Below are 123,967 nucleotides of genomic sequence, written 5' to 3'. Positions count from 1 at the left end.
GGGGGAATCCACCCTTCTCCGGCTGCTGAATCTTACTTCCAAGGGACAGAAATTTGCTCCGAAACTTTCCAAGCTTCCTGGTGCCTCCTGGGCCGAAGGCCAATGGGTCTGCTCAGCTTAGGAAGCCCCTAGAGCCTGGCTACAGTCACCGCAGCCCCATCAGACTGGTCTCCGTCTCCTGCCTCCGAGCCTTTGCCCAGGCTGTCCCTGCCACCCGGGGCGCCCTCCCTCTGCCTCTCAGAGCCCATTCCCAGCCTTTCGCAGCTCGGCCCCCGGCTGCAGGCGCCTTTCTCCCCCCAGCACTTGCATTTGTGCCCAGGACCCGGTGTTTCCCCCTCCCCGAGGGGCCAAAGCTCTGCAGCCCCAGGCCCTCACATGGTGGCCCATTGATTACCCTGCCCCCGGTCCCTGCTCCCTCTCCTCCCCGACCCGGGGCCTCAGTTTGCTTTACATTGCCCAGGGGACGAGGTGGGCGCCAGGTCTCCGGCCCGGGCGCAGGGGAGGGCGCTGCCAGGGTGTGCGGTGCCCACCAGCCCCCGGGGTCTGACTCACGGCAGAGCTGGGCGGGGGCTCCCAGGCAGCACAGCAGGAGCACCAGCTTCCCCCAAGGCTCCATGGTCTCGTCTCCCAAGGCCCGGCCGGCCGGGGCTCCGACGTCTGAGCTCTGTCACTGATTAACCTCCCACCTCCGACTGGCCTGGGCTAAGTCAGCACAAAGACCAGGAAAAGGGGAGGGGGGGGGAGAGTCAGGGGCCGGGAGCCGCCTCTCACTTCTGCTTCTGTCTCCCTGGGGCTTAACCCGTCAAGTGCCGGGCACAGAACTGCCTACTCCCTGACTGTCGCCCGTACCCAGGGCCTGGCCCCGAGACCAGTACACAGCAGGTGCTGAATACGGGCTATTTAATCGATAGGCCAAGTGTGTCTGAATCCCTCAGTGCTGGCACACAGAGGGTGCTGAATAAATGCTGTTTGATAGGTAAAGTGTGTGAAGCCTAGATCAGTGCCTGGCACACAGTAGGTAGTGAATAAATGCTGATTGCTAGATCGAATGTGTCTGAATCCTGTAGTGCCTGGCACACAGTAGGTGCCGAATAAATGCTATCTGATTGATGGGTCAAGTATGTCTAATCCCTCAGTGCCTGGCACACAGCAGGTGCTAAATAAATGCTATCTAATTGATAGGTCAAGTGTGTCTGAATCTTTAGTGCCTGGTACACAGTAGGTGCTGAATAAATGCTATTTGATAGGTCAAGTATGTCTAATCCCTCAGTGCCTGGCACACAGTAGGTAGTGAATAAATGCTGATTGCTAGATCAAGCGTGTCTGAATCTTTAGTGCCTGACACACAGTAGGTGCTGAGTAAACACTTGGCTTGTTCGGCAGGTCAAGTGTGTGAATTCCTAGTGCCTAGATCAGTGCCTGGCACACAGTAGGTAGTGAATAAATGCTGATTGCTAGATCAAATGTGTCTGAATCCTGTAGTGCCTGGCACACAGCAGGTGCTGAATAAATGTCTGTGCATTGATTCCAGTTGCGCCCCCAGCCACGGCAGGAAAGGTCTCATTCTGGGGGGGGGAGGGTTAGGGGGATTGAGGAGGGGAATTCAGGGAGGCAGCAGGAGGGGCCCTTGGGCTCGGCGCTGGCCGGGGGAGAAAGGGAGAGGGGAAGAAAGCGGGGACCCCAAACTCGGGCCCTCCCGGCGTGCCACAGACCTGGGCCCCCGGCTCCCGGGGCAGCTTCCTGGCAGCGGACAGTCGGGGACCTTGGGCTCGGCGGCCGCTTCGGCGGGCGGGGGCTGTGCCCAGCCGGACCAGGAACGGAAGGGGAGCGGGGGAGGGGTAACTAAGGGCCCGGGGCCTGCTTCCCTGCCTGGAGTTGCCTCGGGAAAAGCGAGCTGGCTCCGGGCAGGGCCGGGTGGGGGGTGGGGGCCTGGCAGCGGCCTCGGAGGGGGCGGGGCTGGTAGGGTCCAGCGGGGAGCCTGTGGTCACGTGACGGCCCGGCCGAGCGGCCGCCCTTGGCTCTAGGAAGCGTTGCTATGGACGGTTTCAGCTTCCTGCGCCGTCTCCGTGAGGAAAGCCTGTGCCCGCGACTCCAAGCTCCCTCCCAGCCAAGAGCTCGGATCAGGAAATGGCGGGGGTGGGGGTCATTTCTCACTTTACAGATAACGATCCCGAGGTTCAGAGCGGAACAGGCTCTGCGGGATGGTGGGGACACTAGGCAGAGTTCTTTCCCAGGCGCTCCCAGGGCAGTGGGCATGGGGGGGGGGCGTTTGGGTGTGAGGAGAGTGGGGGCTTTCCCGCGGCTCTCTCCCGGCCCAGGGCCACGAAGGGCTCCTTCTGGGCTCCCCCGGCTGCCTTCCGAACAGTGAGCCCGAAAGATTCGGCCGCTGCGGAGCCCGAGAGCCTCGGGGAGCCTGCCCCCTCCTCGCTCAGTCCGCCCTCAGTGCCTGGCGCCTGGGCTGCTCCTGCCCCTGCCAACGTGCCTGGGTACTGCCGGGATGCAGCTGGGGGGAGTGCGGGCGCTCGGAGGCCCGGCCTCGGCAGCGCCATAATAACGACAGATACTAGTTACAGATGCTGCCGCCGCCAGATACTATCAGTGGGTCAGGGATAACGGGATTCTGAGACAGATGGGAGGGGGAGGGAGCCGCACCCAGACCACCCTCAGCTCTACCTCTGGGAAGTCCCATGAGCGTAGCAGTCACGTGAAGAGCCAGAGCTCTATCTTTTCCCAAATATCTGTTTTCTCCCTCCTGCTTCTTTGCTAGATCCTTTTGGACCTTGGCCCACTTCAGTTGGTGCGACCATTACAAGAAACTCTGGCCCCCGACTTGGAGATGGATCCAAGCCCGCAAATTCTTCCAAGATGCCACTCTGAGACCCGACTTTTTACACTTCAACAGTACCTCACAGCCTCAGGAGCCTTCCCTGGCTCCCACTGTCTTTTAGGAGATCAAGAAACACAATTCTCGCTTTTTATTTTCCAAAATACAAGCAAGGATAGTTTTCAACATTCACCCTTGCAAAACCTTCCATTTTTTCCTCCCTCCCTCCCCACCAACCCCGTCCCCTACAGACAGCAAAAGTAATTGAATAAAGTTTAAACACGTGCAGTTCTTCCCATTGTATTTCCACACATATCGAGCTGCACAAGAAAAATCAGGTCAAAAAGGAGAAAGAAAAAAAAGCCAGCAAACAACAAAAAAAGGTGAAAATCGTCTGCTTTGGCCCATACTCAGTCCCCATAGTCCTTTCTCTGGCTGCAGCCGGGTCTCCCTCCCAAGTCTGTTGGAATGGCCTCGAATCTCCTTGTTGTTGAAAAGAGCCGCATCCATCACGGTTGGTCGTCACATAATCTTGTCGTTGCCGTGTATAACGCTTTTGGTTCTACTCATTTCATTCAGCATCAGTTCATGAAGGCTCTCCAGGCCTTTCTGAAATCAACTCAGGATACTCTTTTTTTTTTTTTTAATAACTTTAAAAAAAAATAACTTTTTATTGCCAGAACCCATGCCAGGGTAGTTTTTTACAGCATTATCCCTTGCACTCACTTCTGTTCCGATTTTTCCCCTTCCTCCCTCCACCCCCTCCCCCAGACGGCAAGCAGTCCTTTACATGTTAAATAGGTTACAGTATATCCTAGATACAATATATGTGTGCAGAACCGAACAGGATACTCTTTTAAATGCATCAAATAAATTGAATGATTAATTATACTAATACAATCTATTGAATTTTTTAAAAAGTTGGTGAAAAGAAAGATGTCTTTTTTTTTTTTTCTCATCCCGAAATCTATTTGTGGTCCTGGATTAAGAACCCCTGCATCTCCTCCATTCTGCAGATAGGACAATGCAGACTCTCCCCCCACCCAGCTGCCCCCAGAGGGAACAGAACTGACTTATTCAAAATCATATGATGATTTGTGAAAATCATAGATCTAAGAAGTTTAGAGCTGGAAAATCTTAAACTCAATAGTTCAAGCATTTTTTGTGTCTGCTCTGTGCTCGGTACTGGTTGGACAATGACAAAAATGAAAGTCCCTGCCCTGCACCCCTGTCTCCAGAATTTATAGCCTACTTGGGAAAATGCCATACGCAAAGGATAATGTTCATGGATAGGACAGGCCTATGGAAAACAGGACCAGTCTCGGACTGTGTTTGGATGTTCCTTGTTTAGGTCTGGTCTAAGTAACGACCAGAAAGTTTTATCTGAGCCTGTTTTTTTCCTTTCCTTTTTTTTTAGTAATCAGGGTTAAGTGACTTGTTCAGGATCCCACATTAACTATCTGAAACCACATTTTTGAACTCATCTTCCTGAATCTACTGTGCCATCCAGCCGCCCTGGTCTCAGCCTGTTTCTGGCTGCTTTCGTGCAAGGAAGGGAATTGTTGATCATTGTTCTTCGTTCTCGAAGAGAACCATGACATGCAAATGAATTAGATTTGGTGGAAACCTCATCCACCCTGAGCAAAAATCCTAACTCAAGATTGAACATGAGTCTGACATCCTGTGTCCAGAAACAAGAAATGGTAAAGAAGGGAAAACCTTCTGATTGTGTCGTTCAGGCGTGTCCAGTGCTCCGTGACCTCGTGGATCTCACGGTTCATAGGATTTTCTTGGCAAAGATACTGCAGTGGTTTGCCATTTTCTTCTCCGATTGACTTTGGAGCTTGCTGAGGAAGTCCTGTGACTCAGGAATTGCTTAGCTGGAGCTGAGTAGGTATTTCAAAGAGAAGCAGGGGCACAAAGTCATGGATGGGAGTCAGCCAGAAGCCTACTTTGGCTGCAGCAGAGATTGTAGCAGGTAGAAGGAGAGCGCCAATCTGCTGAGATACATAGGAACCAGATCATGAAAGGCTTCCAGTTCCAAACCATAGTGAGCCACTGAAGTTTCTTGAGGAGAGTGATTAAGAGGATGTTTCTTTTCTTTCTTTTTTTAAAATAACTTTTTATTGACAGAACCCATGCCTAGGTAATTTTTTACAACATTATCCCTTGCACTCATTTCTGTTCCGATTTTCCCCTCTTTCCCTCCACCCCCTCCCCCAGATGGCAAGCAGTCCTTTACATGTTGAATAGGTTACAGTATATCCTAGATACAATATATGTGTGCAAAACTGAACAATTCTCTTGTTGCACAGGGAGAATCGGATTCAGAAGTATAAATAACCTGGGAAGAAAAACCAAAATGCAAGCAGTTTATATTCATTTCCCAGTGTTCTTTCTTTGGGTGTAGCTGCTTCTGTCCATCTTTGATAAACTGAAACTGAGTTAGATCTTCTCTTTGTCGAAGAGATCCACTTCCATCAGAATACATCCTCATACAGTATCGTTGTTGAGGTATATAATGATCTCCTGGTTCTGCTCATTTCACTTAGCATCAGTTCATGTAAGTCTCGCCAGTAGGAGGTTGTTTCAATAGCTGTGACCAAATTAGCTAAGGGTAGCTGAGGGACCAAACTGTATGGAGACCTTGATGAGACTGGAGAGAAGAGAATGGATTTGAGAAATGTTAGATATGGCTAATGTAGAAATATGTTTAACATGATTGAATATGTATAGCCTATATCAGATTGTTGTCTTGGGGAAGGGAAGGAAAGGACGAAGGCAGAAAAATTTCGAACTCAAAATCTTAAAGAGATGAATTTTGTAAACAATTTTTAATGGAATTAGAAAAAAATACTATTAAATAAAGAAAAAAGATGAAAAATGACCAAAACAGAGATGTTAAAGACAGAAATAAGACAGCATTTAGTTGAATATGGAGTGGTCGAGGTGAGTGAGAATGAAGAACTGAAGATGGTTCTGAAGGACCGGGAGGGTGGAGACATACACAGCAGAAAGAGACAAGTTAGCAAGAATGGCTTTTCAGAGGAAAAGAATAGGAATTCTGATTTATATCCGTGGAGCTTGAGATGTCTCAGAGAAATCCAGGCAGAGATGCCTTACAGGTACTTGGTGCTACAAAGAGCTCAGAAAAGTCAAGGAAGCAAGCAAATAGGTATTTATTTACTTATTTATCTGTTACCTTTTTTTTTTTTTTATTAAAGCTTTTTAGTTTTCAAAATATATGCATGGACAATTCTTCAGCATTAACCCTTGCAAAACCTTGTGTTCCAATTCCCCCCTTCCCCTATCCCCTTCCCTAGATGGCAAGTAATCCAATATATATTAAACATGGTAGAAATATATGTTAAATCTAATGTATGAATATATATTTATACAATTATCGTGCTGCACAGGAAAAATCAAATCAAACTAGTAAAAAAAAAAGCAGCAAAATAAATTGCAAGCAAGAAACAATAAAAAGAGTGAAAATGCTATGTTGTGAACCACACTCAGAATCCTTGTTGCTCTCTCTGGGTGCAGATGGCTCTCTCCATCACTGAACAATTGGAACTGGTCTGAATCATCTCATTGTTGAAGAGAGCCACGTCCCAAGTGGGCATTTATTAAGCACCTACTATGTTCCAGACACCGTGCTAAGTATTTTACAAAGATTAGTTTCATTGGATTCTCACAATACTAGATACTATTATTATCCCCATTTCACAGTTGAGGACATCATAGTCAAAGAAGAGTCTGAGGTTGGTTTTGAATGCAGCTCTCCAGACTCCAGGCCCAGCTCACCTCCCTGGATGCATAGATTTCTGAGTAATCTGCATAGAGATGATAATCAAACCCTTCCAAAGTACTCCTTCCATCACATTTATTGCAAAATTGGTTCTCTGTGTCTCAAATCTTACACACACTTTTCTAATCCAGCCTTCACTCAATTTAGGGTCCTTTCCTCAATAAATTTCAGTGGTTCCTTATTATTTCCAGGATCAAATATAATAAGGTCTTATATTTGCATTTAAAGCTCTCCACAGTCTAAAGCTAGACCAGTTGAGTCATCAACACTAGCCTCCTCGTCTTTGCAGGTACGTGGAAATTTGCCGTACAACACTGCATTTGCTCATCTGGACCATAACAATCACACAAACTGGTGTGAAGAAAATGACGAGGAAATTCAGAAGCTGCTAAATGAGAAATGAGACTTCCCAGGGTATACCAGCAGGATAGTTTGTCCACCGCTACCATGACCCTGTATAACTCCATTTCAGGGAACTTTAGAAAGATACAGGACTCTTGGCTCAGTAAGAAGGCAGATGACATTCAGCCTTTTGCTGACACTAACAATTCAATACATTTTTATGATATCCTGAAACTATTTATGGACCAAAGACCTTTGGTGCATCTCAGCTATTTGGTGCCAATGGAGCCATATTGATTAGTGATAAGGATGTGATCCCGGAGAAATGGGCTGAACACTTCCACAGTGTTCTCAACAGACCGTCATCAATCAAGGCTGAAGCCAATGACCGTTTATCTCGGGGTGAAATCAATTCCTCCCTAGCTGGAGTTCCAAGTGATGAAGAGGTTTTAAAGGGCATTAGGCTCCTTTCATGTGGCAAAGCACCGGGTACCGATTCTATTCCAGCTGAGATTTACAAGGTGGGAGGAAACTTCCAGACTATATGGCAAGAGTTCAAGGATATCTCTACTGCTCATCTCTATAAAGATAAAGAAAATAGATTGTCCTGCGACAATCATGGGGAAGGCGTGTCTCTCTTAATCACTGCTGGAAAGATTCTTATCACAGCCCTCCTTAAGAGGCTGAGCCTTCATCTGGAAGATGATCATCTACCAAAAGTCAGTGTGATTTCAGAGAGAGCTGAAGAATTGTAGATGTAATGTTTGCTGCCTGACAATTTCAAGGGAAATGCCGGGTACAGAACAGAGGTCGGTACACGAGGCTTGTTGATCGGACCAAGGTTTTTGACACTGTCAATCGTGATGGCTTATGGAAGATCATGGCAAAATTTGGTTGTTGAGGGCAGAGATTCTTTTTGCCTTTCAATTATACACAACCTTCAAAGACAACCCTAGTAAGAACCTAATAAATGGTTATTGTCTGACTTATAAAGGCATCTGGAAAGACAGAGAGAGGAATCAATGAGGATGATATGATGAAGGGACAGAGAAATAGTTAAGTGAAGGACAAGAAGACAGTGTTGAAAATAAGGGATCGACAGCGGAATAGGTTAGATTCAAAGGACAAAACAGCCAATAACTTTAATAATGTAGTGTTTGACAAAACCAAAGAGCCCAGCTTTTGGGATAAGAACTCACTTTTTGACAAAAATTGCTGGGAAAATTGGAAACTAGTATGGCAGGAACTAGGCATTGCCCCACACTTAACACCCTTCACCAAGATAAAGTCAAAATGGGTTCATGACCTAGGCATAAAGAATGAGATTATAAATAAATTGGAAGAGCATAGAATAGTTTACCTCTCAGACTTGTGGAAGGGGAAGGAATTTATGACCAAAGAAGAACTAGAGATCATTATTGATTACAAAACAGAAAATTTTGATTATACCAAATTGAAAAGTTTTTCTACAAACAAAACTAATGCAGACAAGATTAGAAGGGAAGCAATAAACTGGGAAAACGTTTTTTACAGTCAAAGGTTCTGATAAAGACCTCATTTCTAAAATATATAGAGAATTGACACTAATTTATAAGAAATCAAGCCATTCTCCAATTGATAAATGGTCAAAGGATATGAACAGAAAATTCTCAGATGAAGAAATTGAAACTATTTCTAGCCATATGAAAAGATGCTCCGAGTCATTATTAATCAGAGAAATGCAAATTAAGACAATTCTGTCAGATTGCTAGAATGACAGGGAAAGATAATGTGGAATGTTGGAGGGGATGTGGGAAAACAGGGACACTGATACATTGTTGGTGGAATTGTGAATACATCCAGCCATTCTGGAGAGTGATTTGGAATTATGCTCAAAACATTATCAAACTGTGCATACCCTTTGACCCAGCAGTGTTACTACTGGGCTTATATCCCAAAGAGATTTTAAAAAAGGGAAAGGGACTTGTATGTGCCAAAATGTTTGCGGCAGCCCTGTTGGTAGTGGCCAGAAACTGGAAACTGAGTGGATGCCCATCCATTGGAGAATGGCTGAATAAACTGTGGTATATGAATGTGATGGAATCTTATTGTTCTGTAAGAAATGACCAGCAGGAGGATTTCAGAAAGGCCTGGAGAGACTGACAGGAACTGATGCTGAGTGAAATGAGCAGGACCAGGAGATCATTATATACTTCAACAATGATACTATATGATGATCAATTCTGATGGACGTGGCCATCTTCAACAATGAGATGAACCAAATCCATTGCAATAAAACAGTAATGAACTGAACAAGCTACACCCAGGGAAAGAACTCTGGGAGATGACTACATAGAATTCCCAATCCCTCTATTTTTGTCCACCTGCATTTTTGATTTCCTTCAAGGCTAATTGGGCACTATTTCAAACTCTGATTCTTTTTGTGCAGCAAAATAACTGTTTGGACATGTATGCTTATATTGTATTTAATTTATACTTTAACATAGTTAATATATATTGGTCAACCTGCCATTTGGGGGAAGGGGGGGAAAGTTGGAACAAAAGGATTTGCAACTGTCAATGCTGAAAAATTACCCATGCATATATCTTATAAATAAAAAGCTATAATTAAAAAAATCTATCGCAAAGTAGGCATTTAATGAATGCCTAAAAATTAAAAAAAGAGAGATAAGGGATTAAGAAGGATATGCTCCATTCCTTGTATATTCTGTAAATAAAACTTTTATCAGAGAAACTTGCTGAAGAATATTTTCCCTCAGTTTACAATTTACTTTCTAAATTGAGCTGTATTGGTTTTGTTTGTATAAAAACTTTTTAATTTTATGTAATCAAAATTTCCCATTTTACTTTTGTTTTCCCATATGGCTGATAAAAGTTTATGTTTTCTTTTTCCTCCCCTATTTCTTTTTTTTTAATTATAACTTTTTATTGACAGTACATATGCATGGGTAATTTTTTACATTATCCCTTGCACTCACTTCTGTTCTGACTTTTCCCCTTCCTCCCTCTACACCTCCCCTAGATGGCAGGCAGTCTTATACATGTTAAATATGTTATAGTATATCCTAGATGCAATATATGTGTGCAGAACTGAACCATTTTCTTGTTGCACAGAAAGAATCGGATTCAGAAGGTAAAAATAATCTGAGAAGAAAAACAAAAATGCAAACAGTTCCCACTCATTTCCCAGTGTTCCTTCTCTGGGTGTGGCTGCTTCTGTCCATCACTGATCAGTTGGAACTGAATTAGATCTTCTCTTTGTTGAAGAAATCCACTTCCATCAGAATACATCCTCATACAGTATCGTTGTTGAAGTATATAATGATCTCCTGGTTCTGCTCACTTTCCTCAGCATCAGTTCATGTAAGTCTCTCCAGGCCTCTCTGAAATCTTCCTGCTGGTCATTTCTTAAAGAGGAAGAATATTGCATAACATTCATATACTATAACTTATTCAGCCATTCTCCAATTGATGGGCATCCATTCATCTTCCAGTTTCTAGCCACCACAAAAAGGGCTGCCACAAACATTAGATGTTTTCTTTTAAGAAAGTTGGAGTAGGGCTCTTATTCTTATAAATTTAAATCAATTCCTTTTTCATGTTGAGACTTTTTTAAAAAAAGATTTTCATACTTTATTGATTATAAAACATTTGATTCTTTTTCATTAAATTTAATGCATACAATATTCTTCAAAGATAGAATTATGGTAATTGACAATATTTTGCTTATTGTATTATGTAATACATGACTATCAACATATACATGAAATAAGACCTCCATTACCCTTAAGTATTCACCACTTTCAGGAAGGAGGTCTCTGGAGTGGAAGAGAAATTCTCTATTGCTATTAAGGTCTTCATTCCTTTACATTGTTCTGATTATAGCAAACCCGAGAATATTACAGATTTCCTTAAAAAACATCAGGAATCACTGAGGAGAATCCAACCTGATAATCCACATAGAAATAAAATATCAATGGATTTTCATCATTTTTGATGTTTGTTGTCCAAACCAGGACATATAGTTGAATGGATAGTCTATAAAGCTAGTACATCAATGCATAGATGATACCTTATGCAGATGCTGCAGGTGTATAGATTCTGGCTCCAAAAATGAAGAAAAAGGAATAAGAGTGTATTGTATTTGGGAAATTATACAATTTTAAATGATCCCAAGCTTCTTTTGGCAATTTCATTACCTTATGATTTTTAAAAAATTTTTATTTTGAAAAAAATTTCTTTACATTATCCCTTGCACTCACTTCTGTTCCGACTTTATCCCTCCCTCCTCCTACCCCCTCCCCCAGATGGCAAGCAGTCCTATACATGTTGACTATGTCCATGTTAAGACTTTTAGCAGAGAAATTTGCTGCAAAGATTTTCCCCCTCATTTAACCTTCCCTTTTAATTTGAGCTGCATTAGTTTTGTCTATGCAACATTTTCCAATTTTATGTAATCCAAGTTATCCATTTTACCTTCTGTGACCCTCTTTACCCTGAAACTTTCAGAAAGAGGAAGCTTCCAGAAATAACTACAGGCATCAGATTTTTTTTTAATTCCTTAGGCATTTTGGTTTTGCCGACAGTCTGTGCTTATTAACATTAACTCCTATTTTGTGAATCCTTAAAATTTGCAAATCAGTTTCAAAATAGATTGTTTTTTTACATAGTGTCTTCAGGCCTGGAAATTGCTTTATAGAAGCTGTTTCATTTGTCCTCCCAACAGTTACTCCAGGAAGGTGCTGTTGGCAACCTCATCTCTCGGATATGGGATCCCAAGCCCTTCCCCTTGCCCACTTTCTTGTTGCTGAGGTCCTTCGGCTATAACTCCTCACCTCCATCACCCCTATCCAAATTGGCTGTCAGGTCCTCCACCTCCACTCAGGTGCCCCCTTCTCTTTTCTGACACTGCCATGACCCCAGCCCTGACCTTCACCCTCTCCCACCTGAACTACTGCCATAAGCTGGTGGGGGAAGTCTCTCCCTGCTCTAATCCATCTCCAGTCTGCTGCCAAAGTGACCTTCCTAAAGCGCAGGTCTGACTACTCCCTCCTCAACAACCTCCAGGGGCTCCCTATTATTTCCAGGATCAGCTGTAGAATCCTGTTTGGTTTTTAAAGTCTTCCACATCCAGCCTGCTCCCAGCGGAGCTTGCCTGGGATCCCAGGAAACTGTCATAAGCAGGATCTGTACCCCAGGTCTTCCAGATTCCAAATCTCTCTGATCTAGTTGCTTCCCAAGAGACCTTTGAGGTGGAAGTTCATTGTTCCTACTTTACACAGGAAGTAACGGACACGGTTTCCCTGTCCTGTCAGAGATGGGGCTGGCCCGCAGGCCTTCCGGACCGCTTTGTGAGGTCTAATTAAAACCCTAAGACTGGGCCCGGGACGGACCTCACAATTCAATCCACCCAAACTCCTCCTTTCATTTAACAGCCCAGGAAACTGAGGCTGGCCAGAGGCTACAAAGTAAGTTCTCCCTGGGGAGAAGGTAAGCCCCTCGAGGGGAGGACGGCTGGGCCTCCTGCTGCGGGGCGCCTGTTTACAGTGCCCAGCCCTGCGCCTGGCACCCGGCCACCTCTGACAGCACAAGCGCTGCCTTCTCTCCCTCTGTACAGCCAGTTGCCGCCAGGGGGTGCCCCAAGGCGCAGAGTCTGCGCCAGGATTCCTGCAGACCTTGAGTTCGAATTCTGTCTCAGATCCTTCCTGGCTGGGTGACCCTGGGCAAGTCCCTTCCCTCCCTTTAGTTTTAAATATTCAGCTTATTTAGTCTCCTGCCTCAGTTTCCTCACCCATCGGGTGGGAATCACAACCACCCCTCCCTCCCAGACAAGGTGTGAGCTTCATTAGACGTAGTGTTTACACGAAGCCTGGTACACAGTAGGTGCCTAATCAAGCTGGCCAGGTCATTACACGCTTTTCTCTGGGCTTTACTGATTTTATGCATTTGAGGCTCCTGCTGGGAAGGGTGTGGGGGATGGGGCAACGCATGATACACCCATCTCAGGGTGGTTTCGGAGACGCAAAGTGTCCCGGGCAGAACTAGAACCCAATCCCGCCTCGCCCCTCCCCCAAGCCAACTGCAAACGGCGACAAAAGTTGGTTAGTCCCATTTCCCAGGGAGGGTAAATCAGGTCCCCGCGTAGGGCTCACAGCTAGCTCATTTCACCATCCGAGGACCCGACGAGACCGGTTCGGCGGCCACGCCTCCGGGCCCGGGGTGACGTTCTCAGAAATTCCTGTCGCCCGGTTCTCACAAGGAGCCCAATAGTTAAAGCTTAGGGCGGGCGCCCCGCTGTATCCCACAATCTCCCGCGGACCAGCAGCCGCTGCTGTTCCGCCCCTTTGCTATCCTACATGCCGCACGCCACCCATTTCGCTATTTCCGCCCCCTTGCATCCCAACATACGCCAACACCGTTTCCGCCCCCTTGCACCCCAACAAGTCCCGGACTTACCTACGCCATTTCCGGCCTCTTGTAGTTTTCCGCCGTCTACCACCGTCCACTGCCGCCGCTATTTCCGCCCCCTTGCATCCCAGCGTGCCTCGCGCCAAGCTCCGGCCTTCAGGGTGGGTTACGCCCCCGGAAAGCTGTCCAGCGCGCTGCCTGAAAAGTCGTTTCAGATTTCCCGGTCCGGAATCGCCGGCCTGGAGCACTCTTTATCCGGAACCCCCGAATCCGGCACCTCCCCATGGGAGGAAAAGAACCTGATGGCTGAGCACCCCGCGGAGTCCTTGTAGCTTCGAGCAGGCACAAAGTAGGACGACAGGAGGTGGGTCGGGGCCCTTTAGCGCCCGGAAGCACGTGGTCCTGCGGAGGCCGCGTGGACAGGAAGTGTCTACCGCTGCTGTTGTCGCGGTGCTTGCCGTGAGAAGAGGCAGCTATGGGGGGCTTGGAGAAGAAGAAGGTACGGAGGAGCCGGGGAGGTGTCAGGGGGAACGGGTGATGGGGGGGGGGGGAGCTGAGGGAAAGAAGGATGAGACCGGAGAGGGGGAAAGGGGGTGGGTGGAGGAGGGGCTTCTGAGGGGAGAGGATACGGAGGGCCAGGGGCGGCAAGGATCCCTGAGGGAGGGATTGGACAGCTGTACCTTGAGAAAGGGTCTCTGGTCATGGAGTCAGAGAAGCTGAGGTTTGAGGACGGGCTGCGTCCCGGGGGGGCGGGGCTGGGGGGGGCCACTAAAAGCAACCGTTAGAGGGAGGGGGAAGGGAGTCATCAAGCTGGGGTCTCGGGACCTTCTGGACAATCCGGCTTCAGATACCAGCCTCACTGCACGTATGGGGCAAGGGGGGGGTTGGCGTCCTCAGTCTCCTCATTTTTCCCGTCTTGGCGGTCTCCGCTGGCTCTAGACTGATGGCACTGAGCTGCCTTCCTGTCCGACGGCTTCCCTGAGAGGCAGCCTACCTTAGTGCACAGAGCACGGGATTGAGAGGCTGCAGATGCTGCCTCGGATACTCACAAGCTTTGTGAACTTGGGCTCCATCTCAGCCTCAGTTTCCTCATCTGCACCTCGAGGAGTTTGGGCTCTGAGGCCTCTGTCAACCTATTCAATTTCAAGTTCCTGATCCTGAGGTCCCTTAGCTCTTGGATTGGACCAGTGAACGTTTAAGTGCCTGCTCTGCCCAGGGCTTGGAGGTTCTGGTGCTCTCCAAGGTAGGGCCCTCGGCTTGTGCAACGGCAGCCGAACTCTGCAGAGATGGGATGGGCCGGACCCCTCACGCCTGGTGCTGGGCGGCAGAACTCTGCAGCGATGGGACCGTGGGACCCCTGACGCCTGGTGCTGGGCTGCCGAGCTCTGCGGCCATGGGACGGGCTCGACCCGAACTCTGCAGCGATGGGATGGGCTGGACCTCTCACACCTGCTGCTGGTTGCCAGAAGGGACATTGTGTGCAAGAGGAACTTGCCCAAGGAAGCAGTGAAGGACACTTCACAGGATCATAACTTAAAGACTCATGGGACTTCAGAGATCATCTCGCTCTGTTTTACGGAGGAAACTGAGGCCGCAGTTGGTGATGGCCTTGTCCGAAGCCATGCAGGTGCAGAGCTGGGATTTGAACCTTCCCCTCTCAGGATGTCTTTAAGCAAAGGCTTCTTAGATGCACATTTGGAGATTGTTGTTCAGATCCAGGCTGGCCTGGAGGCCCCTGAAGTCCTGTGGCCTGTTACGATAGGGCCGTGCTCTCGCCGGGCTGTTGCTCCATCTGGGTGCTTGTGGGTTGTCTGATGGTCATTGGCTAGAAGTTGTTGTTAACAAAGAAATCTATTTTTCCTCCACACGGAAAGTATGAGCGGGGATCTGCCACCAACTACATCACCAGAAACAAAGCCAGGAAGAAGCTCCAGCTGAGCCTCGCTGACTTCAGGTGAGAATGGGGCCTCCGGAGCCCAACCTTCAGGCGTGAGGTGGGGGCGGGAACGGCGGGCCTACTCCTTGAGTAGGAGGAGCCTTTGCAGGGCTGACACCCCCCTCTCTCAGCTTCTCCTTAGGCTCCTCTCCTTTCTCGGCTCTTAAAGGGCATTAAGCTGGTCATGGGGACCTCAGCTTTCTTGTCTGTATGATGAGATGTGCACAAAGCACATTCTACTGCCGGGGAAATTGAGACGTAGAGGGAAGCAATGGCAGCTCAATGAACTGCCTCAGTTTCTTCCTCTGTAGAATGAGGACTTCCCAGGGAGGATAAAATGAGGAATTATTGGTAAAGAAATATGCAAAAATTCTGTTACTATGTAAGCCTGGACTTGAATTCAGGTTCCTTGGCTTTAAATCTCTTGGTCTTTGCCCCCATGACCCTGCTCCCCTTCCAACTCTGACCTTCTGTCAATCTGACTTTCCTTTTTGGGGGCCCACGAAGGGGCCCTTCTGGTGCTAAGCTCTATTTTATCCACAATCTCAATGAGCTGCTGTTAATAACAACTCCCGTTTCTGGGTGCATCACAGGTGACGGGTTCGGTTAGGGGTAGGGTTTTTACCCGACACTGCAAGTTGCCAGCAGATACAGCTGTTTGGTCTTCCCGGTACCCGCTTTGGGTGGGGGGACTGGGCTTTTGTGTACCACGTAGGGCCAGGACGGGAGTAGGGCTCGGGTTCCTTTGCCCTTGCTCGCGTACAGCGCGTCTGGGGTTCTGTGTGATTGATGTGGAGGCGTTCTGAGGGGGCCTTCCTGACTTTGCCGGCCACCACGCTGCCTGTGCTCCGGCTAACGCACGGGAGAGCTGGCACCTGCCCACCCTCTGCCTGGGATTCTGGGCTATGAGAGTGCCCAGCTGGGACGGGAGCTGGGGGGGCTGAGCAGGGCCCACGGTCGCTGATGGGGGCCGGGCAGCCCCAGGGCCCGGGGCGCCCCTTGCTCGGCCTGCAGAGAGTGGGTGCCGATCTCACTGGCTGCGTTTGCCTCTGTTCCAGACGCCTGTGTATCCTGAAGGGGATTTATCCCCATGAGCCCAAACATAAGAAGAAGGTTAACAAGGGCTCCACGGCTGCCAGGACCTTTTACCTGCTCAAGGACATCAAGTTTCTCCTTCACGAGCCCATCGTCAACAAGTTCCGGGACTACAAGGTCAGGCTTTGCTTCGCCCCATCCGTGGGCTCTGCCGTCTTTATCGTGGTTGGCGGAGGGGGAGGAGCGGGGGGGGGGGGGGTGGCTCCCCTTCTGACTGGAAGCTCCGCATGGGCAGAGTCCAGCTCTTCCTTCTCTTTGTGCCCCCAGGGTTTAGCCCAGCCCCTGGCAGGAGCTTCTTGGATCACCATGGGAGGCTGTGTGGTCCTCCCCAGGCCCTCGGTGTGGCAGGGAAGCAGAGGAGGCTAGAAGTCGTTAGCCAGGGATTCTCTGGTGGGAGAAGCTGGGTGCGAATCCTGCCTCAGATCCTGCCTCTGCTCCTGGGCAGATTGCTTAGGTCCATAGAAACTCAGTTTCCCCCTCGAGGGCTCTGGCCCCCTCCTCACAGGGACTGTAGGCCCCTCTACAGAAATCAGGTGGGAGTTAGCAGTAGAAAGACTTTTCTGGTGGGAGGGAACAACACAGATCCTGCCTCTGCTAACGTATCCCATGAGCCCCGGCCCAGCCTGCCCCACCAGCTTCCAGAAGGAAGGGGTTCGGCCAGATCAGGTCTCCTTAGTCTGGGGTCTTTTGCTGCGACACCCCTGTTGTAAGCCCCCCTCCCCCAGCAGCCCTGACACCCCCTGTCCTCAGCCCTTCCCAGTCTGACACCCCCTGTCTCGGGCCCTTCCCCTCCTCCCCCCTGCTCCCCTGCTCAGGACCACAGCAGATGGCTCCACGTGACTTGGTTGCTTGTGTCATGGCTACATTTGGTACAGGAAGGCCCAGAGCCGCTTGGGAGGGGAGCTCTCTGCCAGGGAGAGACACACAAAGTTCTTCCCTGGGCTCTCTCTCCCTTCCGTCTGACTCGTCCTCTGCGGGACTCGGGGCAGGCTGCCCGGCTCTGGCCTCCCCGGGGGCCGGCTCTCATGGGCAGTCGGGCACAGGCTCTTCCCAACGTGGGCGCAGAGTCTTGGGTGGGGGGGCCCTCAAGAAGCTTCTAGTCTGGGGGGAGAGAGGCCTCCCCGAGCCGACCCAGGGAGGGCCCAGGGAGAGAAGCTGGCGCTCCAGGGCAGCCATGGGAGCCCTCGGGGCCTCGGTCCTGCCCCTTTGTAAAATAGGAGCCCAGGTCTCTGCCAGGCGCGGCTGTGGCCCTGTGCCGGCCTCCCAGCTCCTGCCAGCTGTGGGCCACGGGCCGGGAATCCCCGCAGAAATTGGGAGGCACCGGCCACGGCCTGACCGGCCTTAGGCCAGAGGGGCTCCCGGCAGCCCCGAGTCACAGCCTCCACAGAGCCCGCGGAGCGCGGGAGGCTTCTCCGGGCCCTTCCCCAAAGCTCTGCCTGCATGGGGCCCGTGAGGACGGCCTGAGAGGCCTCCTGGGAGCCGAGAGTTGGGGCCTGAGGGGTTGGCCGTCCGCCGGGGAGGGGCCAAACGGGCTGTGGCCTGGGGGTGTCCTGGGTCCTCAGATGGGGGGAGAGCGACGTGGGGGGATCTGGGCTGGGTCAGTGACCAGGTGCAGCGGGAACTCGGCAGGTCCCGGCAGTGGCCCTGTCGGCCCCCGGGCACTCGTTGTGTTCCATTATGTGCATCTGTGACAAGTTGGGTGTTTTCCTGTTAATTGAGGATGGTGGGGGTGGGGAGGGGGAAGAGGGAGGGGGACAGCAAGGTGGAGGTCGTCGCCTTCAAAGTCTAGAGCAGCAAAAAAAGGCGGGAAAGTTGCCGGACTCCTCGGAGTCTCCGGAAACGGGCGGTTTGTTGCTCCCGGTGAAGAAGGGAGGCCTTAAAAGGCGGCCCTGGGCCTCCCTCTGGGCAGGTGTTCGTCAGGAAGCTCCGGAAAGCCTATGGAAAGAGCGAGTGGAACGCGGTGGAGCGGCTGAAGGACAACAAGCCCGTCTATAAGCTCGACCACATCATCAAGGAGCGGTGAGCCCCAGGGCCCCTGGGCCGGAGTCAGGGGGGGCCCTCTTGGGACGGCCCAGCGCTGCCTCTGGGACTCGGCCCCCCGGGGCCTTCCCCTCCAGGCTGGCATCCGCTGGTTCTCTGCTCCCGGTGCCCCTGCCTCATGGGGCTTCTCATGACTCGGACCTCAGGCTCCTTATCAAAACTTTGTCCAGTTGGGCGTCCCTGGAGGGTCTGGGGTGACTGAGGGAGTGCCCGCCCCCTCCCCCTGTGCCTTTCCCCTCCCCCCGTGCCTTCCAACTGGAAGCCCAGAGCCCTGCCTGGCGCTGGCTCTGCTCTCAGTGACCCCCCGCGGGGTTTTCTTGGCCGAGACTAGCCGGGTTGGCACCTTCTCCTCCCCCTCCTTTGACAGTGGCACGTGGGTAAGGGACTTGCCGGGGCTCACCAGCTGGCAAAGAGTCTCAGGCCACATTTGGTCTGAGGGAGAGGAGTCTTCCCAGCCCATCGCTCTGTACATTGTGGCGCCAGCTAGTGACCCCTCCCCCAAGAAATGCTTGGCCAGAGTGGCCTTGGCCAGGAGCAGCGTCTCAGGGGAACAGGGGCTAAGGCCTAAGCCCCTGGGGGTCCCCGCGGCCTTGGAGGCCGCACCCTGCGGGGGGGAGGGGCTCCGGGGCTCCCCGGCTTCTCATTCCCGTCCTGTCGCTCCAGGTACCCCTCTTTCATCGATGCCCTGCGAGACCTGGACGATGCCCTCTCCATGTGCTTCCTGTTCTCCACCTTCCCCCGGACGGGCAAGTGCCACGTTCAGACCATCCAGCTGTGCCGGAGGCTCACCGTGGAGTTCCTCAACTACGTCATTGCCTCCCGGGCTCTGCGCAAGGTGCGCCCGGGGACCCCAGCGCTGGGCACCCCTCCCTGCTGCCCCCTCCCCGCCGCCACCCCCCACCCCCCTTCCTCCCCGTGCTCTCCTCTCCTTACCTGCCCTTCCCCCCCAGGTCTTCCTGTCGATCAAAGGGATTTACTACCAGGCCGAGGTTCTGGGCCAGCCCATCGTGTGGATCACCCCCTACGCCTTCTCCCACAACGTGAGTGTCCCCTTTTGCCCATGTCAAGATGTCAGGCCAAGGCCCTGGGTTCAAGGCCTCTTTCTGATCTCGGGCAGGTCCTTCGAGGAGATCTATCAGCGATTTCTCCATGTCTTCTCGAATCCCCCCCTTGGAGTAGCAGGTGGGGGGGAACCTGGTCTCTGCCCCTTGGGGTGAACCTCCCAGCACCCTCTGGGCTTAGGATCTTAGCCAGGATCCATTTATAAAAACTGAGCTGAGTCAGTCATGGTGGGGCTGCTGAGCCCCTTTGGGGGGCCCTGCTGTCTGTGCCATCCTCTCGTTGTGGGGGCTCTGCTGTCTGTCCCCTTTTTGGGGGGCTGTGCTGTCCCCTCTTTAGGGGCCCTGGTGTCTGTGCTGTCCTCTTTTTGGGGTCCCTCCTGCTGTGCAGTGTCTCCCCGCTCCCTGGGCCTACAGATCTTGGGTGGGCTGGACAGGAGGGGAGGCCGGGGTCTGTTTCCTGGGGGGGCGGGACTTTCTGACAGCTGGCCAGGCCCAGCCAGGGCTGGCTGTGCCCTCCCTTCCCCCTCCTGCCCCTGGAAGCTCAGCTGCTCCCTTTGTGCTTCTCTGGGGCCATTGAATAGGGAGCCAGTGAAAGGGGCCGGGGGAGGGGGAGCTGTCAGGTGCCTTCTCTGCTCTCTGTTGTCTCTCATGAGCCTCCCTGTCCCTTCCTTGTTGGGGTGGGTCTTTGTGAGACCCCCCCAGAGCTCCCAGGTCTCATGGATGAGCCTCCTCTGCCTCCCTCCCTCGGTGCCCAGCCCCCACAGCCCCTCATGGCCTCGTCACCATCCCACCCTTCCTCGCTCGTCAGATCTCTGACTTCTGCACTGTGAGCGCTCCTGCCTCCTCCTGGGCCTGGGCCAGGCCTGCTGACAGCTCGGGGCTCCCCGGGTCCCCCCTTGTCCTCCCTCCGTCTCTTGCACTAACTCACCTTGTTGGCCACAAAGCCTCTCCTTGCGCTCACGTGCCCCTTTGCTCGGGGTCTGCCGGGAGACGGATTCTTGGCTGCCATGGCCCGGGGGCCGGCTCTGCATCCACCTGCCTGGGAACGTCCCCATGAGATCCCGGCCCAGCCCCTGTCAGTGTCGGGGAGCTCCAGGGGCCGCATCTCCTTCCCAGGAGCCAAATCTACATCTGTTCCTTCCCGTGGGGCATGAGCTGGTTAAGTGCTTGCTGTGTGCCAGGCCCAGTGCTCAATCTGGGGGGGAGAGAGACAGAGGGGCGGCAGGCCCTGCCCGCAGGAAGCTCCCGCTCTGAGCAGGCCAGCCCCTCCCCCACACGGAGCGGGTGCAGAGCAGATGGAGGGCAGGGGTGGTGGTGGGGGGAGGAAAGGGCTCCGACCCGACTCTCCTGCCTGTAAGGTCAGGGGTGGCCAAGGACGGGGAGGCCCCCGAGCCTTCTTGAGGTTGGGTTGGCAGTAGGCTCCCGTGGAGGCTTACGTGGCCCGCCCGCCTGCTACCCGGCCTCTTCTCTCTGGGCCAGAGCTGGAGGGACACCGGAGGCTGTCGCTCACGCTTGTCCCCAGTCCTTCCTGGTCACAGAACCCGTGTGACCCCGGGCAAGAACTTCTGGGCCCTGCTTTCTCCCCAGTAGAATGAGGGAGTGGCCCGGGGGGCCCTTCCAGCCTTAACTTCCATGGAAATCTCGCTCTGATCTGACTCACACCTCCCAGCACCAGGCTTGACCCTGCCCAGCAGGTGCCCATAGTCCCCCACCTCTTCAGGGAGGGCATCAGGAGGCCCACGTTCTGCCCTCCCCAGAGCCAAGCCTGGGCTTCCACGATAGGCCTGCTCACGTGTCCGTTGGCCTCGGGCACTCTTATTTCTGCTCGTCCTCACCTCACTCTGCCTCAGTTTACCCATATCCCCTCACACTTCTCCATCTTCAGCACATTCATTGTTCCTCATTCCCCAGTGACCTGTTCTCTACAAAAGTCCTGTCATAAATACAGCGTGGAAATAGGAACCGTTCTTTTTTTCACTGACCTTTTGGAGACGTTTGTCCACAAGGGAAGTGTGTGGGTGCCCAGGCCCAGGCTCCCGGGCCGCTGTCTCTGAATGATTCCAAGTTGCTCGCCAGCCTGTCGCACCACTTTGCAGCTCCACCAACAATGCACTCGCTTACCTATCTCCCCGTGACCCCTCCAACGGTCCCCTCCTTCGTCATCTTTGCCCATGTGCTGGGTGGGAGGCACCATCTCGGGGGCTTGTGCTTTGCATTTCCTTTCCAGCAGTGATCTGGGGCATTTTCTCTCCTGGCCCGTGGTTCTTGTTTTCTCTGGGAACAATTTGTTCCCGACCTTCAAGGACAGGTCCCAACCTGCCCACTTAGGGATGGAACAAAGGCTCAGAGGAGGCAGCCATGAGTGTGGTGGGGGGAGGGGCACACAGAGCTGGCGCCCCCATCTCGCCCTTCTCCTGGCCACAGCTCTGTGGAGGCCCAAGGGGCAAAAATTTCCATATGTCCCCTCGTGCCTAGACAGTGCTTCCTGGCCCAATACAGTGGGCCTGGGGTTCCTGGCTCTGCCTGCCCTGTGACAGCCCCTCATATTCTCCTCCTCTGGCTCCCCCAGCATCCAACCGACGTGGACTACCGAGTCATGGCCACCTTCACCGAGTTCTACACCACCCTCCTGGGCTTCGTCAACTTCCGCCTCTACCAGACGCTCAACCTTCAGTATCCTCCCAAGGTAATGTGTCCCCTCGTAGGGGCCCACAGAAGTGTCTGCGTCTGGGTCATGGGCCCGTGTCCTCCTGGTTCTCTTGCTGGGCCAGGGGCCTGTGGTGCCCAGCGTCAGAGAGCCTGCCTGCCCTGGTGCACAGAGCACGGGCATCCTCGTTCTCACGCACGGCCTATGGTGCCCATTGTCAAAGGGCCCGCCTGCCTTGGTGCAAAGCGCACGGGCGTCCTCATTCTATGGTGCCCAGTCAGAGGGCCTGCCTGCCTTGATGCACAGAGCATGGGCATCCTCATTATTATGCTCAGCCTGTGGTGCCCATTGTCAGAGGGCCCGCCTGCCTTGATGCACAGAGCACGGGCATCCTCGTTCTCACGCACGGCCTATGGTGCCCATTGTCAGAGGGCCCGCCTGCCCTGGTGCAAAGCGCACGGGCGTCCTCATTCTATGGTGCCCAGTCATAGGGCCCTCCTGCCTTGGTGCACAGAGCATGGGCATCCTCATTCTCACTCTCAGCCTCTTCTAGCTCGAAAGGCCCAAAGACCAAGACTCCAAAGATCAGGACGAGGAGGCCTACGCCATGGACTCTGAGAGCTCCCTGGAGGTAAGGCTTGGGGGCCAGCGGCCACTCAGGACTCCCCGAGCGGAGGCTGCTGGGATGAGGGGAGAGCGGCCCGCTCGCTGGCCTGGCCTCGCCTCCAGGCCTCTCCTTTGGTCCCTTTTCTCCAGAAACTGTCGGCCTTGAGCGCCAGCCTGGCTCGCGTGGTGGTGCCCGTCACGGAGGAGGAGGAGCAGATGGACGAGTTCCCTGTTGATGGGGTGAGAGGGGCCTCTGGGCTACGTGGGGTCACGCCCCATCCCCAGGGAGAACGGGAGGGGAGTCTCTCAGTGAGAGGACTGAGGCTCAGTGTCGGCCTACGGTCACCACTATTATATGACGCTTTGACCCTGAATCTTCCCACCAAAAGCCAGTGGCCCAGAGAAGGGAAGGGGCCATGCTGCTCGTCCCTCCCATGTCCAGAGACAGCGAGAGCGGGCCTGGGAGACCCTGGGAACAGCTGGACCTCAGGGGCCCCTCTTTGCTGTGCCCATAGGAGAACGCTGAGCAAGAGGAGGGGCTGAGGAAGGAGCGGGAGGCCCAGGAGAAGCACAAGAAGCTCTTCGAGGGGCTGAAGTTCTTCCTGAACAGGGAGGTCCCCCGGGAGGCCCTGGCCTTCATCATCAGGTCAGCGCCGTGCGTGTCTGTGTGCGCGAGGGTGTGAGTGGAAGACGTGCCTGAGCGTGCAGGCGCGTGTGAGCGGTTTGTGTGCATGTATTGCTACGTGTGAGGTAATGCATGTGGGGGAGGGAGGCGGCACCAGAAGGCGAAGCTCTTCTCTGAAGTCCCTGTGCGGTGGGGGCTGGGCGCAGGGTGCAGACAGGGGCCGGTCCCCGCCCGGGTTAAGGAAGCAGTGGCGGCGATGTTCGAGCACAGCCTCGGCCTGACGGCACCGCGCTAGCAGCTGCCTCGTCATGGCCCTGCCCCGGGCTGTTGTCCGCGCCCCCTCCCACCCCTTGGCCCTCCTGCCCTTCCCGCCAGGTGCCCGCCTCACCCACCCCTCCCCCTCCCCTTCCCCGTGCAGGAGTTTCGGGGGGGAAGTGTCATGGGACAAGTCTTTGTGCATCGGAGCCACGTTCGAGGAGAAGGAGCCTTCCATCACCCATCAGATCGTGGACCGGCCCCTGCCGCCCACCCCCGTCATCGGCCGGTGAGTGCCGCCCCTCGGCCCCTCCCATCCCCTCCCGTCCCCTCCCGTCCTCTCGCTTCCCCGGCACCGGCCTCAAGCCCGTCTCCCCAACCCCTCCAGGTGCTACGTCCAGCCCCAGTGGGTGTTTGACTCGGTCAATGCCCGGCTCCGGCTCCCCGTGGAGGACTACTTCCCCGGGGTGCTGCTGCCCCCCCACCTCTCGCCCTTCGTGATCGAGAAGGAAGGAGACTACGTGCCCCCTGAGAAGCTGAAGCTGCTGGCCCTGCAGCGGGGCGAGACCCCAGGTAACCCCAGCCCACGCTGGCGGAGAGGGGGCTGGGGGTCTTCTGACGAGGGTGGGAGGATTGTGGGTAGGAGGCCTCGGCCTGTTGCCACATGTCCCCGGGTGTTTCCTGTAGGAAAGGCGACTGAGTCAGAGTCGGAGGAGGAGGAGGAGGAGGAGGAAGGTGAGGAGGAGGAGGAAGAAGGTGAGGGAGAAGGTGATGATCAGGAGGAAGAGGAGGAAGAGGAAGGTTCAGAAAAAGAAGAGGAGGCTAAGCTGAAGGTGATGGAAGCGCAGAGGACGCAGACAAAGGTAGGGGGGCCGCCCCGCTTCTCCAGGGCTGGGGACGCAATGGGACCGAAGCATCTTGAAGGCGGGGGCCCTGGGATGACCCTACTCCTGACCATGGGCGGGCGGCCCGAGCCCCTCTTCTCCTGGTCCGTCCCAGTGACACATGGGCAGCAGTTGGGGCCCCTGGAGGGGGAGGGGGAAGTGGCCATCCCTATCTTTTCAGCCTCTTGGAGCTGAAAGAGGCCAGGCCCGGGTCGGGGGTCAGACCTGGGTCGGGGGTCGGGCTTTAGAGCCTCCTCCGCCATTTGTTCCCTTGTAACTTGGGGCAGGGCCTCAGGCTGGGCCTGAAAACGGCCACGAGAGTGCCTGTCTGGGGTCATCTGGGGGAGGGGGCGGGGCATGGATGTCACTCCCAAGGGGGCCCAGGCTGCTTCTCTCACAGGATTGGGCATCTTGGCCCTGAGGACCAGCTATGGGACTCTGGCAAGGCCTTCCTGCCTCAATTTCCTCACCTGTAAAATGGGTCGAAATTGCACCTCCCTCCCTGGGCCCAGGCAAGGCCAAAGGCCTACACAGCCCAGGCAGAAGCCGGGGAGGGTGGGGGGGAGGGAGGAGGGTTGTTCCCTTACTCCTTTCCCCATGGGGGCTGCCCCCCCATAGTCCTCTGGGGCCAAGGTCACGAGATGCGCTGGTCTCCCCAGAAACCACAGGTGACCATGGGGACCCTGGACAAGAGGCGTCAGCTGCCCCAGGAGGAGGAGAACGAGGCGAAGAGGCTGGCCATCATGACCATGAGGAAGAGGGAGAAGTATCTGTACGACAAGATCATGTTCGGCAAGAGGCGGAAAGTGCGCGAGGTGAGCCGGGCCTGCGTCCCCCTCCCCCCCTTGTGACCACCTCAGCTGGAGCAGCCTCAGACAGCCCCATTCTCAGCCCCTCCCCCCCCCAGCCCTGACACCCCCGTTCTAGACAGAGCCTGGCTCTGGAGGACCTTCTGTGCAGCAGTTTGTGCTCCCGGGACAAGAAGGGGCGCTGGACACACTTCCCGACCCTCTCGCTCGGCCCAGAACCTTTGGGGAGGGAGGACCGAGCCGCACCCTGCTCCCCCTCGTTTAAAGCACTTTCTCCCTCTCGCAGGCCAACAAACTGGCCCAGAAGAGGAAGGCGCACGACGAGGCCCTGAAGGCCGAGAAGAAGCAGCAGAAGAAGGCGCGTCGGGCCTGAGCCTGGCCTGCTGGGCCCCCCACGCTGCTGCTGGGCCTGGCCCAGGCCCGGCCGGACGCTTGGATGGAAGTTCCCCCTTGACTTGGCCGGTCCCCGGGGCTTCCCGGCTCGGATCCTCCCCAGGGCCGGGCCCTGTGGGGCTGGGGGCTCCCCGGCCTTCACCCCAGCGCTGTTCCCAGAGTGGGTTCAGTGGGGGAGGATCCAGAGGGTGTCGGCAGGACGACCGACAAGGCCCCGAGGACGGGTGGAACCCTCCATGTTGGGGCTCCCTGTCCTCGGCTCTGGATGCAGCCGGGACTCACTGGCGCTTACTGTATCTCTGAGGAAGCGTTTCCAAATAAACGTGCGGACTGATGTGGCGGACTCTGTCCTGGAAGCTCCCGGCTCTGCCCCTGGCGGGGGGCGTCGGGCCCGGCTCTGCTGCAGGCTGACGTGGGGCTGGCCTCCGAGATGCTGCCCCGGAAGGTTCCATCCCTGGGCTCACGGAGCTCACAGCCATGATAGCCTGATTGTTCTAAAACTCCTACTGTGTGCCAGACACAAACATTCCCTCATTTGAGTCTCGCAGTTGCCCCTGGAGGGAGGTGCTGTCATTACCCCATTTAACAGATGAGGAAACTGAGGCACACACAGGTGAAGTAACTTGGCTGGGGGCTCCCAGGTCCGAGGCACAATTGGAACTCGGCTTCCTGGCTCTAGGCTTTGGGCTCTGCTCTGGGCTGCCCCCTGGTGGCCTCTGGGAGCGATGCGAGTGTGTGAGAAGTGTGATGGGGCCGGCTGAGCTTGGGGAGGAGGGGGAGCCACGAGGCGGCTGGACGAGGTCAGCCCTTGCCCTTCTGCGCTGAAACCCACGGGCCACTCCTCGGGGTCACGTGGTGCCCAGGGCCGTCCGCACAGGGAAACTGAGGCTCTGAGGGCGGGTCTGAGAGCTCAGATGGCGCCTGGGACTGGGCCCCGTGAAGCAGGGCCCAGTGAGGAGGAAAGGGAGAAAGGCCTGACCCGGGGGCAGCCCGGGGAGGGGGCGGGGAGGTGGATCCCTCCCAGGCTGCTGGGCCCCCAGGGCCCCCTCCTCCCCAGGCTCAGGCGGCACCTCCTGGGAAACCTTCCTGCAGAGGGTATCGGTCCCCCTCGGCTCCGGCCTTCTCGGGTGACTCCTTTTGTTCCCCGCTATCAGATTCCCCGGCCCCTGGAGGGAGCCCGCGGGGGCCGGCGTGCAGGCCCACCCTCTGCCAGGTCCCGCACTGGGGGCCCCTGGCCTCGGCCGCTCCTGCCGGAGCCCCCCGGAGTCTGCCGAATAAATACCGCGGTGGTCGGGGCAGAGGGCGCCCGGGCAACCTCGGAAAGGCCGGGGTGGGGGTGGGGGTGACCACTGGGGGGGGGGCCTGGCTGTGGGAAGGGGAGAGGTGGCATCCCTCTGGCCAGACAAGGGGGGGAGGTTGTCGATGATTAGCTGCAAAGGGCAACGAGTGCCAAGGAGAGGAGAAGCCTGAAAGGGCCCCAGAGCCTGTGGATGGAGGGACGGACCTGCGGAGACCTGGGGCGGGGACGTCCATTTGGAGGCTCCTGTGGGGGTCCGGGTGCCTAAACCATAATGGCGGCTGCTCGAGAATGGGAGGGGCCCGGTGCGGAGGTGGGGACGGCAGGGTCTGGCGTCCACGGAGGAGATATCGGGGGACGGGGGAGCGTGGAGTCAGAGGGAGGTCATCGTCAGGGTGCGAACTGGGAGATGAAAGGAGGATGGGTCCCTGGACAGAAAGGGGCGATTCTGGAACATGGGGGCTTCGGGGGTGGTGAAGATCGGGGCCGCCACGGTGCAGAGAGTGCCGGCCCGGAGCCCTGAGTTCAAATCCAAGCTCAAGACACCTTCTAGTTAGGTGAGCCTGGGCAGGTCCCTTTGTCCTGTCTGCCTCAGTGTCCTTATCTATAAAATGGGCTGGAGAGAGAACCGGCCCAGCGCTCCAGGATCTGCCAGGGGGCCTCGGAAATGACTGAAGCGAACAAGCCCCGTTTGGGGCCCGGCTTAGTCAGGAGGCGAGGGGCTGGATATGTCGCTCTGGTCTCCTGCATGGGGGGGGGGGGGGGGCGGGGTGAGCCCCTCGGCACAGATGTCTGCTCTGGCAGGCGCACGGGGGCAGGGATCCGGCGCCACAGCTTGGCAAGGGCTGAGATTGGGGGAGGGAGGCAAGGGCACAGGTCACGTGAGCTCCAGGGGGGAGTTGGGAAAGGGGAAGTGGGTGAAGTCGTCCAGGGTAATGACCTGGAAAAGGAACTGAGGCGTGTAGGGAGCCAAGGTCGGGGCGAGGGCAAAGAAGGGACTGGCGGGGCTGGGGTGGGTGGGAGGGTCCCCGGTGGCCATTCCTGGGGTCGGCTGTGAGAAAAACCCAGGCAGGACCCAGGAGACCAGGGGCGGGGAGCTGGGGGAGAGGTCCCCAGGGCGAGAGGACAACAAGACAGCTCCTCTGTGCCGAGGGCTGGGGGGCTGTGGACGGGAAGGCCGGACGGGCCCTAATCACCTCCAGGGGAGACCGCTCGGGGAGGGTCGGCCAGAGGGCCTGGGCCACAGTGGGGGCGACGCCGCTTCTTCCTTGCCTTCTCCATCATGCGGATCAGGCGGAGTGCTGATGACTCAAGGACCTGTCTGAGGCCACTGGGACTGCAGGGCCGGCAGGAGCAGCCGAGGCCGAAGGCCCCCAGTGTGGGAGCTCCGAGGTGTGAGGCGGAGAGGAGATGGCGGGCCAGGGCCAAGGTACTGCAGGCCCCGGCTCCCAGGAAGCGTTGGAGCTCCCAGGGAATGAGGTACCGCAGGCCCCGACTCCCAGGGAACGTTGGGGCTCCCAGGCCGGGGCTGAGGTAGTGCAGGCCCCGGCTCCCAGGGAATGTTGGGGCTCCCAGGCCGGGGCTGAGGTAGTACAGGCCCCGGCTCCCAGGGAATGAGGTACCGCAGGCCCCGGCTCCCAGGGAACGTTGGAGCTCCCAGGCCGGGGCTGAGGTAGTGCAGGCCCCGGCTCCCAGGGAACGTTGGAGCTCCCGGCGAACGTTGGAGCTCCCAGGTGGGGGGCCGAGGTACTGCAGGCCCTGGCTCCCAGGGAACGTTGGGGCTCCCGGCGAACGTTGGAGCTCCCAGGCCGGGGCTGAGGTAGTGTAGGCCCCAGCTCCCAGGGAACGTTGGAGCTCCCAGGCCGGGGGCCGAGGTAGTGCAGGCCCCGGCTCCCAGGGAATGAGGTACTACAGGCCCCGGCTCCCAGGGAACGTTGGGGCTCCCGGCAAACGTGGGAGCTCCCAGGCCGGGGGGCCGAGGCAGTGCAGGCCCCGGCTCCCAGGGAACATTGGGGCTCCCAGGCCGGGGCTGAGGTAGTACAGGCCCCGGCTCCCAGGGAATGAGGTACCGCAGGCCCCGGCTCCCAGGGAACGTTGGGGCTCCTGGGGAACATTGGAGCTCCCAGGCCTGGGGAGGAGAGGTGAGCTGGGGCCAAGCTCATTGAGGGAGAATGCTGTGACAACGGCTGCCTTCTGCCACTGGAATTGGTTGAAAAGCATGGTGTGATGGCCCAGGGAGAGCCTGTGAGGGGAAGTGGGGGTTGGGATTGACCCTCTCAGGGACCAGCCTCAGCAAGGCCCTGGTACAGACGCAGAGACAAAAGCAGGTCCTACCCTCAGGGAGCTCACCTTCTAAGGGGGGTTTCAGTGATAAAGGGGGCAGCTGGGTGGTGCAGTGGGTGGAGGACTGGGCCTGGAGACAAGATCTGTACTCAAATTCAGCCTCGGACACTAGCTGTGTGATCCTGGGCAAGTTGCTGCCTCAGTTTCCTCATCTGTAAAATGGGCTGGAGAAGGAGACTCAGACCCTGCTGTATCTGCCAAGGAAACTCCAAATGGAGTCACAGAGTTGGACAGAACTGAAAAAATTAACGCTGACGCACAAAATTTTGGGAGCGGCATTTAAAGCAGCCGGAAGGTGCAGCGGTCAGCGCTTGGTCCTGGGGCTGTCAGCAAACATCGAAACCGCGTGGTCGGCGGGTCCGCTCGGCTGCTTCCAGGGAGGTACCAAGGAGGCACCAAGGAGGCTTATGGGAGCTTGCCTCGACTCCCTGTTCTTCGGGGCATTGAATAAGAAAGAAGGGGCACGCGGGCAGCGGGAAGGGGAGCTCTGTGGAAGCCTCTGACCGGGAGAGGAAGCCGTGCCCCGGGGCTGCTGAAGGACCGAATCCCTGGTTTCTGAGACACCTCCAAAAGGGAGGCCCCACGGGAGATGGCGTCCCCTTTAACAGATGGGGAAACTGAGACCACAGAGGTTAGGGAAGCTCAGGCTGGGCTTGTCTCGCTCCTTTGCCTGGTGGCCCGAGCCAGGATGGGCCTTCCACGTAACTGGGCCCCCCTTCCCTTCTGAACCTCCGACCGCTCCCCCCTGTCACCCACGACCCCTTCATGGCCAGATGGATCCAATGGGCTTTTGTCCTCTGACCTCTCCATGACCCCCTTCTCTCAGAAGGTCAGACACCTCCCCGACTTTCCTGGGCTAGGTCTGTGTCAGGGGCTGGATCCTGAGGCTCTGTCCCGGACCTTCCCTTTTTGTTCCCTGGGAACTGCCCGGAGCCGAGCTTTGTGGGCTCACTGACCTCCCCAAACAGGCGTCTGATACGGGACTGACCGGGGCCCGAGGGCCTGGCAGGGAGAGGACGAGCCGCGAGGAGGGGCCGCGATCTGGGCTCCCGGCGCCTGGGACTCGGGGCCCTGTGGTCCGTCCCACGTCGGAGAGGGACTTCCCGAGGAGAGCTCAGTGGGCGGAACGGGCTGGCGCGAGTGCGAGGACCGGCTTCCGATTCCGCCCCGTTCGCCCTCTGCACGGCTCCGGACAGGTGAGCCTGGAGCCGCTCTCGGTGCCCGGCCTGTCTCGGGCACTCGCTGGCTCTGGGATCCTGGGGAGTCGGGCTTTCTGCCTCAGTTGCTTCATCTGCAAAGTGGGTGCGTGTAAAGCGGCAGTCAGACTGAGCGCCCCGAGGGAGGCCCTTCCTGCTGTGCGCGTGGGCCGTGAGACAGAGCGGGGGGTGAGGAGGACTTGGGCGAGGGCTGAATGAGGTGCTTCCTGTGTGCAAAGGCCCTGCTCGGAAGGAGCCCCCAGGAGGGAGACGGGGAGGGGGCCCCGGGTGGCAGGGATCGGGGGGACAGCCACGGCCCCTCCATCCCAGGGACGCCCTGGGCCTTCCTGTGGTCCGGGCCCTTTGGTCCCATGGCTGCTGCCGCTGCCGCGCCCGTGGCCCAGGGGGCTGAGCCTCCCCCTCTGCCTCTGGCCCCCTTGACCACCAGGGCTTGGGCCAGTCCCCTCCCAGGCCGGAGGCAGGATGAATGGAGCCTGTCATGCTGACCGGCGCCCCCTTCCTCGGCTGAGCCTGTGCCCCGCCCCGCGCCCGGGCGCCCGCAGGCCCCCCCTCTGGGGCAGCGCTGACCCCGAATTTTCCCCATTCCAGAGTGGCTCAGCTATGCTGGGGGCGGCCCCCCACGGCCCCGCACTCTTTGAAGTGCCTGGGCCGGACCGTGGCGCTGCCCCCGCTCGGCCGCCCGGCCGGGCCCTCGCTGTCTGAGGGGCAGCTGGGGACATCTGGAGCCCTCAGTGCCGGGCTCGGCCCTCCCTCCCCGGAGACCCGCGGCCCCAGCAGTTGGGTCCCAGGCAGCGGCTTGCTGGCCGCACAATGGCCCCATTCTACAGACGAGTGGCTGGGGCTGGGGGGTGGAGTCTGGGGGAGGGGGGCTTGCTGCTCAAGGGTCTTCCCGTCTCTGGGGAAGGAAGGAAACAAAGGGGGGAACCGGGCAGGCTGGGATCCGGGCTGGCGGGGGGGGGCGGTAAGGCCCCGGAAGCCCCCCCCCAGTCCTGGGGCGACCAAGGGCCGAATCCTGGCCCCGGACCCCCAGATGAGGCGGGCTGGGCGGAAGTCGGGGGGGAGCTTGTTCCGAGGGCACGGAATGGCCCAGGGGCCTGGGGCTCAGCTGAGGGCTCCCCCCGGGGGGCCAGGGAGGGCGCCGTGAGTGAGGGGCAGGGGCCCGTCCCCGGCCTCCCTCCGCCCCGGCCCGGCCTGGCAGCTGCCCCGAGAACCGCCCCCCTCACAAGGGATGCTTTGGGGGCTCATCCTGGCTGACTCCAGATTCCGGGGGCCTGGAGCAGGCGGAGTTCAGCCCGGACAATGGCCCCGTTGCTGGGGCCGCCGCAGCTGGGAGACAAACGGGCCCGTTGTTCGGGGGCCTCCGGGCCGGGCCCAGAGGTGAATGGCTTCTCTGTGCTTCCCGCCCGGCCCGTCCAGCTCCCAGGAATGGGGGGGGGGGGCCGGGGCCGGGGGCTGGGGCTCGTCATTGGCTGAGGGAGCCGGGGAGGAGGGTGGGAGCGGGCAGGAGACCTGGCCCCGCACCTGAGGGCCGCTGAGCGGGGCCTGGGCCCGAGTGTCCATGCGGTGGCCCCGGAGCGGCGCCGGACAGACGCGGGGAGCCCCCAGGGCCCTGGACGGCACGCGGAGGCCCCCCCGGGGAGCTGCCCCGAGGAGCTCGGGAGAGAAGGGTATGTACGCGGGGGAAGGGCGGGGGGGGGCGGGGGCACCTGCCGAGAGCTTCCGGCCCTGGAAGGAGGCCGCGAGGGACCCGCGGGCAGCCGCACTTCCTGCAGTCTCTGCTCCAGGCTCCCACCAGGGGCCGCCGCTGCCTCAGTTTCCCCTGTGCTCAAATGACAGTCCTCCATCTTCTCCGCTAAAAAGGCTTCCCCCTCCCTGGGCAAGGAGAGGAGTCAAGGGAGACCCTCCCGTCAGAGATGACGGGAGCAGAGAAAACAATCGGGGGCGGGGGCGGGCCCGGGGCCCTGTGCCTGCCCACAGCCCCCTGCGGCACTCGCGGCCCCCCGTCGGGGCCCAAAGTGCCGGGAAACCAAGTAATGATTAAGCGGGCCTGGGACAGAGGCCTGGGGAGGGGCCCGGCCCTGCCTCCCTCCTGGGGCCCCCTGGGCAGCATCCCCCCCCGGAGACCCCCGGCCCCTTTGTGCAGAAAGGGACACTGAGGCCCATCCCCTGGGAGCCTCGGGCACAGGCTGGGCCAAGGACAGGGGGCGGTGGGCCTGGGGAGGCCCGAGGGAGGGGTGGTCCTTTCTACTAGAAGGGGGGCCGTAACTGCGGTGATGGGGGGGATGTGAGTGTGTGTGTGTGCAGCCTGTGGGCCCGGGCAGGCCCGGGGGGCACCAGGAGCGGCAGACCCCCACAGGACTCTGGCCCGGGCTCCCCTTAGTTTGTCCCGGATCCTGCGGCCCAAGCGAGACCCCAGTTCTGTTGTGCCCCCGGCAATGGAGGCCCGGGGGTCACAGCCAGAGGCACAGTGGGGACCCCGCCCCTCCCCCGTGCTCCCACATGAGCTCTCTCTGATCAATGTCTCGGCGGTGACAGGGAAGGTCGCCCCACGTTGTCAGGCAGGGCCCCCCCCGCCCGCTGCCCTTCCCCCACCGTCTGTCTGGGGACAGCGTGTGTAAGTGACACTGGAGCCCGACAGGTGCCCGAGGTGCCCGGCCATGCGGGGAGAGCCGGTGGGGGCGGGGCAGAGGGAGGCCAGAACGGAGGGGGTCGGGGAGCCAAGGGTCCAGGAGGGGGCTGGGCCTGCTTCCCCCGGGGCCACTTGGTAAGTGCAGCCCGGTTGGGGGCCAGAGGACGCTCAGGCTGGGGGCTCCTTGTGGCCCAGGGCCCTCTCCGGGCCGCCTGCGCTGACCTTGGCTGGGTCACAGCGAGTGGTCTCGTGGGCCGGACCCTTCCCCTCCCTGCTCTGGAACTCGGGGGGAGCTGGGAACACAGAGCAGAGAACTCAGCACCCCAAGGAGACGGGCAGCCTGGAATGGGAGAATTCTGAGCTGGGGGGCCGAGAACGGGGGGCGTCGGGGCTGGGGGGCCGAGAACGGGGGGCGTCGGGGCTGGGGGGCCGAGAACGGGGGGCATCGGGCTGGGGGGGCTGAGAACGGGGGGCATCGGGCTGGGGGGCCGAGAATGGGGGGTGTCGGGCTGGGACAAGGCCCGATGTCCAGTCGGAGGACTTGCATTTGACCGCCGCTCACTCCCTCTCCGGGAACCCCCCCCCCGGGCCCCTCTGCTTCTGCCTTCCTAAGCAGTCAGCCAGTGGAACCGCCGGCATTTATTAAGCACCTGCTGTGTGCCATGGAGGGTTTCTGGGCAGGGGAGGGACGGCGAGGCCGCGGTCTCTCGGAGCTTAGAGGATGCTGGGAGGCCGGAGTGACCGGAGGGGGGGGAGTGAGGGTGGGGGGGAGGCAGAGGCCTCCCTCGGGTCTCTCGGCTTCTCGGAGCTGCCGCGTTACCTAAAACCGGGCGGTGAGAGGGACGCGGTCGCAGCTCAAGGACTCCCTGGCGGCGGCTCCTGTCTCCCCGTCCCCGCAGTGTCCTTGGGCCGGCCTCTGGGAGCTGCTGGGGGGGGGGCTGGGGCTCCGGGTGGGGCCTTCCCCCCCCCACAGACACAACACTCTCCCACACGCGCACAGGCACATACACACCCCACACACATGTTATATACACAACGCACACATACACACAGCCTAGTCTCACACACACATTCACACATTTATCTGCCCCCCCCGTGCCCTCCCCCGCTGTCACAGCCAAGGTGCCCTTGGCTCGAGGGCGTCCCGGGACTCGGAGGGGGGAGGGGCGGGGAGAAGCTGGGGCCGGGGTCGCCCATCCGGGCAGGGAAGGGGGGCAGAGGCTCGGGGGAGCTCATGAATATTCATCCATGCTGGGAGCCGGCCCGGCCGGGTGCCATTGGCTCCCTTCCCTTCGGAGCCGCCAGGTGAGGGCTGCAGCCGGGCATCCCCATTGTCCACGCTCCATCCCGGCCGGGCAAGGTAGGAGGCCGCGGGGGCACGAGTCCCCTCCTGCGAGGGCAGAGGGCTCCGGGCCCCGCCCCAGGGTGGCTCTGGGAGGGGCCGATTCGGGGGGGCCTGGGACGGGTGGTCGGAGGTGAGGAGGGGGGAGAGGGGGGGCTTCTGGGGGCCCTGGAGCCTGCGGGGCTGCTCGCAGGCGGGGGATCCTTCCTCCTCCTCCATCGCCCAGGGCTGAGAGTGCAAGTCAGCCCCACAGCCCCGGGCCCCTCTCCCCAGGGAACCGGCAGCCCTGGGCCCCTCTCCCCAGGGAACCAGCAGCCCCAGGGAACCGGCAGCCCCGGCCCCTCTCCCCAGGGGCTCCACGCGCTCTGGCTGCATCTCCAGCCGGCCCCACTGCCCATCTTTGAAGGGAGCTGGAACGAGGGACAGATTTCCCTGGAAAATTCAGCCAGATAAGGCCCATCAGGCCTTCGCGCCTCAGCTCGTTGTCCCCATTTGTGTCCCAAGAGACAAACTGCAGCCGGGAGGGAAGGGCCGCTAGTCCGCGGGGGGCCTGCCGCCCCTTCCTCAGCCGCTGGGCCACAGGGAGTCCGCCCAAGGGGAAAGGGACAGGTCTGAGCCGCCTGCGGGGAGCCAGGGCTTTTTCCTAGCCCGGGGGAAACGTTAGAAGACACAAGAACTAAAATGTAAAAAAAAATTGTTTTAAACGTCACTGAGGAAAATATTAACCAAACAAATAAATAAGATTTTTAAAAAGACACAAACTTTAATCCTAATTCTAAGTCCCCCCCCCCCCCCCCATCCTGCTCTGGCAGACTTCTAAACTTTCCCCTGAAAACTTTCCTGGAAATCTGGATGTGACCTCGGGGCTCCCAACCCTCGGGCCAGTGCCAGGGCTTTCCCAGTCTCCGGAGAAAAGGCCTGTGGGGGAAATGGGACCCGGCGCTGACCGGGGGGTGGGGGGTCAAAGAGGAAATGACCCAGGAAGCACAAGCTGGCTAATTTTAAAATGTTTTTCCAAATCCACAAATTCACCTTCACAAAACTGAGGGCTCCAGACTCTTGGGTCCTTTCCTCCTCCCCACGAGGGAGGGCGGCTTAAACGTGCAGGTCTTTTAAACATCCCCATATTCATCGGCTGCACAAGGAAAATCAGATCGATCGGGAAAAGCACGAGCAGGCGACAAAAAGGGGAAACCTGACGCTGGGCTCCTGTTGGGTCTCCAAGGGTCTCTCCCGGCTGCGCGGCCTCTCCCTCCCGGGCCTCACACGGGCCTCTCCCTCCCTCCCGGGCCTCACTCGGGCCTCTCCCTCCCTCCCGGGCCTCTCCCTCCCTCCTGGGCCTCTCCCTCCCTCCCGGGCCTCTCCCTCCCTCCCGGGCCTCTCCCTCCCTCCTGGGCCTCTCCCTCCCTCCCGGGCCTCTCCCTCCCTCCTGGGCCTCTCCCTCCCTCCGGGCCTCTCCCTCCCTCCTGGGCCTCTCCCTCCCTCCCGGGCCTCACTCGGGCCTCTCCCTCCCTCCCGGGCCTCTCCCTCCCTCCTGGGCCTCTCCCTCCCTCCCGGGCCTCTCCCTCCCTCCCGGGCCTCTCCCTCCCTCCCGGGCCTCTCCCTCCCTCCCGGGCCTCTCCCTCCCTCCTGGGCCTCTCCCTCCCTCCCGAGCCTCACTTGGGCCTCTCCCTCCTGGGCCTCACTCGGGCCTCTCCCTCCCTCCTGGGCCTCACATGGGCCTCTCCCTCCTGGGCCTCACTTGGGCCTCTCCCTCCCTCCTGGGCCTCACACGGGCCTCTCCCTCCCTCCCGGGCCTCACTTGGGCCTCTCCCTCCCGGGCCTCTCCCTCCCTCCTGGGCCTCACACGGGCCTCTCCCTCCCTCCCGAGCCTCACTTGGGCCTCTCCCTCCCGGGCCTCTCCCTCCCTCCCGGGCCTCACTTGGGCCTCTCCCTCCCTCCCGGGCCTCACTCGGGCCTCTCCCTCCCGGGCCTCTCCCTCCCTCCCGGGCCTCTCCCTCCCTCCTGGGCCTCACACGGGCCTCTCCCTCCCTCCCGAGCCTCACTTGGGCCTCTCCCTCCCGGGCCTCTCCCTCCCTCCCGGGCCTCACTTGGGCCTCTCCCTCCCTCCCGGGCCTCACTCGGGCCTCTCCCTCCCGGGCCTAGCGGAAGGCCCCAGTCTCCTCATTAAAAGGAGCCGCGTCCGGCCTGGGATCGAGGCGCACTCTCGTGTCCCGTGGCCAACGTTCTCTCGCCGCTGCGGCCGTGGGAGGCTCTCGGGCCTCTCTGCCCAGGCCCAGGTCCGGCTTTCAGTAATTTAACGGCCCAGCTGAGCAGGAGCCGCTGCCCGGGCTCGGGGGGACCCGTCCCGTCCCGCTCCAGAGCCCGAGTGAGAGTTAATGAGAAGGAAGCAGCAGGACACGAGTCGCTCCATTTTCTGATTGGGGGAAGACGAGGGGCTTCCAGCCGGGAGGGGAGAATGACCCGGCCGCTCCTCGAATGCAGTGTCTGTTCCCGCAAAGGATCATGGGCGCGGGCTGACGATCGGCGTGGGCCCAGTTTTCCCATGAGGCGCCGAGGCTTCGGAGCCGCCCGGGTCCGGCCCTCAGTTAGGGGTCCCGCCGCAGCCGGGGTGGTCCGACTTCCCGGGCCCGGGCTTGGACCGCGCAGGGTGATCTTCTCAGGCCCATACCTGCAGGGGACCGAGCTGCTCTAGAACTGAGTCACCACAATCAAGCCCCCTCGGTTTCCTGACAGAGCGGGGACCGGCTGACAGCCCCCCGCCCGTCCCCAGGGCCCGGGGGCCTCCGTGGCAGGTCCGGCTCAGAAAGCGGCTGAGCTGTCCAGGAGAGGGCGGGGAGCCGAGGGGCATCGGGGCAGAGTAAATGGGTACCCGCCCTCGCCCTCCCTCAGCCTCAGTTTCTCCATCTGCAAAATGGGGGAAGGGATATAAGGGGGAAGGTATCTCCGCTACCTCGCGCTGTGTGATTTGGGGGAATCCGCTTGCCCTCGCTGCCCTCAGGTTCTCATGCTGTGAAGTTGGCGGGGGGTGTTCCTTCATGACGGCCTTAAGGGCTCTCCCAGCTCTGGGTTTGTGATCCTAAGGGCTGATGTTCCCGGCTTCCCCCAGCGGGGCAACCTGGTGGGCGACTCCTCCGGGGCCGAGGAAAGGCCCTTCCTGGCCACGTGACCCGAGCTGCCTCAGTTTCCCTCTCGGTAAAATGAGATGGAATAGAACATGGCAGGCTCCTCCAGGGTCTCTGAAGCACCACAGGGGGTCTCTGAGGGTCAGGAAGGAACAGTAACAAAGGTCCCAATGGGGGCCCGCGGGCCATGGGCAACATTCCCGAAAGAAGGCCGAGGTTCTGGGGGGGTAGCAGAGACACGGGGGAGCGGCAGTGGGCGGGGCAACCGAGGGAGCGGACAGGGGAGGCACGCAGGGGGAGCGTGAGGACAAGGATGCCCCCTGTCCTCAGCCCCTCCCAGCTCTGACGCCCCCTGTCCTCAGCCCCTCCCAGCCCCGACACCCCCTGTCCTCAGCCCCGACACCCCCTGTCCTCAGCCCCGACACCCCCTGTCCTCAGCCCCTCCCAGCCCGACGCCCCCTGTCTTCAGCCCCGACACCCCCTGTTCTCAGCCCCGACGCCCCCTGTCCTCAGCCCCTCCCAGCCCCGACACCCCCTGTCCTCAGCCCCGACACCCCCTGTTCTCAGCCCCGACACCCCCTGTCCTCAGCCCCGACACCCCCTGTCCTCAGCCCCGACACCCCCTGTCCTCAGCCCCGACACCCCCTGTCCTCAGCCCCTCCCAGCCCTGACACCCCCTGTCCTCAGCCCCTCCATGTGATATTCTCTGAGTCTCTGACTTGTTTTAGGTTTAATTTGCGTAGAAACGAAACGTTTTTGGTGTTATCACAATAACAGCAGTTCCTCGGTCGGCCCCAAGAGCAGGTTTAATCCCCGTTTCCCATTTGGGGAAACTGAGGCACAGAGACTCCCTGCGCTGGGTAAGACACCAAGGCCCAGCTCTTGGGAGGGAACAGGGCCTGAGTTCCAATCCCCCGGGGCGGCTCGTTAGCTGGGGGGAAGGGGGGGCGAGTCCTGCTGGCCGCTCCCCCTCAGCTTCCTCCAGGAGAGTGGGGGTCCTCCAGGCCCCCCTCCCAGGGTCATTGTGAGGATCCAGTGAGGTCACAACTGTGAAACTGCTCAGCCCGGGCCTGGCACACAGTAAGCGCTTAATAAATGCTTTTCTGCCCGGCCTGGGCAGGCCCCTTGCCCGGGCCAATGAGGGAGCTGCACCGGAGGCCTCCCGGGCTGTGGTTGGGCTGCCGGCCTCCCTGGGTGGGGCCTGGCCCTGCTCTGCCCCCTAGGGGCCTGGGGGCCGCACCGCTCGGCCTGGCCCCATTGCTCCTGCTGCGGCCGGGGAGGAAGAAGGGCGGTCCTCGGCAGGTGAGCGCGGCGGGGGAGGGGAGGGCCAGGGTGCAGAAGGAGGGCCTCTAGGGGGCGCCCGCCTGGAATCTGGAGCTCCGGGCCTTGCTGGTTCTGAGGCTCCGTCCTGGGCTCTGGCCTGGCCCTGACCTCCCTGTTCTCGGGCCCCACGGCCGCCCTCCCTGTTCTAGACTGTCCCCGCGCTGATGCTCTGGGTTCTAAGCCCCCTCCCCGCCCCCATTCTCCCCCCCAGGCCCTGTTCTAAGCCCCCTCCCCGCCCCCATTCTCCCCCCCAGGCCCTGTTCTAAGCCCCCTCCCCGCCCCCGTTCTCCCCCCCAGGCCCTGTTCTAAGCCCCCTCCCCGCCCCCATTCTCCCCCCCAGGCCCTGTTCTCAGACCCCCCCCCCATTCTAGACTGCCCTCAGTCTGGGTTCTAAGCCCCCTCCCCACCCCCGTTCTCCCCCCCAGGCCCTGTTCTAAGCCCCCTCCCCGCCCCCATTCTCCCCCCCAGGCCCTGTTCTCAGACCCCCCCCCCCGTTCTAGACTGCCCTCAGTCTGGGTTCTAAGCCCCCTCCCCGCCCCTGTTCTCCCCCCAGCCCGAGTTCAGGATCTCAGCGCCTCAGGGCTCCCTCGGGGGCGACAGCCTGTAGCTGCCTCTGGGCGCTCCTTGGCCGCTTCCTCCCTCCCCAGCCTCGCGGGTGCAGGGCCCAGGACCAGGGCAGCCCAACACCCCGCTTTTTAGGAGGTGTGACGCTGGGGTCGGGGTCAGGGGGCCCCACACCCAGGTTCTGGGACGGCCACGTTCCCCTCCCCGGTCCCTGAGCTGGGGGAGTCCCCAGAGAGAGGAAGAGCCCGGGGTCCCAGTCTCGCAGAAGCTGGTGCTGGAGGAGTCTGGCAGGTCTCAGGGTCTGGTTTCCTCATCTGTAAAATGGGCTAATAATGGGGGCTCTCACAGCCTCCTGGAGGAACCCGGGAGCAGGAGGATTCTTGGGGCAGCAGCTGGGTTGTTGAATCCCCTCGGGGAGGAGGCCGGGGGCCAGGCCCCAGCTGGCGGGTTCTTTCTTCCCTGTGGGCGGCCCCTGAATTCTCCTCCGTTCCCTGGGGAGGCAGCTGCTGCCCTGGGCCTGGCTCCCCAAAGTGGGTGCTCACGCAAGCCAGCGGCCGGGGGTCAGAGGGCACAAGCCCGTGGGGGTCAGGCGCTAGGCCACGGCGGGGGCCCCTGGTCATCACTCCCGCCCGCTCTGAGCCAGGCAGGCCTGGGAGGGGGCTGGGGCAGCTTTCCCGAAAGGGGGCAGGGCCCGCGTGGGGACCCTCTCCTGCACCGAGGGTTAGGCTGGGCCAGGGGCCGCCCTGGGTGCGATTCTGCAGTGGGAGCCTCCTCCCTTAGGCTGGGAGCTGGGGGGGCCTTGGTCAGCTTCCTGCCTCATCATCCCCAGCTCCTCGGGGTTCCTTGAGCGGCCCTTGTTCCTCACGTTGGAAGCGGCAGCAGTCACGCTCACAGTCACGCTCACAGTCACCCCTACTCACAGTGTTTCTCAATCATGTATGATGCTTTAAAATTTCAATTTTTTCACACTTTTGAGTTCCAAATTCTCTCTCTCTGTCTCTCTGTCTCTCTCTCTGTCTCTCTCTCTCTTTGTCTCTCTCTCTCTTGTCTCTCTGTCTCTGTCTCTCTGTCTCTCTCTCTCTTTGTCTCTCTGTCTCTGTCTCTCTGTGTTCTCTTTCTCTCTTTTTCTTTCTGTCTCTCTGTCTCTGTGTCTCTGTGTCTCTGTCTCTCTGTGTTCTCTTTCTCTCTCTGTCTCGTTGTCTCTCTCTGTCTCTGTCTCTCTGCTCTGTCTGTCTCTGTCTCTGTCTCTGTCTCTCTGTCTCTCTGTCTCTTTGTCTCTCTGTCTCTCTGTCTCTCTGTCTCTCTCTGTCTCTGTCTCTCTCTGTCTCTTTGTCTCTCTCTGTCTCTGTCTCTGTCTCTCTCTCTCTTCTCTGTCTGTCTCTTTGTCTCTCTCTCTGTCTCTCTGTCTCTGTCTCTGTCTCTCTCTCCCCTGCCCCTCCTACCCCTTGAGAGAGCAAACTATATGATATCAATTCTACCCGTCATTCTGTTACTTGTTCAGCCGCTTCCCAGCTGACAGGCAACCCCCCAACTTCCCATCTTTTATGCACTTTTATAACCCTTTTCTGGTCACCACAGACTAATCCCACCACGATAAGGGTAAGCCCGGGCCTCGGCCCTGGGACAAAGCTGAAGGAAAGCTGGCGGGCGGATAACCCCAGACCGGCGTGTCAGGGTTTTGTGGTTCCTTCTGCCTCACCTCGAACCCCATTTGGGTTTAGTAAAGATCGTGCACTAGTTGGCCATTTCCTTCTTCTGCCCATTTCACAGATGAGGAAACTGAAGCCCACAGAGCAAAGTGACCTGCCCAGGGTCACCCAGCTGGTGTCGGGGGCAGCGTCCTTGCTGTTGCCCACACGAGATCTCCCAACAGCCACTTGGGGGTCTTCTCGGTGACAGTGTCTCAGGCCTGGAATCCCCTCCCTCCTCCCCTCCGGCTTCTCTCCTTTCAGGTCCCCGCTGAAACCTGACCCGTTACAGGAGCCTTCCAGTTCCCCCTTAATCGCGGTCCCTTCCCCCATCGCCTGGCTAGGGCTTCTGTGCCCAGTCGTTTGCATCTTATTAGACCGGGAGCCCCTGGAGAGGGAGACGGAGGTTGCCTTTTTTGTATCCCCAGCACTCAGCACGGCGCAGGGCACACGGAGGGCGCTTGATAAAGGCTTGTTGATGTGACTTAATCAAAAGAAAAACATTGATTTTCCACAAGAACTCCATGAATACCTAGAAGAAATGAAGCCAAAGATTAAAAAAGCAAACAAACTCTGGATTAAAAATTAGGAGAATAAATAATTTAGAAGGAAAGTAAATAAATAGAATAAAACCCTAAAAAATAGAATAAACCAAACAAAAAACAATCATTCCACGGGAGAGCAAGAAACAGTAGAACAAAATCAAAAAGCTGAAAAGAGAAGAAAATGCAATATGTCTGATGTAAAAGAACCAACTGACCTGGAGGTAAAAGAAAAACACTGAGTTTTCATAAGAACTCCATGAATACTTAGAAGAAATGAAGCCAAAGATTAAAAAAACAAACAAACTCTGGATTAAAAATTAGGAGAATAAATAATTTAGAAGGAAAGTAGTAGAATAAAATCTAAAAAATAGAATAGACCAAACAAAAACAATCATTCCATAAGAGAGCAAGAAACAGTAGAACAAAATCAAAAAGCTGAAAAGAGAAGAAAATGGAATATTTTCTTAATAATAAATATAATAACACTATAATATGATATATTATCAATATATAATTAATGCTATATATTAATATATAATTAATAATATATCTTAATATAAAATGTAATAATAATGAATAATAATAAAACCAACTGACTTGGAGGTAAAAGAAAAATATTTGCCCTCTTTCTTTTTCCCCCTTATTTATTTATTTTAAACAAATCCAAAATAGGAAAAGAAAAAAAAAAAACAACATTGCCATGAACATGAGAGGATTAAAAATAAATTTCCCTTTCAAGAAAGAGTATATAATGCACTGTGAAAGCATATATAATAAATATTATACATTATGTTCAGAATTGTCCATCTTTTCTTTGCTTCCTTGTAGGTTTTCTTTTGTTTTCCGCTGGGCACTCATTTTTTCCTTTCTTTTTTTATTCTTCCTTCCCCATGAAGATTATAATTAATCATGGATATATATATATATAGTATGTATGTATGTATATGTATATATATTCACACATATCATAATATGTATGTATTATATTGTTTATATATTATATGTAATATATTATACACATGTATATACATGTGCAATATGTATCTTCATATATTATATGTATATATTATATTGTTTATATAGTATATGTAATATATCATACACATGTATATCCACGTGCAATATGTATGTTCATATATTATAATATGTATATATTATATGTGATGTAAATTATACAACATGTATATACACACATGTATACATGCATGTATACACCCACACATATTCACACATACACACATATCTAGACACAAATATACATAGATTTCTATAATCATTCCTGTTATATATATATCCCTTTTATTCCTGTTAATCTCCACACCGTCCTAGCTAACAGCAGTTAGAGAAACGAAGGAGCTGATCGAAGGAAAAATATTTCATATTATGTAGGAGTCCGGGGTGTTGTTGAAGTATACCTGAAAGACCTAGGAAAGGTTGAGGGAAGAATGTATGTTGATTCCTACAAATACAATAGAAAAATGGATTTTTGCGCACAGGTCATTAAGTACACAGCTCCCCCTCCATTATCTTATTCTCTCACCCTCTTCTTTCTTTCTACATTTAAAGTCATTTATTCCCTTGTAAATGACTGGTCTTTTACCCAGATCTGATTTGAGTAGAATTCTCTTTAAAATCTCTACCTTATCCTCTCCTCTATTCTTGTTTTCTTACCCTTTTATTTCTTTCTGAATTGAGAACACTTTTATAACTATATAACTGTGTGTGTGTGTGTGTGTGTGCGCGTGTGTGCGTGTATGTGTGTGTGTGTGTGTGTATGTGTATTGTTCCCTCTTTAACCCATTCCTGATGAGACTAGGGTTCCAGACCTACCAGCCCTCCTCCCCTATCTCATTCCTTTGTGTCTGTTCTTTCTCTCATACCTCATTTGTAGAAGGTAATTACTCTTTTTTGCCTTTTCCTACATGGTATTAGACTATATGATTAGAATCACATAACACAGCTTTACACCAACCTTTCTTTCAAATGACCCAATGACTAGTGACAATCTCAGGCATATGGTTCACATTTCCACATTTAAAAAATAAAAGTTTCTTCTTATTGATTCTCTTGTCATTAGTCTTTGATGTTTACCTTATATAGTTCTACTTTTCAAGGAGTCATTTTCTTCCTTGAGATTCTGGATCTCTTTTTCTAATTGGTTTTGATTTTCTTTTCATAATCTTGTTTTTCTTGGATTGTTGTTACTTTTCAAAAATTTTCCTCAATCTCTCACATTTGATCTTTAAAGTCTTTTTTTAAAAAAAAATTTTAATGATTTCTTTTTGGGCAGGTGACTCTCCAACGTCCTCTTCAACATTTATCACTTCTCTTTGTTAGAATGGCCAACCTGACAGGTGTCACACAGCATCTCAGAGTTGTTTTAATGTGCATTTCTCTAATAAAAAGTGAGTTAGAGCTTTTCTTCATATATTTATAGATAGCTTTTATTTCTTCATCTGAAAACTGCCTGTTCGTATTCTCTGACCATTTATCATTTAGGGAATGACTTGCAGTTTTAGAAATTTGACTCAGTTCTGTATATATTTGAGAAATGAGCCCTTTATCAGAGACATTTGCTGTAAAAATTGTTTCCCAGCTTTGTGCTTTCCTTCTAATCTTGGTCACATTGGTTTGGTTCTGCTGTCTTTTAATGTAGTTGCTCTAAGTCTTGTGTGATTCCAATTGTGGCTCTGCCATATTTGAATTTTATTTTTCTTGTTTCTTGTAATATTTTTTCTCCTTCTCTCGGAATCTGGCTATGATATTTCTGCAGGTTTTCCTCATAGGCTCTCTTTCAGATAGTGTCCTCTTTCTACTTTTTCCTCTTGTTCTAATACTTCAAGACAATTTTCTTGTATTATTGCATCAAGATTCTTTTATTGATTGTAGTTTTGGGTAGTCTGATTATTCTTATATTTTCTCTTCTTGATTAGTTTTTCTTATGAGATGTTTCACATTCTCTTGTATTTTTTTATTCTTTCTATTTTGTTTTATTATTATTTCTTGATCTCTTATAACCTTACTAGCTTCCCCTTGCTCAATTCTACTTTTCAAGGAGTCATTTTCTTCCTTAAGATTCTGGATCTCTTTCTCTAATTGGTTGATTTTCTTTTCATAATCTTGTTTTTCTTGGATTGTTGTTACTTTCCACAAATTTTCCTCATTTGATCTTTAATTTTTTTTAAAATTTTTTTCTATGATTTCTTTTTAGGCAGACTCTCCAATATTACATATTTGGGATTGTAGAGGCTTTTTTTTTTTTTTTTTGCTTCAGTATCTTCCTCTGATGATGAAGGCCCTCTTCTTTATTCCCATAGTAACTTTCTATGATTGGGTTTATTCTCTTTTGCTTGCTGATTAAAACAAAAACAAAAACAAACCCCTCTTATTTATAGGAGTTTTAAAGGGTAATCCCTTCTGGTCCTGGGGTGTGAGGAATGGCACCTCTGATCTTAGGTCCTCACTCAGTTCTTTCTAATCTGGAACCAAACCAAGAACTCCACCCTTCTCTAAGTGCCGGCAGCCAGCAGTCCCTGCCCGCTGCTTCTGCACTCATGTGTGCTTGTTCCTTCTCACCCAGGGCCATGTCTCAGCTGGACCTGGCACGCTTCATCAGCAGAGGTTCCCTCACTCTTCCCCCTTCAGACTCCCCACGCTGTCCAAGACATGAAAATTCCTGTGCCTGGGGCTGAGGCTGCCACCCATACTAGCCTCAGGGCTCTCAATCTGCTGTTCCAGCAGAGCAGCCTTGAGGTATTTACCTTTCACAGGAGCCAAACCTCTTTTCTTTGGATCTTCTTTAGTTCTCCCAGGAGGATAGCAGTTCAACCCCACTTTCTCAACCACTCTACTTTCACACTGAGGCATTATTTTGTCATGTTTTAGAGGAAATCTGAAGAGCTTGGAATTTTCTAATCTACTCTGTTATCTTCCCAGCATCTTCTCCTAAAGAAAAATAATTTAAGAATCATTGAATTCTTCTAAAACCATAATTGTCAAAAACCTGGACACTTTCTTTTTTTAAATTATTTTATTTTATTTTATTTTTTATTATAATTTTTTATTGACAGAGCCCATGCCTGGGTAATTTTTTTTTTTTAACAACATTATCCCTTGCACTCACTTCTGTTCCTACTTTTCCCCTCCCTCCCTTCACCCCCTGCCCCAGATGGCAAGCAGTCCTTTACAAGTTAAATATGTCACAGTATATCCCAGATACAATATACGTGTGCAGAGCCGAACAGTTCTCTTGTTGCACAGGAAGAATTGGATTCAGAACGTAAAAATAACCTGGGAAGAAAAACAAAAATACAAACAGTTCACATTCATTTCCCAGTGTTCTTTCTTTGGGTGTAGCTGTTTTTGTCCATCCTTGATCAATTGAATCTGAGTTAGATCTTCTCTTTGTTGAAAAAATCCACTTCCATCAGAATATATCCTCATATAGTATCATTGTTGAGGTATGTAATGATCCTGGACACTTTCTTTCAAGGAATCCCAAATGATAACCATTCAGTTCTAATATGAGCAAAGGACTAAATGAAAATAGAAAGAACCCACTGATCACCTCTCCTGAAAAACAAAGATGTAAACTTCAAAAGAACAAGTCCTAGAAATATCATACTCAAAATCCAGACGGAGTTCAAAAGAAAAAAAAATATTATGAGTAGCCAGAAAGGAGTTCATGTACCCAGGAGCCAGTTAGGATTCCACGAGATCTGGCAGCTTCTGCTAAAAATGAGAGAAGAACTTGGAATACAATGTTCTGAAAGACAAACAGTATAGGCTGATAACTAAGAATAACTTAACTTGCAAAGCTGAGAGAAATTCTACAGGGAAAATCGAGGACTTTCAGACATTTCTGATGAAAAGACCAGAGCTGAATAGATATTTTGAAACAGAAAAGCCAGGACACATAGGAATACAAAAAGTTAATTTTATTTGACTACTTGGAGAAAGCTATATATGATCTTATGGTAATAATCTTCTACTGGGGGAGAACAAACAAATATTCCTTCAGAATTGTAGTGTCTTCAAAAAGTATAGAGAGGATGCAATGAGAAAAGCAGAAGACTTCAGTGGATTGGTTCTGTTCTGATAGTTCTAAAAGGGTAAAAGAAGCATGGAGTAAAAGGGATGTATTGATGCAGAAGGGAGGAAGAAGCCTTGTTATTACTTGTTATTTCTCATAATTGGGGTGTGTAAGAAAAAGAATGTACAAATATGGTAGAAGGAGTTGGGGAAATGGTCAAGTTGAAGCTTGCTCTTATCTGAACTGGATAAAGAAGGGTTGAACATATGCACAGATTCAATAGGGAAATGATTAGGGATGGGAAGGGGATGGTTTAAGAGAGAGAGTAGTTGAAAACAAAAGAAACTTACTGATCATGGAAAGGAAGGGGATTAAAAGAAATAAAAATAAAAGAACCAAGATTTAAGAAAGACAACTGTCTATCATTGGGAGTGGAGTGGTTGAACAGATTGTGACATAGGAATGTAATATAATATTGTATAATGTAATATAATATTGTAATAATAAATAGAATACCACATGTAATATAATAATATAATTTCATAAGAAATTATGAAAGATGCCATTTTAAAGAATCCTGGATAATTTAAATTTATACAAAGTGAACCAAACCAGGAGAACAATTTATTCAAGGACAACATCATAAAGAAAAGATACTTTGAGTGCCAAGAACAATGATTAATGCAGTTACCAGCCATGACTCTCTCCAAAACAGAGAGGGGGCTGGACTCAAGGGTTGGAAAGAGGCATATATTTACATAGATTAACAGATAATAATTATTATATTTATATAATACATATTATATTTATAATTATCATATATATTAAGCTAATGTGTGAATTCATACTACTTGACTTTATTTTTTTAACAAGGATTTTTTTCTTTGTCTTAGTTGGGAAGAGGAGATTTTGGGGGAGGAAAAAAAAGAGCAATGCTATTATTGGGGGAAACAAGGTCCTTTGAAACAATTTTTTTCTAGATGAACTCCATTCATTGCCTCCATTATCTGTTCAATAGTTATGTTGACTCAAGGTCTTAGCACCCACCAGTCTTAGAGATCCCACCACCTCATAGAGAGGACCAGGGAAGCTGGGACCCATCAGGTCGTGGAATCGGCTTTGTGTCCTTATTGTAAAAGTCTCCCCATGTTATGGATGAGAGGAAAGAAGCTCCATCAGGGAAATACTAGTCCTATGGTAAATGAGGCATTTCCTACAAATTAAGCCCCTCCCCACCCTCCTGGGAGTGACATATCACAGAATTTCCCCTAGCTTCATGAACCAAATTCAGGGCTTCGTCACCCAAAGCCTTCCAAGGGCCTGGTGAAAACCCAACCAATTGATCTCATGCTCCTCATCCAATCTTATTGGAGAAACCTTCTTATCTTTTCCAAGAACATGCTGGATGCTCTTGATGGATGGGCTAGCCACCTGGACTATTTGCCACAGATTCCAAACGTCTCGTCTCGATCCTTTTTTTCTCCTCTCCCCCATCCCCAAATCATCCTTCTCATCCCTTCCAAAACCAAGACAGTGTCCCAGGTGCAGGCTGGAAGAGGATGCTCTGAGGTTCTCTTCTGCACCTGAAATCTTCCATCGAGTGGAATATTTCTGAAGTGCCTATTAGGAAAACGAGTATTACTCTCAAGGAGTTTATTTATATTCTAGTCAACAAGCATCTTCACCATAATATCCCAAATATGGAAAGGGAATTAACATTTTGGTACAAAATCTTACCCAAAACTCCCCGAAAATTAAGATGGACCAAATAAAGCCAATGATTCCATGAGACTGTGAGAAATGTTAAAACAAAGTCAAAAGACTAAAAAATAGAGGAAAATATAAAATATCTCACATTTTAAAAACGACTTAGAAAACAGTTTGAGGGAAAAAAGGTAATAATTATTGCATGTATAACAAAAAAGAGCCTAGATATTATAGTTCAAGAAATCTTCCCAGAGCTCTTAGAACCAGCAGCAAGGTAAAAATAGAAAGAATCCAACTCCTGAGAAAAACATCAAAATGAAAATCCTCAGGAACATCACAATCCAAGTTCAGAGCTTCCAGCTCAAATTAAAAATATTGCAAACCAACAGAGAGAAAATTCAAGACTTGAGGAACCAGTTGGGATCATACATGATTTAGCAGCCACCACTGGAGAGGAGTAGGGATACTGGAATACGATATTCCAAAAGGCCAAGGATATAGGTTTACAGCCAAGAATAACTGCTCTAGCAACACTGAATATATAATGATACAGGAAAAAAAAATGGACTCTTTAATGAAATAGGCAACTTTCAAATATTCTGATGGAAATACCAGAACTATGTAGAAAATTTGAAGTTCAAACACGAGGGAAACATAACGAGGTAAACATGACTGAACAATTCTAAGGGACTAAAACACAGGTGAATTGCTTACATTCAAAATCTTATCTATGTGTCCCCTCTGAACATTATCATCAGGGGTCATCGGGAGCATCGATAATTAGTCAAGGCCTGCCAGTGATTCTGTTACATCTTGATGATCTTAGGAGAAAGCAGGGGAAGAGAAATACTGTGGGGGACAGAGAGAGGATGGAAGAAGAGTTAGGAAAATTATCTCATATAATTAGAATGGATCGCTATCTCTACAAACAGGAAAGGAAATCAAGAAGGAAGTCACTGATATTTGAACCTCATTGATCTGAACTGCTCTCTCTCTCTCTCTCTCTCTCTCTCTCTCTCTCTCTCACACACACACACATACACACACACACATACACACACACATATGTTGGATAAATACATTTCACTCTACAGAAATGTATTCTCTCTACACTCTACAGAAAAGGAAGAAGAAAATGGCAGGGAAGGGGTATTGGAGAAAGAGTAAATTAAAGAAGGGATTTGTTCTAACCGATGGGAATTTTGGGCACCTAGATGGTGAACTGGAGATAGACCAATTTTCCTGAGCTCAGACACTTCTAGCAAGTCACTTACTCCAATTTGCTTCAGTTCCCTCATCTGTCAAATGAGCTGGAGAAGGAAACGGCAAAATTCTTTACCTAGAAAACCCCCAATGGAGTCAAGAATAGTCAAATATAGCTACTGAGCAATGGCAACAACACGTATTTTAAGGATATTAAAAACATTTTAGTTTTTTTTTGAGGTGGCAAAGAATGAAGCTTTGAGGGAGTGACTAAATATGATATATAAATGTGAGGGGGTACTATGGTTTCTCAGAAGCTGAAGAGACTTGTCTGAACCGATACAGAGGGAAGAGAGCGGAAGGAGAACAGTTTGTACTAAATCAGGAATTCTGATGAGTGTAATGAGCGGCCACGATTTCAGGACGACAAACTGATGAAACTTGCTCTTCCCTCCTCAGAGAGAAATGAAAGACTCTCAGAATGAAAGCTATTTGGGGTGTGTGTGTGAGAGAGAGATCAGAGAAAGCCAGTACATACACATATATACATAAGTATACATGCATATTTAGATATTGTTGTCTTTTAGACATGGCCAGTGGGGAAATTATTCTGATTATATGTTTACAATTGGGATTTTGTTATTCTTTTATTCTTAATTAAGAGGGGAAAGAGATGGGAGAAATAAAGATTTTTGCTAATTGAAAAAGTATGTAGTTAAACAAGGTATCAGTACAATTTTTTTAAAGTTTTGCTGAGGCAGTTGGGGTGAAGTGACTTGCTCAGGGTCACACAGCCAGGAAGTGTCAAGTGTCCAAGGCCAGATTTGAACTCGGGTCCTCCTGACTTCAGGGCTGGTGCTCTATCCACTGTACCACCAAGCTGCCCCATAATACAATTTTTTAAGAAGAAAGTGATGATGCCTTTATTCTCTGAACTTGGAATTCGGAGATCTAGATACAAGTCTCCATTTGGACATTTCTCTGCAACCTTGGACAAGTCCCTCTTGTGTCAGCCTCAGCTTCCTCATCTGTAAAATGGGGCAAGTCATATTTGAGGGCTGCTTTCCCTCCATGGTTGTTGTGAGACTCACTTGAAATACACATTGGAAAGATCTTCAATTAATCAAAATGCATTCGTTAAGTGCCTACTGTATACCAGCAAGATGCTAAGCTCTGGAGATGATGAGAAAGGCCAGAAGCCAGTCCCTGTCTGTGCAGGTGATTGATCAGTGGAAGCTTATTGAGGGCCTGGCTTCTGATTGAGCCCAATAAGAGGGCAAAAGGCAATGGTGTGTGTATGTGTGTGTATATGTCTGTGTTTATATGTATATGTATGTGCATGTATGTGCTTATATGTTTGTATGTGTGTTGGGGGGCCAGGGTCTGTGGCTTCCTTCAGGGCTCCTGCCCCCTCTCTCTTCCCCAGGTCACTGAGATGCCTTCTCTGAGGAAACCCTGGCACTCCATGGCGAAGGCGCTCATCCTGGGATGTCTCTTCACCGGCTTCCTTCTGCTCTTCTACGCCTACGTGGCCCCCCTGCAAGTCAGCATGGCTGAGTGAGTGGGGGCAAGGGGCTGGGCCTGGGGGGCGGTGGGGCAGCTGCTTGGGAGGGGAGGGAGAGCACATTTGAGTAATGGGAACAGGTCTGGTCCAGAAAGAACTTGGAATCTTGTGGGCCTGGAACATCCAATCCAGTTCAGCCAAGAGTGAGCTTGGGCAGGAGTGGGTAGAATAGGGGGTATCAGGGCTGGGGGGATGCTTAGAACAGGGGGTGTCAGAGCTGGGGAAGGGGTCTTAGAACAGGGACATCAGGGCTGGGAAGGGGCTCAGAGCAAGGGATCATAGAGCTGGGAGAGATGTTAGAATAAAGAATTCTAAGGTGAGCCCCTCAAGACTCAGGGTTCTCAGGAACTATGTGTGAGCTTGGGGCTGATCCCAAAGGCTCACTTTCTCTCTAAGGAACATTGCCTTGGGGCTACTCCAGGGAAATCTTCCAATATACTCAAGTCTCTGTTTCCCCTCAAGGTGGGTCAAAGGGGTTCCTAGCTCCCCTTGAGTGTTTTGTGATCTCTCAGGAGTTAGTGGATTTAAAATGGGAGAAGGCAGAGAACCCAGTGAGTTGCTTGGGGTCTGACCAGCGGTCTTTAGGTCCTAATCTGTGGGAAAGCTGGGCCTGCTGGCCCCAGAGCATTCTGGGAGGAGGCTGCTTGCCCTGGGCCTGCTGCCTCCTCCTGCAGCCTTCCCTTAGCCAGGTGAGCTTTGGATCAATGACTGATCTCACGCATCACCTGGGAGAAAGGGGAGAGAAGTCTGGTCTTTGGCAAAGAGTGTGTGCATTATGGATAGGATAAGGTCCCAGTATTCCCATTAGACTGAAACCAGTTACCTTATTTTACTTAATTATAACTTAAAATTGTGGGAATTTGAATACATTGGGACGTAGCCGTGTGTCTTCCCCCATTTTTCACTGGTATTCTTTTAGAGACATTTAAACATGGACGCGGGTAAATAATATCTCTTGTTGATAGCTTTTATTTTATATTACCGTATTTCCACTTGTAGATTTCCCTCTTCTCCAGACTCCCAGTGAGCCATCTCTTAAAGGATTTTTTAGAAAGTGGAAGGGGGTGGGAAGCCGACAAAAACCCTAAATCCCTTGAAACAGATCATATGTGTGTGCATGTGTATGTATGTATATACATACACACTCATATATAAATATATGCATATAGAGTCAAGAGGCACATTTAGGGTTAGGGTTAGGATATGGATATAGATCTATATAGATGCTTGTAAGTACATATAAATATATACCTTTAGCTTTCCACAGAAATATTTTTTTAATGCCGCTACCAGATCATTGTGGTGTCATGGATCATCCACAGTTTCCCACACTTGAATCTCTTGGCAGTTTCACTTCCCTCGTCCAGCACTGAACCTTTGGTTGCTATGATAGAATTGTCTCCCTCTTATTATCCCCAAACTTTCCAGATCAAAATATCCATCCGCAACCATTCCTTGCCCACATATAATTTCCTCCTACTTTTTCACTTCATTGATTTGTGCCTGCCCTCCGTGTAGCACATGCATAGCAGAGGATGAGAAGCCTTTCTTCCACTCCACAGAATATACATAAAATGCAAAGGACTCTTGGGAAATGAAAAACACATGTGAAGCTCTCCAATCTTCCATCTGCTCCTTCCAGAAGACAGCTTGATCTTGCCACCAAGGCTGAATCCTCTTCCTGGAGAATCCTATGCCATTCCCCTGAGATTCGGTACTACTCTGTGGTTTAGACATCCCACGGAAGGCTAGAGCTTTGGGGGTCACTGATCCCCTAATATATATAAAACAATCATTTAAAATGATAAAACAATTATAAAATAAAAATTATATATAATTATATAAAAACATATAAAAATATGGACACCAAATTAACATGGGTGTCCAATAGGATCACATGGCCAGTATAACAGCAGTTCACATATTCACAAAACCAAACACTAGAGAACTAATAGACAGATATAGCCGTGCTACATTGCAGGAGACTGGCAGGTGGTACAGCGTATAGATCATTAGCCTAGAGTCAGTAAGAGCTGAGTAGCCTCATCCACTCCCGAGCTCTTTGATCCTGGGCAAATCACTTACCTGCTGTCTGCCTCAGTTTCCTCATCTATAAAATGGGGATAATAATAATACCTACTTCCCAGGGTTGTGGTGAGGAGTAAAGGAGTAGAGTTCCTGACACCCAGTAGAAGCATAATAAATAAGTGATTGACTGGGTGACCCATATATAGGCCGTAAGCGGCTGCAGTGAATTGTCTTTGAATGGACAATTTGCCCAATCTCTCCACAGCTAGATATGGAGCTGCTTTCTGGGAGGTTGCTAGCCCGTGGGTCCCCTAAACAACACCTCAGCCCAATTCGGGCTCCTCACTGAAGGCCTTGCCAGTGAACTTCACACCAGCTTTTTTCTGTCAGACTATGTGAGGCGAAGTCTTAGGGTCTTTCAGCTTTTCTCTCAGCCAGAGGGAAGCGGCCCTATTTAACGGAAATTTAAATGCGTTCATTCTCTGACCGTGTTTGCCCAGTTCTGTCTTGGAGCCTCCATATGTGTGATTTTGTGAGTGTGAGTGTGAATGAGTGTGAATGAGTGAGTGTGATTATGTGTGTGTGAGATTATGTGTGTGTGTGATTGTGTGTGAGTGTGAATGAGTGTGTGATTATGTGTGAGTGTGAATGAGTGTGTGTGATTATGTATGAGTGTGTGTGAGTGTGAATGAGTGTATGTGTGATTATGTGTGTGCCAAAGGAGTATGTGTGTGATTGTGTATGATTGTGTGTGTGTGTGTGAAGGGGAAGGGGGTTCTACCCATCCATTCTTTAAGTGAGACTCATTAACTTGGAAGAGAAGAAAGGGACGCTTCTTTTTACCGGCTTGTTTTTTCAGTACTTGGTACCTTTTTTAAAAAGCTTGTTTTCTCCCATTTAATAGTCTTATATTTTTCCAATTTACTTGTAATGATAGTTTTCAATACTCATTTTTATGAGATTTTTGAGTTTGAAATTTTCCCCCTTCCCTCTCCTCCCCCCTTCCCAAGAGGACCAGCAATCTGATATAGACTATACATGTACAGTTTTGACAAGAAAAATTAGAATAAAAGGGGAAAACCAGAGAAAGAAAAAACAACCACCAAAGTGAAAACGGTATGTTTCCACGGTATTTAGAATCTATGATTCTTTTTTTTTGGATGTGGATAGTGTTCTCCATCGGGAGTATTTTTGAATTGCCTTTGGTCATTGTATTGCTGAGAAGAGCTGTCTGTCATAGTTGATCCCTGAACAATGTTGCAATTACTATAGTATTTGGCATTTTTTTTTTTTTTGGTCGTTGTTGTTGAGACAATTGGGGTTAAGTGACTTGCCCAAGGTCACACAACCAGGAAGTGTTAAGTGTCTGAGGCTGGATTCGAACTGAGGTCCTCCTGACTTCAGGGCTAGTGCTCTTATCCACTGTGCCAGCCAGCTGCCCCATTACTTGGTATTCTTTAAACACACACACACCACCTTTATTTTTATATGCTTTTATAAGCTGCTCCTAATCTCTCTCCTTTATTAAAAAAAGAAGGAAGAAAGGAGGGAAGGAGGGAGGAAGGAGGGAAGGAAGGGGGAAGGAAAGAAGGAAGGAAGGAAATTGTTTTAAAGGATCGGACCAGTTCCCCATTCTATCACAACATATCAGCCTCTTTCCTGTCTGATGTTTTCCTGTGTGATTTTCTGTTTGTTTCCTTTGCCATTCTGATGCTATGAGGGGGAATCTCAACATTGCTTTAATTTGCACTTTCTGATTAGTAGTGATTTGGTGCTTTCTGATTAGTAGTGATTTAATGACCAGTAGTGATTTAGTGATTTCTGATTAGTAGTGATTTAATGACCAGTAGTGATTTAGTGATTTCTGATTAGTAGTGATTTAGGGATCAGTAGTAAATTTAGTGCTTTCTGATTAGTAGTGATTTAGTGATTAGTAGTGATTTAGGGATCAGTAGTGATTTAGTGCTTTCTGATTAGTAGTGATTTAGTGATTAGTAGTAATTTGGCGATTAGTAGTGATTTAGTGATTAGTACTGATTTAGGGATCAGTAGTGATTTAGCGCTTTCTGATTAGTAGTGATTTAGTGATTAGTTAATGATTTAGGGATCAGTAGTAAATTTAGTGCTTTCTGATTAGTAGTGATTTAGTGATTAGTAGTGATTTAGGGATCAGTAGTGACTTAGTGCTTTCTGATTAGTAGTGATTTAGGGATCAGTAGTGATTTCTGACAATTAGTAATTTACTAGACTTTTTCATGGATAGCCTGCCTTCCTTTAAAAACTTCTTACTCATACCCTTGGACCCTCATTTCGCCCCTGGATCTTTGCCAGAGTTGCTGGTTGATCTCTCTTCCTCAAGTCTCTTCCCACACCAGTCCATCTGCCAATCAGCTGCTCTCATTGATCTTCCTAAGCAAAGATCCAATTTCATCCCCCTCATGTTCCATAAACTCCAAATGCTCCCTGTTCCTTCCAGGATAAAACTCTCTACTTTAAAGCCTTTGTTATCCTTCCAGCCTAAGCCTTTCTCCCCTTCACACACTCTTCTATCCGGGAACACTGATCTCCTGGCTGCTCTCAAATGGCATTCCATCTCCTGGCCACCCTGCCTGAAACTCTCTCCTCCTTATGTCTGTCTTGCAGCTTCCTTCAAGTCCCACCTTCTCCAAGGAGCCTGTCCGGATACCACCTCATCCCTAAATGCTAAAATCTTCCCTTTACAGATTATTTTCCACTTCTCCGGTCTCTAGCTTGTTTTCTCCTTCATTAGACTAGAAACTCCTTGAGGGCAAGCACTGTCTGTTGCCTTTCTTTGTATCTCCAGCATTTAGCCCAGTGCCTGGCACATAGTAGGTGCTTAATAAATGCTTTTTGGACTGATAGACTATTGACCTCTGTCCGAGCTCATCATGAATAACTTTTATAGTGATGAGCAACATACAGTGGGTCATACTTCCTGGTACCCTGGGTAGAGAGGAAGGGAACAAACATTAAGCACCTACTATGTGTCAGGCACTGTGCCGAGTGCTTTATACATATTGTATGGGGTTAGCGACCACCTGGTACAGTATTTAGTCTCCAAGCTCCAGCTCTGGCCATCATCTCTACAGCAGGGTGACTACTGGGGAGTGGAACTTAACTTCTCCAAAATACTCCAAACTGGAATTGGTATAATCAGACAGTCAATTGATTACTGACTAATAATAATAATAATAATAGCTAAAAAGTCTACCTAACTATACTTATTATTCTTCAACTCTCCCTAATTATAGCCTTCACCTCATCAAAACTTATTATATTTTACATTTTATTTGAAACCACTCTAATCTCTACTCTAATCATCATTGCACGATGAGGAAGCCAAAACAAATGACTCAATGCAAAACGACTCTATAGTATTTACTCTGTGCTAGGCACTGTGCTAAGAAATTTACACTTATTATCTTATTAGATTGTCTTATAAAACAATCTTATCTAATAAGATAGGATCTTATTAGATTAGATTACAATTATTGTCTTATTAGTTTAGAATTCTTTAGAATTATCCCCATCTTCCAGATGAGAAAACTGAGACAGATGAAATTACTTGTCCAGGCTTAAACATCTAGTACATATCTGAGACTGGATATGAGTTCAGGCCTTCCTGGCTAAAGAATTATTTTTTCAAATAAAGGGAAAAAAAATAAACTAATACGAAAAGAAAAAAAAAATGTGGCAAAACCAACCATTATTTCAGGAAAAAATCTGACAGCACCTGCGATGTCTGTATCTGGGGACCCTCTAGCACTTCACAGAACCAGAGAGGGGGGAGGGGAAGGGAATCTTAAATCTCTTTTGGGGGACCAGCTTTGTTTTTTTTGTAATTTTGCAGATTTCAAATACTTTGTGATTTCCAGTTTCATCATTGTTGTCATCCCGTCTGCCGTTTCCTTGCTTCCATCCATCCAAACGCTTTGGAAGGCTATAAATGTCTTTTCCTCCTGTGTGTCTTAGAAAGAAACTGGAGCAGGCCATCCTGGGAGTTCCAGGATGGCAGTGCAGCCCCAAGCCTCCAGCCTTCAGCCTCATTTGTGGTCTGGAGTGCCCTGAGGGGCTAATGATGAAATCATGCTTCTACTTCCCCATCTCCTTCCCTGAGGGGTTGATGATGAAATCATGCTTCTGCTTCCCCTGTCTCCTTTTCTCAGTGCTTTTCCTAGAAAGACCTTGAATTTTGTGGAACAAAAGCCACCTTTTCCTTCCAAGCACATCTCTTTCCTGTGAATGATGCGATCCAGCCATCCTGGGGCCTCAGGCTGGTGGGCCTCCATGGGTCCAAATGGATGTTGTCTTACTCCTTGTTCCATGGCTTTTCCGACTGGAACAGTTTTGTCCGGAGGTTCACTCTCACCGAAATGATTCTCAGCTTTTTGCAGACAAATCTAATGTGTCATCAAGCAGGCCTGTCAGCTCTCAGACCCCTTATTGGCCCCAACACTGGTCCTTTGGAGAACCTCCATCGACTTACCCCTTCTTTCTAGGTCAGAGATCAATAATACAGCAGTTCTCAAGTATTTTGGTCTAAGGATCTCTTTATGATCTTAAATCTCATCGAGGACATGGGGCAGCCAGGTGGCACAGTAGGTAGAGCACTCAGCCTGAAGAAATCCAGCCTAGCTGTGTGATTGTATATCTAAAAAGAAAATCACTGAGAACCGCAGGAAGCTTTTTATTTATGAGGGTAATTAATATCTAGCCATATTTCAATTATCAGTCATCTTCCAATAACATCTGACTCTTCATGATCCCATTTGAGGTTTTCTTGGCAAAGATACTGAAGTGGCCATTTTCTTCTTCAGCTCATTTAACAGATGAGGAAACTGAGGCAAAACAGGATGAACTGACTCTCCCGGGATCACATAGCTAATATGTATCTGAGGCTGTGTTTGAATTTAGGAATTTAGAAATTAAAATATAACACTTAAAATATTTATTTATCCATTCAAAATAACATTTAGATGTTAATATAAATAACATTGTAGTGAAAAGTATCTTTCCCCAAACAAAAATATTAGTTAGAAAAATGACATTGTTTTACATATTTTTGCAAATATCTTTAATATATCTTAATGGAGAATAGCTTTATTCTCCTGTTGGCTTCTTTAGTCTGGTGCAATCTGTTGTTTTGGTTGAATTATATGGAAAAATCTGACTTTCCACAAGTAAATAGTTGGAAAAGGGAGACAAAAAATTTAATAGGCAATTAACATCAACGTCATTATGAAAATAGTTCTGAAAAGGTCTCCAGGAACCTGTGGACCACCCTTTGAGAACCACTGCCATAATGCAAGGGATACCTGGGCAAGCCAAGCTTCCAAGGTCGAGAAACATTCCCCAGTTTAGTAGACTAGCACCTTTCTGCTGTGAAACAGAAAACCGTGGCCTTGCCTCAGTTGCTGTTTCTCTCTGGTACAAACAATAGAATAATGCCCTTAGCTGATGGCATGTGAAAAAGCCAATAAAAATGAGGCAAACTGAGTTGAGGCAGCTTTCTGGGGACAGGGAGGGCTGCTCTGTTAACCACAGTCTGACTTTAGTTCGTCACAAGGTCAGGGCAGTTCCCCAGAGACCAAGCAAACACCCACTGGCAGAAACTGACCTCTGGCTTCCTGTTTCACATACCCTGTCTCACTAGAGCTTCACAGCTACTATATGAAGTCAGTGCTGCAGCCACTCTCTCACTTTATACATAAAAAACAGGCTCAGAGAAGTTAAGCCACTTCCCTTTGCTACAGTGTTAGTAAATGTTAGTTATCTAATTGGAGAGAGATGGACAGACATATACAAGATGCATGGATAGACAGACATTTTTAGATAGATAGATGATTAGATAGATAGATAAGTAGAAAGATGGTGGATGGATAGATGGATGGATAGGTGTATTGATTGTGGATGGGTGAATGAACAGAAGATATTTAAACAGTAAGACTGACGAAAAGTTGGATAGATGGATGATGGACAGCTAGATGGAGGACTAGAGAGAGATGAATAAATGGATGGATGGATGGAGGAAGGATGGACAGGTAGATATCGATCTAAATGTTTATCCAGATGCTTGGACAGACAAATAATCTGGATGGATGAGTGGATAGAGGCGTAAAAGGATAGAGAGATATTTAGATAGGTAGATCTGTAATGACCGCGTATTTAAAATCAGCCGGAGTCAGGAATTCAGGTTAAGGGGAAAATCTTCAATATTTATTGAAGTGAAGAGGTGAATAAAGATTGCAATAGCAAATATAGGCAAGAAAGATTGCGATAGCAAATATAGGCAGTTGCGACAGGAAGCCAGCTAAGAGAGAGCGACGCGAACCGAGCCAACCGTGGCAATGGCAATCCCAAAAGCCTCTCCTCCCCTTCCTTTTCCACTCCCCTGCCTCCACCCACCAAAATCGTCATTTCCTATACAACACATCAGGACTTGCACAAAGAGTGGGTGGGGGCCATTCTTTCTCCAAGCTTATATATTAATAGAGTATGGTCCAATTACTATTTAGCCTCATGTGCTTGGGACCTCAGTGCATCAACTCAAGCCTCAGCCCATTACATAGATCTATCGATAGATTAATATTTAGGTCAATGGTTGGAGGAAGGATGGATGGCTGGATATCTAGATAGATATTTAGGTAGGTAGATGGATCAATAGATGGATGGGTAATGGGTGAATAAATGAATGGGCAGACAGATTTATCTAGATAGCTTAGATGGTTGAATGAATGGATAGATAGATAAATAGATGAATGGATTGATGAATGACTAAGTGGAGGAAGGATGATAAGTGATATCCAGATAGCTAAATAAATGGATTGATGGATGGATGGACAGAAAGATGGGTGGATGGATGAATGGATAGATGATAGATGGACAGATGAATGGAGAGAGGGATAAATGGATGAACAGATTATATGTGTATATATATATATTTAGATTGATGAACAGGTGGTTGGATGAATGGACAGATAAATAGATGAATAGAAATAGATGGAGGAAAGATGATGGGTGGATATCTGGATAGCTAGATAAATGGATGGATAGAGGCATCATCCTCCATCCATTTATCTAGCTAGCTGGATATTCATCTATCATCTTTCCTCCATCCATTCCTCCATTTGTCTATCTATTCTTCCATCGGAGTATCTGCCTATCCATGCATCCATTTACCCTCTATGCATTCATCTGCCCATCTATCATCTCTCTGCCCATCCCCCATCTCAATATCCGTTCACCCTAATTAGCTAGTGACGACGGATGGCTGACAGACAGACAGTTATCTGGCCAGACGGATGAATGGTCACATGAGGAAGCAGCATTTGAAGAGCTTGCTCGGCTCTGGGCGCGGCGCTAAGCAAGTCCGTGCCCTGGAAGCCTTTACACGTTACTGGGGGAGAGAGCGCCTAAAGGGGGGCTGGAGAGGAGGGGTGGGGGTGCCCCCGGGCCCGGCTGGATCGCCCCCCGACGAGGAGCCCGAGGCTCGGGCCGCGGCTCTGTGGCTCACGGTCCTCGGTCCTCTCCCCTCGCAGGCCCCCGGACGAAAGCTCCTGCTCTCCGCCCGCGCCGCCCCTCAACAGCAGCCACGAGGGCTCGTGCCGGCCCAAGACGGACATCGTGTTCATGAAGACGCACAAGACGGCCAGCAGCACCCTGCTCAACATCCTGTTCCGCTTCGGCCAGAAGCACCGGCTCAAGTTCGCCTTCCCCAGCGGCTACAACGACTTCAACTACCCGTCCTTCTTCAAGCGCAGCCTGGTGCACAACTACCAGCCCGGGGACTGCTTCAACATCATCTGCAACCACATGCGCTTCCGCTACCCGGAGGTGCGCGGCCTGGTGGCGCCCAACGCCACGTTCATCACGGTGCTGCGCGACCCCGCCCACCTCTTCGAGTCGTCCTTCCACTACTTCGGGATGGTGGTGCCCTTCACGTGGCGGCTCACGGGCCGCGACAAGCTGGCCAAGTTCCTGCAGGACCCCGACCGCTACTACAACCCCAAGGGCTTCAACGCGCACTACCTGCGCAACCTGCTCTTCTTCGACCTGGGCTACGACAGCGGGCTGGACCCCCGCAGCCCGCAGGTGGCCGAGCACATCCTGGAGGTGGAGCAGCGCTTCCACCTGGTCATGCTGCAGGAGTACTTCGACGAGTCGCTGGTGCTGCTCAAGGAGCTGCTGTGCTGGGAGCTCGAGGACATCGTGTACTTCAAGCTGAACGCGCGCCGGGCCTCGGCCGTGCCGCAGCTCACCGGGGAGCTCTACCGGCGCGCCACCGCCTGGAACCAGCTGGACGCGCTGCTCTACCGCCACTTCAACGCCAGCTTCTGGCGCAAGGTGGAGGCCTTCGGGCGCGAGCGCATGGCCCGGGAGGTGGCCTCCCTGCGGCGGGAGAACGAGCGCATGCGCAGCATCTGCATCGACGGCGGCCGGGCGGTGGACGCCGAGGCCATCCAGGAGGCGTCCATGCAGCCCTGGCAGCCGCTGGGCACCAAGACCATCCTGGGCTACAACCTGAAGAAGCGCATCAGCCGGCGGCACCAGCAGCTGTGCCGCAAGATGCTGACCCCCGAGATCCAGTACCTCATCGACCTGGGGGTCAACCTGTGGGTCGTGCGGCTGCTGAAGTACGTCCGCGAGTTCCTCCGCTGGTGACGGGGCCGCCCCTCGCCGGCCCTCCCCTCCGGCCCCCCGCGGGCCGGGCCTGGGGCTTTCCTCTCAGGGAGCAGTCCAAGCGGGATCGGACCCTCCCCCTCCGAGCCGGCCCGCTCCTCCCCATCCCTCCCTCCCCTAGCGCAGAGGGCCCGGGCGGCGGCGAGACATTAACCAAGAGTAGCGTTCGACTAATTGTAAATTTTGTATTGAAAAAGATAAAAGAAAAAAAGAAAAAAAAAAAAGGAATGTTATCTATTCCCGCCCCGCCCTTCATGCAGGGGCAACTTCTGAAGCAAAGGGATTGGTTGGTTGTGTCCTAGTTAATGGGGCTCCGACTGAGGGGCAGGGGCGCGGGAGGAGACAATAACGGGAACCCCTCTCTTCCCCCTCCCCCCTCCCCCGTTCGGTCTGAGAGGGCGGGTCTGTCCCTGGCGCCGCCAGAAGCTGGCGCGCGCTTTGAGTCAACATCCATTCAGCCTGAATGAGCCCCTAGCCATGCTCCCCTCCCCAGAGACGCCACAGGGCCCATCGAGGCAAAATATATGTCATTAAATATCATCGAAAGACTGACAAGGAAAACCACTCCAGAGTTAGGGGCGCCCCCTTAGGCTTTCACAATCCCCACGAGAGGGCGCTCATCTGTAGAGGAGCACGTGTAGGAGAAGCCAGAGACCTGGCTGGGGAATACATGTGCCCAATGGGATAATAACAATAGCTAACACTGTATGATGACTTACTGTGAAAAGCACTTGAGAGAGAGGATCTCATTTGATCCTCCCATAATACCCCATTCTGTGTCAGCTGCTGCCCTTCTCCCAGGGCGCCATCAGGTTGGGGGCCCTTTCTTCCTTGGGAAAAAGCCTCCAGGTCCTTTGTGATTTAGTTCTTGTAACCAGGGGGCCGCAGAAGCCATTAGTCCACAAGCACCTACTCTGTGTCAGGCCCTGGACTAAGTGTTGGGGATAATATTGAGACCAGAAGAAAGACAGTTCCTGCCCCCAGTGAGCTCACATTCTGATGAAGGAAAACACATAAGAGGGAGCTAAAAACCACATAAAGGGCAGGACCATGAAATGAGGGATGGAGCTAAGAGTGAAGGATGGCTCAGCTCAGCTTCCTCAGAAGTTCTGGAAGGATCACCAATGAGAGGAGGGGGTCCTCAGGGTGGGGGGTCCTCAGGGTGTGACAGATTTTCCACGATGAGAAGTCCTCAAAAAAGGGGGAGCACCAGCTATCACCCTTATACTGCTTGATCTCAAACTATTTTTTGAGTTAGAATGAAAAAAAAATTCCTTTTAACTCCCATTATACCCTTGGCCACTGCCATGCAAATTACCCTCCCAGCATGCAGTATTGCAAGACGGAAAGGAGAGATTAAGAAAAATCACATTTTCTAATATTCTAACAAAGTAGGGAGTCAGATGGAGACTGGCCTCCGATGTTCTACAGTAAAACATGGAAACGTGTCTCCTTTAGTGTGATTGCCATCAATAAAACCATATCTGTTTCTGAAACTGAACCATTTGACAGGATCAGGGACTGGGGGTGGGGGGAGTTTCTTCTCGGGGTCCTTAGTAGCTGAGGCTGCTGGGGACCCGGGAGCTGCTGGAACAGTTTCCAGGCCACAAGGGGTCCTTCTCTGAATGATGGCTGTGGGGATCAGACTTCCATCAGTGGTCTGCGGGTGGCTGTGATTTCTGGGGCTCTTGGTTTGCTTGCCTGTCAGCCAGAATTTGTCAGCAGCTGTAGAGACGAGGAAAGGGGCTGAGGGAGGTAGCTCACCTTTTTCTCCACAAGGGCTGGTCCCCGAGTCCTGCTTTGCTGAAGATCTAGGGGTTCATGGCTTCGTGGGAAAATTGAAACAATTATTCCCGAGTTCTTAGATTTAGAGTCAGAAAGAACCATAGTAGTCATCTGGTCAGACCCCGCCATCTTCTCATGAATGAGAAAACTGAGAGACATAAGATGAAATATCTTGCCCTACGTCACAGAGCTTTGAACCCAAGTCTTTGGACCTTTTCCATTGTATTATACTTCCTGCCTTAAGATCTGAAGTCTAACTCAAGTTCTGTTTCTTGCTACGTACATGACCACAGGCAGGTCCCTTCTCCCTCTTCCTTTCTGCCTCAATATAAAGTATAAAGGTCTCTCTGGAGCCCTGACAGTTCCGTATTCCCTGGCCTTGGGTCCCTTCCAGCTCAATACTACCCTCTAGTGCCCAGTCCCTGGTGCACAAGGCCGGCCAGGCGCTGTCCATAGTGCAGGGTGGTTGAATTCCTACTATTTCTCTTCCATGGAGAGATTGTTTTTTAAAAACAAAAACAAAAACTCTTAGGGTATTGCTGGATTACAAGCCCAATATGAGCCATCATGGCAGCCCCAAAGCCCGGTGGAATTTTAAGTTGCAACAAGAGAACCATCGTTTCCAGGAATAAAGCGGTGATAGCCCTGTCATGCTTTGTCCTGGTCAAGCTACATCTGGAGCACCAGCCTCCTTTCTGGCTTCATATCTTGGAAAGGAAACCTAAACTGGGGGATGTCTACAGCGAGGCAGCTAGGATGGTCTTGAAGGGCTTTTCACAGGAGGATCGATTGGAAGAACTGGGCGTAATTGATTTTGGAGGTCATAGGGAGCCATTGAAGTTTATTGAATAAAGGGGAGACAAGGTTAAATCTATACTTTAGGAAAATCACTTTGGCAACTAAGTGAAGGACGGATTCGAATAGGGAGACTTGAAGCAATGGGACCAAGGAGATGGATATCGCAGTGGTCCAGGTGAAACGTGAGAAAGGTCTGAACCAGAGCAATGACTGTGAATGGAGAAGAGATACACACAAAAGATGTTTTTGAAGCAGAAATGACAAATTTTAGCCACAGACTGGATGTGTGGAGTGAATTTGAATGAGGAGTTAAGGATGAGATCAAGGTTTCTAGTCTGAGCAGGATGGTATGGAATGAGCAGAACCAGGAGAACATTGTACACTGTCACAATATGTGATGAAGAATGACAGCTCTTCTCAACAAATTAAAGATCCAAGACAGTTCCAAAGGATTTATGATGAAATACTCTCCATCTCCAGAGAAATAATGATGGAGTCTGAGTACAAATCATAGAATACTTTGTTTTTACTTTTTTTTTTTTGGTCTTTGTTTCATTTTGTTTTCCTTTTTCGTGAGGCAGTTGGGGTTAAATGACTTGCCCAGGGTCACATAGCTAAATTTCATGTTATGTTTGAAATTTCTGCAGGAGAACCAATTTAAAGTATTCAATAAGTAGTTGGAGATGTGAGACAAAAGATCAGGCGGTCGACTAGGATTGGCTATGTAGATGGGGGAGGGAGAGTATCTACTATGTGCCAGGCACTGTTGTAAGTATTTTAAAAAGCATTTGATCCTCACAGCAACCCTTCAAGGTGGGTGTTTTTCTTATCTTCGTTTTAAAATCGAAGCAACCAAGGCAAACAGAGGTTACGTAACTTGCGCAGAGTTATATACCTAGGAAGTGTTTGGGTCTAGATGTGGCTCAGATCTTCCAGGCTGCAAATCTAGCCTCTGCCCCCCTGTCTCTAGTTCTGGGCCTCATCCATATAAATATGCATTCATGGGAGTTACTGAGATCCAAAGGAGAGAGCATAGGAGAAAAAACAAGATGGCTCCAGACGGAGACTTGAGGGACAGCCACAAGTAGGAGTTATGATCTAGATGAAGATCAGACAGAGGAATTTGAGAAAAAGTGGTCTGATAGGTAAGAAAAGAAAGAGGATAGATCAAGGTCACAAACATTCAGAGATTCAGAGATCCAAGAGGAGAAAGTGCTCACCAGCTAAGGTTAATTGTTATTTTGAGGATTTCTTTATGTATGGGATTGACCCGATGGCCACTGAGGTACCCTCCAACTCATAAATGACTATGATTCCATGAGGTTGATCCAAGGGATAAGAAAATGTTTCCTGATGAAACGGCCCCTGAGCTGAGCCTTGAGGGATTCTAAGAAGTGGAGGGAAGAGATATCATATGAAAACCCATGCATCAAATGGAATCAGATACAATGGTGTGCTCCTCTCTTAGAAGATCATTCTAAGTGGAAAGGTTCACTGTTAAAAATGTAGCTCCTGAGTGCCCACTGGTGCCAGTCTTAAGGCACAAGAAGCTCAAGGCAAAAGTATTGCTGAAAAGGTATATTAAGAGCAGTGACAACAAAACTTCTCCACAGTAAACACTTCCATGAAAGCACAGAGCATCAAAGGGAAGGGTGGATGCATCGAGTTCACAAGTGGAGAGGCACAGAAAACATATGTGACCAAGGCATGCACAAAAAGGGGGGAAATTCTTATGCTTCAGGCTCGTAGAGCATTTTTGGACTAGCCATGCTCCTCCATGCTCAATAGTCTACGTCGATAGTTTTCACGTTTCTCTCTTTTTATATTGTGAATGATTTTGCTTTGTCATGATTGTAAGCTTTTTTGGCTTTACTTGATGCATAGTAAAAAAAAGAAACAAAAACTTTTCCAGTCCCTTATTTTTATTCTACATATGTCTTTGTTGTTGTTGTTTTATTTTTAAATTTTTTTAGTTTTTTTTTTATTTTCAAAATATATGCAAAAATAATTTTCAACATTCACCCTTGTGAAATCTTGTGTTCCAAATTTTTCACCTTTCTTTCTCCCCAGCCCCTCCCCTATACAGCAAGTAATCCAATATATTCAACACGTGCAATTCCTTTTTTTTTTTTTTATTACTATTAAAGCTTTTTATTTTTCAAAACATATGCATGGATAGTTCTTCAACATTAGCCTTGCAAAACTTTGCGTTCCAATTTTTCTTTCTCTTCCTCCACCCTCTCCCCTAGATGGCAAGTAGTCAAATATATGTTAAATTGGGGAGAAATATATGTTAAATCCAATATATGCATAAATATTTATTACAATTATCTTGCCACACAGTTAAATCAAGTCAAAACAGGAAAAAAAAAGAGAGAAACAAAATAAAATTCAAGCAAACAACAGTTGTTGTTTTAGAAGTGTTTCTTGTGGGCAACAGACTGTAGTATTTTTTTCTTATCCAAGTTTTCTCTCTCTTTCATTTTTATTGGATTGTTAAATCCATTCACATTTAAATCAATGAGAATTAGGTTTATATTTTTTCCCATTTGTTTTTAATATTATTTTTAAAATCCAAATTAGGGTCCCCCCCTTTTTTTCTCTTTAAAGACAATACTTTGTCTCTTTATTTATTTTAGCTTAATCTACTTGAAAGCAACTCTATTCCCTCAGGCTCTCTTCCACTCATCCAGAAACCCACTACTCTCCTTTGTTAATCCTTTTTCTACTTTTGGAGAATTCCTTAAATTATTAGTTCCTTTTAATTTTTTCCATTTATTTAATTATCTAAATCTTCTCCTCCTTTTTTACTCAGTTAAATAGTTGAACAAAATACCTTTATTCTCTTGTCCTTCTCCTTTTATTTTTCACATTATTTTTTATTTTTAAAATAACAATGGAACAATGTCAAGAGTTTTGGACCTGGATAAAAAAGGCCCGGGTTCAAATTTGGCCTTAGATACAAGTTGTGTAACACTGGACAAATCACTAAAACCTAAGTCTGCCTCACTTTCTTCAACTATAAAAATAGGAATAATAACAGCTCCTTACCTCCAATGGTTGTTTTGATGATCAAATGAGATAATATTTGTAAAATGTTCTAGTGCAATGTCTTTCACATAGTAGGTATTTAATAAATGTTTGTTCCCCTTTTTGGTCCTAATTTTGATCTTTGTTCTATTCAATACTTCTCAACCTGGGATTCAGAAATTTCCTTCAAAATGCCTATTTTTTGGTAATTACATTCTTAAAAAAAATTGGGTTTCTTTTGTACACTTACATACTTTATTTTATGCATTTAAAACATGATTCTTAAAAGGAATCCATAGGTTTTCCTATCCTGCCAAGAGGGTCTATGACAGCAAAAATGTCAAGGATCTTTGTTCTAACCAGTTGATGGTCTGATTGTACTCAGCTGATTTAGGAATGACTGGCATATAGGTAATGAGTCATGTCTTGTAACTTAAAATATAACCAGTTTCTTGACTATTTTTTAAAATCCCTGTGGTCAGCATCTTTTATTCTTTCCCAAGAAGGTAATAATTTACAGGTGTGAGAGTTCTCTGTAGTTTTACAAGTTTTGAGCCCTTTCATTCCTTATTCTAGGTACATATGTTCCAACATATTTTTCACTGATCTTTTTCTATTCCCATCTTTGCAGTGAAGTCACAAGTGTGTGTATATATATATATATATATACACACACACTTCATTTGGAATTTTTCATAGAGCTTCCTTATTCCTTCATTTTCCATTAGATACATTAATGCACTGAAGCAATTATTTTTATGGTGATCTTTTGAATTAGTAGGGACATGACTTCATTGAAATAGAGAACTCCCACGTAAGTAAACTCTTTTCACAATTCAGATTAATTTTACCTACAGTCCTCAAGAATTGCCTAGAGATCAGAGAATAAATGATTTGTCTAGGATGACACAGTAAGTATGTTTGAGAGATGAAATTTGAACCCATGTCTTCCTGGCTCTGAAAGTATCTCTTTAAAGATCAAGTATTTCTGTCTGTCTCTGTCTCTATCTCTGTCTCTGTCTCTCTTTGTCTCTCTGTCTCTGTCTGTCTTCTGTCTCTCTCTCTCTCACACACACACATACACACACACACACTGAAAGTGTTTTTCTATGTTATTTAGTAAAATAGTTATTAACATAAGCTCTGCAACATAAGACGACCACTTGGCTTATGAAATGACATTTCTTGTTTTCTTTGGACATACTCATTCTATCAATTCTTTTCTTTGTCTTTCCAAAGAGACTTATTTAACCTTATTTTCTTTCCCTTTTCTGTTTGTCTTATGGCAAGAATGTCAAGCATGTTTGCTCAATGGTCATTGTGTTTTGGAGCTCATATTTGGGCACCAGCTGCCAAGTCACTCTTGATAGGTGATCTCAAAACTATGATCCTTCACGCCCTATACCCCTTTTATTTCACTCTATCACTGCCACGGCAGGAGCAAGAGCCTAGTAGGTTATGGACACTTGTCAGCCCAGGAACGGAAGAGTAGGATAAACTTTAAGAAACCACAGTATTCTTTTAATGATTCCTCCCCAATTTTCTCCTTCAGCTTTATTTTCCAAAATGGATTTTGCTATTTTTGATCAATAAAAATGTGCCTTTTTTTCCTTCCTTCCTCCACACTATTGAGAAAGGGACAAAATTCTTATTACAAACCTGTTTAAATAAATAAAATTTCTGCACTGACCATATCCAAAACAGTCTCATTCAATCTTTCACCTACCTATCAGGAGGTGAGCAACATGTTTCATCACAGGCCTCTGGTCATTGTCCTGATCAGAGTTCTTAAGTCTTTCAAAACTTTTGATCTGTGTAATATTGTTATTGCTTATATTGTTTTCTCCACTCTTCTCATTTCATTCTTTTCCACTTCCTACAAGTTTTCCCAGGCTTCTCTGAAACCATCCAACTTATGAGATAAATGGTGTCATGGATACAGCAGTGGGTCTGGAATCGGGAAGAGGAGTTCAAATGTGACCTAAGTCACTTACTATGTGATCCTGATCAAGTCATTTCACTTTTGTCTATCTCAGTTTCTTTGTCTATGGAATGGTGATGATAAAAAATAATACCACCCTTCCACGACTGTTATGAGGATCAAATAAAATAATATTTGTTACAATGATTTGCAACCCTTAAGATGCTATATAAATGCTAATTAGGATTTCTTGTAGCACAATAATATTTTATCACATTCTTATGCTATAACTTGCTTAACCATTCTCCAAGTGATTGTCACCTCCCTCAATTTCCAATTCTTTGCCACCATGAAAAGAACTGCTATAAATATTTTTATCAATCTATAGAGTTTGTTTTGCTTGAGACTAATTATTCCCTTACTATACCCTCCCTTTTATTCCTTCTTTTTCCATTCTCCCCTTTCCCTTCTATTTCCATATTGAGTGAAATGTATTTCCATACCCAACTCTGTGTTTAGATTCTTCCCTTCTTTGACAAAGTCAGATGAGAAAACGGTTCAAATGTCAGCTACTTCCCGCCCCCATTCCTTCCTCCTTTGTCGAGATGTTTACTTGTGAAATGCGATTATGTAAGGTCATTTTCTCTAGCCTTCTTTTCCTCCTTCCCTCCACACCTGGTCACTGCTTTTCCATTCTTATCTTAAGAATGGAACCATAATAGAACCACAAGCAAGAATGCACAAGCAAGTAGGATTAGACTCCATCTATGACCCCTGATGATGATGATAGAGTTCTGAGGGGATATATACATTACATTGAAAGCAATTTATCCTTGATCAAGGATGGACAGAAGCAGCTACACCCAAAGAAAGAACACTGGGAAATGAATATAAACTGCTTGCATTTTTGTTTTTCTTCCCGGGTTATTTATACCTTCTGAATCCAATTCTCCCTGTGCAACAAGAAAACTGTTCAGTTCTGCACACATATATTGTATCCAGGATATACTGTAACCTATTCAACATGTAAAGGACTGCTTGCCATCTGGGGGAGGGGGTGGAGGGAGGGAGGGGAAAAATCGGAACAGAAATGAGTCCAAGGGATAATGCTGTAAAAAATTACCCTGGCATGGGTTCTGTCAATAAAAAGTTATTAAAAATAAAAAAAGAAATTTAAGAAAAGAAAAAAGAAAGAAAGCAATTTATCCTTGGTTATCCCATTAGAATTGTTTCCTTTATAACTTCTGTGTTTGAACTTCGAACTTTCTACCAAGCTCCTTTTCATCAGGAGAGTTTGGAAGACCTCTATTTCATGAACAATTTATTTTTCTCCCCGTAGGATTATATTCAGTTTTGTTGAATAAGTTTCCAAGCTTTCTGTTGCTTCATAGCAGTTGCTGCTAAGTCATATGTTTTCTTGATTGTGGGCTCCTCAGTGCTTGAATTTTTTGTTTCTGACTCTTTGTAATACTTTTTGACCTGGAAGCTCTGGATTTTGGTTTTTATATGAAATTTTGGAATTTCTCCCAGAAAGTGGCTAAGAGATTATTTTTATTTTCATTTTGCCTTCTGATTCTAAGAGATCTGAGCAGTTTAAAGATTTCTTGAGGCTGTTTTTTTCTGGGTAATGGCCTTCAAGAAGTCCAATAATTCTTAAATGATCTCTCTTCCATCTTTTTTCCAGATCATTTGTTTCTTATATGAAATGTCTTAAATTCTCTTTTTTTCTCCTCCAGTTTTCTGACTGTTAACATTTTTTTACTGTATCACGGAGTCATTAGCTTTCATTTGATCCAATCTGATTTTTAGGATGTTTATTGCCTGGGTAAAATTTTGTACATCCTGTACTAAGCTATTAAGTCCATTTCTAATTTTCCTCTCATAGTTCTCTATCCCTCCCTCCAATTTCTCTCATTTTATATTTTTTCCAAAATCACATTTTAAACTATTAAAAAATATCTCTCGCTTTGTCTCTTCAACAAAGAATTCTAGTTAAATTTGTGTCTTTTTTTTTTGTTTTACTTTGAAGCTTTGCTTACAAAACATTTGTTGTCTTTCCATTTGTGTTGAAATAATTGTGTGTATTGTTTTCCTTGTTTTGCTTACTTCCTTTTGCATCAGTTCAAAGGAATTTTCCTCTGCTTCTCATTGTAGTTATCATTTTTTGACATCGGAAATACCAAATTGTAGTAATGTCAAACTCAAATACAAATCGATGCCTACAGGATGCATATTAACTTAGAAAACCACAAATTAACATTATCTATGCAATATTTTATTTGTATTTATCTTGTTAAATTTTTTCAATTATATTTCAATTTAGTTCTGGCCACATTCTGCCTACATAAGGGCCCTGACTTTGATGCCTCTGCTCTATTGCCCTGTTGTACCACCATTTCTTTAGCCATCCCCAAATCAATGGATATTGATTTTCCTACTATTAAAAAGGCTGGAATATGTATGGGGACCTTTTTTTTTTATCATTGACATCCTTGAGGCATTAATATGTTAGAAAACTTTCTTTGGATCACCATTTAGGATCTGAACCTTGATCATTCTATCACATGACCTCTCTTGAACTCTGCCTGGGAAGATGATTTTGATAGCTGTGTGGAAAATGGTTCACAGAGGGAAAAGGTTACAAGCATGGAGAACAATTAGAGGCTATTGTTGCCATTCATAAGCACATGAACCTGGATGCTGGTTGTGTAAGAAAAGAGAAGGAATATAGGCAAGAAATATGATGGAGGTAGAACCTACAAGACTTAGATGTGATGAATAGAGCGAGGATGCTGGGATAGCTCTGATACTAACTTGGATTTTTTTTTCAGTTCTAACATTCTAAGTGTTGTATTCTATTCCATGTTATCCAGCTATACTCAAACTATCAACTGATTAGAGCAAAAGTTCCTTATCACTTTTGCGTCAAGAATATGAAGTGAGAGAATGAGTAGTATATGGGTAAGGAGATTGACAAACTGGGAAATTTCTCAAAAGAAGCAACCAGCATTCTGAGATTCCCTGTTCTAAGACCCCTCCCAGCCCTAACATCACCTGTTCTATGACACCTCCCTGTCCCGACATTCATAACAGCAGTTTCTATCTCAAGAATGACCAGCCTTACAAAGGGTTTTCTTCACAACCCCCTGGCAAGGAGGCAATGCAATGAGAATACCCCCATTTTACAGTGGGGAAAGTTGTACCACCCACCGCTGGAATACGCTTAAATACACCGAGTGTCTTCCATTGAGATTCTTGTTCATGCCCTAGTTGGATCGGTCAATAATTGCCCAGGTCCCTTCCGATCCTGTGGTTCTGGGAAAGAGCATTAAAAGTGGATCAGGGAGGTCACCTAATTTATTTCACTTTCTCATTTTAATTACTTTTCATTTGCATTTGATTATCTACTAGTTAGCTTTTAACTAGTTAACACCTATAAGTTTGCAAAGCACTTCACTTATGTTAGCTCAATTAATTCTCACAACCCTGAGAGGCGAGTGCTGACAATATTCCCATTTTATAGCTGACGGCACTAAAACTGGGAGGGGATCGGTGACTGGACCAGGACCACACAGATTATAAAAGTCAAGTTCCAGCCCAGGTTCTATGTTCAGGACTCCTGTCTATTCTAGGTCTGATAGTAATTTTTTAAAAAATTGTTATTATCATTCTCTGTTTTACAGATGAGGAAACTGAGGCTGCTGGGGACGCCTCTGTGCCTTTTGTTCTGAAGGGAACAAGCTACAGAACTTGTAAATAGTTAAAGACACGAGAATGTACCCAGCCTGACTCAAGAGTTGGGTGGAGGCACTAAGGAGCTGGCTGGGCACAAAGGCGGCTCAGCTGGCACCAGCATGTGCCAATCCAGGATGGCCCAAGGGCTTCCTTGTATCTCCCTGCCCCTTAGGCCACACCCCCAAGCCCAATTCTATTTGGGCTCCGGGATGGGGAGGAGGGAGATAACTCCCCCCCTTCCTACCCAGAGAAAAGGCCGCCCTGGCCCAGGGGAGCGGCAGCTGCAGCCAGCACCATGAGTGGCCGGGTTGGGGACCTGAGCCCTCAGCAGCAGGAGGCGCTGGCCCAGGTAAGCCCCCACCCCAACATCCCCCTCTGAAGCAGGACAGTGTCCCCATCTTTCCTTCACCCCCTCCCTTCCTTCCCTGCCTCCAGCCTGCCCAGGACAGAGAGTACTGAAGGAAGGGTCTGGGGAGCTTGAAACCTGCCTTTGCTTCTATAAGGCTGTGTGACCAAAGGAAGCCCCTTCCCCTCTCTGGGCCTCAGTTTTCCTCTCTGTTAAAAGAGGGTTTGGTCCCTTCCAGCTGGAATTTAAGGCTCTTGCTCCCTTAGCCTCCCAGACCTAGAAGGGAGCCCAGAGTCCACTTAATGTTCCACTGAGAAAACTGCTGCCAGGGAGACAAAGTGACAATGCCCAGAGGCCCTCAGGCAGTGTCCGGGCAGTCCGCTGACTTCAGGATCACTGCTTTCTTACCACCTTTTGAATTGACCGCTTCCTCATACTCCCAGGCCCGGGTTAGCCTTTTCCCTAGGGGGCCCAAAGGCCAGGGGACATTATGCTTTCCCTTGAGCTGGGACGGGCACTCCGGGCCCTTGTCCAAAACCTGGGTGAAGGGGGAAGAGGAGGAGTTTGGACTCATTGGCTTCTAGCAGCAAATCTGTTCTCCAGAAAACTTCCACTGGGAGTCTGTCCACAAGTCCCCAACCTTGCTTGGATAGCACTGGAGTTCAGAGGTTGTCCCTCTGGAGGAGAGAAAAAAGGAAAGTTAATTTAAATTAATTTGTTTTTAGCCAAAGTTGTTCTTAGATGCTTAATCATGGCTAAAGGATTCCTTGGCCCTCAATGTCCCTGCTGGTGGATCCCCAATTCTGAGGCTCGGAGCACGGGCCAAGGCCGACTAAAGGCTGCTCAGAGGCGTCTCAAGGTGACAGGAGCCTCCCCAGAGGGCCTGATGAACCTTCTCCCACTGCAGCTCTTACATCATCCCATCCATTCTTCTACCTTCTTGGGCCCACTTGTCACCTCTTATCTGAGTTTCTGCAATTACCTAATAGAGAGACCTAGTAGAGAGAACTCTGGGACTTGGGGGGAAAGGGATCATATCGATTGGCTTATGACTTCTAGGAAGCCAATTAACCTCTCTCCTCCTTGTTCCTTACTCCTTCAGAATGCCAGCTTTCAGGGCCTCAGTTTTCCAGTCTATAAAATGGTAGCTCTGACCTCAGTGGTCCCCACGGCCCCCTATGAAGGCGATTAGTGATGAATGTCCCCAGGATGTGTATAGGGGATGAGATGGGGAAGGAGTCAGATGCTGAGATGGAAATTTGAGCTCCTTCAGATGTCCCTAGCCTGTCTTCCCAGCCCTCGGTTTCCTGGCTTAGCCCAAGTGGGTGGTCCAAGTGGCCCCCATGAGTGAGCAACTAAGCTTCAGTATTTCCCATCTGTGTGGGAAGGAAAGAATTACTCCATAGGGGTCATTTGATGTCATGTCTCCTCGCTTATGTTTTTAAGTCAATTAACATACATGAAGGGCTAGAGCATCACACACTGGCCATGGTGGAGTCCGAAGATCAGGATTTCAGCCCCAGCTTTGCCACTAAGTGGTCTGGGCAAGTCACAGAATTTTAGAGTCGGAGGGGACCGGAGACCTCCAGAGAATCCCCTCGATAACGTCCATCAACCTTTATTCAGCAGCCTTTATTAAGCATCTGTGGCAGCCAGTTCGAGCTCAAGGATATGGGGCTTCAGATTCTGCTTCCTAGCTGGGTGGTCCTGGGAGGGTGCCTCAGTTCCCTCATTTGTAAAAATGAAAGTCTGCCCTCGATGGTGTCTATAAGATCTCTTCCAGCTCTAAATCTGGGGTATGACTATGGCTCACGTTCTTTTAAGGGGCAAAATATACATAAAAAGGTGCCTAGAAAGTGCATACACAGGGTACCATCCAAGTGGTGACTCAGTCTCCGCCTGAAGGTAGAGTCAAAATCAGCCTCCGTGAACCTTCCCCTATTACTCCTTGTCCTACCTTCTGGGGTTGAGCAGAACCAGGCTAATCCTTCTTCTATATGACAGAACCATTCAAGTGAGTGAAGACAGCCATCATTCTTCCCTCCCAATCTCCCCTTCTCTGGGCTAAATATCACCAGTTCCTTCACTGTTCTTGTGGCAAAACTTCAAGACCCTTCCCCATCGAATTGATGGTCCCAAGACGGGAATCCGGGCCCTAGGGATCTGGGTTCAGTGATGTTGACCCAGTTGCCTCTCCACAGTTCCGAAAAAATGTCCAGGACGTGCTGCCCGACCTGCCCAACCCCGATGACTATTTCCTCCTTCGCTGGCTCCGAGGTGAGTTGGTGGGGGGACTGAGGACATATCTCTATTGGATGTAGAGTAATAATGATAAGATCTGGATTGTCCCCTTCTCACCTACTTCCCAAACGGCTTGTGGGGAATATTAAATTAAATATTACATATTATTATATAAAAATTATACTATATAATTGTAAATTATAAATTTTATATTTATATATACTATAATAATTTATTATATAAAATAAATATTCTATTATGATTATAAATAATAAAATATTAAAATAAAGCAGAAATGGGGGCTTGTGATTATTTTCATAAAGGAAATCATCTCTTTGATGTTCACAACTACCCTGAGAGATCAGTAGGAGGAGAGGGTCAATAGAATTATTCTACTTTTTGGAGATGGGAAACTGAGGCAGCTGCTTGCCAGTGGGCCTTAACTTTGGAAAACTTTGAAAAATTAGGACCAATTGGGTCCTAATACCTTGACATGATAGTAGTAGTCAGTAATCAGTAGTAATAGTAATAATAACCAGTAATAGTAGTAGCAGTAGCAGTAGTTGTGGCATTAGTACTAATAGTGGTCCTTAGGAGTAATAGTCATAGTATTAATGTCAGTAGTAGTAGTATTGAGGAGGAGGAGGCATTTCTAGAAGCAGAAGATGCAGAAGTTGTTGTAATAGTTACTACTAGTAGTAATAGTAATCAGTTGTAGTAATATTCTATAATAGCAGTAGCAATGGTAACAGCATTAGTAGCAGTAGTAGTCATAAGTAGAGATAGGAATAATAGTCAGTAGTAGTAGTAGTTGTAGTAGCAACAGCAGTAGCAGCAATGGTAACAGCATTAGTAGCAGTAGTAGTCATAAGTAGAGATAGGAATAATAGTCAGTAGTAGTAGTAGTTGTAGTAGCAACAGCAGCAGCAGCAATAATTATTGTAGTAATTGTAATAGTAGTCAGTATTATTAGTTTTCTAGCATTCAGTAGGAGTAGTATTAATAATAAGTGGTCTTAGTAATAGTAATTAATAGTAGTACTAGTAGTCATTAGTAGGAGTAAGAATAATAGTAACATTAGTAATAGGAGTAGCAATAGTCAGTAGTAGGAGTAAAAGTAGTCAGTAATAGTAGTAGTCAATATACAGTAGTAGCAGCAGGAGTAGTAGTAATTAAAATAGTAGGAGTAACAGTAGTCAGTAGTAGCAGGATTAGCAGGAGTAATAGAAATACTCAGTAGAAATAGGGGTAATAGTAATAATAGTAGTAGTATTCAGTAGTATCAGGAGTGGTCAGAGTAGTCAGTAGGAGTAGTAATAAAATAGTAAGTAATAGTAATCAGTAGCAGTAGTATTCAGTAGTCACAGGAGTAATAGTAATATTAATAGTATTTAGTAAGATCAGGAGTAGTGGAGTAGTCAGTAATAGTAGTATACAGTAAGTAGTAGCAGCAGGAGGAGGAGGAGTCATAATAGCAGGAGTAGTAATAGTCAGCAACAGTAGTAACAGTAGTCAATAGTGATAATATTCAGTAGTAATAATGGAAACATTCAGTGATAATAATATTAATAGTAGCAGGATTAGCAGGAGTAATAGAAATACTCAGTAGAAATAGGAGTAATAGTCAGTAGTAGTAATCAGTAGTAATAGTAGTAGTATTCAGTAGTATTAAGAGTAGTCAGTAGGAGTAGTAATAAAATAGTAAGTAATAATAATCAATAGCAGTGGTATTCAATAGGAGCAGGAGTAATAGGGGTAGGAGCAATAAAATGGGAACTACCTCCCAAGGTTGCTGTGAGGGTCAAATGAGCTAGTATTTGTAAAATACCATATAAATGCTTGCTATTATTATTAGCTGTTGCATTAATGCCTCAGACAACTTTCTATTATTAGGAGTTAAGGAGGAGCTGCCCACCATCTGCCCTGGTGAAGGGGATTTCCAGCTGGGAGCTCCCGGCCACTGTTTGAGATCCTACATCTAGATAAAAATCTCCAAGGGCCTTTATTTTTGCCATCTTTTAATGTTTGCAAAGCTCAGTTCCCGGAGGCAGGGAGTTCAGGCAAAAACTCATTTTACAGATGAGGAAACTGAGGCTCAAAGCTGGATTTCCATGGAGTCCAGGATCTCATTGGGAAGGAGCTGTAATCCCACCCAGTCACAATCCCACCCTGAATACCTGCGTGATCTAGGCTCCCTCGGGTGGTCCCAGTTCTCTATCTCACAGGCTTGGGGTCTGTATCTGAAACCTGCAGATCACATCAGCAGCCACTTAGTCCGACTCAGACCCAGCCAAGAAGGCCCACTCTGGGGCAGCGGGAATTGCTGGGCTGTGTTCCTGACAGCAGTTCGGTGGCTCTCTTTGCATCTCCCACTCATTGCTAAGAGATCCCCTTCTAGAGGCAGAAGCCTTTCCCGAGCCCCCTTCTTTCCAGCACCCTTGCTCTGTTTGTATAGCATGTTTGTGACCAGGAACTCCACAAAGCCTTCCTTTGTAGCCTTTGCGTGTATACAGTAGGCACTTAATAAGTGTTTGTTGGCTTCTGTCCTCTGGAGCCAAATAGAACAAATCTAATTTCTTCCACGACAGCCCTTCCCATATACGAGCAGGGATCATGCTCCTCTCACCCACAAATCTTCTCTTTTCCAGGGTAAGCTTGCCTAGCCCCTTCAAACGAACCCTGTAAGCCAGACCCATGGAACTTTCCCTCTAGTGCATTGATGTTTTCCCAAGCTGTGCTCCCCAGATTACGGCACCACTTCCAGTGGGGACTAAGAGTGTGGAGGGAGCGTCTCCTTGTTCCCAGAATGGCCGTTTTCGGGCTCAGATGAGCACGAAGGCTCCCTGGGACCACTAACAGTGACCCCACGGCCCCAGATGCCCCTTCTTCCGATATCGGAGGACACCGCTTGTCTATGCCGGGAGATACGAAGTCATTACGAGCCCTTGTCCTTAGCATTTCTCACCAGCCTAAAATTATTCTGATTTTTTTTCCTCTTTTTTGCTGAGGCAATTGGAAAAAAATTAGGGTTAGGTGACTTACTCAGGGTCACACACAGCTAGGAAGTGTTAAATGTCTGAGACTAGATTTGAACTCAGGTCCTCCTGACCTCAGGGACTGGTGCTCTATCCACTGCACCACCTATTCCCCATCCCCTCCATCATCATTGGCTTTGGAGGAACTTTGAGAGCCATGGAAGGCTCTCTTCCTTTGGGGAAACCCAGCAGACTTTGCTCCAGCCTCACTCTAACCCATAGAAATCTAGACACTTGCCTGTGCCCCCCAGTGTCTCTTGCTTCAGGGTTTCCAGTATTCACTAAAGGCTTTCATTCCCAGGCTTCATAGGGTGAGGTCTGGGATATGCTGAGGGACTGGTGGAGAAGCTGGGTCTGGGTCTCCCGGGTCTCCCTGCCCAGCCCCCAGCCCGCTCTTGCCTCTTTTGCAGCTCGAAGTTTTGACCTGCAGAAATCCGAGGACATGCTGCGGAAGGTGAGCCCCCAGTCCTTCGCCCTCTTGGACCCCAGCCCAGGGCAGCAGATCGGGCGCACCTTGCGCACCCCTTGCTGAGTTTTTCCTTTTCCTGCATCCCTCCTTCCCTTCCAGCCTCGGCCAAAATTGTTGTACCACTAGGGACCTTCCAAAGGCTCCTGGGTATTGCCTCCTGTGCCCAGCCTTCTTATTAGGATGGGGGGAGACCCAAGCAACAATCAGGGGATACCAGGTTGTTCTAAGTAGCCTGGGCCAGGCATTGGGGTGACCCTAAACCCCCAAGGGGAGGGAAGCAAGGAAAGGAGCCCTCGACTGAGAACCCGGGGTTCAAATCTGCTGCTTGCCCATTTTTTTTGACCTTGGCTACACATCTCAGATCGCTTCACTATGAAGGAGTTGGACTAAATGACCCATATATATTGGAAAGAGGACTTGGGTTAGAACGATTGCTCTGTTGTTTCTCAGCCATGTGATTTTGGGGCAGTCAATTTCCTTTTAAGGTCCTCAGTTTTCCCAACTGTACTGGAAAGAATTGAATCAGCTGCCTTCCAGCTCTGATATTCCAGATTCAAAGGTTTTCCTCCACTCTGACTGACATCTTATGTCCTCTGAAAAAAAAATTCATGATTTATTTTTAACATTCATTTTTTAAAAATTGTGAGTTTCCATTCTCTGTCTGCTCCTTCTGTCAGTCATTAAGAAGGCAAGCAATATGATATCAACTGTACGTGGGAAATAATGCAAAACATGTTTCCCTATTAGCCAGGCTGCACAAAGGAAAAAAGGGCAAGAAAAATAAAGTAACAATTTTGACTCAGATTTGCCAGCTCTCTCTCTGGAGGTAGGGAGCCTTTTCACGTGGAGTCCCTCAGAATTGACATCTTATGTTCTACAGGCCTTTCCGAAGGCCTTGGCCAGCTCAGACACCCCAGATCCTAACGTCCTCTGCGAAGATTTCTCCCCGCTCTGACATCTCCTGTTGCAGGGTCCTCCCAGCTCTGACTCTGTGTCCTTCTGAGCTCTGCCCTTTAGATCCCGCCCTGAGCCCCAGGGAGCCCTGGTTGGGACCATCCTGTTTCTCTTGGTAGCATGTGGTATTCCGGAAGCAAGAGGACCTGGACAACATGTTGAACTGGAAGCCCCCGGAGGTGAGCTCGGGCTAACCCCATGCCCAGAGTCCTGGTTCTCTTCCACCTGCCTGGTCTGTTCCAGGAACAGTCTTGACCCCGAGGGTAATGGCGGCCGCTTCTTCCCTGCGTAGGTCCTCCAGTTATACGACACAGGCGGCTTCAGCGGTTACGACCGGGAGGGCTGCCCCGTGTGGATTGACGTCACCGGCTCCTTGGATCCCAAAGGCCTGATTCTGTCCAGCGGCAAAGCGAGTATGATCAAGAAACGCACCCAGGCCTTGGTGTTCCTCCTCCGGGAGTGCGAGCTGCAGAGCGAGAGGGTGAGAGAAAGCCCCTGGGAGAGGCCGGGGTCGGCTCAGAGGACAGGGAAGGATCCTAAGGGGACCGAGAGGGAAGGAGATCCTGCTGCCTCAGCCCATTAATCCTGGGCTGTGGACCCTCACTGTACCCTCTCAATCCCTGAGTCACACAGGCTCTTAAATGACTAAAAGATGACAACTCAGAGGGACTGTCTTTAAACCTCCTTTTCCTTCTGTGTCCTTGTATGGCAGGGAAGGCATTAGTTGAAAAGAATTCTGGGTTTGCAGACAGGTGATCTGGGCTCATATTGTAACAATTTAAAAAATGAAGGTAGACTGAGGCAAAAATTTCCAAGCACAATCAACTTATCTACTGATGAAGAAGGCAAGCAATATAATATCAGTTATACATGGGAAATAGTGCAAAAAGTGTTTCCATATTAGCCATGCTGCAAAAGGGAAAAAAAGGCAAGAAAAAGAAAGGAACGGAAGTCTGGAGGTAGAGAGCATTTTCACCTTGAGTCCTTCAGGGTTCCCATCTTGTGTTCCGCTCTCCTAAATGTGAATTTGCCAGTAAATAGAATCTGAGCATCCCAGCAAAGTTAGGGCCCAATGATGGAGGGAACAGCATCTTTTATAGTTTGGAAAGTACAGAAAATAGGAAGGCTAGCATCCCAGATGGAAGAAAATGGGAATCAATGGAAATGGGGAATTAGGACAAGCCACAACCCCTTTATTCTCCTCCTTTCCCCAGCTAAGAAGCACTCACTGTCTGAGTCACCCCCCCTCCCCCACTAAGGAGCACTCACTGAGTCCTCCCCTGACTAAGGAGCACTCACTGAGTCCTCCCCTGACTAAGGAGCACTCACTGAGTCCTCCCCTGACTAAGGAGCACTCACTGACTCCTCCCCTGACTAAGGAGCACTCACTGAGTCCTCCCCCTGACTAAGGAACACTCGCTGTCTGAGTCCCAGCTGCACCTGAAAGGTCAGAGAGCAAACCAGATCCCCTGAAGCTGACTTGGTGCTGTAAAGTGCCCGGACAAGCCCCCGGGGGCCACCTGCCTCCTACAAGGCTGAAAGGCGTCCCTGGCCCAAGAATAGACCCGCGATTCCCCGGAGAAGTTTCAAGTTCACTCCTCAGCCCGCTCAGCTTCTGGGTTAAGTTCAGAAACTTGGTCAGTTACAGGGCGAAACTGATGAGGAATCACGACTTAGTCAATTACAAACAGGAGCAATTCATCCCCAGCAGGATCAGGTGGGAAACGGCAGCGCAGAACGGCGGGGGCTCGGTCCGGGCTGCGCGGCTTCCCGCCGTGGACCCAGAGCTGGGAAGTCTGGGAGACCGGAAGCCGGCGAGCTCTAAAAAGCGGGCCCTGGGCCAGACGCGATGCTATCGCAGTTAATGATACATAGAGACACAAACTTGTCCCCCTTCCTGTCCTGGGGAGCTCACATCTAACGGAGAGAAATGACAGCCAGTCCCTGGGAGCCGGGAAATTACTGGAGACGGTACTAGAGAAAGATAGAGAAGAGGACCCAAAATCTAGCCCTGGGGGGAGGGGGGGAGACTGGGAGGGGGCAGAGAGACAGAAGGAGGAGGGGGATCCAGCAGGAGGGGATCCAGCAGGAGGAGGAGGGGGATCCAGGAGGAGTAGGGGATCCAGCAGGAGGGGATCCAGCAGGAGGAGGAGGGGGATCCAGCAGGAGGAGGAGGGGATCCAGGAGGAGTAGGGGATCCAGCAGGAGGAGGAGGGGATCCAGCAGGAGGAGGAGGGGGATCCAGGAGGAGTAGGGGATCCAGCAGTAGGGGATCCAGCAGGAGGGGATCCAGCAGGAGGAGGAGGGGGATCCAGGAGGAGGAGGGGATCCAGCAGGAGGAGGAGGGGGATCCAGCAGGAGGAGGAGGGGGATCCAGGAGGAGTAGGGGATCCAGCAGGAGGGGGGGGGTGGTAAGCAATCTGAGCACTGTGGGAGATCCCAGTGACCCTGGTGCTTGAGAGGGCAGCCGAGGATTCCAGGTCTAACACGGACCAGAAAGAGTTTTGTTTTTTAATCCAGGAGACAGCAGGGAGCCCTGGAGGGTTACTGAGCAGGGCAGTGTCAGTCTGAGCTCTGGGAGAGCGGGCTCTGTGTTTTATGATCCCTACAGCTCCCCGAGCGGACCCATGCGCTGTAATTTCCCCTAAATCTTTTCTACTTGTCAGAACTGGCTCCAGCGCTAAAAGATGCGCTCCTTGACCATCTCAGTCCCTTCCCTCCAGAGAGAGCATCTCTTACCTAGACAGGGTGTAATGAAAGGGTGTAATACGCATATAGGCCACCAGGTGGTGCTCCAGCTACCCACCATGAGCATACGGTTAGCTAATGGATAGAGCCTGAGTTTGGAACCAAAAAGACTCATCTTCATGAGTTCAAATCTGGCTTCAAACACTTACTGCTGTGTGACCGTGAGCAAGTCACTCCCCCCAGTTTGCCTCAGTTTCCTCATATGTAAAATAGGCTGGAGAAGGAAATGGCCAATCACTGCAGTATCTCTGCCCCCCCCCCCAAAAAAAAAAATCCCAAAGTGTGGACATGAAGACATGATTAGAGAGACTGAACAAAAGCTTCATCCCCTCAGTCGGTCACGACCCCAGACTCTCAGAACTCTGAGATTTGTTGCTCACGGCCATGTGCATTATGTGCTTTATTGTCTCCACCAGGCAAGTCAGCTTAGATCTGAAAGGGACCTTTGAGTCTAACTGCCTCTTTTTAGTCACGAAGTCCAAAGAACAAAGTGAGTTGAAAGCCCTTAATTCCGATGAGCTCCGTCACTCCATCCACTGGGACACTTGGCCACCCTTAAGCTCACCAGGCCCCAGATTCCGTGTTCCCAATTAAAAAAACTGAATAAGGTCTTTACTGCCCCTTCCAATGCCAACTTAATGGAGCAGTGACCCTCTTTCTGAAGGTCCTCCACGGGCCTCCCAGCTCTGACGCTCATGAATGTCGGTAACCCGGTTGGATGCTAACGTTCAGTTGGCTGCCCCGGCAGATTAATGGCCCTTCCTCTTCCTCCTGTCTCTGCAGCTGGGAAAGAAGATCGAGACTTTCATTATAATATTTGACCTGGAGAATCTAGGCCTGAGACACTTTTGGAAGCCAGCTACAGAAGTCTACCAGGAGGTGAGGAGAGAATGGGTTCTCGGGGCAGGGAGAGATTCGATGTCAGTGGGGAGCAGCCAGGATCCCAAAGCATCCCGGGGTGAAGCTGGGGACCAAGGTTCTGAACTCACAGCATCGTGAGGACTTTGGCTCAAAAAAATTCAACATCAGGGAAAATCATGTTGAAGTTTTTGGGGAAATGAATGGCGGGGGGTGAAGAGGTGCTCTGGTTGAACAGAAAGAACACCAAGCTCAACTAAATCTACTTAATCTCTGGGCCTCAGTTTACTGATCTATAAAATAAAGGGAATAGTGTCTTCAAGTTCTAAACCCTGTAATCTCACAGTCTCTAAGGGTGCTTCTTTTGGGATCTAATGATCTGCCACAAGATGAGGAAGAGAAAACGCTGGATTGGTATTTTATAGCAAACATTCTATATCTATCTTTGCAACAAAGACAAGGCAAAACAAAAAACTTAGGTTTGATGTCAGAGAAAACTTACTGACAATGAGAGCTGTCCAAAGGTGGAGAGGGATGCTTGGCAGGTAGTGAGTTCTCCATCCGGCAGAAGCTAAGACGATCACTTGTCAAGAATGTTATAAAGGGAATTCTTGATTGGGCACAGGAAAGGCCTTTGACCCAATTTGTGCCCAAGTGAAACTTCAGCTGTCATCTGAGAAAGTCACTAGTCAAACTGATTCTAAATGGCTCTTTTTTCCATTATTAAATTTGGTTTTTTACATTTCCTGTTATCTCCTTTATTTATTTCTTTTATTTACTTTGATTTCCATTTTTTTTCTCCCTTCCCTTACCCCTACCCAACACAGCAATCAATCTGCTTTAGGTTAAAGATGTACAAACATATGAAACAGATTTACATGTTACTCATATTATGAAAAAAGAATCAGAACAATGGGGGAAAACCATAAGAAAGAAAAAAAACAACAACAAAAGTGAAAATAGTGCGCCTCCATCAGCATTCAGATTCTGTAGTTCTTTCTCTGGATGTGGATAGCATTTTCCATCATGAGTCTTTTAGAATATATTTAGATCATTGTACTGCTGAGAAGAGCAAAGTCTATCAAAGTTGATCATCACACAATGTTGCTGTTACTGTGTACAATGTTTCCCTGGTTCTACTCACTTCCCTCAGCATCAGTTCATGGAACATTATCATTTCTTATAGGAAGATAGTATTTCATTCCATTCATATATCCCAACTGGTTCAATCATTCCCCAATTAATGAGCAGCCCCCTCGATTTCCAATCCTTTTTGGCCAAGTTCTTTAACATTTCTGGGTCTCTGTTCTGTCATCCATAAAAATAGAGTCTTGATCTCTAAGGGCTTTTCTAGTTCTAATTCCTGGGAATTTACAGAATTTTTCTCAGCACTGGAAGGTGGGGCAGCAGTAGACCAGGGAACGATGTTCCGCCTGACAATCCAGGGCCAGTACAGTAGGGTATTGTAGGGTACAGTAGAGAACAGTTGGGTAACTTGGGTTCTCAGTGGGAGCTCTGAAGAGTCCTGGGGAGGGGAATCCTGATTCTCTCCCAAGGGTCTCTGGGAAGTGGACACTAGTTGATGTAAGGAAGCCCTAAGAAGGCTTATCTTGACTTTGCAGTTTTTCTCCATACTTGACAACAATTTTCCCGAGACCGTCAAGAATCTTATTGCTGTGAAAAGTAAGTCAGCAGTAACAGGGGTTGGAATGGTATGGGCAAGAGGGCAAGAGGGCATGGGATAGATGCAAGGTGGCACCTGCTGGACGTTGCCAGCAAATAATGGGAACACATTTCCATTAAATTTGACATCAAAACCCCTAAAGATCTTATTTTAGACTCACCCCTTTCAAGGAAACCCAAGGCACCGGGACCATTTGAATTTACAAGGCAAAGGCAGGGGATATGAGTTACTTATACCCCACAGCTGGTGCCAGCAGCTTTCATGCTCAGCCAGGGATTCCCTGAACTTATTCAGAATTATCTTCTTTTCCTGCCCATAATCTCAAGTTATCTCCATCTTTTTCAGCTCCTAAACTGTTCCCTGTAGCCTACAACTTGGTGAAACCCTTCATTTCAGAGGAAACTCGAAAAAAGATTGTTATTCTGGGAGGTGAGTCCTGACCCTCCCAGCTTTTTTTTTGTTTTTTTCAAGGGGATTGTTATTGAATGGATGAAGATTGTAAATGAGAGTTCACCATTTAGGTTATTTCTGAGTAGATAAAATAATAATGGATGAAGCCAGACTTGGAAAAATTTAGTGATTAGAGAAGAAAGCTTAGGTGTCGCTCAGCCTGGATGGATTTGTCTTATGCTTCTTTGTGATCCCATCCCCTGATGTTCAATTTTCAAGCTCTGCAGGACTAGAAGAACAAAACTCAAGTTCTTCCAGATCCCACCCAAGTGCAAAGTTTTAAAAAAAAACTTTATTTTGTTTATTTCATTAAATATTTTATAATTACATGTTAATATTCATTTTTTAAATTTTGAGTTCCAAATTATCTTCCTACCTCCTTGAGAAAGCAAACAATTTGATATCAATTATATATGTGAAATCATGGCAAAATGCGGTTCCACATTAGCCATGTTGAAAAAGAAAACAGACAAAAATGAAAAAAATAAAGACAAATTTTAAAATGCTTTTCTCTCTGAAAGCAAATATGAATGTAATGGAATATTATTATTCTATAAGAAATGATGAGAAGACAGGACATATTTGAGGGCAATAAAGAAGCAGCTAGAGGAAAAGGAGCCTGAAGATCAGTGAGGAAAGAGGGTGCTGGAAAAGATGGGATGGAATGGGATCAGTTGTATATATAGAGGGCTTGCCTTGGCAAGGAGAAGGATCATGTCTCCCTGTGAGATAGAGGTGAAGGAGGAGAGAGTGGGGGAAGGTACTTGAATGATGTGAAATAAAAAGGAAGAGAGAAGAGGGAACTTTCAGAATAGCCTTATATTTTTTTAGTAAAATGTGAGGCAAAATTCTCAATTGAAAAGACGGATGGACAGAATGTCACAGGGCATTTAAAGAGGGATGGGAATGTTTAGAAGAGCCACTTTCATGAGTAAAACAGTAAGTAATTAAGGAGGTATAAAAAGATTGCCTTTCAGCAGTGGGAGCTCAGTTGAGGTTATATTTCATAAATTTATGGAGGACCGAGTCAGCACAGTTTTATAACTTTTTTCTCCAACTTTGTGTAGCAGAAAATGGTGAGAATGATTTAAGGCAGAAGCTTGGCAGGACAAGATCGGTGACAATATAAAGGGACGAGGGACTTGAGAGAAGAGGACTCTGTAGAACTGAACTGATCACCAAAGAATCATGATGGGAAAGGAAAACAGCCAATGTAGGGTTGATGGCTTGGGAAAGAACTGAGCAATATATGAGTGGGGAAGTGGGAACTGGAAGTCAGAGTGAGGTTAAAGGATAGGTTTGGGATTGCAATGCAGAGGAAGAAGTAGAATGAAATGAAATTGGGGTTAGAATTCCTAATAAATTTGACCAGATAAGAGATTTCCTAGTTCTTAAAAATGCAAGTAGTTTATTTGTGAGTATGTGATTTATTTGTGGGTCATGGCAAGATCAAGGGTATGACAGTGGACATTAGGAGTCTGCCATCTGCAATAAGACAGCCGGAGTCAGAGGTCTGCAGAGACTTACCTCAAGCTCAAAGAATTTGGGTGCAGACACAAGGGGGAGCCATTGATGAAAATCCAACCTGATGTGATCTTCCTTTTTTTTGGGGGGGGGGGAGGGGGAGAAGACTCCCTTGCAGAATCTGGCCAAAAGAAGCTAGGGTCCAGATATTGCTGTCCCATCTGAGACAGCTTTTTTTTTTTTTTTTTTTTTGGTGAAGCAATTGGGGTTAAGTGACTTGCCCGGGGTCACACAGCTAGGAAGTGTTAAGTGTCTGAGGCCATATTTGAACTCAGTTCCTCCTGACATCTGACCAAGTGCTCTACTGTACCATCAAGTTGCCTCCCAATTAAATTCAATTAATTTTTACAAAGAAGCTATAGCAAGAACACCCATTTCCCCAACACTCAGAGGCATAAACTCTTGAATGAAGCTCAACTGTCCTTAGAGAGAACAGGTTTTTGTGTGCACACTCATAAGGACCAGTGTCCCTGTGACTCATCTCTTTTGGGAATTTATTCCCCCTCTCACCCAAGAATCTTCTTTCTTTCCCATAAGCAAACTGGAAGGAGGAGTTGCAGAAATTCATAGGCCCTGACCAGTTGCCTGCAGAGTATGGGGGAACCCTAACTGACCCTGATGGGAACCCCAAATGTCTGACCAAGGTAAGGAATTCCCAGGGCCCTGAGTGGAACAGGCATTGAGGGCAGATGCATCAGGCCAAAGGTCATCCCATCCTCTTCTGGCAGATTCGATATGGAGGTATGGTCCCTAAGAAATACTACATGCAGAACCAGATGAAAATGCAGTATGAACATACAGTGTCTATCAACCGGGGCTCCTCCCACCAGGTGGAGATTGAGATCCTCTTTCCTGGCTGTGTCTTGAGGTAGGTTCTCCCCGGCTCTTCCCCGAGAGCTGTGTGTATAAGTGGCAGGAGGCTGGGAGGGGGCAGATCACTTGGCAAGAGGAAGCAACGTTTCTCCCGCTGCAGGTGGCAGTTCCTGTTGGATGGGCCGGACATTGGCGTTGGGATTTACCTGAAGACTAAGATGGGGGAGCGACAGAAAGCAAAGGAGATGGTCGAGGTGGTGCCCACCCAGAAGTACAACTCTCCACTGGTCCCTGAGGACGGGACCCTCACCTGCTCTGAACAGGGAGTCTGTGAGTGACTTATTTGAAAGATCATGGAAAATGGCAGAGGTATCTTGAGGAAGGAGGAGGGAAAATGCCCTGATTTGTTAAAAAGGGAAGTAGACAGTTTGCAAACTGCCTTCAGCTCTTGGAGAAATCCCTGAGAAGATCATTAAAGATATGGTTGGTAGGGCAGCTGCGTGGCACAGTGGATAAACACCAACTCTGAAGTCAGGAAATTTGGAGTTCAAATCTGGCCTCAGACACTTGACACTTCCTAGTTGTGGGACCCCAGGCAAGTCACTTAACTCCAAGTGCTTAGGCAAAGTAAACAAATAAATAAAGATATGGTTAGTGAATATCCAGAAAGGAACATGGGGATTACAAAGGGCGAGCATGGCTTCCTGGACTGCTAGAGTTGTCTTTTTGGACAAGAATACTAAACTAGTCGGTCAATCAAGCAACATCTATTAAGCACCTACAGCAGTGGTTCTCAAAGTATGGGCTAGAGAATCCTGGGGATCTCTGAAACCCTATTAGAAGATCTACAAATTCAAAAATAGTTTTTATTTCCAATATGGCAAATGTCTATAAATATAATCCAGATAAGCAAACACGCTTTGGAGAGATCCTCAATCATTTTTAATAGGATCAAGATACTGAAAACAAAAGTTTGAGAACCACTGACCTACAGTATTCCTGGCCCTGCGATAAGCATTAAAGACAAAGAAAGGTCCAAGATAGTCCTTGTCCTTAGGGAGCTCACAATTTAATGTGTGCCAACAAGCTACAGACATAATCAATTGGAGATAATCAATAGAAGGAGGGAAATCAGATCAAGAGGATGGGCAAAGGCTTCTTGGAGAAGATGGAAATTTAGCTGAGACTTGGAAGTCAGGGCCAAGAGAGGGATGTGAGGAGAAAGACCTTTCCATTCGTGGGAAACAACCAGGAAATGTCAAAGGCTGAGAGAGGAAGGTTTTGCTTATGAGGAAGGATGATGGATTCAGTTTTGGATGCGCTGAGTTTCAGATGTCTATGAAACATCCAGCTGGAGACCCTGGACAGGAAGTTGATGATGTGATACTGGAGGTCAGGAATGAGAATGGGGCTGGATATTTAGATTAGGAATAGAGATGGCCATGAAACCTATGGGACCTATCTTCTTCTACAACCAGCTTTTCTTTCACCTGAGAGAAGTAATTTTCTCAGAGCTAGTTTGGACCTTCTAAGGCCCCATCAGAAGTACGGTAGATCTTTCAATGGCTGACTACCCTATAGAGCAATCAGCTTGACTTTCTTCACCATCCTAAAATGGCTGAGCAGGAGAAATGCTTCTCTGCATTGGACTCATTCAAGGCTGCAAGGAGAAAATCTTTTACAAGGTGTAAATGGGCCACTCCCAGCTTTCCACCCTCCGAAGTCTGAGACTAGAGCACTCTACCATTGTAATCGAATTAGCCCCTGTGCTTTACCACAAGAAAGTAGCCTAATGGTATCCAAAGTCTGTTCTTCCCTTGGAAGTTCAGCTACTTGAGGTAAAAGCTTGAGGGCTGAAGCCTTGATTGATGACAATCTGTTGGGAAGACTATGGAAGTGTTGGGCCCATCTCTCTAGGATCATGTCTCTATCATTAATCAATATGGTGTCATTAGCACCGAGTAATTGAGATGCACCATCAGTCTATGACCCATAAATAGCCATCAGTGCATTTAAAAAATGCATCATGAATCACTTCATGTGGCAGATGAGACAGCAGACACTGAGGTTCTTTTTTGAACTACTCTGCCCAACGTTCCAACCTTGCAGCAGAGAGCAAACTCCATTGGACTGGCCGTGTTGTTTGTATGTCAAATGTCTGCTTGCCACATGGATAATTTTATTCTCAGGGTGGTTTTGGACAAGGATGGAGTCAGAGTGGCAAGCACTGAATCGTGTTTTTCTTTTCTATCCTCATTTTGTCATAATGGTATGGGAAGATAGCCAGAGCTTCAAAGTTTGTCCTGGGTTCTTTTTCCTAATGGCAAGGAGGGGAGTGGCTCTACAGCTCAAAATTAGAGAATTCACGCCCAAAATATGTTCACATGCATTCTTCGTGTCCAACCTGTGGCTGAACATTCTGAGCTCACATTGGTTCTATTAGCCCCAGTCAACACACTGGAATTTAATTCTAAAATCATTTTGATTCTCTTTGAGAGCTAAGGACAACCAATATACCATGGGGCACTCAAAGTTTGATGCAGTTTGGAAACTATGAATGCAAGACTTCAGCACCTGAAAAAAGCAGAATTTTAGCCTTTCACTGTCTCCATCACCTGCCTCTTTCATCCTGTAACTTCCTCAAATGGATCTGGGGAAATTCTCGTTTCAGAAATATTTCAGAGGTTCCCTGATCAACTCTTTTTCTATGAAACCTTTCAGGGGGAGGACTTGAAATAAAGCTTGGCAGATAGATTGAAAGCAGATTGTGCTGGTCTTTGAATGCTAGAGTCAGGAGTTTAGGACTAATTCAGTAGACAATGGAGAGGTGCAGAAGGTACAACATGTCTCTTTCCCTTGCAGACGTCCTGAGGTTTGACAATACCTACAGCTTGATCCACTCCAAGAAGGTCAGCTACACAGTGGAAGTCTTACTCCCTGACAAAACCATTGAAGAGAAGATCGAGAAGCTGTAGAGGAAGTCCAAGCTTGGCTACCATTATTGCTCTTCTGGCCTTGTCTCACTGACCCCACTTGGGACGCCTTTTGTCCTCTGGCCTGTTTTCTCTATCAAGTACATGTGCCATAGATCCACCTTTGACCAAGACACTGTGGGGAGGTTGGAGATCTGCTGGAGAGTAAGATGCTTCAACTCAAGTCTTCCTTTCTGATTCTTCTTTCATAACATGACTAATGTGGAGATATGTTTAATATGATTGTACATGTATAACCTAATGCCTGTTGACTTGGGGAGGGGAGAAAGGAATGTAGGAGAAAAATCTGGAGCACAAAATCTTACAAAAGTGAATTTTGAAAACTATTTTTATATGCAATTGAAAAAATACTATTAAGTGGGGGGGAATTGAAATTTTAAAGGAAGAGTAACTAACTAATTTTTTATTTACAACCCCCAACTTCTAAAGCTGTTGTTTGCCACCCCTCATGGGGTCTTGTAACTGAATGTGGAGATTTCACAATTATGATTTGATATTTGATTTGCATGCCTATTTTCTATAACCAAGGTCAAGTAAAAAATTTTAGGCAAAAAGGGGTCTCGAGTGGAAAAAGTTTAAGATGCCATGAAATTTTACACCACAAAAATCAGCAATTGCTACCGATCAGGGCCTGATTTATAGTTTTATTGATTGTCTAGGCTTAAGAACAATGTCAATGAGAATAAATGCAAAATAAATTTTATCATATTTATTAAGAGTCTGGTTGTTAAATTTATCTATATCAGGGCAGCTAGGTGATGCAGTGGATAGAGCACCAGCTATGAGTCAGGGAGACCTGAGTTCAAATCTGATCCCAGACACTTACCACTTCCTAGCTGTGTGACCCTGGGCAAGTCACTTAATCCCAATCAACTCAGCAAAAATATATATGTGTGTGTGTGTGTGTGTGTGTGTATCACCACACCTACATTGTTCTACAAATGGTGTTTGAACACAGCAGAAGGAAAGTAAAAAGTTCAAGGAATCACAACAATCATTTTTGCAAAATGCTTTGTCTCTTTTAGCTCATTTGCGCCTTCCTACTTGGCTGTCTAAGGACCTCCCACTTCTGCAAAGGAGACAGAATGTGTCTTCCTATCTCTTCCTTGAGGCAATGCTTTTCCTTGTAACTTTCCAACATCTGCTTTTGTTTGTTTTGAGGTGGTTGTTTTTTTCTATTTATGTTGTTGCAGTAGTTGTGAATATTGTTTCTATGGAGTCTCCAGGAAACCGCATCATCAAGAAACTGTATCACCAGGAAACTCACAGTTCTGCCAAGATGGCAGCAGTTTTGGTCTTCATACCTCGGCAATATCCTCAACAGCCTCAGCACTTTCTATCTCCTCCTCTGGAGGACTGTAGGGCAGAGCAAAGGAATCCTCCCAAAGTTTCCACTTAAAGATGGGCCCAGGCCAGGCCTGTCGGCTTCCTTACATGTGTTGTTTCCCCAGTGAGATAGTAATGCATTGGGCAGAGTGTGTTTCTGTTTCAGATTTGGATCCTAATGCTTGTTCCCAGCACATAGTAGGCTCTTAAAAATGTTTTTGGACTCTTTCAAAGAGCTCACACTGCCACAGCCCATCCAGCTCTTTTCATGCTTCTCCGTATTCATCATAGTTGCAATTTCTTACAGCACAGTAACGTTTGATTATATTCATGTACCACAAAATCCCTCGATGAGCATCTGCATTGTTTCCTGTTCTTGAATACCACAAAAAAGGATCACTATAAATAGTTTTGTCTACGTGGAGATTTTCTTCTTTTCAATTATATCTTTAGAGTATGTGCCTAATAATGAAATCTCCAGGTCAAAGAGCCTAGAGGATTTAGACATTTTATTTATATTATTTTAAATGCTTTTCAAAATGGTCATATTAAGTCCACCAATAATGTAGTAATGCACCTGTCTTCCTGTGATCTTCAAAATTTTTGTCATCTGTCAGAATACAGCTCCGTAATGAGATGAAGGTGTGACAACATACTGAGGCCAGGTGAAGAAGTCCTGATTATGGATTCTTGGAAGTTTATTGATCAGAAAGACAAATATATATATATTATATATCTCAAATGCTCATAGGTTTGCTACAAAGTGCACTCTTTTAAAATTCCTATAGCCCAATAAAATCTACTATCTTGTAAATAATTAACCCCTTAAGCACCGGATCTTGGTTATTTAGACAGAGATATAAATAGTTGAGATCTGCATCAGAGTAAAGTTCATTATACCATTATCTCTGGTAAGGTTTAGAGTGGTCTAGATTCCTGGTGGTCTAGAGGTTAGTTGCTATAAGAGAGTTATTAAGAATCCCCTTTAAATCAGCCGCAGATTTTGGAGTGAAAGAATTCACTCATTCCCAAATATTGGTTGCAAAATGAAAGTTCATCGTTAGATAGAAATCAGTTTACCAAGAGACTGACTTCTAGAGTGGCAGATCTATGGAAAATAGAGTTTTACACTGAGAATGCAGTTCTCAGTGGACAGAAGATCCTGGCAGTAAAGGGAGCTACTGAGGTCCATCTACAAAGACTTTAGTTGATGGTAGCTTATTATATTGGGTGTCTTGGAGGTGACTAGGACAACCGGAGCAGATCAGAACCTGTGGGGCTGGGCTGCCCAAGCAAGTCAGAATGGGGCTGGGACAAGCCTGGATCTCTTATTGGAATTCAAAGAGATGATTTTTGACCAGGATTTGTAATTGAATCAAAGGCTCTGGCATCCCAGAAAGACAACTTGTCTGGGGAGGATATGCCTCAGCCAGGAGGGGCTGGGAATGTGAAAGGAATCACAGATCAATAGGAAATACAGTTTCTTAAAGGGACCCAAATCTGCTTCATCTCGGATATCTTTCTCCCAAATACCTTTAGTCTCCTTGTGGACATTTTTTCCTCTCCTAAGTTCAGAGCTTTAGCTTTAATCTGTTTTTATAGTGTTTGCATTTTGTTTCAGTCACTAGAATTCCAATTTATAGTATTACAAGCACGTCTCTGCTATTAATAAAAGAAAAGAGATGTTGGTGAGCCAAGTTACGGTGAGATTTAAGACCTGGGATGAATTCTCACCTCCTGGCCCTCTACAATCATCTGTTGTCATTTTTGTTAATTTGCTATTTGTGAGGTGATACCTTAGGGTGATTTTAATTTGTGTTTTTTTCTCAGTAAATTGGGACATTCTTTCATGTGGTTGTTAGTAACTGATAAATCTTTTTTTTAAGTCCCAAAAGTCCCAGCGTGGTGTTGCAAGGTGTCTCAAAAGAATTTACAGGCTTGAACCCATCTCCTAGTCAAGGGACAGAGTTTTTATTGAAAGTAATGTATGCCATTACTAAGCAGACTGAATTGTAAGGGAATTCAGCAAATAAACAGAACCAAGGGGAGCCATTTTATCCATTTTCTACAACAATAGGCTAATTCTATGGCTCAAGGGCTAGGAAGTCTATCATGGTAACTTCAAGATGAAGTGAGGAGTGGTCCTGTTCATTATTGTCTCAGAAGTTTGCTCTTTGAGAGTTTCCTGAGGTCAGAAACTATCTGGCTAAGGAGTGGTCAGAATCAGATTGTAATGTGGGAGAAACTGAGGCAAGATAGAGATTAGAGAGGTTTTTAATATTTTATTAGTGGAGAGTTTGAAAGCCTTGGCCATGTGGCTGAATGGGACTCTTATATCAAAGCATTTCGTGATGAGCAAGGGATACCAGACACTCTTATAGGGCTCCAGTGATCAGGGAAATAAAGGCAAGGGGAGGGGGGCAGAGCACTGGGTAGATGGAAGTTCCAGGAAAGGACTATAAATTCAGTTCTGTCAGTTGGAGGTAAAGAAGGAAGGATCATAAATTCTGATAAATTGGGAGTGAAGAAGCTAGGAGCCAGAAAGATGCCCAAACATTTGAGATGAGCCATCTGGAGTTTTATGACTCTTCCTAATGGCCAGGAAGAGGGGGTTGCCAGAGACCCCAAGAAAACTTCAACAGAGAACATTACATTTTAGAGAGAACATTACAGAAGGGAAACTTGAAACACCATTTCCCCACTCTAAGATATCTCTGATTTAAAAAAAAAAATAAACCAGTAAAGAAGAAAGAATCCCATCATTGAAACATATGGGAACAGTAAAGACTGGTGTTCATATTCAGAGGAGGACACTAGTAAACAAACAAACAAACAAAAAATTTACCCCAGATAGTAATGTGAAATGGCTCCCTGTCCAGAGAGAATTTATAAAACTCAAAAATGATTTTAAAAATCAAATGAGAGACATTGAAGAAAAATTAATAAATAAATAAAAATTGTCCTGGGGGGTAATAGAACATGAAGGGAAAGTAGAAACAGAAAAAATTCACTGATCACCACCTCAAAGAGATCCTTTGCGGAAAACACACAGGAATACTATTGTCAATTTCGAAACCCCCAGATCAAGAAGAAAATTTTACAAGAAAAAAGAAAAAAAATTCAAATATGCTTGAATTACAATTAGAATTGCAAGACTTATCAGCAGCGACAATAAAAGACCACAGGTCCTGAAATCATATCTACCAACAATCAAAAGAATTAGACCTGTGGCCAAAAATATATCAAGCAAATTATCTATAATTTTGAATGAGAAAAAACAGACCAACAAACTTGTGGATTTTCAGGACTTTCTACCAATCAAACCTGAAGTTAATAGAAAATTTAACATATAAAAGCCAATATCAAAGATCAAATTTAAGGAACTCAACATGGACAAACTGTTTAAATCTGGAAAAAAATTTTTTTCCATAGGAAATGTATATTATATGTTTAAGATTCACATCAACAATAGGGCAGCTCAAAAGAAAGATTAGCAGAGTTAAGGTAAAAAATAATAATCATCTTATACAAATGAGGTGCAGAGGACAAATAGACAGAGAGGCATTAGAAGGGGAAGGAGGGCTTATAATTCTGAAAACCTACTCATGTCAGGAATGGGTTCAATAGGTAACACTACATATATAACATGAAGGGTATAGCACCCTCCAAATCCATAAAGGGATGGGTGAAGGGGGAAGCAGAGAGTGAGGGAAGAAGACAAAAGAAGGCTCCTTGAGTAGGGGGAAGTTAAATAATAGCAAGGTAAGTTATAGAGCAGAATTTAATTAAAGAATCAGCATGGATAGGAAATTTATGTGTGTGGGTGTATGGATATATGTGTGTGTGTGTATATATACACACACACACACACACACACACATATATATATATATATATATATTTTTTTTTTTTTCTTCTTAACTACAGCTTGCTTGGAGAGAGCGGGGGTGGGGGGAAGAACAAAATAAATAAGGTGTGCAGCAGAGAAACAAAGAACAATTTACAAAGAAGAAAAATGGACATTAATGAATATAATTTATTCTACATATATACATGCACACACACACACACACACACACTTTCTTAACCTGGTCATTGGTTGTTACATATTTTGAATCCTCCCTAATGTTCTGCTGGGCACATGACAATGTTCTCTTTTGTTTTGCTTTATTTTGTTTTGTATTTCTTTTCTGCCTTTTTAAAAATTCTTTTTTCAAATAAAATTTTTTAAAAAGAAGAAAATGCAGTTAAACAAGACATTTATAAGAATTTTTTAAAAGAAGAAAGTGATGATGCCTTTATCCTGTATCTCTGAACTTGGAATTCGAAGATCTAGATACAAGTCTCCATTTGGCCATTTCTCTTCAATAGTGGACAAGTCCCTCTTGTTTCCCTGTAAAATGGGGCTAGTTATACTTAAGCGCTGCTTTCCCTCCATGGTTGTTGTGAGGCTCACTTGAAGTATGCATTGGAAAGATCTTCAGCTAATCAACAAGCATTTGTTAAGTGCCTACTGTATACTAGCAAGGTATATAGTCTGGAATAAGTCCCTGACCTATGCAGGCAACTGATCAATGGAAGTTTGTTAAGTGTTTACACTGTGCCTCTCATGGCTGGTGATTGAGATATACAGGAAGGCAAAAGGCAGTCTGCAGCCTAGATATGTGTGTGTGTGTGTGTGTGTATGTGTGTGTGAGTGTATGTGTGGGTGTGTTGGGTATATGTGTGTATGTGTGTGTGTCTTGTGTTTATCTGTATTTGTGTGTGTTTATATGTATATATGTGTGTGCATGTATGTGCTTACATATTTGTGTGTGTGTTGGGGGGCCGGGTTTGTGGCTTCCTTCAGGGAGCCTGCCCCTCTCTCTTCCCCAGGTCACTGAGATGCCTTCTCTGAGGAAACCCTGGCACTCCATGGCGAAGACGCTCATCCTGGGATGTCTCTTCACTGGCTTCCTCCTGCTCTTCTACACCTATGTGGCCCCCCTGCAAGTCAGCATGGCTGAGTGAGTGGGGGCATGGAGCTGGGCCTGGGGGGAATGATGGGAGAGGGGCAGGTACTCGGGAGGGGAGGGGGTGCACATCCGAGTAACAGGAACAGGTCTGGTCTGGGAAGAACTTGGAGCCTTGTGGGCTTGGAACATCCAATCCAGGTACTTTTCCAACTTGGCCAAGAGTAAGTTTGAGCAGGCAGTGGGAGAGGAGTCTAGGTTGTTGTGACTGAGAGGGGGCTTAGAACAGGGAGTGTCAGGGCTGGGAGGGGGCCTAGAACAGGGGATGGCAGAGCTGGGAGAGAAGTCAGGATAAAGAAGTGTAAGCTACAAACCTCTGAAGACTCAGGGTTCACAGGAACTTTGTTTGACCTTGGGGCTGATCCCAAAGGCTCACTTTCTCTTTAAGGGACATTGCCTAGGGGCTATTCCAGGAAAATCTCTTAGTATATCCAAGTCTCTGTTTTCCCCAAAGTGAGTCAAAGGGGTTTCCTGCTCCCCTTAGCTGTCTGATGGTGTGACCTCATCAGTTAGTGGAATTAAAATGGAAAGAGGCAAAGAACAGAGTGAGTTGGTTGTTGTTAAGACGTAGTCCAAGGAAAAAAGCTTCCAATTCTGACTCCTACAAACAGAACTGCTATGAATGCTTTTGTACCTTAAGATATTTTCTCTCTCTTTTTTTTATTTCTTTGGGATGAACTTTTTGGAAATAATTCCAATTTGCTTTTCAGGACTGGACCAGTTCTCAGGTCCACCACCCACACACCAGCCTACACTGATGTTTTCCTGTTAAGTCTTTTTTCCAGTCTGATGGGTGTATGATGGAATCTCAAAGTTGCTTTAATTTGTACTTTCTGATTAGTAGTGATTTCTGATTAGTAGTGATTTAGTGATTAGTAGTTTAGGGATTATTAGTGATGAGTATTTATTTGGTGATTAGTAGTGATTTCTGATTATTGGTGATTTAATATTTTTCATTGATAGCCTGGATTTCTTCCTTTAAAAACTGGTGGTTCATATCCTTTGACCCTGATCACATCACTCCTGGACCTTTGTAGTAGCTGCTGATTGATCTCCCTTAGTCAAGTCTCTCCCCACTCCTGTCCATCTATCAGTCAGCTGCTTTTCTTGATTTTCCTAAAGCAGAGGTCCAACCCCAACCTCTGTCTTCCTGTTAAACAAACCCTGTTTAATTTGAGTTTCAGCAGCTAACTGAAGCCATTGCTCCAATCACTCTTATTCCCATTTTAAAAATGAAAAAATAGGCTCAGAAGTTAAGCCACTTGTCTGTTGTCACACAGTTAGTAAATGTTAGAGATAGTTATCTAGATAGAAAGATGGACAGACAGGTGACAGATAGACAGATGGATGGATAGACAAACATATTTAGATAGATAGATGGATGGATAGTTGGATGGATAGGTAGATAGATGGTGGATGTATAGATAAATGAAGAAATGAATAGACAGAGGTGAACAAATAGAAGGATAGATGGGTGGATGGGTGGCTATCTAGATAATTAGTTAGGAGGACAGATGGATATTTAGATGGATGGACAGACAGTTGATACATGTATGGATAGAGGGATAAATTGTTAGATAGACATATTTTCATAGATTAATTTAGATATTTAGAGAGATAGATGGATAGATATTCAAATAGATGGGTCAATGGATGGAGGAAGGATGCATGGATGCATATATAGCTAGCTAACTAGAAGGATGGATGAATAATTGGACAAACAGACATAGTTTTTTATATATTTAGATGAATAGATGGTTGGAGGTATAGAGAGATAGATATATGAATGAATGAATAGGTGGAGAAAGGCTGATGGGTGAATATGCAGATAGCTAACTAGGTGGATGAATGGATATTTAGAATGATATATTGATAGATGGATAGATGAATGGGTAGATGAACTGGATGGATGGATAAACAGATGGATATTTGGTTTGATGGATAGATTCTTAGATGATGTATAGATGTTTAAATAGGTAGATGTTTGGTTAGATAGATAGAGGAATGGTTGGACAGAGGAAGGATAGATGGATATCTATGTAGATAGCTAATGGATAGATGAATAGATGGATGGATAGCTAGAGAGAGAGATAAATAGATGAATAGATGGATGAATGATATATGGAGTAAAGCTGATGGATGAATATTCAGAATAGCTAGTTAAATGGATGGATGGATGCAGGGATGGATGGACAGATAAATGGATGGCTGGATATCTAGATAGTTAATTAGATAGATGAATGGATATTTAAATGAATGGATGGGCAGACAGAGAGATGATAGATGGATAGATGAATGGGTAGAGGAATAAATGATAAACGGATGAATGGAAGCATAGAGGGACAGATGGATAAATGAATGGATATCCAGATAGTTACTTAGATGGATAAATGGATACTTAGATGGATGGGCGAGTGGACAGATAGAGATGAGTTGGACAGGTGAATGGATAGAGGGATAAATGTATTGGATGGATAGACAGACATTTAGATGGATAGACAAATAGATGAATAGATACAGGAAAGATGAAGGGTGAATATCCAGCTAGATAAATGGACAAGCCCTTTACCCATGAGAGTCTGACTCTGTCCTATATCCTCTTTCTCCTAACTGACCTCCCTACCCTTCCATTTTCCACTCAGTTGCTAAAATGATTTCCCCAAAATCCAGATTTGATCATGTCATTCCCCTACTCAACAACGGGATTGGTTGGTTGTGTTTTTGTTAATGGGTCTCTGATTGAGGGGGCTGAGGCACAGTAAGAGATGCTAATGGGAGCCTCTGAGCCTGTCTGAGAGTGTGGGTCTGCTTTTGGGATCCCCCAAAAGCTACTTCAGGTTTAAAACACACTTTGAGTCAACATCCATTCAGCCTGATAGTTCATGAGTCCCTAACGATGTTCCTCTCACCAGATAGACCAAAGGGCACATCAAGCCAAAACAAAATATATTTAATTAAATATTATCACCAAAAAAATGATAAGGAAAATCACTTTATAGTTATTATATATACTAAATATAGTTAGTGACCCTTGGCTACTTCCATGCAAAATTGCCTCCTAGAATGCAGCATTGCAAGACTGAAAGGAGACATTAAGAAAAGTCTCTCACATTCTAAGACAAAATGCACATAGGGGGTTTCAGCAGAGAATCAGATAGAAAGTGACCTCTGGGGTTCTTCAGTTAAACATGGAAATGTGTTTCCTTTAGTATGATAGTCATCAATAAAACCATATTCATGTCTGACGCTGGTAGGACCAGAGATTTGAGCAGGGGGGAGTTTCTTCTAAAAAACACAATAACTAGGGTTTCTGAGAAGACAAGGGCTACAGGAGCAGTTTCCAGGCAGTTTCCACATCTCCACAAGGAGTCTTTTTCTGGAGGTTGGCTGTGAGGGTCAGACTTCAATCAATGGTCTGTGCGAGACTGTGATTCCTGAGGCCCTTGGTTTGCTTGCCTGTCAACCAGAATTTGTCAGCAGTTATAGAGGTGATGATAGGGGATGAGAGAGGTAGCTCACCTTTTTCCCCACAAGGGCTGGTCCCCCATACCTGCCTTGTTGAAGATCTAGGGGTTCATGGATTCATGGGAGGGAAGATTGAAGCAGTTATTCCTGAGTTCCTAGATTTAGAGTCAGAAAGAACCATAGTAGTCATCTGGTCAGACCCTGTCATTTTTAAGAATGAGAAAACTGAGGGACAGTAAGGTAAAATATCTTGCCCTACATCACAAAACTTTGAACCCAAGTCTTTGGACCTTTTCCATTGTGCTCTACTTCCTGCCTTAAGATCTGAGGTCTACTCTAGGGAATGAGTATGAACCACTACATAGAATTCCCAATCCCTCTATTTTTGTACGCCTGCATTTTTGATTTCCTTCACAGGCTAATTGTACACTATTTTAAAGTCCGATTCTTTTTGCACAGCAAAATAACTGTATGGACATATATTGTATTTAACTTATACTTTAACATGTTTAACATGTATTGGTCATCCTGCCATCTGAGGGAGGGAATAGGGGGAAGGAGGAGAAAAGTTGGAAGAAAAGGTTTTGCAATTGTCAATGCTGAAAAATTACCCATGCATATATCTTGTAAATACAAAGCTATATTAAAAAAAAAAAAAAAAAGAAGATCTGAGGTCTAACTCAAGTTCTGTTTCCTCCTACTTACATGACCACAGGCAAGTCCCTTCTCCCTCTTCCTTTCTGCCTCAGATAAAGTTTTAAAGCCTCTCTGGAACCCTGACAATTCTGCATTCCCTGACTTAAAGTCCTTCCAGTTCAATAGTACCCTCTAGTGCCCAATCTCTGGTGCACAAGGATGACCAAGCTCTGTCCACAGGGTAGGGGAGTTGACTTCCTGCTATTTCTCTATCATGGAGAGATTGTTTTAAAAAATCAAAAAACTCTTAGGGTATTGCTGGATTACAAGCCCCAATATGAGCCAGCATGGCAGCCCCAAAGCCCAGTGGAATCTTAAATTGCAACAAGAGAGCCATAGGACCATTTGGGTAATTTATTTCCTCTTCCTTTAATCTGGGCAATCTATATTTTTGTAAATATTCATGCATTTTGGTTAGATTGTTGCACTGGCTGCCATATAGTGGGGCAAAATAGCTTTACCCGTTTTTCCAAATAGTTTATGTAGTATTGGAATTAATTGTTCTTTAAATGTTTGGTAGAATCCATTTGTGAATCTTAGGCAGTTCATTAATGGCTCGCTCAATTTCTTTTTCGAAAATGAGATTAAGTAATTTATTTCCTCTTCTGTTCATCTGGGCAATTTATATTTTTGCAAATATTCATCCATTTCAATTAGGTTGTGCTGCTGAATAAAAAGTGTATTCCTTTCTATTTCTGTTCAATTTTCTCCAGAGACCTATCATATTTTCTAGGATCCTATAAACCTCCCTAGTTTCTTTCTTGTTTATTTTGCGATTAGATTTATCTGATTCTGAGAGGGGAAGTTTGAGGTCCCTCACTAATATAGTTTTGCTGTCTATTCCTTCCTGTTACTGTCTTAACTTTTTCTCTAAGAAATTGGATGCTCTACCACTTGGTGCATATACATTTAGTATTGATATCACTTCATTGTCTATGGTACCTTTAACAGGATGTACTTTCCTTCCTTATCTCTTTTAATTAGATCTATTTTTACTTTTGCTTTATCTGAGATCAGAAATGCTAACTCTGCTTTTTAAATTTCAGCTGAAGCATATTAAATTCTGTTCTACCTTTTACCTTTTACTCTGTATGTGTCTATGTCAAATGTGTTTCTTGTAAACAACATATTGTAGGATTTTGCTTTTCAAACTACTCTGCTATTCATTTCTGTTTTATGGGAGAATTCATCCCATTCACATTCACAGTTATGATTACCAGCTCTATATTTCCCTCCATTCTATTTTCTGTTCTGTGTATACTTTTGTTCTCTCTTTCCACCTTATCCTTAGTAGTGTTTTGTCTTGTTTTGTTTTGTCTTTGACCCATTCCATATCCTTCCTTGTCTTCTATCACCCTTCCTGCTTCTCTTACCTTTTTTTCCTAGTGTTTTTGCCCTCCATTCTATCCAGTCCCTCCCTTTTCTTTCCTCTTTCTCCTCCTACTTCTTTGTAAGTTTAGATAAATTTCTATACCCAACTGAATGATTACAGTATTTCCCCTTAGAGCCAAACAGATGAGATCAAGCTTCAGACAATGCTCATCCCCCTCCTTTCTTTCCTCGATTGTAATAGATCTCTTGTGTCTCTTCATATGATCTAATTTGTCCCATTATACCTCCCCTTTCCACTTCTTCCAGTACAGACCTTTGATACCATCACATCAGAGTTCATTCACAACCATACCCTCTATCCATGTGATGCCCCACTCTGTGTGCCCCAATAACAGATACAGTTTTCAAGAATTAAAGATAATGGTTTTCTAAACTCTCCCATAAAAGGAAATGAATAGCAGAGTGGATTAAAAAGCAGAATCCTACAATATTTGTTTACAAGAAACACATTTGAAAGAGAGAGATATACAGAGTAAGGTAAAAGACAGGAGCCTTTATTATTTATTATGCTTCAGCTGAAGGGAAAAAAACACAATGGTAACAATTCTGGTTTCAGATAAAACAAAAGTAAAAATAGATCTAATTAAAGGAGATAAGGAAGCAAACTACACATTGTTAAAGAAAACCATAGACTATGAAGTAATATCAATACTAAATGTATATACACCAAGTGATAGAGCATCCATATTCTTAGAGAAATTAAGCCAATTACAGGAAGAAATAGACAGTAATACCATACTAGTGGGGCACCTCATCCTTTCCCTCTTAGAATCAGATACATCTAACAACAAAATAAACAAGAAAGAAACTAGAAAATAGGATTCTAGAAAACTTAGATATGATAGAGTAGGGACAGAAAGGAATATACTTTTTCCTCAGCAGTATGTGGCATCTACACAAAAATTTACCATGTATTAGGGCATAAACCCTCACAATCAAATGCAGAAAGACATATCTTTTCAGACCACAATGCACTAAAATTATATTCAGTAAAGGATCAGGGAAAGATAAACAAAAAAAATGGAAATTAATCTATTTCTAAAGAATGAATGAGTCAAAGAACAAATTATAGAAATGATCCATAATTTCATCCAAGAGAATGATAATAATAAGATAACATCCCAAACCTACGGGATGTAGCCAATTCAGTTCTTAGGTGAAATTTTATATCTTTAAATAATTGTATGAATAAAATAGAGAAAGGAATCAATGAATTTGGGCATGTAACTAAAACAGTTAGAAAAAGAACTACTAAAAACACCCAATTAATACCAAATTAGAAATTCTGAAACTCAAAGGAGAGATGAATAAAATTGAAACAAAGAAAAGCATTGAAGTAAATAACAAAACTGAGAGTTGGTTTTATGAAAAAAAATCAACAAAATAGGTAAAACTGTTTAATTTGATTAGAAAAAAGAAAGAAAAAAAATCAAATTACCAGCTTCAAAAATGAAAAGGGTGAATTTACCACCAATGAAAAAAAAGAATTAAAGCAATAATTAGGAGTTATTTTGACTAAATATATGCCAAAAATCTGACAATCTAATTGAAATGGATGAATATTTGCAAAAATATAAATTGCCCAGATAAACAGAAGAGAAAATAAATTATTTGAATAGTCTCATTTTAGAAAAAGAAATTGAACAAATCTGTAATGAACTTCCTAAGAAAAAATCTCCAGGCCAGATGGATTTACAAATGAATTCTACCAAACATTTAAAGAACAATTAATTCCAATACTATGTAAACTATTTGGAAAAAGAGGCAAAGAAGAGTCTTGCCAAATTCCTTCTATGAGACCGATACCTAAAGTAAGAAGAGTCAAAACAGAGAAAGAAAATTACACACCAATCTCCCTAATGAATATTGATGCAAGTAACTAAAAAAAATATTTATTTATTTTTAACACATTGTTTTATGAATCATGTTGGGGGAGAAACATTAGAGATGCAAAAATTTTAAAATAAATTATTACCAAAGAGATTGCACCAATTTATCAGCAGGATATTACACCATGACCAAGTGGAATTTATACTAGAAATTCAGGGTTGGTTCAATATCAGAAAAAACTAAGACCATAATCAACGATATCAATAACAAAACCAACAGAAGTCATATGATAATCTCAATATGTAGATTGTAGAAAAAACTTTTGACAAAATACAGCAACCATTCCTATTAAAAACATTATAGAGCATAGAGATAAAAGGAGTTTTCCTTAAAATAACAAACAGTATCTATTTAAAACCAATAGTAAACATTATTTGTAGTGAAGAGAAGCTGGACACATTCCCAATAAGATCAGGAGTGAAACAAGGATGCCCATTATCACCGCTATTATTCAATATCATACTAGGAATGTTGGCTTAAGCAATAAGAGGAAATTAATTAGAATGGCAATGAGGAAATACAACTATCACTCTTTGCAAATGACCTGATGATATACTTAGAGAATCCTAGAAAAGTTATCCCAAAACTATTGGAACAATTAAATTAGTAAAGTTGCAGGATATAAAATAATCCCACACAAATTATCAGTATTTCTATGCATTACTGACAAAGCCCATCAGCAAGAGATATAAAGAGAAATTCCATTTAAAACAACTATAGAAGAAATAAAATATTTGGTTGTCTACCTGCTAAGACAAACCCAAGAACTATATGAGCACAATTACAAAACACTTCTCACACAAATAAAGTCAGATCTGAACAATCAGAAAAATATCAGTTGCTCATGGGTAGGCTGAGCTAATATAGCAAAAATGACAATTCTGCCTAAATTGATCTACCTATTTAGTGCCATATGAATCAAGTTGCCAAAAAGTTACTTTATAGAGCTAGAAAAAAAACAACATAATTCATCTGAAAGAACAAATGTGAAGAATATCAAGGAAAATACAAAGGATGGTGGCTTAGCAGTACCAAACCTAAAATATAAAGCAGCAGTCATCCAAACCATTTGGTATTGACAAAGAAATATAGTGGTAGATCAGTGGAATGGATTAGATGCACATGACATAATAATCAAAACCTATAGTATTTCATAAATCTCCAAACTCCAGCTTCTGATATAAGAACTCGCTATTTGACAAAATTAGAAAATATGTCAGAAACTCAGCATAGACCTATGTATCACATTCCATACCAAAATAAGCTCAAACTGGGTATGTGATTTTGGCATAAAGGATGATACCACCAAAAAATTAGGAGAGCAAGGGATAATTTACATATCAAATCTTTGGAGAAGGGAGGAATTTATGATTGAAGAACTAGAGAACATTATGAAAGACAAAAGGGACAACTGTGATTACATTAAACTAAAAAGGTTTTGCAGAAACAAAACCAACAAAAACAAGATTAAAAGGAAGTATAAAAAAATCTTTACAGCCAATGTTTCTGATAAAGGCCTCATTTCTAAAATATATAAAGAACTGTGTCAAATTTTAAAGAATACAAGTCCTTCTCCAATTAATGAATGGTCAAAAGCTATGAATAGACAATTTTCGGATGATGAAATTAAAGCCATCTATAGTGCTATGAAAAAAAATGCTCTAAATCACTGTTGATTAGAGAAATGTAAATTAAAACAATACTGAGATGCCATCTCACACCTCTTAGATTGGCTAAGAGACAGGAAAAGATAATGATAGGTTTTCCTAGACTGCCAAGTGGTTCTATGACTCAAAAATATGAAGGACCTTTGTTCCAACTAGTTGATGGTTTGATTGTACTCAGCTGATTTGAGAATGATGATCATATAGATAATGAATCAAGTCTTATAACTTAAAATGTAACCAATTTCTTGATTTTGGGGGAGGATTCCTTTGTTCAGCATCTTTTATTCTTTCATCAAAGAAAGTACTAATTTACAGGTGTGAGACTTCTCTGAGTTTTATAAGTTTTTGGCTCCTCTCATTCCTTATCCCAAGTATATGTGTCCAACATATTTTTCATTTTCAGTGACGTCACCACGTATAAATGTATATGTTGATTTCATTTAGAGTTTTTCATAAAGTTTCCCCACTCCTTCATCCTCTATAAGCTACACTGATGCACTGAAACAATTATTTTCATAATGATCTTTTGAATTACTAGGGACAGGTACCAGACCTGTGACTTCATTGAAAAAGAGAACTCTGGCTTTACTTCCAGTCCTTAAGAATTGCCTAGAGATCAGAGGATAAATGATTTATCTAGGATGATACAGTCAAGATGTGTGAGAGATGAAATTTGAATCTATGCCTTCCTGGCTCTGAAACCATCTCTGAAGATCAAATGATTCTCTCTTTCTATATTCTCTGTCTCTCTGTCTCTGTCACTCTCTCTCTCACACACACACATGTTTTTTCATGTTATTTATTAAAATACTAATTAACATAAGCTCTGCAGCGTAAGATGACCACTTAGCTTGTGAAATGATGCTTCTTGGACATACTCATTCTATCAATTATTTTCTTTGTCTTTCCAAAGAGACTTATTTAACCTTATTTTCTTTGCCTTATGGCAAGAATGTCAAGCATGTTTGCTCAGTGGTCATTGTGCTTTGGAGCTCATATTTGGGCACCAGCTGCCTAGTCAGTCTTATTAGATGATCTCAAAACTATGATCCTTCACACCCCCTTTTATTTACTCAATTTCACTTCACTGCAGGAGCAAAGGTTTAGCAGGTTATGGACATCTGTCTGTTTGTTGACAAAGAACCAGGCCCAGAGTTGAACAGGGATGGGAGGGAAGATGAACTTTAAGAAACCATAATATGCTTTTAATGATTTCTCCCCAATTTTCTCCTTCAAATAAAGGCTCAGCTTTTAATTATTTTCTAAAATGAATTTTTGTTATTTTTGATCAACAAAATGTGTCTTTCCTTCCTCCTTCCCTCACATTATTGAGAAAGAAAGATAAAACCCTTGTTACAAACATGTTTAGTTAAACAAATAAAATTTCTGCACTGGCCATATCCAAAACTAAAAGTCTCATACAATCTTTCACCTACCTATCAGGAGGTGAGTAACATGTTTCATCATAGGCCTCTGATCATTGTGTTGATCTGAGTTCCTAAGTCTTTCAAAATTGTTGATCTTTATAATATTGTTATTATTTATATTGATCTCTCTGTTCTTTATTTTTTTTTTCAGTTCATACTAGGTTCTCTGAAACCATCCTCCTTATGAGATAAATGATGCCATGGACCTAAAATCAGGAAGATGAAGTGAAATGTGACCTAAGTCACTTACTATGTGATCCTGACCAATCCTGACTATGTGATCTCATTTCCGTCTGTCTCAGTTTCCTGCTCTGTAGAATGGTGATGGCAAAAAATAATACCTACTCTGCAAGTTGTTATGAGGATCACATAAAATAATATCTGTTACAAGGATTTGCAATCCTTAAGATGCTGTAAGAAACAGAAACAAAGAATTTTCACTGATGAATGCAGGAAAGATTTTACATTCTTGTAAGAATGGATGCCTTTGAAACTCCAAAGGCAGCATTTTATTTCCTGTCCTGAAGTACAAGTCCCTTCTCTGATTTCTCATTAATTGAATGGTACAGAAATTACATGACATGAATCTCCTCCCCTCATTTCATAGCCAGTCCCTGCTTTAAAGGAGTTTATGTTCTAGAAAGGTGGAATAATCCACTTTTGATTACTCTTTGATGTCCTTATGAATGTCAGTTTTCTAATTTAAGTTCTATTATTCCAATTTAATTAATAAATGCCCATTAATTTCTCACAATTTTCCCCCCTTTTTCTTTTAATTAATAATTTGGTTTCCACATACTTAAAAAATTTTTTTACTGAAGTTTTTTATTTACAAAACATATACATGGGTAATTTTGTCAACATTGACCTTTGCATAACCTTTTGTTGCAAATTTTCCCTCCTTCCTCCCACCCCCTCCCCCAGCTGGCAGGTAGTCCAATACATGTTAAATATGTTGAAATACATGTTAGATCCAATATATGTATGCATATTAATACAGTTATCTTGTTGTGCAAGAAAAAATCAGATCAAGAAGGAAGAAAAAGAAAAACAGAAGAAAGAAAACACAATGCAAGCAAACTACAACAGAGATAGTGAGTGTAATGTTCTCTCTAAAATGTAATGTTTTCTGTTAAGGTTTTCTTGGGGTCTCTGGAGGAAACCTTCGTTTCAGTCAGAGTAATCACCATACTAGTAGCCAAGGGTTAAAGTCCAAATCCTTTATTGTCTCCTTCAAAATTTTGTCTCCTTCCCTTGGGGCTCAGCTAGTTTTCTTAGAGGCCTATTTCTCTCCTTGGTTCTGAAAGCTTGAGCTCCTGCCTCCTCTGCCCTCTGAATCTCTCTGAATCCAAAGGTTTGTGCTTCAGCCTCCAGCCACATCAAAGGTGGATAATGGAATGAATCTGTCTCGGCCTCCGAGAGCTTCTAGTGCACTTGTCCTTTCTATCCCTGAGAGCTTGTTGCTTATATGCTCCACACTGAGTACAAACCAATCATTATATCACTAGGAAACCATTATTTGTTGTAGGATTAAATCAATGCTAAATTAGATTTAGTCGCTGTCTTCTCAATTCCACTCAGTACCTTGTTTCAAGTTCTGGCCCATAACATCTCCATGTAGGATCAGATCAATCATCCTGAACCAGGCTAAATTAGATAACCATTGTCTCTATCAATTACACTGACTTAGTACTTTGTAAGCATCCTATATTTCAAGTTTAGAGTTCTGGCCCATAACAAATGAGAATGCTATGTTGTGATCCACACTCAGCTCCCACAGTTCTCTCTCTGGGTATAGATGGTTCTCTTCGTCACTGAACAATTGGAACTGGTCTGAATCATCTCATTGTTGAAGGGAGCCCCATCCATCAGATCATCATATAGTCTTCTTGTTGCCATGTACAATGATCTCTTGGTTCTGCTCATTTTTAGCATCAGTCCCTGTCAGTCTCTCCAGGCCTCTCTGAAATCATCTGCTGATGGTTTCTTACAAAACCATAATATTCCATAACATTCATAGACCATAACTTATTCAGTCATTTTCTAATTGATGAGCATCCACTTGGTTTCTGGTTTCTTGCCACTACAAACAGGGCTGCCACAAACATTTTTGCACATGTGGGTCCTTTTCCCTCCTTTAAGATCTCTCTGGGATATAAGCCCAATAGAAACACTGCTGGGTCAAAGAGCGTTCACAGTGTGATAACTTTTTGAGCATAGTTCCAAATTGCTCTCCAGAATGACTGGATCTGTTCACAGTTCCACAACCATGTAGTATCCCACTTTATCAAAGTCTATTAAACTCTGTACAAATCTCCTTACATAGAATTCTTTGCTAATTCTTCTAACAGGATGTTCTGCTTCCAATTGTAACACATGTTCTTTCTTTTCCTGCCAATAATCCATCCAGAGTCACTCTATTTTTCCATGCCATTCTGTTACTGACATCTAACTACTCTGCTCTTCCCATCACTGCCTCTCTGGTATAATTTATCCAATAATATTTACCCACCAGAGTAGGAATGACTCTGAACTAGATTTCTAACCTTGAATTCATCAGTATCATCATCATCATCATCATATCATCATATATCATCATAAGTCAAGTATCCTTGATTTAATCCTTCTGGATACAGTCTTTCTTTCTTTATGGAATGCCAGGAATAAAGGAATAGCCAATTGGGATCAGTGAACAGGTGTCCACTTGGTTCCCAAGCAAAGCAGGTTTGAGATTTCTGCCTCCACAATACCACCCAAGGTTTGCTTGGGATTTGATCATCCTTAGGAAATTGCCAGAGCCAACCTTGCTTATAGTCCAGACTTAGATCCATGCTACTCTAGCCCCTAGATTTTGGAATCTTTCACCCTGCCATGAGATTGATTTCCAGAGCTAAGGGGCTAGTATAGCCTGGTTTGTTCACTCACCAGAGGGAAAGGTAGAATAAAGCAGCAATTCTCCCTAGGAATATTATTTTGGGAGCAGGAGGAATTTGCTCTTATGTTTTTCCATACCCAAAAAGGAATCTGAGTATGGAGCAACCCATGGTACAAACATAGAAATTGCTTTTTGTTCCGGCTCTTTTCAAAGTACTTTACCAATTCTGCCCGGGTATTAGTGTCTATCACTTGCATTAAGTCCTTGACTTAATTCCAAATCTTCCTAAAAGATCTATACCTTTTACATCTATTGCCAACTTACTTTTTGATATTCATTTTCTAAGTGTCTTGCTCTTGTAGCAAACCAAACATTATTCCAAATCAGACGGTCAGTTCTATGAAACCCTTTCTCTATTAGGATCCAAATACTTATATCTACTTGTCTATAGCTAATCAAACCTTTACAATTCTATAATTTGACAAGTACCAAAATGAATTGTTTGTGGATTATTTTTCTTAGTAATATTAAGCCAAATCTTAACCCAGTTTCCCCCATTCTGAGGCCCAAATACTATTGTCTTAGGGGAATAGCATTAATACTATATAATCTTTCCCTTCACAGAATCAATGAACTCCTTATAGCAAATCCACTCAGACACTAGGTAGTTTGGGGTTCAGAGAGAGAGAAAGAAACAGAGACAGAGAGACAGAAAGAGACAGAGACAGTGAGAGTGAGAACACTAAGAGCAGAACCCTTATTTTTGGGAGGTGTACTCATATTTTCTCTGAAGAGTCTGTAAATAGCTAGTTAAGTATCACTTCTTTTAATAAAGACTACAGTATAACCCAAAAGCAATTTTGAGAAAAGGGGAATCCCATCAGAATAAAAGAAATATTCACAAAATCCTGCTTTCATAGATCTCATTTATCTGTCAAAAGCAGGATACTGAGATAAACTCAAACTTTTTCATGAGATTTAAGTGTGAAGCTTCTCTGCCAGTATTTTTTTCTTTTCCTAGACAACTATCATATTCTGAGTTTCCACTGGCTTGGATATGGAATTAGAAGCTGGCAAGAAGCTGTTTAAAAAGCACTTAGAACAGGGGAAGAGTATAAACTTTCTTTTGCCAGGGTCTGTTGTAGTATGACCTGGGAGAGGCCAATAGAGATTGACTAGCAACTTTCGTAGCAAATAGTTTAATAAAAAGAAAACATGTTTATGCTACAGGACACAAACTAGACAAGCATGATATTCCCACATTAGTAACAAAATCAATAATGTTTATTTAATTAGTTACAAACTTAAAATAAAATTGACTTTCCCATTGATGTATAAAATATTCCCTAACTTATACCCTCCAACGAAACTTAAATACACTAAAATCCTCTTCTCTAAATCATACTAAAGATGTTTCAGCTTCCATTTCAATAATCAATAAAATAACAGATCCCACCGACAATTGAATCACTTGCTCTTCCATTATTTTGAAACCTTTAAGGATCTTATTTCATATATATATATATCTAGCAACAGATAGATAACTAAGGCAAATACTCATTTACCTAATATAAGATAAAATGACTACATATTTTTAGATCTAAAATAGCAAGATATTACATACTTAAACAAATTAGGAGAACAAGGGATCATTTACCTATCAGATCTTAGGAGAAGGGAGGAATTTGTGATCAAAGAATAACTAGAGAACATTATGAAAGGTAAAATGTTCAATCATCTTGGATTACAAATCAACAGAAACAAGATTAAAAGGGAAATACAAAGCTGGGAAAAAACTTTATAGGCAGTGTTTCTAATAAAGGCCTAATTTCTAAAGTATATAAAGAACTGTGTCAAATTTATAAGAATACAAGTCATTCCCCAATTAATAAATAGTCAAAGGATATGAACAGACAATTTTCAGATGATGAAATTAAAGCCATCTATAGTTATATGAAAAAATGCCTTAAATCACTATTGATTAGAGAAATACAAATTAAACCAACTCTGAGATACTATCTCACGCTTCTCAGAATGGCTAAGAAAATAGGAAAAGATAATTATAAATTTTGGAGGGGATGTGGAAAAACTGGGACACTGATGCATTGTTGGTGGAGTTGTAAAATGATCCAACCATTTGGGAGAACAATTTGGAACTATGCCCAAAGAGCTATAAAACTGTGCATAACTTTTTACTCAGCAGTGTCACTACTGGGCCTGAATCCCAAGGAAATATAAAGGCAGGAAAGAGACCCACATATGCAAAAATGTTTATAGCAGCACTTTTTTTGTGGTGGCAAAGAACTGGAAAATGAGTGGATGCCCATCAATTGGGGAATGACTGAATAAGTTGTGGTATATAAAAGGAATATTATTGTTCATTAAAAAAGATGAACAAGCTCATTTTAGAAAGGTCTGGAAAAATTTACATGATCTGATGCTGAGCAAAACAAGCAGAACCAGGAATACACTGTATACAATAATAGTAAGAATGTGCAATGGTCAACTATGAAAGACTTGGTTCTTCTCAGCAGTTCAGTGATCCAAAGCAGTCCCAATAGAGTTTGCTTGGAAAATGCCATCTGCATCCAGAGAAAGATCTAAGGAGACTGCACCCTTTTATAAAATCCAGAATCCCCTAAGAAGAGTTTTGGGATTCAGGGGTGTAAAGTGGGGGACATGGGGATTCATCTAGAGAGGAACTGAGGCTGACTCCAGAGCACGGTGTTTTGGGGGAGCCTACTGTTCTTTGGAGAAACTGGACTGGACATAAGTCCCCACACAGTGGCTCTGGTCATTCAATACTCTCAAGGAAGAGAAGGTAGAAAGCTGAACTTAAAAAAAAAAATCAGATTAGATTGAATCAAGATGCCTAACGAGCAAACAGAAACTTAAAATGGAGATACCAAACACTTTAAAAGCCCTCAATGGCCATATCTTTTCTTTTGTAATTCAGTTGACTGAGAGAAACATAGAAGACCGAACATATTCACACACGCGCGCACACACACACACACACACACACACAAATACAAACTGTTTTTAAATTTCTTTTCTTTCTGTCTAGTATAGAGTTGTTCTTTCCCTACTTCCTGGGGAAGAACCTCTTCTCTTCTGGAACCTTACTTCTTTACTGGCGTTCCTTGTGAATATTTCTTGTGCAGAGCCCTCCTGCACTCCAGGGTGGAGGTCTCCACACTCCAGTTGTCCCAGATCACTAATATTTACTTAAAACTAGATTTCCTGATGTCCTCTCTCTTCTAGGACTATATGAGATGTGTGACCCAAGGGTTCCCACTCCTTGACACCATTAAATTCCCCATTTTACCAATCTACCTGCTATCTCAGGTCCTATAAGATGACCCACCTACCAAAGGCAATACTAGATAGTCTGTGGTCTTACCCTTGGTCTGTGCACAGAGTTGCTTGGCTGCTGCAAACTTATTTCCCCTCCTGATTTCCTAGATTCATCAGAAGCCTCTCTTACTGTGTGGAAAGGTGAAGAATTTACAGATTAAGCACATATGGATCAGAGACTGTTAACTAAAATAGATCAGGCCTACAGGCCCCAGTCACATGATGTTAGATGAGACCTGGACTGCATTCCATTGTCCAAAGAAGGAATTAAGTGGCCGAAGCTGTATATCACTTTTTTCCCTGCATTCCACTGACCAAATAGGGAGATAAAGGTTTATGTAACCAATCACAACCTATAGAGGGTGGGATTTTGGGGGTTCTTTGTCTGAAATGTATAAAAGTTGTAAGCATCTTCAAGTGAATGACTCTCCTCCTCTGGGTATCCTTGCTGTCCTTTCAGGCCCACAGACCAGGACGATCTGCTTCTCGAGATTCTAATAAATTCTTTCTGTACATCATTTGGAGTGACTCCTGAGTAGTCAGTTTGGGTAGGTGCAATTGCCCCAAACATTACCAACACAGTCCTGGGATCTTGGACAGTCTATGAGTGGGGGACCTAGAGTCATGAGGCCAGTGAAATCAACTCTCAAGGGGACATGTCTCCTCATGCTTTTACTGGGGCCATCCCGGATGAGCCCCCATTTGTAAGAGACAAAATATCTTACCAAGAGCTCCACTGATTCACTGATGTATGTAGGAAAGCTTTATTCTTGCAAGAATGGGTGTCTAGGTGAGGAGACACACCTTTGAAACTCCAAAGGCAGCATTTTTTCCCTATCTTGAAGCACAAATCCCTCCCCCATTCCCCATTAATTGGATGTTATAGAAATTACATGACATTACATTGCCAGTCCCTGCCCCAAAGGAGCTTACATTCTAGAAGGGCGAAGGTAACAGAGGAGGACTAAGAGCAAAGAACAGAAGATTATTTTCAAATCTCAGGGCACCACCCATGATCACAAAAAATCAGTCCCTGGCCCCCAAGGAGTTTACATTCTTTTGAAGGAAGATGACCTCCACCCTTGATTATTGTTTGATGTCCTTGTGGGTTTCAGTATTATTATAATTTTCATAACTGTGGAAACCAAATAAATGACCATCCATTTTCACAAATGTAATATAAATGCCTACCATAGCTAAAATTTCTTAAAGCACAATAATTAAAGCACAAGGCCATAGCTTGTTTAGCCATTCTCCAAGTGATGATCACTTCCCTCAGTTTCCAATTCTTTGCCATCATAAAAAGAGCTGCTCTAAATATTTTTATAAATCCTCAGGGTTTGTTTTGCTTGAGACTAATTATTCCCTTAATCTATCCTCCCTTTTATTCCTCCTTTTTCCATTCTCCTCTTTCCCTTCTATTTTCATATTGAGTGAAATGTATTTCTGTACCCAACTCTGTGTTTATATTCTTTTCTTCTTTGACCAAGTCAGATGAGAATAAGGTGCAAATGTCAGTTACTTCCTACCCCCATTCCTTCTTTCTTTATAGAGATGTTAACTTGTGCAATCTGATTATGTAATGTCATTTTTTCTAGCCTTCTTTTCCCTCTTCCCTCCACACCTGGTTAATGCTTTTCCATTCTTATCTTAAGATAATCAGGACATCACAGAACCACACAAGTGGAACACACAAGCAAATATGATTAGATTCTATCTATGATCCCTGATGATGATAGAGCTCTGAGGGGATATATGCATTAAAATGTAAGCAATTTATCCTTGTTTCCTTAGAATTGTTTCCTTTATGTTTCTCTTAGCTCCTATATTTGAATTTCAAAGTTTCTACCCAGCTCTGAGCTTTTCTTTTCTTTCTTTTTTTTTCCAAGCCAAAGGGCAAAGTTTATTTTAATTGTAATGCCAATTGAAGCAGGCTAAGTTCCAAAAAAAAAAAAAATTTAGCAAGGAACCAGGAGCAATAAATTTATAGGGAAAAGATAGAAAGATCAGGTGCTTCATGCAACAAAAATACTAATTTTATGGCTTGAAAGTAGAATTGAAGAGTGATCTTAAAGGTGAAGTTGAGGAGTATTGTATTAGTAGCTATGATTATAGATGGAGTTGCATTCCATTATTGAATTCTATGGCTTATATTATCCCAGAAACGTTGTCATTACTGACCAACAGATTGTTATTGATAGCCAGAATTGTTTATGGACTACAGCACTCCCAAGGTCAAGTGCCTTTAATAAGGCCAGGTAGCCTTAGGGTTTTTTCTACATCCTCTCTAGGAGCTACACTACATCATTCCTCCCTCAAGCGATTGGGACCCAAATTCATTTGGGGCAAAGGAAAGAAAGTCTCTTCATTTATAGCTGCTTCAGGCTGATAAGGTGTGTAGTAGTTCTGGGCTTTTCATCAGGATAGGTGGCAAGACCATCATTTCAGGAAAGATTCATTTTTCTCCCGGTATGATTATGCTCAGTTTTGCTGAGCAAGTTTGGTTGCAAGCTTGTATCCTTTGCCTTTAGGAATATCATCTTCCAAGCTTTCTGTTGCTTTATAGCAGTTGTTGCTAAATCATGTGTTTTCTTGATTGTGAGCTCCTCAGCACTTTAATTTTTTTGTTTCTGACTGCTTGCAGTACTTTTTGACCTGGAAGCTCTGGATTTTGACTTTTATATGAAATTTTGGAATTTCTCCCAGGAAGTGACCAAGAGATTATTTCTATTTTCATTTTGCCTTCTGATTCTAAGAGATCTGAACAGTTTTAAGATTTTTTTGAGATAAGATATGAGGGTATATTTTGGTAATGGCATTCAAGTAGTCCAATAATTCTTGAATGATCTCTCTTCCATCTATTTTCCTTGTCAGTAGTTTCTTATATGAAATGTCTAAAATTCTGTTTTTTCTTCCAGTTTTGTGATGTTAATATCTGTTACTATATCACACAGTCACTAGCTTCCATTTGATCCTTCTGATTTTTAGGGTATTTATTGCTTGGGTAAAATTTTGTGCTTCTTGTGCTAAGCTGTTAATTTTTTTCCAGTTCTTTTCCCCACATTTCTCCATCACTTCCTCCAATTTCTGTCATTTCATATATATATATATTTTAAAATCATACTTTAAACCTTGAAAAAAAGAATAATTCTTGCTTTATCTCATCAACAAAAAATTCTAATTGAATTTGTGTCTGAACTATTTTGTCATTTGAAGCTTGGCTTGTAAAGGTTTTGTAGCCTTTCTGTTTGTATCATTGAAGTAATTTTGTATATTGTTTTCCTAGTTTTTCAACTTCATTTTGCATCAGTTCACATGAATTTTCTTCTGCTTCTCTGTATTTATTTTGGTCAACATTTTTTTGACATTAGAAATACCCTATTGTAGTAAAGTCAGACTTAGGATGCATATTGATTTAGAAAACCACAAATTAACATTATCTGTGCTGCATTTGAATTTATTTTGTTAAATTTTCCCAATTGTATTTCAATTTGATTCCAGCCACATTCTGATTATAAAGGAACCATGAGTTTGAGTGCATTGTTGTTTCCATCATTTCTTTAGCCATTCACAAATCAATGGACATTGATTTTGCTACCATTAAAAAGACCAGAATACATATAGGGACTTTTTTGTCATTGACATCTTTGAGGCACTACAAATAGGTTAGAAAATTTTCCTAGGATCATCAGCTAGGACTTGAACCGTGATCATTCTGATAGAATATGTGATTACATAACCTCTCTTGATGTCTGCCTTGGAAAGATGATTTTGACAGCTGTGTGAAAATTGGATCACAGAAGGGAAAGATTACAAGCAGGGAGAACAAATAGAGGCTAATGTAGCCATTCATATTCAAGAGGATAAGGACATGAACCTGGACCATAATTGTGTGAGAAGAGAAAAGGAATATAGGCAAGAAATATGGCAGAGGTAGAAACATATGAGACTCGGATGTGATGGATAGAGTAAGGACGCTAGGATAGCTGTGATACTTACGGCCTTGGATTTCTTTCAGATCTAAGTGCTATATTCCAAGAATCCTCCCAGCTCCAACATTCCATGTTACCTGGCTACATCAAGATAGCAATTGATTAGGGCAAAAATTCTTTAACTTTGTTGAATCAAGAGTATAAAGTGAGAGAATGAGTAATGTATGGGCAAGGAGATTGACAAGCTGGAAATTTCTCAAAAGAGTCAACCAGTAATCTGATATCTCCCGTTTTAAGGCCCTATTTTAAGATCCCTCCCAGATGTAACATTCCCTGTTCTAAGGCCCTTCCCAGTCTGACACTCCCTCTTCTAAGACCTCTCTCAATCCTGACATCCTTTGTTCTAAGACCTCTCCCCTTTCTAACATTTCCCATTCCAAGGCCCCTTCTACCTGTGACATTCTCTGTTCTAAGGCTTCTGTCAAATCTGACTTTTCCTGTTCTAAGGTTCTAAAGTCTCTTAAGATATTCCACATTCTGTGCAAAAAAATTTGTGGCAGTCCTTTTTGTAGTGCTAGAAACTGGACACTGAGTGGATGCCCATCAGTTGGAGAACAGCTGAATAAATTGTGATATATGAATGTTATGGAATATCATTGTTCTGTAAGAAACGACCAGCAGGATGAATACAGAGAGGCCTGGGGAGACCTATAGGAACCAATGCTCAGGGAAGTGAACAGAACCAGGAAATCTTTGTACATGGCAACAGCAAGACTATACAATAATCAATTCTGATGGACCTGGATCTCATCAACAATAACATGATTCAAACCAGTTCCACTTGTTCAGTGATGAAGAGAGCCATCTACATCGAGAGAGAGAGGATTGTGGGAACTGAGTGTGGAACACAACATAGCATTCCCACGCTTTCTGCTGATATTTGCTTGCATTTTGTTTTCCTTCTCAGGGTTTTTTTTTTGTTTGTTTGTTTCTCGATCCAATTTTTCTTGTGTAGCAAGATCACTGTATAAATATGTATGCATATATTGGATTTAACATATTCTTTAACATATTTAACATGTATGGGACTACCTGCCATTTAGGGAAGAGGGCTGGGGGAAGGAGGAGAAAATTTGGAACAGAAGGTTTTGCAAGGGTCAATGCTGAAAAATTACTCATGCATATGTTCTGTAAATAAAAAGCTTTAATTTTTAAAAAGTGGAGTTTTAAAATAAATATTTCACATTCTAATGCCCCTTCTAACATTCTGTCTTCTTGGCTGTTGAATGTTTCCAGAGAAGAGCTACGACTCTGTGTCCTCAATTATCTCTCCTGGCCATGGAAGGCCAGTCAGGTTATGGACTTCTGCCCCGGAATGTTTTGGCTTGCAGAAGTGGGGCATCTCCACAACAAGGGATGACCTTTTCCTCCAGGATGTTTCTTCCTCCTGTCAAAAGCAGGAGAAAAGAAAGCTGAGGAGGAGGGCCTCCACCCACAGAGGAATCCTCACTCCTGGGTCAGGGATTACAGGTTGGAGGCCAAGCCTGGGGTTTGCCGGCTCTCAGTAATGACCTTTCTGAAAATGAAATGGGTTTTTCAGGGGACCACAAGCTCATTTGGAATCAGAGTTCTGTGTCTAATGACACAGAGAATGTCTGAGGCTATGTGGAGCGGGAGCCGTGGCCAGGGCTGGGAAGGAGGCCATCATCTCACTCTTTGCTGTCCTGGCTCTACCCCCCTGGAGAATCGGATTCTCTTCTGGGCACTCCAGTTGAGGAAGGATGCTGACAGTCTGGAGCAAGTTTGGAGGAAGGCAGCCAGGGTGAGAAAGGGCCTTGACTCAGTCCCTGTTAGAGAAGGATCAAGGGGAAGGAGCCAGAGAGGAGAAGACCCAGACTGGTGTGAATGTTCGAGATCGCTGTGTTTGTCCCCAGAAAACAGAAGGAGGAGCAGAGGGGGATGGTTTTGTTGTTGTTATTAGGTCCTTTTTCAGTCATGTCACACTTTGTGACCCCATTGGGGGTTTTCTTGGCAAAGATACTGGAGGGGTTTGCTGTTTCCTTCTCAGGCTATTTTACAGAGGAGGAAACTGAGGAAACAGGTTAAGTGACTTGTCCAGGGTCACACAGCTAGGGAGTGTCTGAGGTCAGATTTGAACTCATTTCCTGATTCCAGCCTCATCAAATTTTCCTACTCAGAGGAACTGCCCACCAATGGAATGGGATGCTTTGGGCGGACTTCCCCTCACTGGAGGCCATAAAGCAGGCGGTTGTGAAGGCTCCATCTGAACAAGGTTTCCTAGGTCTCTAGGGTTAGTCTTTCCAACTCTGGCATTGATTCTCTGAGCTGGAAGGGGCATTTGTGGACATCTAGTCGATGTATAACTTTTATATTACAGGGGGATCATCGGAGGTGCTAACTTTCCAGCCCTCATTACGGAATGTTTCCAATCTTGTGTGTTCCTTGCGCACCACCATTTTTCACAACCCAAATCTTGTTCTTCTTTCAGATAATTGCCCTCCTTCCTTCCCCCGACTGCCCTGGTCAGCAGAGTGAGGACAAAACTCATCTGTGCCATGAGGATGTGATGGTGACATTTGAATAAACTCCTACTGGATGGATCTCCATGATCCCTCCCCTCTGAGTTTTGGGGATCTTCTACCTGTCTTCTCCATCTCAGTGGTCCTGTGCTAGATAATTTTTGACAAGATCCCTAACCATGTCTGTCTCTGTCCTATTCTCTCCACACTCTCCCTTAGAGTGACCCCAGAACCCCCCCATTTAATTATCATTGCTCTGTTCATATATATGTTATATATATTCATAGATATATATTCAGTCCAGATCTCTCCCCTGAGTTCCAGATCCATTATCTCTGGTTATCTTTGGGACATTTTGAATCAAATGTCCCTTAGTCACTGTGAACTCAATATCTTCAAAACAGAATTAATCCTCTTTCCCTTAAAACCTCCTTCTTATAATCCACAACACTCCATCACTAGAGGGACATTTTGACTGAATTTTTTTTCATAATTATAACTTTTTATTGACAGAGCCCATGCCTGCGTAATTTTTTACATTATCCCTTGCATTCACTTCTGTTCCGACTTTTCCCCTCTTTCCCTCCACCCCCTCCCCCAGATGGCAAGCAGTCCTATACATGTTAAATATGGCGCATTATATCCTAGATACAATATAAGTGTGCAGAACCAAACAGTTCTCTTGATGCACAGGAAGAATTGGATTCAGAAGGTAAAAATAACCCGGGAAGAAAAACAAAAATGCAAACAGTTTACACTCATTTCCCAGTGTTCTTTCTTTGGGTGTAGCTGCTTCTGTCCATCATTGATCAGTTGGAACTGAGTTAGATCTCTTTGTCAAAGAAATCCACTTCCATCAGAATACATCCTCATACAGTATTGTTGTTGAGGTATCTAATGATCTCCTGGTTCTGCTCATTTCACTTAGCATCAGTTCATGTCAGTCTCTCCAAGCCTCTCTGTATTCATCCTGCTGGTCATTTCTTACAGAACAATAATATTCCATAACATTCATAAACCACAATTTACCCAGCCATTCTCCAATGGATGGGCATCCATTCATTTTCCAGTTTCTGGCCACTACCAACAGGGCTGCCACAAACATTTTGGCACATGCAGGTCCCTTTCCCTTCTTTAGTATCTCTTTGGGGTATAAGCCCAGTAGTAAAACCGCTGGATCAAAGGGGATGCCCAGTTTGATAACTTTTTGAGCATAGTTCCAAATCGCTCTCCAGAGTGGCTGGATGTGTTCACAATTCCACCAACAATGTATCAGTGTCTCTGTTTTCCCACATCCCCTCCAACTTTCTGCATTATCTTTCCCTGTCATTCTAGCCAGTCTGGCAGATGTGTAGTGGTATCTCAAAATTGTCTTAATTTTCATTTCTCTGATTAATAATGACTTGGAACATTTTTTCATATGGCTAGAAATAGTTTCAATTTCTTGATCTGAGAATTGTCTCTTCATATCCTTTGACCATTTATCAATTGGAGAATGGCTTAATTTCTTATAAATTAGAGTCAATTCTCTATATATTTTGGAAATGAGGCCTTTATCAGAACCTTTAACTGTAAAAATGTTTTCCCAGTTTATTGATTCCCTTCTAATCTTGTCTGCATTAGTTTTGTTTGTACAAAAACTTTTCAATTTGATATAATCAAAATTTTCTATTTTGTAATAAATAATGATCTCTAGTTCTTCTTTGGTCATAAATTCCTTCCTCTTGCACAGGTCTGAGAAGTAAACTATCTTATGCTCTTCCAATTTATTTATAATCTCATTCTTTATGCCTAGGTCATGAACCCATTTTGACCTTGGTGTACGGTGTTAAGTTGACTGAATGGTTTGAACTCACCCTATGTAAAGCAAAACTTGCTATATTTTCCTCCCAAGCCCCACCCTTTGCCTACACTCCCTATTGTTGCTGAGGACACCCACATCTTCCCAATCACTCGCCCACAGCATCATCCTCAGCTCCTATTCTCAGTCATCACTCATCGAGACAATTGCTAGACTTTGTCACCATAACTTTTGCCTCCATTTTTTGCAAACACTGCCTTCTCCTTCCCTAATTGGTCTCCCTGCTTCAAGTCTCTCCATCCTTCACTAAAATGATTTCCCCTAAATCCAGGTTTGATCATGTCATTCCCCCTACTCAATAAACTGTAGTGGCCCCCTATGTTCCCCATGGTGGTTAGAAGAAATGATATAGGGACACTCTCAAGGTCTATCTTAAGAACTTTAGAATTGATCATAAAGGAGGGAAAGGGATCTATGTGTGCAAAAATGTTTGTGGCAGCCCTTTGGTAGTGGCAAGAAACTGGAAACCGAGTGGATGCCCATCATTTGGAGAATGACTGGGTAAATTATGGTATATGAATATTATGGAATGTTATTGTTCGGTAAGAAATGACCAGCAGGATGATTTCAGAAAGGCCTGGAGAGACCTACATGAACTGATGCTGAGTGAAATGAGGAGGACCCGGAGATCATTATACATGACAACAACAAAGTTATACAAAGATCAATCCTGATGGACATGGCTTTTTTCAACAGCGAGGTGATTCAGACTCGTGCCAATGGACTTGTGATGTAGAGAGCCATCTCCACTCATCTGTGGGACTGTGGGAACTATAGTAAGTACTAAGTACATGGACTGAACTAGAGAACTGTTAAGCACCATGCTAAACTAGATAACCATTGTCTCTATTAATCCCACTGATTTAGGACCTTGTTTCTAGTTCTGGCCCATAACAGGGAAGAAGGGAAAATTTGGAACACGAGCTTTTGCGAGGGTGAATGTTGGAAATGATCCATGTATAAGTTTCACAAGTAAAAAGCTTTAATAACAAAATAACTTTAAAATCAATTGTATGACATGGGAGATGCTGGCACAGGAGCGCCCAGCATGGCGGGCCCTCATCAGAGAAGGGGCTGTGCTCTGTGAACAAAGCAGAATTGAA

At 46.5% G+C, this 123,967-nt stretch overlaps 5 protein-coding genes across 6 annotated transcripts in view; 4 read left to right on the top strand and 1 right to left on the bottom strand.

Annotated features, from left to right (window-relative positions):
• TCN2 (transcobalamin 2) overlaps positions 1-1,809 on the bottom strand; it is a 14,247-nt gene extending 12,438 nt beyond the window's left edge. Inside the window, exons 1-2 of the mRNA XM_051973127.1 lie at positions 1,713-1,809; positions 553-702 (exon numbers count right to left, since the gene is read on the bottom strand). Coding sequence (XP_051829087.1) covers positions 553-616 — 64 coding nt within the window. The 5' untranslated portion in view covers positions 617-702; positions 1,713-1,809. The remainder of the gene's footprint in view (positions 1-552; positions 703-1,712) is intronic.
• Positions 1,810-13,773: 11,964 nt separating this feature from the next.
• Positions 13,774-26,068, top strand: PES1 (pescadillo ribosomal biogenesis factor 1). The gene is made up of 15 exons (XM_051973124.1): positions 13,774-13,881; positions 15,257-15,336; positions 16,377-16,530; positions 18,323-18,432; positions 19,117-19,288; positions 19,404-19,493; positions 22,084-22,200; positions 22,715-22,792; positions 22,918-23,007; positions 23,283-23,413; positions 23,811-23,936; positions 24,036-24,220; positions 24,335-24,510; positions 25,191-25,346; positions 25,627-26,068. Exons 1-15 carry the CDS (start codon positions 13,858-13,860, stop codon positions 25,711-25,713), a joined length of 1,776 nt encoding a protein of 591 aa, XP_051829084.1. The 5' UTR covers positions 13,774-13,857; the 3' UTR covers positions 25,714-26,068.
• A 5,510-nt stretch (positions 26,069-31,578) lies between these two features.
• On the top strand, positions 31,579-67,775 carry LOC127545683 (galactosylceramide sulfotransferase-like). 2 transcript variants are annotated; one of them, XM_051973121.1, is made up of 3 exons: positions 31,579-32,257; positions 51,175-51,305; positions 60,900-67,775. In XM_051973121.1, the coding sequence occupies exons 2-3, from the start codon at positions 51,184-51,186 to the stop codon at positions 62,020-62,022; spliced, it is 1,245 nt and encodes a 414-aa protein (XP_051829081.1). In that variant the 5' UTR covers positions 31,579-32,257; positions 51,175-51,183; the 3' UTR covers positions 62,023-67,775. The 2 variants fall into 2 exon arrangements, with proteins under 2 accessions (XP_051829081.1, XP_051829080.1); XM_051973120.1 differs by lacking the exon at positions 31,579-32,257 and adding an exon at positions 38,796-38,988.
• On the top strand, positions 32,504-33,682 carry LOC127548704 (ctenidin-3-like). The gene is made up of 3 exons (XM_051976226.1): positions 32,504-32,620; positions 33,229-33,354; positions 33,458-33,682. Exons 1-3 carry the CDS (start codon positions 32,504-32,506, stop codon positions 33,680-33,682), a joined length of 468 nt encoding a protein of 155 aa, XP_051832186.1.
• Positions 67,776-73,528: 5,753 nt separating the features above from the next.
• On the top strand, positions 73,529-92,136 carry LOC127545684 (SEC14-like protein 4). The gene is made up of 12 exons (XM_051973122.1): positions 73,529-73,658; positions 75,857-75,932; positions 79,342-79,385; positions 80,474-80,533; positions 80,647-80,835; positions 83,886-83,981; positions 85,583-85,643; positions 85,990-86,073; positions 88,156-88,262; positions 88,347-88,486; positions 88,592-88,761; positions 91,294-92,136. Exons 1-12 carry the CDS (start codon positions 73,605-73,607, stop codon positions 91,404-91,406), a joined length of 1,194 nt encoding a protein of 397 aa, XP_051829082.1. The 5' UTR covers positions 73,529-73,604; the 3' UTR covers positions 91,407-92,136.
• The last annotated feature ends 31,831 nt before the right edge of the window (positions 92,137-123,967 follow it).

Source organism: Antechinus flavipes, chromosome 1 (genome assembly GCF_016432865.1).
Source record: "Antechinus flavipes isolate AdamAnt ecotype Samford, QLD, Australia chromosome 1, AdamAnt_v2, whole genome shotgun sequence".
NCBI classification, from domain to species: Eukaryota; Metazoa; Chordata; class Mammalia; order Dasyuromorphia; family Dasyuridae; genus Antechinus; species Antechinus flavipes.
Note: the sequence above shows the minus strand (reverse complement) of the source record. Positions and strands in the feature narration are given on the sequence as shown.

Bases quoted from the DNA above. Each gene is read 5' to 3' on its own strand.
- LOC127545684 (XM_051973122.1), top strand. From the start codon at position 73,605: ATGAGTGGCCGGGTTGGGGACCTGAGCCCTCAGCAGCAGGAGGCGCTG. The intron at 79,386-80,473 runs GTGAGCCCCCAG...TTCTCTTGGTAG, and splicing joins CCGAGGACATGCTGCGGAAG to CATGTGGTATTCCGGAAGCA. The intron at 83,982-85,582 runs GTGAGGAGAGAA...TTGACTTTGCAG, and splicing joins CTACAGAAGTCTACCAGGAG to TTTTTCTCCATACTTGACAA.
- LOC127548704 (XM_051976226.1), top strand. From the start codon at position 32,504: ATGACGGGAGCAGAGAAAACAATCGGGGGCGGGGGCGGGCCCGGGGCC. The intron at 32,621-33,228 runs GTAATGATTAAG...GGAGCCCGACAG, and splicing joins CCAAAGTGCCGGGAAACCAA to GTGCCCGAGGTGCCCGGCCA. The intron at 33,355-33,457 runs GTAAGTGCAGCC...GCTGGGTCACAG, and splicing joins GCTTCCCCCGGGGCCACTTG to CGAGTGGTCTCGTGGGCCGG.
- LOC127545683 (XM_051973120.1), top strand. From the start codon at position 38,824: ATGAGGGAGCTGCACCGGAGGCCTCCCGGGCTGTGGTTGGGCTGCCGG. The intron at 38,989-51,174 runs GTGAGCGCGGCG...TCTCTTCCCCAG, and splicing joins AGAAGGGCGGTCCTCGGCAG to GTCACTGAGATGCCTTCTCT. The intron at 51,306-60,899 runs GTGAGTGGGGGC...CTCCCCTCGCAG, and splicing joins CTGCAAGTCAGCATGGCTGA to GCCCCCGGACGAAAGCTCCT.
- PES1 (XM_051973124.1), top strand. From the start codon at position 13,858: ATGGGGGGCTTGGAGAAGAAGAAG. The intron at 16,531-18,322 runs GTCAGGCTTTGC...CCCTCTGGGCAG, and splicing joins ACAAGTTCCGGGACTACAAG to GTGTTCGTCAGGAAGCTCCG. The intron at 19,494-22,083 runs GTGAGTGTCCCC...TGGCTCCCCCAG, and splicing joins CCTACGCCTTCTCCCACAAC to CATCCAACCGACGTGGACTA.